Source organism: Pecten maximus, chromosome 4 (assembly GCF_902652985.1).
Source record: "Pecten maximus chromosome 4, xPecMax1.1, whole genome shotgun sequence".
Lineage (NCBI taxonomy): Eukaryota > Metazoa > Mollusca > Bivalvia > Pectinida > Pectinidae > Pecten > Pecten maximus.
In genome coordinates, this window is record NC_047018.1 from 41,499,927 (window position 1) to 41,644,105 (window position 144,179).

At 34.7% G+C, this 144,179-nt stretch overlaps 10 protein-coding genes and 1 long non-coding RNA gene across 15 annotated transcripts; 5 read left to right on the forward strand and 6 right to left on the reverse strand.

Moving 5' to 3' along the window:
* Positions 1-517: 517 nt before the first annotated feature.
* LOC117326111 (elongation of very long chain fatty acids protein 2-like) lies at positions 518-21,594 on the reverse strand. 3 transcript variants are annotated; one of them, XM_033882731.1, is made up of 8 exons: positions 21,343-21,594; positions 9,510-9,583; positions 8,413-8,603; positions 8,125-8,220; positions 6,611-6,782; positions 5,136-5,260; positions 4,215-4,303; positions 518-3,396 (listed from the first exon to the last, which is right to left on the reverse strand). In XM_033882731.1, the coding sequence occupies exons 1-8, from the start codon at positions 21,354-21,356 to the stop codon at positions 3,207-3,209; spliced, it is 951 nt and encodes a 316-aa protein (XP_033738622.1). In that variant the 5' UTR covers positions 21,357-21,594; the 3' UTR covers positions 518-3,206. The 3 variants fall into 3 exon arrangements, with proteins under 3 accessions (XP_033738622.1, XP_033738624.1, XP_033738623.1); XM_033882733.1 differs by lacking the exon at positions 21,343-21,594 and adding an exon at positions 18,283-18,424; XM_033882732.1 differs by lacking the exon at positions 21,343-21,594 and adding an exon at positions 17,763-18,224.
* A 1,668-nt stretch (positions 21,595-23,262) lies between these two features.
* On the reverse strand, positions 23,263-24,971 carry LOC117326548 (complement C1q-like protein 3). Its single transcript, XM_033883303.1, has 2 exons — positions 24,775-24,971; positions 23,263-23,808 (listed from the first exon to the last, which is right to left on the reverse strand). The coding sequence occupies exons 1-2, from the start codon at positions 24,969-24,971 to the stop codon at positions 23,550-23,552; spliced, it is 456 nt and encodes a 151-aa protein (XP_033739194.1). The 3' UTR covers positions 23,263-23,549.
* Positions 24,972-26,079: 1,108 nt separating this feature from the next.
* LOC117326112 (complement C1q-like protein 3) lies at positions 26,080-30,851 on the reverse strand. The gene is made up of 4 exons (XM_033882735.1): positions 30,605-30,851; positions 30,181-30,306; positions 27,378-27,537; positions 26,080-26,431 (listed from the first exon to the last, which is right to left on the reverse strand). Exons 1-4 carry the CDS (start codon positions 30,777-30,779, stop codon positions 26,173-26,175), a joined length of 720 nt encoding a protein of 239 aa, XP_033738626.1. The 5' UTR covers positions 30,780-30,851; the 3' UTR covers positions 26,080-26,172.
* On the forward strand, positions 28,899-37,376 carry LOC117326114 (heavy metal-binding protein HIP-like). Of its 2 annotated transcripts, XM_033882738.1 has the most exons (3): positions 35,650-35,792; positions 36,534-36,656; positions 36,996-37,376. In XM_033882738.1, the coding sequence occupies exons 1-3, from the start codon at positions 35,699-35,701 to the stop codon at positions 37,190-37,192; spliced, it is 414 nt and encodes a 137-aa protein (XP_033738629.1). In that variant the 5' UTR covers positions 35,650-35,698; the 3' UTR covers positions 37,193-37,376. The 2 variants fall into 2 exon arrangements, 1 of the variants encoding a protein (XP_033738629.1); XR_004532427.1 differs by lacking the exon at positions 35,650-35,792 and adding an exon at positions 28,899-29,071 and having other exon boundaries at positions 36,534-37,376.
* On the forward strand, positions 30,723-33,253 carry LOC117326113 (complement C1q-like protein 4). Of its 2 annotated transcripts, none has more exons than XM_033882736.1 (4): positions 30,723-30,916; positions 31,485-31,613; positions 32,314-32,540; positions 33,039-33,253. In XM_033882736.1, exons 1-4 carry the CDS (start codon positions 30,841-30,843, stop codon positions 33,222-33,224), a joined length of 618 nt encoding a protein of 205 aa, XP_033738627.1. In that variant the 5' UTR covers positions 30,723-30,840; the 3' UTR covers positions 33,225-33,253. The 2 variants fall into 2 exon arrangements, with proteins under 2 accessions (XP_033738627.1, XP_033738628.1); XM_033882737.1 differs by having other exon boundaries at positions 30,799-30,912.
* Positions 37,377-38,747: 1,371 nt separating the features above from the next.
* On the forward strand, positions 38,748-41,059 carry LOC117326115 (heavy metal-binding protein HIP-like). Its single transcript, XM_033882739.1, has 3 exons — positions 38,748-38,903; positions 40,105-40,227; positions 40,582-41,059. The coding sequence occupies exons 1-3, from the start codon at positions 38,789-38,791 to the stop codon at positions 41,019-41,021; spliced, it is 678 nt and encodes a 225-aa protein (XP_033738630.1). The 5' UTR covers positions 38,748-38,788; the 3' UTR covers positions 41,022-41,059.
* Positions 41,060-41,959: 900 nt separating this feature from the next.
* On the forward strand, positions 41,960-48,588 carry LOC117326549. Its single transcript, XM_033883305.1, has 5 exons — positions 41,960-42,053; positions 42,959-43,081; positions 44,230-44,394; positions 47,607-47,732; positions 48,155-48,588. Exons 1-5 carry the CDS (start codon positions 41,960-41,962, stop codon positions 48,586-48,588), a joined length of 942 nt encoding a protein of 313 aa, XP_033739196.1.
* Positions 48,589-51,105: 2,517 nt separating this feature from the next.
* Positions 51,106-60,580, reverse strand: LOC117326116 (amyloid protein-binding protein 2-like). The gene is made up of 9 exons (XM_033882740.1): positions 60,448-60,580; positions 59,045-59,693; positions 57,953-58,642; positions 56,997-57,121; positions 56,443-56,548; positions 55,043-55,247; positions 54,517-54,697; positions 53,644-53,816; positions 51,106-53,082 (listed from the first exon to the last, which is right to left on the reverse strand). The coding sequence occupies exons 1-9, from the start codon at positions 60,486-60,488 to the stop codon at positions 52,814-52,816; spliced, it is 2,439 nt and encodes an 812-aa protein (XP_033738631.1). The 5' UTR covers positions 60,489-60,580; the 3' UTR covers positions 51,106-52,813.
* Positions 60,581-60,792: 212 nt separating this feature from the next.
* On the forward strand, positions 60,793-70,578 carry LOC117326117 (ATP-dependent Clp protease proteolytic subunit-like). The gene is made up of 6 exons (XM_033882742.1): positions 60,793-60,866; positions 61,352-61,516; positions 65,473-65,569; positions 67,109-67,296; positions 67,653-67,758; positions 70,104-70,578. The coding sequence occupies exons 1-6, from the start codon at positions 60,852-60,854 to the stop codon at positions 70,205-70,207; spliced, it is 675 nt and encodes a 224-aa protein (XP_033738633.1). The 5' UTR covers positions 60,793-60,851; the 3' UTR covers positions 70,208-70,578.
* A 480-nt stretch (positions 70,579-71,058) lies between these two features.
* Positions 71,059-72,231, reverse strand: LOC117326118. The gene is made up of 2 exons (XR_004532428.1): positions 71,781-72,231; positions 71,059-71,351 (listed from the first exon to the last, which is right to left on the reverse strand). It is a non-coding gene; the product is annotated as an uncharacterized LOC117326118 (long non-coding RNA).
* Positions 72,232-72,753: 522 nt separating this feature from the next.
* On the reverse strand, positions 72,754-102,331 carry LOC117326550 (protein shortage in chiasmata 1 ortholog-like). Its single transcript, XM_033883306.1, has 29 exons — positions 102,241-102,331; positions 101,968-102,066; positions 100,529-100,658; positions 99,469-99,580; positions 98,032-98,210; positions 97,651-97,819; positions 94,777-94,870; positions 93,974-94,103; positions 93,506-93,625; positions 92,585-92,726; positions 91,868-91,959; positions 90,664-90,915; positions 89,174-89,251; positions 87,869-88,054; positions 87,390-87,536; positions 86,706-86,879; positions 85,253-85,393; positions 83,902-84,053; positions 82,999-83,120; positions 82,507-82,703; positions 81,130-81,250; positions 80,466-80,687; positions 79,535-79,622; positions 78,900-79,034; positions 78,043-78,086; positions 76,366-76,468; positions 74,081-75,596; positions 73,029-73,261; positions 72,754-72,834 (listed from the first exon to the last, which is right to left on the reverse strand). The coding sequence occupies exons 2-29, from the start codon at positions 102,001-102,003 to the stop codon at positions 72,754-72,756; spliced, it is 5,196 nt and encodes a 1,731-aa protein (XP_033739197.1). The 5' UTR covers positions 102,004-102,066; positions 102,241-102,331.
* Positions 102,332-144,179: the final 41,848 nt, after the last annotated feature.

Sequence of the window (144,179 nt, forward strand, 5' to 3'; positions counted from 1 at the left end):
TTTTGATATTGTACCACAAGGCTAAAATTTGGGGAGTTGATGAACTATACGTATTGTACACGTACATGCCCGCTTCAATTTTCCCAAGATACCTTTAACTTCTAAATCAAGGAGCTCATTTGTCCCTCTAATGATTTTTAGGGAACCAAAACTCACACACTTCACTTTATATTGCATTTGTTTACAATATACTTATAGGTCTAACAGTTGCTGGCCCCGTCACTACTTTTGCTTTTCATTGCATCTTCTGATCGAATAAAGCATATTATTTTCTAGGCGAATATAGCGTATTGTTTTTGACATATACAGCATTGTTCTATTTGGACAAATAAAGAAGATTTCTCTTTCTTTCTGGACAAATAAAGCATTGTTTCATTTGGACGGATTAATCATTGTCTTTTCTGGACAAATACAGCATTGTCTTTTCTGGACAAAGAAAGCATTGTGATTCTACACGAACAAAGTCTTATATTATCTGAAGTTGAAATGCTGGTGCAAGACAACATAACACCAAACGAAATGTTTCAAACATCATTATTTATTGAATTTTAATAAAAACAAAAACAAAGTGCTTGTGTTCTCAATAATCTAACGCTGATTGTCTATACTATAATTGGTATTGTGTTATAATGCTTTGTTACCAGAAGTTTTGATTCCTATAGACCGATGGACCATTTTTCTAAACCTCATTTGTATCTCAACTTATCATAATGATTGTGAAAAAAAAATTTTTCAAGATAATGATTATGTTTCCTGTGATTTTAAAATTCACCGACAGTATGACAAAATGAACGAATAGTTATTTTTCTATAGTTTGATTATGGTTTTTTATTGATACCCAAACCTGCCTGGAATTCATAATCAACGGTACGGTGAAAATAGGAAGCTGGAAATGTAAAAAAAAAAATCAAATATACGAGACTAATGAATATTCATATAACTAGAGCCCTAATTTAATGTCTAGCATTGTGTATAATATCGACCAGTTAAATGGTCCACTTGACGGGTTGGCTAGACACAAGTATGCCAGTATTTTTCAATTTTATGTGTTTCAAACTTATTTTTTTCTAAACTCGACCACGAAAAAGAACATTTTTTTCTCCATTTAAACATAATTAGAATGCTATCTTCCAATATGGATATCGATTGAGAAGTCTGGCCTTGAGATGAGCCTTTCTGGTCTAGTAAACATGGCTACCTTGAGCAGTTCATTTGAGCGGTTTTGTCAAACTTTTAAAAGGTAATTTTAAAAACCTGCATGCAAAATTACGGTCAGATTTCGTATCGGCTTCCAGAAAAAAGGAATCAATACTGAAGAAGCTTACAAAAAGTTTCGTATTTGATTGAAATAATTATACACAATTTATACAACTTATATTGAAAACCTGACGTATTAAATGTTGTAAAAACCTGCCATATCGCTATGATAGGTGATGAACATATACCCGGGGCCGCTTAAAACATAGTGGAATGACACACCTGTGAGCAATACTTTTATATATGCGAAATAAGTAATATGTATGGAAGTTGGTGAACAAAATGTGGATCATTTAGGTTTTCCGTCCTTATAGGACACCTCATGATCAGTGATAATAAAAGTAAAACATTATGGAAAATCAGGCGGAATGTTATGGAAACCTCAGCGGTCTTAAATAACAGACATGACAATATAGAGGTTGACCCTCTCACCCTGTGTTTGGATACTTATCGACAATACTGCTTCGGCTAAAAACACGTAACTGAATTCCTCAGCGGTTAAAACACTAGTTAGCCTCAAATTAGCGACTTCAAACCACGGGCTTATAGTAGATTTAATATAAGTCAGTACTACAAACAATCAGACCCATAATATTACGTCTCTGCCCTGCCTAATATACATATAAGTCCGTGGTCTATTTCAACATACGGAAACAAATGATACACATGACCCTGGTATTATTTGCATGAAAATAACAAAAACAAAATTTTACATTGTAGTTTCTATATTAGAAATAGGGCATGATGTATCACATAATTCGTGATTAAATACGATCAAATAGAATTAAGAAAATTAAGAAAAATTAATATAAGTTCATGTTTTGCTTCTTCACATGCTATTTATAATTAACATTATTCAAGATTTCAATTAAAAGAGTTTTCAATATAAATTATAAGGATTAAGCATTAGTATTAGTATTATCAACAACTAAGAAATTCAGAGCAAAAATCGAGTCATATTCAAGTTCAGAAGGTAAAACTAAAACTAAACATATGAGATAAGATATCTAATATATAAATAAATGTTAATGATACAATAGATAGGTTAGAATGTTACATATTATCATATTAAATAATTAATCAACATCGTTTTCGCTTAACATTCCCGGGCTGCAAAGGAGATGTGACAGGTACCACATGTGGTGACAGGAGACATCAATATGGTTACCATATGTGGGAATATATATATATATATATATATATTTAATCTGACGGTAACACTTTCGAATTAGGAATAGATCCATAAACCCTTTTTAATTTAGAAAAAAAACAGCTTATGGATATAATACATGTATATATCATGTACGTAAAACATAAAATATTGCATTGGTTATAAATAGATCTAAATTAGAAACAATTAAACATGGATGTGTATATGAGTAAGGCATAGTAGAATGACAGGCAACACACGTGCAAATGAGAAGATGAAAACAAAACAAAATAAATAGTTGTTGAATTGAGCGGGCACGTTTGGTACTACATGATTCTAGCACCAGTTAATTTGTATTGTATTATTAAAGCTTTTCAAATAAAACAAATTTGGTTTGGCGTAAGGTGACCGAATTGGATTGGTAATATTCTATAAATAGAATTTCATGAATAAAGAATTAACTCAAAAACGGCAAACAGTATTCTTCAACATATTGAATTTGACACAGCTTCATTTTTGGCGTAGTATAAAAAATGGATGGATAGGGGAAAATGGAAATATAAATAGAAACACATTATCATTATACGATTAATTGAGTATGGCACTTTGTGCTGTTAATACATCACATATCATAGTACTAAAAGCCATATAGTAAATCTGCCATTTTAGATCTAGAATTAATTATGCAAACTTTCATAACAATTGGAATATCCTATACAGATAATACAATGTCATATATATTGCATAGAGATATATTTTATGCTCATAGCATCAGTTTCTAAGATATAGGATAGCGATGTTAACGAGACACAGCTTTCGTGCTTCCATTTGAAATTCCGTTGGAATGTCCGTTTGTAGTTTTATGTACTCCATTGTTAACAGTGCCATTTGAACTGTCTTCAGCTTTTTTGGCTTCTCCCAGTCGCCTCTTTTTGATGTAAGCATTGAGGTAGAAGTTTCCAAACAAAACAAGCATGCTGATCATGTACCTGGAAATTATGTTAAGATTCAGATCAGTAGCCGAACATGATAATCAACACAAAAAGTAACACATTTTATTCACACCAAATTGCTATTTTTCACTAATTTTGATAAGGCCACAGGACTCCCATGAAAAAACCCCAATATCTCTCGGTTGTGATAAGGCCACAGGGAGTTCCATGAAAAAAACCCAATATCTCTCGGTTGATTTCAAAAACAGATTCTAAATTATTTCATTCTCATTCGGTTGATACTTTTTCTCCGGTTAATGAAACCACGTATTGACCTCACCAAAAGCCTATAATTGTGTAACATAATTAGGTAGAGATCAATACCAGTCCTTGAATATATCAACACTGTTTAAACAACTGATAGATTATTACTGTCCGGCTAAGGCTGTGGTCACTTTGTTTACTCGATCGAACAAAATAGACTCAAATGGAAACTGGAATGACAGACATTTTAAAAGAGTCTCTAAACACAAATGGTGTATTGATAGAAGCAGGTGATGACATCTGTCCTTACTGAGAACGAATTTCGTTTATGCTACTGATCTCTGATTTTAAACTAGGGGTTTCGTTCTCTTTACTTACTTGGGAACATGAAAGAGAACAACATTTATCTGCTATCCATATCGCTATACTTAAGATCTTTATCTTTTGCTTTCCTTCATGCTTTCTCATATTTCTGGTATTTCGCCTGATTAAGTTCCTTTGATACTCGTTCACATGAATTATGACCTTGACTGTGGCGAGGCCGTTAAACCTTAGACAAACGAACAAACAAGAAAACAGTTTAAATTGGACCAAATGAAGCGATTGCTTACCCTGTTAGTAAATACTGGCCCCACATTGGGTAGTCACACCCTGTGTATGTCGTCTGTACTGTATGGTAGAGGATTAGTACAAACTGGACCTGTAAATAGTTAAACAAACGTGGAAGTATTTGTAGTAAAGGTATAAATACATTAACTTAATGTCCCACTCTTCAAACGTAATGGACATATGGTTTACATTTCAGTGATTATTTCCAAACCTGACATTATCTTACTTGTTTAGAATACTGTATAAAAATGTCAATTTCATTCGTGACTTTTGTATTGGGACATCATCAATGCTTAAATGCTTACGGATCTTGACCTCAATGCATGTGTACAAGTTAGTCTACGAAATACATTGATGGGCGAGACAGTGTAAGTCAATATTAGCGACAATACAGAAATCTTTTTTTCATATCTCCTTCCTTACTTACAAAGTTACAATATCTTCATATATTTTTGGTACGGTATCAATGCAATTTTGGATGATATAATTTTCTTTCTCTAATATTCATGTTATTTTGCACTAAACACACTGATGAGTGAAAAAAGAAGGTAATTTAAATGACAATACATGTACATACATCTATTTTATTTCCTAATTTACATTCAAGTTACAAACCCTACATATATTTTAGTACGGTATCAATGTAATTTTGGACGATAACAATTTCTTTCTATGACATACATATTATTTAGCACTACATACCATTGGCGGGTGAAACAGAGGGCAGAGGAGGTAATATTAGCAACAGTACAGATTTTTTTTCATATAAAGTTACAAAAACTGCATATATTTTAGTACGGTATAATGTAATTTTCGACGATATACTTTTCTTTTTATGGCATACATATAGTTTTTGCACTACTATTATTACACTAGCAACAGTTTATGATATAGTTGTAAAATATTCTGATGTGTTTACTTACTAATTGAAATTTGGTGATGTATTTTTTCCACCAAAGTTTGCTCCTCATGGACGGAATGGCGGCAAGTGCGTAATATAGATACATGACGACATGGACGGAACAGTTCAGACTACTGGAGAACCAGGCTACAACGTAAAGTATGGACATATAATATAGACACATAACGACATGGACGGAACAGTTCAGACTACTAGAGAACCAGGCTACAACGTAAAGTATGGACATATAATATAGACACATAACGACATGGACGGAACAGTTCAGACTACTGGAGAACCAGGCTACAACGTAAAGTATGGACATGTAATATAGACACATAACGACATGGACGGAATAATTCAAACTACTGGAGAACCAGGCTACAACGTAAAGTATGGACATGTAATATAGACACATAACGACATGGACGGAACAGTTCAGACTACTAGAGAACCAGGCTACAACGTAAAGTATGGTAATGACAGCAAACACAATTTACGTATTCATTTATTCCAATACAACATCCGTCGTGATTTCTAAATTGTGTTTGATTAACGGAGTTAATCAACACGAAATTAATATGGTTAAATTTTCAAAAAAATTACAGTTTATGGTCAGAACTGAGCAAATAACACAAAACTATATTTAATTCACGCTATTCCCATAGATCGAAAGAGAAATGACGGCAACAGAAGAAAAAAATTGAATGCTACATTAAAAATCGCAACAGATACAATATATGCAAAATAATTCCTTCACTGATACATTCAAATACATCATACAGCTGTGTAGTCCTTATAGGATTACTCAGCGCCCAAAAGTTTAATTTGACCAGTTTGATAATTTGATATTGGATACAGGGGAATTTCATAAAAGCGCATTTTCACTCAGACACAAGTTATCGTGTATACTTAAACATGAAGCTTATCCTATATTTCCCGACAACCTCTTATTGGAAAAAAACATAAGGATACAGGAAATCATTATCCAGCTATAGTAAGTCACATGTTCACAATTTATCTTTATCGAAAACGAACAGAAACACAACGTGTATATTATCCAAAGTACATAATACTTCTAAAAAAGCGAATTCTTTCAATTTGGCTACTGTACCGGTATCATACCAACAGGCCTAATACGAAAGCGCACCACCACACAATAAAATAGCCGTATACTGTAAATATTGTTGTATTCAAGGGGATTCATTTTCGAGTTACTGTAAATATTGTTGTATTCAAGGGGATTCATTTTCGAGATTTTCAAGCATAGAATAAAATAGTAAAATATCATATACGTGTATTGAAAGTGAAATTGATAAAGAAAATTATTTTCATTTCTTCAAAACCTGCATCTGTTTTAAGATTTGAAGTATCGAACAAATATTTACAACTCATCATAAATGCACTGTTTCCGAACGACCTATCTATAAATACAAGTGAATAAGTTCGGAGCCAACCACCAATATGAAATAGGACAGTATTAGATTAAAGCCTTACACTGTCCTCCTGGGAGATACGTTGTAACCCACCACCAAATGTTGAACATGCTAGAGTGATGATAAACATGTAGGAATGTTATTTGATCATTCTTCTTTCTCAGTACCATCAATATGGTGTCCATAAACTCTAATAGCTTGGAGATAAAGTACCACCAGAACACGTTCGCTAGCTGCAACAAAGAAAACAATATTTCATTAATTTATTCCAATGATTTGGTGCATATATACTTAATGCTACTTCATATTTACAAAGTTTCGAATTCAGATTGATAGTCTTGGGAATATTAAAACATCATGTCATCTTAACGACTTAAGCAATGTTCCTAGGTAGATTTGAATTTGCAGTACAATATAAGTAGGTGTTTCATTTCCATTATCTGAGGCACCATTGAAAAAAACACATTTAAAAATGAAACCTTGTAATAACGATAACACCTTGCAATTCGAGTTGTGTGAATTGAGAGAGAATGAATATATATATACATGTATATACAAACGTGTTATGTAATGCGATGTAATTAATGACATGTTGTACACATAAATGTATTTAAATTCTATCTTTCAACAATAAAGCGTCCATTTGTATGTTCGCTAATCATACTTTTAAAAGTATATTATCAAACTAGTGTGCAACATCTACAAATATTAATCATGGATCAGGTTCCAGTATTTGACCTGCTATAACTGAAGTGCAATGTATAAACGATCGTAGAATTAAACGCTCGGATGACTCATACTTGCACCTTTGTTGATCAATAGGACATTTATGCATAATTGACAATACATGTATACCTTGTATGGAGTTATTGTTACGTGTGCATATCAAAGCACCATATCAAAGAAACACATATAGGTGTAATGCGCATGTATCAATGATTTAAATATCTTTTGTAAACGTTTTATATGTAGTATTTATTCAGAATTATATGTTATAGGTTTATATGCGTGTATAAACAATGGTTGCGTCTTTCAAGGTTTAAGGTAGATTGTCCCAACAGTCTATGTTAGATATCTCTAACACCGGAGAGTTTGATAATACTCCGAATTAACGGTCGTTACGTGCGAATTTGCAATAACATTCTTGTTTGTTTGGGTTTAACGTCCTCACAACAGCCAGGGTCATACAAGGACAGGTGTCTAGGGAGACATCAACACAGGAATATGTCGTGTCACCAAAACAGAGAACATAGGAGAGTCCACTCTCGATCCTGTCAGCAGGATTCAATAGCAAAGCATATATTATTAACCCGCCATCGCTTACGCTTTAGGTTGTACATATTATGTTAAACGTTAAAAGCAACATAAGTTGAATTGGTAGTTCTTTCACTGTATAACTCTTTGAAAGTAGCCCGAACCAATAATTATCTTGACAGGAACAGAGATGTAGCATACATTCAACAAGCACGAAGCGTCATTTCCAGACAAATGTACAAGTGGATACAAGTTGTGGAATCCTTATTGTAACTTTTGTACTGAACAACAGTATATTTATATGTAATATATATCACTTACCCGGAGCTCTCTTGGATTCTTATGCGTATCTTGGTTGTATATACAGCACAAAGGATCTTCTTTAAAATAGCCAATATCATACGCACTCGCAACAATCTGGAAAAAAATGTAATCGTTATAGAATTTTAATTCGAAGATAATTTTTCCACGAAAAAAAAGAGTCCTGCATTGTTGAAATTTGAACAACACTTCGAACAACTCATGTCTCAACGGATTTATGAATTATAAAGCCATGAAATTTAAGAACAAACAGAAAAAATATTTCTTTAACTGTAATTGTTGTCTTACCTCTATCATTAAATATAGTGACATGAACACTAAGCCGAAGTTGTAGACAACCATGAATTTCTGCAAATTGAACGGTTTCCGGTTCTTCATTACTTTCGGACCGATGACAACAAAAGCGATGTATGATGCTGTAAGGAGCCATACGTGAAGTGGGTTGTCGTCCAGTAGAAACCAGTACCGCGTGCGGGGGTCTGTAAAGTGAGTTTAAAAACATGTAAATGAAAGTTATTATCAATTAAAAACAGTTAAATGTATTTGTTTGCATGTTCACAATAACAATGTAGTAACGCTTCATGATTGACTTAAATTGTAATTATTAAATGGGTATTTTATGACTGTTTAAGGATATCTTTAGCAATCAATCATTAGTTAGTACATGTAATGTATTTTTGTAAAAAGAAATATGGTTTTATGAAATCTGACAAAATGCAAAATAATAGAGGTAAAGAATATCCTGGTCACAACACCAAACATGTATTACTTTACAGCATTTGTGATTGACACATAAGACAAAACAACACCGTATACTTCTTATAAAATTGGTGGTACCATTTGTATTCGAATGCTTAAAAAACGACACAGTTTAATGCACTGTTCCCTTATCAGAAACACAGGTGTGATATGAAATACTTCCTTTGGGTTGTTAAGTAAGTAAAGATATTCGTATATTAGAACTAGCTATGAAAATATGGCATTTCGGTGACTGAATGATGCAGTTGACAGTGTAGGCTGCACAGCTTTACAAATAAGCTTTGTTACTCATTATACTCAAAACGAAAAGTGTATAGTTTTATCTAATTATGTTGTCTTTTAACACAACTATCATTTATATATAGTTTTCATATACTATCAATCTGAATGAGAAAAAAATTTCGAGGAAGACACTTAAACTTACTACTGGAAACGAAAAGAATAATCAATGATTAAATGTTTTGTCGTAGTTTTAAACATATACTTGCATATCATTATTGCGAAAAATGAGAGAAAAATATTGACACTTTCATTTGATGTTTAAAACAAAAACTATCTAGGATACGAAAATATGGTATAGCTAAGTCATTCTTCCTTCTTTTATAAATAAACGTTCAGAATCTCACCTCTGGTCGACTTCCCTTCCTCAAAGGCCTGCAGTATACTGCTTACAATAGAACCGTTATTCATGGTGTGATTCCTGAAACAGAACAATAAATTAAAGTACAAGAATACTAGAAGCATGGTGCATCATTGTGTAGGAACGACAATATGTCGGTTGGCAGGGCTATTTGATTTTGTTGTATTTAATGCACAATAGACGACAAGGACAAAATAAAAACTGAAACTCGTTACGGAAAAAGTTCAGAAACAAGATGAAACCAAATTAAAAGTATACATCATGAAAGAGATGTCCTAACTATTGAAAATCGGAAATGGGGATAATAATTCACAGAACTAAAGAATATCTGGTGGTGCACATGGGGTCAGGGTAGACATATATCTCTAGTCTGTAGGTGTTAACATTGGCAGCATATGTTGTTGTTTCCGATCAATATTCATCAGAACACCGCCACGACACGCTGTAAGAGGGGAATACATGCCGACTCTATCAACTGATAAATAACACAATGTTGCTGTCCTCTCGCTGTTTGTAGTTATCTCTTGATGTTTGGTTTTGGAGACTTGTAATTCTTTGTCAAAAATTAGTGATTTTTTTTCCTTTTTAAATAGGTTCAGAAACAAGATGACAACACATTAAAGTTACTTGTAGACATCATAAACAGATGTCATAACTTTTGGAAATCAGAAATTGGGATAATTAATCATAGAAATAAAGAATATCTGGGTAGCACAGAGGATCAGTTTAGACATGGATTTATATTACAAGAAAAAGTGCATATAGTCCATATAGTAGCCGACACCAAATGTAAGCTTCTTTATGCTGATTTTTTAAAACGCGTTTAAATACTTGTTAAAACACTACATTAAAAATGTTACATAAAACACACTTCCGGTTGCGTATTACTATTTCAGAGGACACATAACGGATAAAACGACATAGACAAGGACAATGACCATAAGATCTATTAGATCTGGAGAAAATGAAGCAATCTTGGGACAATGAAGCAATCTTGGGACAATGAACCAATCTTGGGACAATGAACCAATCTGGAGACAATGAACCAATCTGGAGACAATGATCCAATCTGGGGACAATGATCCAATCTTGGGACAATGAACCAATCTTGGGACAATGAACCAATCTGGAGACAATGAACCAATCTGGAGACAATGATCCAATCTGGGGACAATGATCCAATCTTGGGACAATGAACCAATCTGGGGACAATGAACCAATCTTGGACAATGAACCAATCTTGGGACAATGAACCAATCTGGAGACAATGAACCAATCTGGGGACAATGAACCAATCTGGGGACAATGCTCCAATCTGGGGATAATGAACCAATCTTGGGACAATGAACCAATCTGGGGACAATGCTCCAATCTGGAGACAATAATCCAATCTGGGGGCAATGAACCAATCTGGAGACAATGATCCAATCTGGGGACAATGAACCAATCTTGGGACAATGAACCAAACTTGGGACAATGAACCAAAACCGCTTGTTCAGATTTTATATTCCTTCAATTCAAGCCTATCACTTCTTTCATTATTCTATCATATAATTTTGTAGCGTGAAGGATATTGATATCTTATCTATTTCCAACTCCATATTCTCCACCGGAGAACTGAATTGCGATATCCTTATACGGACATAAGAAACCATTGTTCTAACTAAAAAAATAAATCGAGGGAGAAATATAAACAAAGAATATGCATTCGTATGGGAACCTTGAACAAATGCCAGGAGAAAGAAACAGGCGTTTCAATAGGGTAAGCGTCTTGTTTGTTTTATATTGCACAGGAAAAAGAATATTTCCATATGACATCTTGATGTCGACCATAAGTCTTCCATATGGTCTTTAATAACCTGAGAAATGTTGATAATATCATTAGAATACAGATATCTACACATGAAAAGTTTTAACCGAAAGTATTCTTTAGCTGAGTTATCTAACCCAACCCTCGCGAAATCGTTAAATTAGTTAAAGATCAATTGTTTAACCTAACGCGTGTAATGGACAAACAAGACTAAGGTGAATATCACATATCAATATATTTTCAGTAATGTAGAGCGTACACGCCGAATAATTGATATAAAACTGAAATATACAGCTGGTTCAGCCGTCTAGGACCCATCAGTGATGGTAAGTGCATTTAAATCAATTATCATATAAAATATAGCAAATATTGAAGGGAATACCTAAGTGGCGTTGACATAAACCACTGCTATTAGAAACGCAATTGTTTCCATCTAACTTGTCAGGATATATCGAATAAATTTTTATAAATTTGTAATTATTTCATTCTCCTGTGTATATTATAATTATATCTAAGGCCAGCTAGCCACAGCATTTCCATCTCTCAACGTTAGTACACGTGAGTGAATTGATTGTTGGACTCCAAGTCGATATTAAATGACCTGGCAACCCCATCAGGTAATGTTTGTAGATCACTGTGGGAAATGTCACAGGTCAGTACGGACACAAACACACACTACTGATACCCGTGTTAGATTTCACTCATTTGTTATTTTACCTTCGAGGTATCTCACTGAATGTCGCAAGAGGCGACTTATTGTGGGTCCATCTGGGCAACTGGACCGTGGGTAGTTTTCCCGATGTCCACTTTTTAAAGATTCTGGAGACCGACCCTAAAACTTACGCCTACTGTATCCTTCTGTGTTAGATTATAAAAGGCGACTTAATGTGAAAATGTCCGAATGAGAAGGAGGAGGAGCGTGGAAGGACCAGATAGGTTCTTGTATTTTCCCTAGTGTCATCCGTTTGCAAGGACATTTGTAGAGGTAAAATACAATGGTGCAAGGTCGAAAGCTTTACAACAAAAATCAGCTGAATTCAAATAAAAATATGCAATTATTCTGTGAATAATATTGTGACATACTTCAGTCCTCATCAAGGAGTAAATAATTTTTCGCGATAAGATAAAGGTTCAGGGACAACTTGACGGTCATATTACGACAGTCTGATTAAATACGCAACCTCATAAACCAGCATATTAATCGAACAGTGTGAAGGCCGAGAAATGACATCATCCAAAATGAAATTAGCACACGTTATATAATTCAAAGAATGACAAAGAGAAAATAACATTGACAGAGAATAAATTCAGGACTGGTTTTGCCAAGTTCCTCAAATCCTCTTTACAACATTTTTATAATCTTTTTATTGGCCCTTCCTAAGGCGAGAATCCTCTTGTGCCCATCAATGTTAAAGAAATTGCCTTACGGCTGAGCCACGCTTTTGTTGTCATGACGTAAAGACCTTCTTAATTGCCTGATTATGGTATGGTCTATGTAACATATTTAACCACGATGGTGGAAAAGCCCATGGATACTTTAGTTGTTTTCAAGTACTGTTCCCCACTCATCAGAATACTAGTATCGGGAGGTCACCATATTAGTCGTCTCTCGCGCACATGTACCAGGTGACAATTAATAGCTGTTGTGTCCCTGACATTACAGAGGTGATGAAAACAGGAAAACATGACAGAAATAAAAAGAAGCAACTCGGATACCAATGTGTCATGCAAGACATAATGAATAGGATCAGGTGTTCCTAAAGGTTAAGTGTCTTAGTATTTACCTACATCCTCCATACAAAGGAAATTTAGGTAATGTCATGTTTTCAACGTGAGAATCGAGACAGCGACAATTTCGTATCTTATTTATTGTTAATATATGGTTCATCTGATGACATAGAAACATAGGAACGGGGATGGAAACAAATCAGTGTTAGCGACTGGACAGTTACGCTGAAATGAAGGTCAATAGACAGCGACACTTGAAACCTTCCTGGATATGATGACCACTGATATTTGATAATCAGAGTTCATATTTGCTATGCAGAAAGTAAAAACATCACTAAATTTAGCTTTTTTCTCACTCTCTCTCATTTTTTCTTTCCCTGATTCTTGATTTTGAGACGAAAACAATGGAAATCCAGTTTATTTTTGTGATCTTATGTATTATTCTATATATATCAGCTGAGGTTAGTGTGATATAGCATCTTCGTTTGAAATAGAAAAAAAAAATCATTTGCATTTAGAAGAGTTGTCAATACAAATACACACAGTAGGTCCAACTCAAAGTCTGTCGTTAAACAATCTGGCGTTTGTAGGTCACTCGACACATGCCTATGTCAAATACACTGTACAGAATTGTACTACATTCTACCTGGTAGGCTAATAAGTCTTTATGCTAATGCACGTTCAGTGTGAATTCTGTGAAACACTGAATACCGGTCAGTCTTAACTGTGACCACTAATCCCTTCATCACCCTGAAAGACTAATCGGATATGCCTTTTGTTTAAACATAATACGTTGTAATGACAGTTAATGTTCTAATGTTTTGTTTGAAGTGTTAAGCCTGTCGTTAAAAGTGCTGATTAAACAGTTACACGACGGATGTACCGTTTGTGTATTTACACATATGATGTTTCGAATTTGCATGTACCTCCATGATGAAAAGTCACTTAAAGTTCTAAAATTGAGAACCACTTTTATCTGACACCATGATAAGGAACCGCATCATCAAAATAAAGACCCATTTAAAGTGCTGCTATACTGTATAGCCACTTTTTAAATTGCCACCTTCCTAAAGAGCCATACCATCAAAACAAGCATGCTGGGTATTGATAAAGCAGTGCATGTCCCTTACTGTCCCCCGCTTAAAATAGTAACAGTGATCTTGACCTTGACCCAAACCCCCTGTAACCTGAACTTGATCTATAGCTACTGATACTGACGTTATATACCAACTAATATACCGTGAAGCATGACTGAGAAAAGTGTGGAAAACTGAGTGGACGGACGGACGGACAGACAGTCGGCCGGGCAGGAAGCCTAAAGTCCCTCGGTTTCAAGAGACAAAAGGACGAAATGCCACCAAATTACATGTAAAGGAACAATGAAAGTCCTACCACTAATGGCTGCTGAAGTGCCATAGCATAGAAACGTCATTGAAACTGCCACAAAAATAAGGAAGAATAATTTTCATGTGCCTTAGAGCTGAGAGCAACATTACCAAATTAAAGACGTCTGGAAGATGTCATTTTCATGTGTCACCACCATAAAGAGTCATGTCATCAAAATAAAGAGATTCATTTTAAATTGCTGTCACGCTGAACACTCACGTACGATGCCGCCACATTGAAGAGCTGCTTTGAAACAACTTAACGTTCCTCCACATTGAAGTGGTACATCCTAGACAAGGTTGGATACCATATCAAGCCTCGTTATTCTGACAAAAAGCTAAAAGAATTTTTCGTTATTCTGACAAAAAGCTAACAGAATTTTTCGTTATTCTGACAAAAAGCTAACAGAAATTTAAAGGGGAGACAACTAAATAAAAATCAAATTTACAATCAAAATTAATGACAACACAAATCTCTGTAACGTGTACTAGTATTTGTATCATCATCATCTTGCTTAACAAGACGAAACAAAAACGCTAGATTCTGTAATCAACCATCGTCTTCTCTGTTTATCACGCGCCCAACATCAATAGCAAGCCATTTATGGATTATTAAGATGTATTGAATTATATTCACATGGATATTTAAAGTATACGATTGGTATGGATGTGCACATGATTTGGAAGACATTGACGGGTTGAACATTAGCGCGTTACCCTGCCAATAACTGTTCAGGAATTCACCCTTTCTGCGTTGACCACGTATAATAGTTGTCCTGCTCAGCCAAGCAGCAACAGGTCTAGTTTCATTCGAAGTGTACTCAGTTATTTGGCCTGTATGTTAGAACTATCATGAATACACTGTCGGCTGTTCAATGGTTTGAAAACGTGTACGATCATTTATAATCTTAGAGCTTTTTCAGTCGGAGATTGTCACTCAAAATAGTTGATCAATAATGATAAAGGCGCCGGTTCGCGGCTAAGTCACCCATACAAATTTACACACAACAACGCAATTCATAGCACTCCGCGGGGACACTAACGTCGACTATATACAATCTAAAGGATGCAATGACAAGTACGGCTATATAAACGATATACTAATATAAAGGGGGACATGTTCTGTTTACACCAAGGTTCACTCGGAACACAAAACTGTAGACCCAATGTTTGGTAAACGGCTGAAACGATCTCCGGCGTTGTTTTTCCTTTTTTCTTTTCATTTATCTAACTGATCGATATGAAATATGATCTTTTTAATCACTCGTGAACTTTTGTGTCATTTATCTATTTTGGCAGATCGATATTGATTTTATTTTTTCGACAAATATGATTTTTGTTGTATTGAATTTCTTAGATGTCTTTGTCGTTCGATATATTTTAATCGTCCCTGTATTCTGTCATGAACATTTTTTTTCTTCAAAATCTCAAATATGTGGTGCAAAGTTGAAAAGGGTAGGAGAGAATCTTTTCGAAAATTCTGTAAAAGATCAAACAGGGGTTGGACGCAATTGTAGATAAATGAATCATGTTTATATTTCGAACGCCATGAAGAGGAGAAATGAAACCTACCTTAGTTGCTAAAATACTTTTGTTTATTTCTGAAAGGCTATGAAAGACTTCGGGAGATTACGAAGGTTTGTCAAAAGCCGTCTGCTGAAGCGGATGGTAATTGAACAGAGCGTTGCATTATTAAGTGTTTTTTATTGTTCTTTTAAAATAAATGTATTGTTTAAATCCACATGATTGTACTCGATTCGTATTACTTACATGAACGACAATAAAGAACTAGAACTTCGGTTGTTTGAATTACGTGGGACTTGGAAGCCGACGACATCAGAAAAACACATGATTTGACATGTAATTTTCTTTTGACAAAGGATTTTAAATACGTACGCTGTTGTGGAAAGGGTTTTGGCGTATAAACCAAACATAATATATGAATTATAGATAGGATTAGTATTAGCGAAATAAATGATTCCTAAAATATGATTAATTCATAGTTTGGAGTTGTACACACCGATATATCACAGCAATATAGCTATCTCAAAACGGTTCGCAATTTATTATTTGATGTTGTTGGACATTTAGCAACCAACAAATCTCCGTCTCAACTCCCTGTGGTATTCAGCCGGAGCTGCCATTTCGCCAATTTCACACATTTCTTGCACTGCCCTACAACGTACGTATTTAGAGCGGAGTCGACTGAAACACATTGGAGCAAAGTATCTTGTTCAACACAGCGCTCGCGCCGGGACTCGAACTAGCGACCCTTTGGTTACGTTGCGTCCTACCGCCAGACCACCATGCCTAAGTACATTTCGAATTACATAATATAATATAATATAAATAATGTATTTCAAAACTCTCAGGGTCTTTAGGCATAAATATGCGTATTTGCTTAACCGGGATGTCCATTTTTGTTTCTACCATTTCGTTATTCAATAACAATTTTAACAATTTAATTTGGGAGGGGTAGTCTTGTTTTTTAACCTTACGAGAACTACTACCTGTACCAGTATAATGTAGTCTAGACATGAGTCATCGCCAGATTTGTACATGTATATCAGTGCGTGACCGTTTCTTGGGTCAGTAGTCTGGTCATGATCATAGGGATTCCCCAATACGTGTAATCAAGAAAATAATTATTTAAGGCGATTACATACCTAATGAAAAGGTATACGGTTTTGTTGCGCTGACAGGCCGGTACACGTGTTATACTAGTACAGCCAGCTAGTATTGAACTACCTGTGGTATTGGGCAAAACAATTGTATAACAATGCTTGGCTGTTGTTTACACACACATACCAGCGATTATCCTAACAACAGAATTCGAAACGAAATTCTCACCCTTTTTAATGTTCAAGCAAAAATAACAAAAGACTATACTTGTGGTAGTCAGTAACTAGAATGGGACCACTTTAAGGTTTAAAAGTAGGGTTTAAAATTTTCAGGAAAGCCTGGTCAACTTGTTTGGTTACATTGGAAATATATTAGGTAGGTCTAACGTTCGGATGGGGGTTGGAAGGGGCAATTGAACATCTTCTCCCACAAAAAGAACGTGTATACTCTGCACACTTTTTATTTTTAATAAATTATTTTCAAATTAGATAATATTTGGAAAGACATTTTCTGTATCATTCACTTTTCAACTCTTTTCTGGAGAAATATCTTAATATGCTGTCAGACAAGAACGAACGCTCGCATGTGTTTACTGCGTGTCCAAGCAATAAATCAATAAAAAAATTATCCATGTAAGAATGTTATCAATGAAAAAAATATACATATAATACAGAATATTTCTTCCATTGCTTACCTTTATCAGACACCACTTTCCTCCTATGTTTACCTGTAATTAATTAGCATAGGTATATCACGTCCCAAGTATATGTTGACCGAATGGACTGTCGTGGTATGTGCCGGGTATATGAACCACACGTGGTACACCGCGGCTCTCAACGCTAGTGTTGCTTCAACATGACTCGGCGTGTGTCGTTAAGGTGAAAGTAGGTCAATGCCAACTCGTAATTATAAATGCAAATATATATATATATATATATATCTGAATGTGTTTCACTCCTCACCCTATAACTCAATTTATATATAGATCACACACACACACATGTGTATTTATGTTCCAACACGTTGAAGAATACATACACATGTACGTTGTACATCGGCGCGGTATAACACACATGAAACTCTCACCCACGTGTTCGTCAGATCCGTACGGACCTTTACATATCGCTGTCTGCTAGACCTGTACTTTAAATGATCAACTCGAGTGAAAATAAGGACAAGATTTGATAGAGGTAAATACAGGTATAGTGACTTACTAGCTGACCCCACGTGATCGGGGTCTTTCTCTCCTCTAGCTGACGTATGTACGTGGTACCAGTGCTGGAGGTTGATACAGTGATGCGCCGCGTGGGTGTTGACATAAATTGGGTGTAACCAACACCTGACAGGCGGCTCGAATAACTAGCGTTGATATGAGGTCAAACAATATCACGCCACTTGATACCATACACATACAATTTCTATAATACAAAACTGCACCTTAAATCACCTGATCACGTGACTGGACTTACCCCAGTGACAGGAAATCTTCAAAAACAGATATCGTTCTTTAAAATAAAAATATCTTACACACTACACCACAATACAATTACATCTACCAGAATGATTGGACAACAAGCTATACGCTTATATTGATTCGATCTATTTCCTTCCTACTCTGGAAAGTGTTATCTCGTATGGCACACATGCTTAATATGATTGCCTATTCCGGAGGATCCATGTGATTAACTTTGCTCTTTTCATTTATTATTAATATGTCCTGTTGTTTTTACATCCCTAACTTCCCTTGTTTGTAAATCACTGTAAATCCGGCATAATTGCTAATTTCAATTTCTTAAATATGTTTGGTATGACCAAGTCACCCAGCAGAGAAATGATGGAACTTGTGCACAGGAACTTGGCACGGATTTCAAACTCACGGTCCATATAATGATATACAGCGTATACAATTTGTATATATGTATTACACGAATTCCCAACTCAAGATCCATATATGCATGTTTTGTAGATATATTTAAGCATTAGCGCGCTTCATGTTGAATTTGCATCTGTCCAGTTGGCATTCATATTGACTAGTTGGCAGTTCATAAGCTGGTGGTTTGGTTTGGTTTGTTTTTGTTTAACGTCCTATTAACAGCCAGGGTCATTTAAGGACGTGCCAGGTTTTGGAGGTGGAGGAAAGCCGGAGTACCCGGAGAAAAACCACCGGCCTACGGTCAGTACCTGGCAACTGTCCCACGTAGGTTTCGAACTCGCAACCCAGAGGTGGAGGGCTAGTGTTAAAGTGTCGGGACACCTTAACCACTCGGCCACCGCGGCCCCATAAGCTGGTGAACTCGCAACTGAATTGGTAGGGTTATATAGTGGCAGTGCCATACAATGGTAAATATAGTATAATACATACATATGTATATGCATGGACCATGGGTTTGGAACTGTATTCATAAAATGGTCATTAGACCTGGAGAGAATGGGCTTGTATCCAGTATACTCTAACACAATACTTATATATCGTTGAACCGTTATGCTTGTATGTGTATTGCCACCAAATTGCTTATGTTATCATGATTGTGCAATACAATTTTTAGTTGGATTAAAAGTGCACGATCAAATCACATGGACAATGGTTTAATGTACGTGGATATACCGAATGTGACATATATATTCGAGATTTGAGATGCTGTGATTGATACTTTGCGGGAGTTTGCATTTTGGTATCTGTGCGTAGTGTACGAGAATACCAGCTGGGCTTCAGGTGTGAAACTTATCAACGAGTGACGTAACATTATATTCGTGCTGCTAACAATATTATCTAAGCTTATTGATGTAAACACATATAAATCCCTTTCTGGATCGAGGGAATCGGAGACGGACCTTTCTGCGGGGATTTTGATAAATTCGAGTTAAGCTTATACATTGTACAAAAGTATGGCCCTAATTAACTGTCCATAGAACATGGCAAATAAAACTGGGGGATTTATATTTTTGATTTCGTAGAGATCTGTCCAGTTCCTTAAGTTTTTAACTCTGGGGAGATAGCCGATAGTAATAACATATAGAATGCAAAACGATGGTTCTTTACAAAAAACTGTGGGACTTGAACAAGTCTAACCCACAGATTTAAAGAACTTATATTTACGCAAACCGCGTCTGTCAATAGAATATTGGTGATTCAGAAAGTAAACAAAAGTTCAATAACGTGGGACACGTATGTGCAATCTTATAGACAGATCGAAGACAGAAAGGTTGGGCGTGGACAGTGTCTATACTTGTATATTTACACACAAGTCTCACATTTTTAGATTCTCGATTGACTAATTTGACGTGTATGAACGCACAGACAGGATTGTACCGAACTACAATGACAATGCTTGTATTGGCGATTAACAGGTTGGCATTTAAATTTGAAATATGTGAATCTATTCACTCGGGAGGGAAAACATGCATTTTGAAAGAAATTATTAAAATATATATATATATATAATTGTAGAGCACCAAGCTGTCAAATTGTACTGTTGTCAGCTTAAACTTGTTCTGAACCAAATTGCTTTTTTTTCTTCTCTTTATTTCTCTCTCGTCTTTCGTGTGTTCTTTTTCAATCTTCATGTATATATATATATACCTAAGGACATAATATACTAGTACATTATGTACACGTTTATCACACGTCAAAATTAATATAAAATGGCAGAATAATCTAGATAATTAGTTTGTGTTGATAAATGGCCTTAGTTAATCATCGTTATCAGACTGTATGGACGTATTGACACTCGGAACATAATAGTAGCTCGGTGGATTTACAAACACAGTGTGTAAACAATATAACGACACATTAACGAACCCTTTTCTGAGCTACACTCACTCCTTAGATATCTCGAACTACAGCAAGTCTACAACTAAAATGTATAAATATACTACCAATACAAGCAGTGGCTTACTTTTTGCGGTGAATGCGTATGTGTGTTTTGGGAGGCTGCGGTATGTTCGTGTAAATTCTCCTTGTGATAGGCCGGACCTTTGCCGATTTATAGTGCTATCTCACTGAAGTATACTTCATGAAGTATTGAAGACAACCAGTAGGACACCCACCCGGTCACATTTTACTGACAACGGGTGAACCAGTCGTCTCACTAACAAAATGCTGAGCGCTAAGCAGGAGTAGCAACTTTCATTTTTAAAGACTCTGGTAAAACCCAAAGCCGTCATCACAGGGGCTAACACACAGCTGAAGGCAAAACATGAGGCATTTTCCGATAGCAGTAGAAATCTACCATAAACATTAAAACAATACTAATGACAATAAATAAAATACGTACTTGTTATACGTCATACTCCTGTTGATGAATGGATTCCTTCCAGTTGTTAGTATCCGATATCGTAAACAGCTGAACCATTTTAATATCAACTCATCAATGCAGTGTATGTGTTTACTTAACTGTCGATATCTGAGTCAAGGATGAATGTTGCCGAACCTCGCTATATCCAGACACGTTTATATCACATGATCGACCTGTTATCACAATGCCCTTGAAACATTTTTCCATATACAAAATGTGTGTCACTTGTACGATATACTGTACTAGTATCTTTTTTAATAGCTGCGCCAGTCAGATATATGTCGATTGTGACGTCATACATGTGATATTGACAGTGACGTTACGTCATGAATTTAAAATGGCGCCACAAAAGGCTGCATCTATTTGATTTTGTCCTGCACATTTTGACTTAAACACCTGTCAAATATGTGTTCTTAGTTGTGTGATATAATGTAACTAAAATTATTTATGAATACTCATTAAATATAAGAATAATAATCCAAAGACTCATTTCATGAAATTTCAAATGAAATAAAAACTCATTTTAGATTCCATATAATATGAACCTCCAAACTTTAGAAGCTGTGATTGGCTGTAATATGATAATACCTAGCGGAGCTGTGCATGGATGTACGTTTAATAATACGTAGGGGAGATGTGATTGGCTGTAAGTTTAATTACACATAGCGGACCTGTGATTGGTTGTAAGTTTAACAATACCTAGCGAAGCTGTGATTGGCTGTAAGTTTAATAATACCTAGGGGAGCTGTGATTAGCTGAACGTTTAATAATACCTAGCGGAACTGTGATTGGCTGTACGTTTGATTATACCTAGTAGAGTTGTGATTGGCCTTTAAAAAATCGTCATTGATTATGCACAGCCCATAAAATGAACCTCTTTGTGACGAATATCATGACGTCAAAGATAAGGAATCAAGATGTCGCAGCTTTCGATTCAATAAAAAACCACACACACACATTCTCCCCAGAGACATGTCATTAACATTTTTTTATGGAATTCGTTTATAACATAACGTGCCCGTTCTGTCATGTCATACGGCCATGTCATAAATATCACAAGACACGTGTAATAACAGTATTGTGACGTCATAATAAACATGTTACGTCGCATGATTGTTTGGGTAGACGGAAACGTCCCATCCGAAATGTATTAAACTTGTTCAATAATTTGAACATATCAAATTGGTGAACTCGTTTAATAAATTCCATTTGAATTACCTCGTATCCTCTATATCCAAAACATGAGCTTGATGAATTTTGGCAATATATATTTAAAGGAGCATTCCTTCGTTTAAATTAAGTTTAGTTTGTCAAAATTAAACTTTTTGGAAAATATGATTTTTTCCAAATAGCAAAAGTTATAATCTTAACATTAATAAGGCAGTTTTACTCTCAAGATAAACCAAAGTTCTTCAAGTATAAAGTCCTGAAAATTCTTAATTCGACCCGAAGTATCACTAATTATCGCAAAGACATAGGGTACTTGGATACGATAAGCCTTTTTCCTGTACATTTCGGCGTTAATTTCATTACCTGTAGGCACAAACACTCATATAATCATCGTTCGGACATAGATTTCATCAATAGAAATTGTGCATGTTTCTGACGTCCGAACGAAGAATGCCCCTTTAACTCCCCCTCGTTAAACTATCATGTGACCTCATTCAATATCCTCTACATCACACGTCTGTATTCGCTATGCACTGTTTACTTCGGACAGTGCGGCTCCATCTTCATCACCAAAGTCTCTTCTATGACTTCTACCAACAAATACCACATACACATATCTATATATGTTAAACTTTCTTTCTCTTAGATCTGCATGTGCATTTCAAAGTACCAGAACGAATGTGCTTTCCAACAGTTAGTGCAACGTTCTAGAACAAAAAAAAAATCCCATAACGTGCTAATTTTATTGAAGGAAGACATTTTGGTAAAATGACAACGTCCCATCATTATTTTTTTCTTCGATTAAAATTACTCTTTGTCGGCGATGTAATATCTATGCTAAGCAGCGTTCGTTAAAATGACCCATGTCGTACACAAGAAATGAATTAAAATGCATGTACATGTACAAAGACGTCATAGAACTGTTTCAATAATTGACACGTTTTATTTAAAGATACAAAGCTACATAAACCCGTTGGCTGGGTAACGACGTATTTATCGAATTCATGACGTCACGTCTACGAATCGACGTGGATTAGATGACCGGCAAATGTACTATACCCAGCAGGCAATACTGCAGTGTCTGCGCTACCAAAATGGCGAACCCAGACATGCTGACCCTCTGCACACCCTACGATGGCTACCTGTGTGCCCTGGTCATAACCGTAAATGGTCGAATGGAGTCTAGCTACCCTTGATCCTTCCTGGACAATCTCCGCGTCCAGGTTCTTGTTGTCACCATCGGAAACAATAGTTGCAGCAAATTCGTACAACCCGCTGTTGGAAAGACATTTAAGTATTAATCGATCAGTCACTCAAAAGGGAAATATACTGGTATTCGGATTTGATGTTAAACGGAAATAAATACATACATATTCCAAGTTATCTTCATGTTAACTTAACTCGATTACATTCACGACTCTAGATCACATGGTTATAGAATGATATAAATCATCTGGATGGTTATAAATCCAGGAAAAGATATTAGAAACAAAAAGAGTTTTTTTTTTTATTGTTAAAATCCTTCGTTATCTCAATTAGATATTAATAAACAAAAAATGACGATGGCGGTCGGTCGGTCATACACCTGAGAACTTGAAATAAAGGTCTCGGAATGTAACTGATAGGGACAGCTAACAACTAAGCCGCATGATAAGCGTTGTGATTTCGGTTTTTCTATTGTTAACTTTCCATTTCTAGGCTGTAACATCCGTGCTTCCCGAAACATGTCTCAGTTGATAAACAAGGAACTGTTCCCAATATCACGATTACCATTGACACTTAGGTTGATGAAGACCATTTTGCTCATTGAAAACTATGATTTCCTTTGCGATATTAAGTTAGATGTGTTCATTTCTAGTGTATATGTCTGCTGGTTGTGCTGTCATCATTTCGGCCTTCGTATTTTCGAAGGTAAACATTATAGGAAAAGTATAGTCTGTTTCATAATCGTCTAAGATTAAAAATTATAGAAAAAATATAGTCTGTTTCTTAATCATTAAAGGCAAAAAAAAGCAAAAAAAAAAGAAAGGCAAAAAAAAAACAAAAAACAAAAAACACAAACAAACAAACATTTGTCCGTTTCTTAATTAACACAATACAATAATCCGTTTTGGTAAGCCCGCGAAATTCTAACCATGAACAAAGAGGGAATGGACAGTATCCATACAGACAAAGTTGTACTCCATTAAATGTATACTTTACAAAATGAAACATGAGTAGTAACTAATCCTGTTTACTTACCTGTAGGGACACATAAACATGCCTGTGGTGGGATCGTACGCTTGTCCAACATTGGTCAGTACCTGGTCAAATACGATGGCCTGGCGGTCGTTGAGGTGACCAACATTTTGGTTAAGCCTCGCGGTGAATCCAATTTTTTGGTCAGAGGCCTTCGATTCAATAAAAAAACCACACACACACAATCTCCCCAGAGACATGTCATTAACATTTTTTTATGGAATTCGTTTATAACATAACGTGCCCGTTCTGTCATGTCATACGGCCATGTCATAAATATCACAAGACACGTGTAATAACAGTATTGTGACGTCATAATAAACATGTTACGTCGCATGATTGTTTGGGTAGACGGAAACGTCCCATCCGAAATGTATTAAACTTGTTCAATAATTTGAACATATCAAATTGGTGAACTCGTTTAATAAATTCCATTTGAATTACCTCGCATCCTCTATATCCAAAACATGAGCTTGATGAATTTTGGCAATATATATTTAAAGGAGCATTCCTTCGTTTAAATTAAGTTTAGTTCGTCAAAATTAAACTTTTTGGAAAATATAATTTTTTCCAAATAGCAAAAGTTATAATCTTAACATTAATAAGGCAGTTTTACTCTCAAGATAAACCAAAGTTCTTCAAGCATTAAGTCCTGAAAATTCTTAATTCGACCCGAAGTATCACTAATTATCGCAAAGACATAGGGTACTTGAATACGATAATCCGTCTTCGTGTACATTTCGGCGTTAATTTCATTACCTGTAGGCACAAACACTCATATAATCATCGTTCGGACATAGATTTCATCAATAGAAATTGTGCATGTTTCTGACGTCCGAACGAAGGAATGCCCCTTTAACTGCCCATCTGTGACCTCATTCAATATCCTCTACATCACACTTCTGTATTCGCTATGCACTGTTTACTTCGAACAGTGCGGTTCCATCTCCATCACCAAAGTCTCTCCTATGACCTCTACCAACAAATACCACATACACATATCTATATATGTTAAACTTTCTTTCTCTTAGATCTGCATGTGCATTTCAAAGTACCAAGACGAATGTGCTTTCCAACAGTTAGTGCAACGTTCTAGAAGAAAAAAAAATCCCATAACGTGCTAATTTTATTGAAGGAAGACATTTTGGTAAAAATGACAACGTCCCATCATTATTTTTTTCTTCGATTAAAATTACTCTTTGTCGGCGATGTAATATCTATGCTAAGCAGCGTTCGTTAAAATGACCCATGTCGTACACAAGAAATGAATTAAAATGCATGTACATGTACAAAGACGTCATAGAACTGTTTCAATAATTGACACGTTTTATTTAAAGATACAAAGCTACATAAACCCGTTGGCTGGGTAACGACGTATTCATCGAATTCATGACGTCACGTCTACGAATCGACGTGGATTAGATGACCGGCAAATGTACTATACCCAGCAGGCAATACTGCAGTGTCTGCGCTACCAAAATGGCGAACCCAGACATGCTGACCCTCTGCACACCCTACGATGGCTACCTGTGTGCCCTGGTCATAACCGTAAATGGTCGAATGGAGTCTAGCTACCCTTGATCCTTCCTGGACAATCTCCGCGTCCAGATTCTTGTTGTCACCATCGGAAACAATAGTTGCAGCAAATTCGTACAGCCCGCTGTTAGAAAGACATTTAAGTATTAATGGAACAGTCACTCAAAAGGGAAATATACTTGTATTCGGATTTGATGTTAAACGGAAATAAATACATACATATTCCAAGTGACCTTCATGTTAACTTAACTCGATTACATTCACGACTCTAGATCACATGGTTATAGAATGATATAAATCATCTGGATGGTTATAAATCCAGGAAAAGATATTAGAAACAATTTTTTTTTAAATTGTTGAAATCCTTCATTATCACCATTCGATATTAATAAACAAAAATGACGATGGCGGTCGGTCATGCACTGGAGAACTTGACATAACGGACTCGGAATGAAACTGATAGGGACAGCTTACAACTAGGCCGCATGATAAGCGTTGTGGTTTCAGTTTTCCTATTGTTAAGTTTCCATTTATAGGCTGTAACATCCTAGCTTCCCCAAACATGTCTCAGTTGATAAACAAGGAACTGTTCCCAATATCACAATTACCCTTGACATTGAGGTTGATGAAGACCATTATACTCATTGAAAACTATGATTTCCTTTGCGATATTAAGTTAGATGTGTTCATTTCTAGTGTATATGTCTGCTGGTTTTGCTGTCACCATTTCGGCCCTCGTATTGCTGAAGGTAAAAAGTATAGGAAAAGTATAGTCTGTTTCATAATCGTCGAAGATTGAAAATAATAGAACAAAATATAGTCTGTTTCATAACCATCGATGGCAAAAAAAAGCAAACAAAAAAGAAAGGCAAAAAAAAAACAAAAAACAAAAAACACAAACAAACAAACATTTGTCCGTTTCTTAATTAACACAATACAATAATCCGTTTTGGTAAGCCCGCGAAATTCTAACCATGAACAAAGAGGGAATGGACAGTATCCATGCAGTTTTACTTCATTAAATGTATACTTTACAAAATGAAAAGTAGTAACTAATCCTGTTTACTTACCTGTAGGGACACATAAACATGCCTGTGGTGGGATCGTACGCTTGTCCAACATTGGTCAGTACCTGGTCAAATACGATGGCCTGGCGGTCGTTGAGGTGACCAACATTTTGGTTAAGCCTCGCGGTGAATCCAATTTTTTGGTCAGAGGCCTGGCGTCTGGCTGAAAATTAAAGGAAATTACGAGAAACTAACTAGCACATCTCGCGAGTGATACTGTACCATTAACTTTATATGTTTTTATGAGTTGGTTTAGATAGGCTGGAAGAGTGCATTTACTTGTCATAGAGAATAAATATCTTTAATCTTAATACAACCAGACTTGTCAAGTATCTGAAGAACTTAACGCGGTACCCGTATAGTGGGAAATTTAAAAACATTTTCAATGAAACAAATTAAAGAATATTCCCTTATTTCAATCTCATTCGCACGAAATAGTTCTAAAACTACGTTTTGATAAAACAAGTAAAAAAGTATTATTTATGTAAAGTGTTCCAAGACATTGTACTGGTTCAACAAAAATTAATACCGAGATGATAATCACGAGTAACAAATTAGCATACTTCGGGATGTTTCCCTGCAAAAATGTACAGGAAAAAGGTTAAATACATATAAAGGGAGACAACTGCGATTTACTTAAGAGTACGCAATCAATGATGATGATTACGCCCAAAAGCATATAGCACTGTCGTATGTATATATTTGTTATTTATGTTTGTGTGGCGTTTTTGTTGTCTCTCACGCGCAAACGTACTTATGTATTTAACCGGTTAAGTGAGAGTTCATGGATGGACGCACAGTTAACGTTCTCGAGCTATTACTGACGGATAGTTTTCTCTATTTACACTGCGTTAACAATATGTGAGCCATTCTTCAGACACAGTAACGGACTGCGGTAAGTCTATCTTTATATAACTGTGTCTGTCTTACTGTTACCTTGGTCCATTTCTTAGTAAACTTGGGTAAATACTCGTAAGAACGTGCGCCTCAAAGATGCGTAGTATAGGTACTATTATCTAGTATGCTAATTAGTGAAGCTATTTTCAAATATTGGCTTATTTGCTAAGAATATCCTGATTGGCGCTATATGAATGTATTTTTACAGTTATTATCACTTATACTTATGTCATAACTATAAAGAGCACTCAGGCGAGATGGTATGCATTTTGAAAAGTATGGAAGCCGTGAGTGGACATATACTGTTTCGTTTATCGTTTGCAAGATAATTATCAGGATGTTCTGAGGCCGCACGAAGTCGTTGGTAATGGTACAATGTGTTTTGGTTATATTCAATAGTAATTTAGCTAATAGATAATTATCCAGTTTTATGTATTAAATGAAAGTGATGTGCAGATTTGTCTGGGAAAGAACAGGGAACACACAATCGAACCCGGGTCTCCGGCGTGATAAGCCTCGGCTCTACCTCTTAAGCCAAAGAGTGACAGACCTATTTAACACTATTTTTTAACACTATGTACAAGCCACACCGATCCGTTCCTTGTACACTTGTATGGAAGTATTTGACAACTTTCGTTATTGTTCTTTAAGTTCCATGTGACGGCCACACCATCCATCAAAAGTCAACCAAGACCCTGGTCAGTGTGTAAGGAGTGCCAGCTCTAGGACAATCAGACAGGAAGGGAAACCAATACACAGCTTACAGAGCGCCAGGACAGGTCAAGAGGTGGACATTGAAGGTAACATGCATGGATTGCGTCTTTAAGACGAAAGTATTGTCGTGATTGTTATGATCTGTAGACAACAACAGCTGTATACTCTATAATGATTTGACATGATTTACTACTGAACTATCCTATGTGGATAACCGACTGCGGTTTGGAAATCACGACACGTAGACCAGCGTAGTCTACAGTTACGCAGCAAGTTTGATTATGTGAGGGGTTTATACAGCGACAACTTACTTTTGGGCAGAGCCTTATTTAACTTTGTGTGAATCTGGGTAGAAGTGAGAGTAAATTATTAATTTGAAACAAAATGTTGTTTCTCATATAACTACATCTGTCCCTTCTTTAGATTAGTAAAGTTAGTGACTGCATTCATACCACCGTAAACGCAGTGAAAAAAGGCTCATCGGATTAATAAGCGCGGGAATCGGTAACATAATCATGACGTCGTCTCTTTGTGACGTTACAAAACGTCAATTAGACGGCGCCATTTTGAAAGGACTGATGAACGCAATTTTAGCGTTTTCTCCTGTTACCCGATGGTCCCTGTACAAAGAGCAAACCTCAAGTAAATATTTTGCCAAAAACCAAACTGGATATTGCGGAAATTGGTGCACATTTAACTTCTCCACGAGGTTGGCTAACAACAAATGGCTGAAGCGTACAGCTCCTATAAAACATTCGACCACGTCACTAACTACTAAATCTGTGTCAATCCGAGACGGAAATTGTGGATTTTGAATATATCAACTATTGAAATCGCAAAAGGCATTAAACAAGCATGTTGAGGTATTTCTTTTAATTTTGTTAACAATACTGGTATCTTTACGTAGATTCATTAAAAACAAATTATCTTAGCAACCACACCTATCGTACTTACCAACATCGCAGCCCATCCCAACAGTTACTTTCTTCCTACGGTATTTCAACGATTTTTCTGTATATTAGTTCATTAACCGGTAATGATATTATAATGATGTATACCAGTATACCGATATACATGTTTAACAAAATTGACATCATAAATATCTATACATATACCGAATGTGAGATTAAAAGTTATATGCATGCTGACGATATCGGAAAATGATGAATATGATAATAGATAAAGCTTGACTCACTAATGGTGTCTTTAAGTTCTCGAACTGACATTTCCTTGGTTCGGAGTTGGGCAGTCAACGATTGAATTTCACGTGCCTGTTGCCCAACAAAAGCTTCAGCTTGTCGCCATTCATTTTCAAGATTGCCTAGAAAAAAATACACGTATTGTAACAAAAGTCAAACTTATGCTTTCATGTATTCGAACTGCATTGTTGCAAAAAAAAAAAAAAAGAAAGAAAGAAAGAAAGAAAAAGCCAAATAAATAATGTTAAAAGTAGTTTAGATATATTAGTAATGGAACTGTCGCATCTCTCCTTTCCGAATTTTGACATTTATTTGAAGTTACATATCGACAAAATATCTTTAAAAATATGAAACAAACTACTGTTATCAACTAAAAAACATTAATTAGAATATACTAGTGCTTTATGAAAAAACACGTACCTAGGCGCTGAGACAAGTCTAATTGACTGCAACTGACTGTGGACAGAATTGTCACAACTCCGAACGCGATTGAAGCCTGCATGATGATACCTGTTCGAGTAGCGTTGTGGGTCAGTCTAGTGATCAGATGATAAGTAAACGGAGCACGTGCTCTGTCCACTGATAAGAGACGCATAACAATCTGGTGTTATTCCTGTCTCGTTGTCTTTACCACACCTGAACTGTCCACCAGAAGAATGAAGTTGTTTCTTTGCGTCATCGTTCTTGCACTGAGTGCTGTGGGCCACTGCCAGTCTTTCGAAAGCAGGGTAGGTAAGTTCTTCGACTTTATACATTTTATTGAAATTAAGTAGCCTTTTAATAGTATGAATTCTAAATTAGAATAAATTATTCATTCTCAAAAGAACATATCATTCGTAGATGAAAAGTTCAGAATAAGCGGAAATGACCAAGGTCAAATTGATAGCCTGCCGGTTAAGCAAGACTATCAAATACATGAATGAAATTCACTCTGGTGCCTAGTACATGTATCGATTGATATAAATACCCATGTCCCTTTCTGAACGCGTTATTCTCTTTGTAGATGGAAGTTTTTCAAATTTAGTGTTTATATAGGTTTTCTCCATAGAACTGTAAGTACATAATGTTAACTTCCCAAAAATCTCACAAATGTGAGGATAAAAAATGAATACGCATTATAAAATGTCTCTTAAACATGAAAACCTTGACCAATTTATATTTCTATTGCACGTTCTCGGATTTGCATCTTCTGTTATTTTCCAGTCACCTGAAAATTTCATCCTCAACCTTCATAAATTGGCCAACTATTCTTTAACATATATATTCTGTTGTTGATTATCAATAAGTCATTTTTCTTTAGATGCACTGGAGCGGATGCTCTTGAAGGTTAAAACAAAAACCGGACACCAGAGCAACGTCATAGCAAATCTTAAAAAACAGCTCGAGACAGTCGCACGCTCGGAGGATACCCTAAAGAATGCCTTAACAGGTAAGATTTTTTTTTCATCACTTTTACTCACAAGAATAACATTGAATATAATTTATAAAACCTGTCAGCCACATCAAAAACAAGTGAATCAGTTTTATAAGATTTCTACTTTTATGTAATTCGGTAATTATGCTTGCAATATCCGGAACTTCAACGACATTTTTGTCATGAAAAAATATTTTGGTGAGAAGAGAGGTAGAAAGTTTTATTTACAATTGTTGTATTAGAATGCATGTATAATGAACTATATAATGATATTCAATGTGATTTGTCGTTTTCTTTTCTCTCAAGGGAACATATTTCAAGTGAAAATCAAAACCTAATGCAACAATGCTGTCATGCTATTTATATTCTCTCAAAATCAAACCAAAGAACAAATGTTGTATAAATTCAGTTCTGAGACATTCCAAACAACTACCGGGCCTCTTATCGTAGCATTTGTCCCTAACACCATCACAGCGTCCTCAATACTCCAGGAGTTACGAAGAAAGTACTCCTAGGGTATCGAGGATGGCATCTCTGAAGAGTCATCGAATAGAGAAACAGTTGTGTAATAAAACTTTATGCTGGATAGATCTAGTCGACATAATTTGTATATTTCATCCATTTATTTGAAGTAAATCCATGTAACTGTTCACTATTGTACAATAACAAAGCCTTTGTGACATATACATACTATAGGCTCCTTCTTGTTTTACAGTTGACAAGCGACAAGCCGCTCAACCTGTTGTTGCTTTCATGGCAACTCGACAAGCAAACCTCACTCATTTATCTCGGCACCAGACCATTGTGTTTGAGGATGCCAGTGTCAATGTACATCATGCTTACAACAACAATACCGGGGTGTTTACATGTCCCTTTACTGGACTCTACGAGTTTGCTACTACGATCGTGTCAGCAGGGGAGCAACGTAATCTCAATTTCGAGGTAAATTTGCTTTAATGTAAATGTATAAACGTATTCAATAATACATCTTTTTGCACAATTTTGATCAAAATACACAAATGCACAAATAATTTGACATTAGATAAAACACATTGTTGGGTGGGTGACAGCAGGCATCAAGAAGGAATATAAATGGTATACTTGAAACATCTTTGATTTTTCCATGAGTCGAGATCAAATTCAAACGAAGAAGATATTCATCCGCTTTACAAATGACGTCACGTTTCAGATCATTCATTGATATGGTATTGTAATTTTGATCCACATTTAATATTTAAAAATGTCCTTCCTGATATAAGGTCCAGGTAATGAACCTTTTATATTTGTTCTTCATGGAAACATTAATACATCAATATTTAAAAATGTCCTTCATGATATTAGGTCCAGATAATGAACCTATGTGATTTGTTTTTCGTGGAAACATTAATACAAAAGGGCGAATTACATGATATCTTTTAACGTAGCACATTGATTTTGTAGATGATGATAGATACTATGCGAATCGCATACGTCCATGCCACTTTATACGAGTACGACATGGGCACACAGGTTGCCGTCGCCCACTGTAACCAAGGCCAGCACGTGTTCCTCAGACAGGACAAGGGTTCTTTCGGACTTCCGGGCGGATTCTGTACATTCTCCGGACATCTTATTTCTATGTTATAGTTTCTGGAAATAAAAAGAAAAGAAATCTATCCTTTGTAACCTGTTTCTTATATTATTTCAGATTGTTTTAATGTGAATAATAAGGTAAAATTTATATATATGCCCTAGCACTATTCAGTAATTTGTGGATGTGAGAATGGTAAAGTTTTACCCTTTGATTTAACTCTGAAAGATGCTCACCAAAATATAATAAGATGTAACGATACTATTGTGTTAACATGACTTAATCAGTTTATAGACTATTTCATATATATCGCCAAAGTCTTGCTTAACAAATATTGGTAGCACTACGAAATTTGCTGTTTTAAAACGGATTGAAGTGTTGCTTTTATTTTACATTACATATAAACATATACTTCCAAAGAAGATCATGCAACATGAAATAAAATCCTCAATAATAATATTGAGAATTGTCAGACATGCGAACTAATGTTTATAGATAAAGCGCCGTTCAAATATAAGAATTTTCGTACGAAGTATACATATGTGTGTAATTATTTTGGTACAGCTTTCCAATATCTGTATAATATTTATTCATAATTTTTTTGAATATTGTATTTCATACTTTTGGAACATTCGATGACATATACTACCTGTAGATATTCCGGCCTTTTTTGGGCAATTCTCTTACTGACAAAATATGCCCAGTCCAATTTAATTTTGCTTTCAACAAATATCTATTTTCGGTGTGGAAGTTCTGACATTAGACTTCAAGTTTAATTACTGTTATTCCAGAGGGTTACTATTGGATTAAGTTCTGTCACCTTAAGTGACAATATCTGTTGAAATGTTTGTTCAAAGTCTGACACACTGCCGAATGGCTTCTCTCTCTATATTTTTGTAAAAGATACAGTATATGGCGGATAACGAATACACATTTGATACGTTTCGTATATTGAAATAATTATGGGACATTCGGGGGGAGGGGAGGGAAGAAAAACAACAACACATTAGTTCTTAACTTCATTGAAGAGCTAAACATTCTCACCAAGTCTTAAACAAAAATAAAATGATTATCAAATTTAACAAATCTAGCTATTCGTATTGAAGTTATTGAAGACGCTATAATAGCTCTCCACCAGATTTTGTCATTTCTTTCGACATTTTTTTTTTTTTTTCTCTATTTCCTCCGTCGCCATCAAGGTATCTGCCATTGGCCCTTAGAATCACTGAAAAGACCAAGAAGGACGAAAAAGCTGCTCGGTGCACTTAAAATTCTTATTTTACTCTGCGATATCCAACTCACAATTTGTATTGATATGTACTCATATATTGTACTTTTTCTATACATTTTTTTTAGAAATGTGCAGGCAACTTGTTATCTAATTGATTTGAGTAGTTGCACGGTTAATAATAAACATATGTACTTGACTTTTCTTTGAAATTTTACATTGAAAATTATGAATTTTATTGAATAAAGGGTTGCTGCACCTTCCCATCCGAATTTCGACATTTCTTTTGACCTATTTAGAGTTTTCTTTTCTTTTTTTTCCCAGCTTGTATGATCACTTTAGGCCCTTAGCGCCATTGAAAAGACCTGATAGAACGAAACAGATGTATGATGCAATTAATCTCATTTTTGACGATTCTGCATCTAACTCTCTTGATACATAAATGCTCTTATATCTTGTGTGTCGTATAAACAATTCCCTGACGTATTTGTACTAGGCACTGTGTGTCATGGGAACTCAAGACGACTACACACCTACGGAAAGGAAACACACATTGACCCTGTCTTGGTATGTTGAGGTACAATTTCTATGAATTGCGGTTATCTCATTGCCTGATATAGATATAAGACAAATCACAGTGAGGTGGGAGGTACTGACATTGACTGATATATATATATAAGACCACAGTAGGATGGTATAAAATGAGTGCAACCTTACAAGACCCAAAGATGAAAAATCTAGATAGCAATGTATTCAACTGAAGACCTTGACTTGGTCAGAATTGCAATGCATTGAAATTAACACATCAAGTGACATATATATCAGGCAAATCACAACACACTGAGGTAATGGCATTAACTGAATTAGATCTAGGACAGAAAGACGATGGGATGGGTTATGGCTCATACAATGAGAACAACCTCTACAAGACCCAAATATAAGATACCTAGATAGTAACGTATATAAATGAAGACATTGACTTGACATGATAAGGTCAGAATTTCAATGTATTGAAATTATCCCATCGACTGACATAGATGTAAGACAATGCTATGATGGTAGACAATCAAAGCAACCTATACAAGACCCAAAGATAAGATAGCTAGATAGTAACGTATACAAATGAAGACCTTGATTTGGCATTATGAGGTCAAAATTCCAATGTATATAGGTTATCTCATCGACTGACATAGATATAAGACAATGCTATAATGGTATACAATAAAAACAACTTCTAAGGGAACCGAAGATAAGATAGCTAGATAGTAACGTAAACAAACGTATAACGTATTATTGACAAATATGGCCTACTCCGTGAAGCGTGCAGTGACCTGGACAATATTTGTTCTTTGCTACAGACAACTTGTTGCAGCTGATACCACTGTGACTCTTATTGGTGAATACATTACATAATTATAAGTTGTGTACATGTTCTCATTTTAATTGCAAATGTCAGTTATCGTTTCATAGACTCATGAATGAAAATTTCTGCCATTACAGAAATTTGTGTCGTCATCATATCGATACTTGTAAGATTACATTCAGTTATAGTGTACCTGTAAGTTCCAGGAGTGTAATTGTGTAATACTAATAAACTTGTCACTTAAAGAGAGTTTATTTTTCTTTCGAGAACTTAAACCTACGAAGGAACAACTTATGTTGGGGATTTCAGTGTTTACAGAGAAACAGTGAAGGTCTGGGTTCTGAAAGTTTAGGAACGGGAGGTTTGGTTGCTGGCATTTCTTTCCTGCTGTTAAATAAAATCCATTTTGAAACAAGAGGGTATGCAATAATCACTTTGTCTGTGCGTCCGTTTTTTGTATTGGTCGCCTAAAGCATAAACAAGATGTCTCGTGCGCCCATAAACTGATTAAGTGATGTTAACACAATAGTATCCTTACATCAAGGTTAGGATCTGATTATAGTTTGGTGGGCATCTTTCAGACTTAAAAGCAAAGGGTAAAACTTGACCACTTTAAAAAAATACTGACATACACAACTTACTGAATAGTGCTAGGGCATATATATGCAAATAGGGAGAAATTGTTGAAGCCTAAATTATATCCAAAGGATGGAGATTGCTTTTGCATGATTATAGAAAGTTGACCTCCGTATTATCTCGCTTTTGTCTTTCTAGCTGATCTTGAGAAACTGGCTGCTAAAGTAGAACTGTCAGTATACACTAATACCAATCAGTTGGATAAACTACACCTTCGAGTTCGTGAGCTTCAAGATGACACGAGAGCGGACCAAGGAAAGGGTTACATAGGCGTTCCAAATCAAGCTTATTCTTTTATATTCTTTAAAAGAAACCTTTTTGAAAGTTATATTGAATGAATTGAAATCGAAAAGATATTATTTTCATGAAAGCGATAAAATAATTAAGTAGTCAGTAACGAAGTACAAACGCTATTGCAAATGTTAAATATTAAAGAGAATTGATGACAAGGAAGATTTTCTATCCGAGTTCAATTGAAATTTCTGTAAGTTCATGACTTTTTGAAGCTACCCATACATACGTGTGTAATTTTGGACATTATTACCATGAGGGAAATAATTTAAACCCATTTCTATTATGTGTTCTGTTTTTTAATGTTAGTAAGACGAGCGGCTGACCCGAACATTGGCTTAGATGCTCTTGTGGTAGATGTCAATACCAATCTTGGTGATCAACAGGCAATTCTCTTCGACAACGTACAAACAAACCAGGGCTCTGGTTACAACCCTGCCAGTGGAAAATTCACCTGTCCAAAGAGTGGTTCTATCAGTTTGCATCAACCATCCCGTCCCAATTGAACGGCACCGTCGACTGTGAAATGGTCATGGACAACGTTCAAGTTGGACGTCTCCGAGCTTATCATCCGGGGTTTGACCAGGCGACACAGGTATTGGTTCTTGAATGTAGGACCGAACAACAGGTGTGGCTCCGACATTTCCATGGAGCTAATGACACCGGTATTCTCTCCTCAACTCACAGACAAATGGCTAGTTTTAGTGGCCATCTTATAGCTTTGATGTAATAAAGATTTTGCCTCTATATATTTAGTTTCTTTTGATGATGAATAAAACGTGGTTGACGAAACTTGTTTTATCATAAATAATGACAGGATATTATTATTATCCCCCGCGAAACGCGTTTGCGGGGGATATTAAATTGGGCTCCGTCCGTCCGTACGTCCGTCCGTACGTCCGTCCGAGATTCTTTTCCGGGCTATAACGCCATCACCGTTCAACGCAGCTCCTTGAAAATTTCTGTATATATCAGACTAGTGCCCTAGTTGTGCATTTTGCTATTGCGGACCTTCCATTTTCGGTATTTTTTCTGTCACCATGGAACCTTAGTCAAAAATACCAAATTACTGTTTCCTTTTGTTTCCGGGCTATAAAACTCAAAAACCGTTCGACGCAGCTCCTTGAAAATTTCTGTATATATCAGACTAGTGCCCTAGTTGTGCATTTTGCTATTGCGGACCTTCCATTTTCGGTATTTTTTCTGTCACCATGGAAACTTAGTCAAAATACCAAATTACTGTTTCCTTTTGCTTCCGGGCTATAACTCAAAAACCGTTCGACGCAGCTCCTTGAAAATTTCTGTATATATCAGACTAGTGCCCTAGTTGTGCATTTTGCTATTGCGGACCTTCCATTTTCGGTATTTTTTCTGTCACCATGGAAACTTAATCAAAAATACCAAATTACGGTTTCCTTTTGTTTCCGGGCTATAAAACCAAAACTGTTCAATGCAGCTCCTTGAAACTTTCTGAATATATCAGACTAGTTGTGCCTTTTGCTATTGCGGACCTTCCATTTTCGGTATTTTTTCTGTCACCATGGAGACTTAATCAAAAATACCAAATTACTGTTTCCTTAATAACTCTTACTTTGAGCTTGATATATACATGTATTTGGGTTTTTATACCAACTGCGGGGCGCGGGGGATAATGCCAAGCTTTGCGGCTCCTTGTTATTATTTTTAACGGTAATTCGAAAACTGTTTTAACTGTGGTTTCTATGTTTACTCTTCATCGCTTTAGCCGACATTCAATACTTTCAATATAATCTGACGAGAAGTATATGTCGCCAGTAGACTTTCCGGTTGCCTGATGAACGCAAATCGAGCGGTTATTTGCGACCTCTTCAGCATCTCGGACTAAACTCAACCAGTATAGTTTACCTAAAACACCTTCTAAAATGATCGCAAACGGATGCGCAAATGTCAAATACAAATTCATTAAAAACATAAAATAATAAGCTGAGACAATGGATATAGGTTAAACACGGCATGGATTCTGGACAAATCCAGGTTAGCCTTGCCCAACTTTGTAGAATGAGAACAACCTCTACGGTACATATATAGAGATAAGATAACTGAATGGATAGTGGAGTGTTCACATGTTACTAAGATTGACAAGTATGGCGAACCCCACGATGCATGCAGCGGTTTGGGCAATATTTGTGCTCAGCTATGGACAACTTGATGCAGCAGCTGACACAGAATCCCGTCTTGGTGAGTAATTGGTTCAATGTAACAAGTGTGAATATTATCTACAGCTAATTACATTTATGTATATTACAACCGAAATTGCTAGTTTCAGTTGTATTTACTTTGACAGGTTGGATGAAAAGAACAAATGATTTACCATGCCATTCCGAGAATATTTTATGTCATTATATTACCTACGATATATGAAAATGAACACATGTAACACTAACAGTACTGTATTTGACGGAAAAACATAAATTATTTGTATTCAAGTGAACTTAAGATGGATAGAGATACATGTATGCTGATTTCTGATAATCACATTTTAATTATTGTATGGTCTTTGAACACCTTTAAACTTGAAAATTTCTTCTCTCCGTTGGAAATTGAGAGCCATTAATCATACTCGACATATTTCTCATCTCTTATCTACAATATGTTCGCAAGAGGCACTTGTTAGATGAACTGCCTTACCCAATAAACCATTTAAACAGGGTTGTCTACCGGAGAAACATTAACCTACGACGATATTAATTCTTCCCTATTTCCATTTACAGTCTACAATCATTTCATAAATGCTGACTAAAATATTGCCAATATTTCGTTTTTAACGTAGTAAATTGCTGACATAACGGAAAAACGTTGACATTTATTTATTGTGGAGCAGACTCTTTAAGTCTCACAGAACAATAATTAGACATGTACTTTAAAAATCATGCATTTACATTTTTTTTTATCAACTCTACAATCATTTCATAAATGCTGACTAAAATATTGCCAATATTTCGTTTTTAACGTAGTAAATTGCTGACATAACGGAAAAACGTTGACATTTATTTATTGTGGAGTTTATCTTGTCATCATATTTTGAAGTTGTTTCTATAAAGTTCTAATTTTGCCCCTCCTATGAGTATTGATGTAGTGGTAAATATATTAAATGTCTGAAAAGAAAAATAAATATACTAACCATCACAACTGTCCCCTTATTTCCCTGCACTTATTTATTCCTTCCGTCATGGAACTTATTTTATACTTTATTTGAAAATATTCCAAAACGCTAATGCATCTTTTGATATATGTAAGATACATGCGCAAACTTAACATTATGTGAATAGTTGTAAACCTACATGTTATTTTATTCATCTTCTTATGAAGTAATATGGATTGAGATGGATTGTTAAAGGCTACATGAAGACTCCGTTTTATCTTGTTGTTGTCTTTTCAGCTGATCTAGAAGAACTGGCAGCTAAAGTTGATTTGTCTGTCTTTACTAATACGGCTCATTTGGAAAAACTCAGCCATCGAGTTCATGAGCTTCAAGGTGGCACGAGAAAGGACGAAAAAAGCGGTACATAGATGTTTTAAATTATAACTTGTTTTTCTGCGATTTAAAACGTTTTAATCATAACACAGTCTATGTTGAATTCCCACTTAATTCCACTGAATTAAAAAACAAATTGATATGTATTAAATTTTAGAGAATTGACAAAATAATCCTGTTCTTCCGCGATTTACATACTAGACTTTAAACATGATGGTTATATATGGGTCGCATTTCTACAAGCGATCGTTTTTCAAAGGAATGTCATTATTAGATTTTTGTGAGTAAAACTGTGTCATTTAAGATGCAATTATGGATGAGTTTAATCGAAAATAAATGTTATAAAACAATTTGCATTACTTGTCAACTTTTCATTTATAGTAAGACAAGTGGTGGATCCCAATATTGGTTTTGACGCCGTGGTCAGCAATGTGACTATCAATCTTGGTGACCAACAGACAATTCTCTTCGACAAAATACGCACCAACCAGGGTTCTGGTTACAACGCTGCGAATGGCCGATTCACTTGCCCCCAGAATGGGCTCTACCAGTTTGCCTCGACCATCCCGTCTAAATTGAATGGCACCGTCGACTGTGAAATGGTCATGGACAACGCTCAAGTTGGGCGTTTCCGAGCCAACCACCCAGGGTTTGATCAGGCGACACAGGTATTGGTTCTCGAATGTAGGAGCGAGCAACAGGTGTGGCTCCGACATTTCCATGGAGCTAACGACACATCTATTCTCTCCTCAACCCACAGATATATGGCCAGTTTCACTGGTCATCTTATAGCTTTCAATGTAATAAAGTTTTTGTCTTGAATGAAACAGAATTTATAAAATAAAACTGAAATTTAGAATGTTGGTTTTCAATACTTTTTCTTCATATTGATGCCGTTTGTTTTGCAACAGAGAATTCCATGATTGTGCTATTCTTTGAAATTTTTTAACACAAACATCCATATTTACTTGTCAACGCTTTAGCTAACAATCAATATATCTAATAGTGTCTGGCGAGAAGCATTTGTCAAGCAAGTCGGTCTTTCCACTACTTGGTGAACGCAGCCTTCATCAAGGATTCTTTATTTGAAATGTCGCTTAAAAAGAGAATATTATTTAAAACTACAAAATGTAAAGATTTTTCACATTTTGTGAACTGCCTCTCGGTATCATTAGAACAACACCATGCCCTTTAATCCGATTTTCTGGTTCCAAAGATGATTCATAGTGATTTTAAGTGCAGAATGAAATCATAAGTCAAAAGTGAAGATAAGAAAAGTATTAAGTGGATGTACTCTAAATTGGTAATTAGAAAATTGTATATTTTTAAAGAAACCCTTTTCAGTATAAGCAAGAATCAAAACATACGTGGTATGCTGGGTTACGACAAACCTCAGGGACTAAAATCCACCAGCAGTGACTTTCATCAAGCTTTCTGAGATGATTGCAAAAAGACGCACAGATGTTTCATAAAATGTGGGAGGTAGTAATAAAGGACATGAAAATCAGCTAGAGACAACTGATTGGTCAATTTGAATCAGCTAGAGACAACTGATTGGTCAATTTGAATCAGCTAGAGACAACTGATTGGTCAATTTGAAGAACAAAACTACACCTTCACCTTACACCTACGGCGTATTACTATCAAGTGATGACTTCCTTTAAGGAAGGTTATAAAAATACAGACATCTGCCGTACACATGTGTACAGATAAGATAGCTGGACAGTGCAGTTTACACACGTTTCTAAGATTGACAAATATGGTAAACTCCCTGAAGCATATAGCGGTCTGGACAATATTCATTCTCAGCTATGGACACCTGGCTGCGGCAGCTGACATAGAATCCCGTCTTGGTGAGTAAATGATATCGTTATAACAGGCGTCTGCAGCTAATTACATATATGTCTATTACAGCCATAATTACTCGCCTTAGATGTCATGGATGTCAAGCACGTGACTGCATGTGTGTTATATGCATTGCATAACAGCCAACACAAGCTTTCACTTCAACACGTATTACTATTACATCGATAGTTTGTCATACCCGTGAACTGATATTTAATGAAACTATGAAATATCTTTATATTTACATGAAATTAAGTTAGATAAGATGCGATGATTCCCGGTAATTAAATTACAATTTAGATTGAATTATGATTATTGTTTTGGTTTGACACTGAACACCTCTGACTTCATTTTTCCTTCTTAGAAATTAATATGCATATCCTTACTTCACCTATTTTTTCGATCCTTATCTATAATATGATAGCAAATCGCCGACTACATGACCAGTTAACTGTGTATACAGGGTATTCTATCGTACAGTGTAGAAGCATCAACAAACGAAGTTGTAAATTTCTCCATATGTCCGTATACGGTGTAAATTTCTTAGTTTGCCCTTAAATATTGATAGTGTGGTATACTTACGGAGAAAGCAGACTCTTTAAGTCTCACAGAACAATAATTAGACATGTACTTTAAAAATCATGCATTTACATTTTTTTTTATCAACTCCTTTCATCATGAAACTATTTAAAGATTTCATCTAGTCATATTCCTGAATACCAATTCATCTTTTATTCGTTTTAAATGAATAAAAAATACCTTCAACGTGAATCTACATGTTTGAAAAAAAAGGAAAATAATTTGAGATTAATTGTTAAAGCTTAGATGGAGAGACTAAGGATGAAGATTACTTTTGATTAACAGAATTACAGAAAACCAATCTCTCCGTTTTATCTTGTTGTTGTCTTTCCAGCTGATCTTGAAGAACTGGCAGCTAAAGTAGAGTTATCTGTTCACACTAATACAGCTCAGTTGGACAAACCTGACTTTCGAGTTCATGAACTTCAAGATGGCACGAGACTGGAAGGAGAGAAGAGTCAGTAGGAGAATCAAATACCTTTTTTTTTTCATTCATAATTCATAAAAATATTATCACAACACTTATTACCTTCATTACATTTCAAAGAAATACATATAATTTAATTGTGCTTGTAACAAGCATTTTCATTGGCTCAAAAAATTATGTTATCATCTCATAACATAAAAAAAATAAAAGGAACTACTTTCAGTTATACCGGAAGTAGCGGAGTAATCGTTGTTCACGGGATTTTGTATTTATCGATGTGTTTTTAAATATCTGGAGCAAAATAAACATGTTAAACTTAATGAAAATGTTTCTTATCGTTGTTAATTAAATTATAAGGGTTAACTGTAATATTTTTTTTACGTTATTGAGCAATAACACAACAAACTGGGGTGTACTCTTTTCATAAACCGCGAAGCGGTTTATTCATAGTACACCCAAGTTTGTTGTGTTATTGCTCAATAACGTAAAAAAAAATATTACAGTTAACCCTTAAATAACTGCGGACAATCTACAAAATTATTTTACAAATGTATTTGACCCCTTTGGATTACTATAGATATATAGTTGATGTCAGTTAAACAATACCGATTTTTAATAGAAATAAAAACTGTTTCGTATGATCAACGTTGGTTGATCAAGTGGTATACCTTTGATTGGAAGCAGAGTGATTTTTCAAATGGTGGCTCCTAAGCTGGGCTCTAAACATCAGGCTTTTTAATGTAAATGCATGCCCAGTGTATATTATGATAATACAGAGCATATGGTGTTCTAAATGTACTGCAAATAACAAGCCGTTGATGAGTTTTTACATTCGTGGGGGAAAACACAAATTAAACTCTGTACCAGCTTGGAAATGTCTGTCAAAGGATTCTCAGATAATCCTCTGAATGGAAAACGAATCATGCAACCTCTTGTTATATACTGGTATTAAGCAGCTTTTTCTTGAGAATATAAAAACAATAGACATACATTTTATGTTTCGAATCCTTTATTTTTAGTTCTTGGTAAGGACAAAGTCGTCTCGTTTTATAATCTGTGCTCCCAATCAACTACAAAGCACGTGACCACACCGTGAAACTGGGAATTTTTTTTTATAACATGTCTAATTTACTTTTACGATAAATACTTTTGTTTATTTGATTTCCTTTCAATGCTAGTAAGAAGAGTGGCTGACCCGAACATTGGCTTTGATGCCAGGGTACATATCCACGCTGCAGCTATCCATCTTCATGATCACCAGACAGTTCGCTTCAACCATGTACTCATCAACCAGGGAAAGGGCTACAACAGAACAACTGGCCGATTCACATGCCCACAGCATGGTATCTATCAGTTTTCATCAACTCTCTCGTCAAACACAGGTGGTAGGACCGTCGACTGTGAAATGGTTATGAACAATATTCAAGTCGGACGTCTCAGAGCGAACGGGCCAGGCTTCGATCAAGCGTCGCGGGTATTGGTTTTAGAATGTATGGCCGGACGACAGGTGTGGATTCAACATCTGAATGGAGCTAATGACACCGGACTCCTTGCCGGATTCCATGAAACTTCTAGTTTTAGTGGCCATCTGATATCTTTACTGTAATAAAACTTTTGCTAAGACTAGATATAGTTACGTTTTATATTGATATACCTGGCAAAGTCGTTCTGATGATTTTGTTATATTTGAATAACAATTGTTATTAATCATGTCCGTGGGATATACCCCTAAAAGCTTGCCATTGCGGACGCTAGATTTGCTCCAACTGCAGCCACTTACCGCCATCTTTACTGAACACCGTAAACAACAGGGACAGCTTATAACTGAGCTGTATGATAGCCGTGATGATTTCAATATCCTAACTGTTAATAATTTTACATTTCTAGATAGCAACATCCCCGTTTCCCCTACCTCGCTGTTTATACGTACCATTTGATTCGATATTCAAAGACTTGTTTCCATTATCATAATTCCCATGATAGATGTTGACTACTGACAGGAAAATCAACAGCAAAAGGTTTTGAGAAATGCAAATTGATGAAAACCATGGGTAAATTTTATGGTCGACTTCACGATCTCATTTGGAAATATTTTTGTGTGCGACATGCAATCATGCATGTACGATGCTAGTTGATATGTATAGGGACCAACCAACCAATTGTTTTTCCATAGACTTTAGTGTTAACGTTTTAGGAGTATTTCATTCAAATTCTTGAATTCAATATGACAATTATGGTTTATAACAAAAGTTTAGGGTCTCATATAACACATAATCAAAAATAAAAGTTGGTCCTTCAGCTCAAATTTTCTCCAGGGTAGCCATTTTGGAAATGGGTGAATTTCGCAGTAAAAATTCTCAAAAATCTGAAATGTTTACCTGTTAATTATTATTACCTGAACTTTTGGGGGAAAATTCAATCGTACTTACGAAATTTATATCAACATTTCTTATGGATAGTTACCTATCAGGCTACATATCTATTTTCTCACTTCATAACATACTGGCCAATCAGTGGCTGCCATACATTTTATCCTTGGCTCAACTCTATACACGGGGATATTTCAAAAATCTATTTTTTCAATTGGTTGGTTGTTCCCTCTCGTGGTTTCTTAGTGACAGACCTAGTTCTCATTTTGAGCACCCAGATTTGACTTAGATTTGTATAGCGCATGTGATGCTCAAGCTGAGGACACATATTCCTCAGAAACGCCTGGTCTTATTCTGATAGGACTTAGACTAACGGTTTTGTTACTATGCCGGTATTCCCTGGTTCTCTGTTTGGTAATAAATTGGTATACATTACCCGGAAAAAGTAATTTGGTTTTCTCATCGCGTATAACCTGTAATGCTTGTCAAGTTCGGTTGCTAATATGGACCAATGTGACCATCTCGTCCGTTTTATTTGTTTGTTTTTAATTTTTCTTGAAGTTTTTAAACACCAGCACGTTCTCTTTAAGACCACATTGATACCCGACGTGATTAAACAGTATGTGTAAATGTATCCACTTTTGGTCAAAACCCATTTATTCGTATGGCAGAAAAATGATACAACCGGTTCATCTCTGCTTTGCTATCTGGTATCGCTCAAATGCTTGCTCTGGACGATTGTGAAATTTTGTCAAATCACAATCAGATCCTATTTTTGCGAAAAAAAAGGTAATCCACTTCACAAATTCGAGCGCCAGACAAGTTCTGGTCAAAACGATTTCATCTCAACAGAAGTAACATCTATCCATGTTTCCAAAATTTCCACTGGACGTCAGACCACAATATATAGATAATGCGGACAACATTAAGATACAAAAAATGACCAAGGGAAAATATGTTTAAAACTAATCGAGAATATGGTAAATACACCTAGGCGTGTGAAGAGCGATCTGGACGATAATTACTTGTAAGCATTCCCTTACTTAGATTAGAAACAACGACCGGAAATGGCACTTGTTCTTATCAAATGACATTTTGTAGCGAGAGAAGATGGAAATAAGACTTGCATCTTGTTTACTTTTCTTTCTCATTGGCTGTTGCTATGGACACATCATTGCATCTAATGAGGTTGGAAATCGCATTGGTATGTACTTGAATCGATGATTTTAATAACGATTATTTCCTCAGCAGGTAAGTGGCGTTAGTGTGTGCAATAGATAGATAAAGTATTCAAAAAAGCATTGTGTCACGAATTCAAGCATTCGTAGACCATGGTAGTGTGTTTGATGCTAGAGACTTGATTTTGTATAGTTTTATCGATTATTGATCCAAATTAGTACAAACTGCTATAAAATAAGGTAACTTACATAGCATATTTAAGTTTGGTTTATGAATAAATTATTACTACATGTATAACAGATTTAAGGAAAAAAATTTGAAATTTACAAAAGAAGATATACAGGCGAATTACGTGAATGAAGTGTCTAGTGACGCTGAATAGTGTTAATCATTCAGGTTTCGCATGCAATGTTTATCGCGTTAAAAGGCGAGGAAAGTCAGTCGCGAATTCAAATCCTTCACGATTCTTTCTACGAAACAAGCCCTTTGTTGGCGGCCGATATAGGAATGCTGGTGAGTCCATGACTTCAATAGTTCATCATTCGCGAACTTGAATTCGCTTCTAGATCTGCATTCGCAGGATAATGTATTCGCGAATATGTCTGATGGGGTTAGTTCGTGAAATAAACTATTCGCGAAATTTAATAATTTACAGTATACAACATCAATTGCATTGAGATATTGGTAACATGCAAATGTAGCATATCAGTATTGTAAAACGAAGGCTAATAAAGTACCCGGTTTCATAAACATTCCCTATTTTAGAACTGTTCAAAGTAAAGTATTATTTGAATAAAACAAAATCTTAGTTCAGGAACTTTCTTTAAATTCTGTAATACTATCCAATGTTATTCTAAGTTAAGGAAGTAAATGGGCTTAGAAAAGTAGTAAAAGAACGTGAGACGGCCGTTCAAACTAACATGAAAGTGTTTGACCTCAAAAGTAGTATGTATATTTTGAAATGTATTGTTATTTCGTTATGTGGAATTATTTGTTTCATGTTTCAGTTGCCTTAGAGTCATTGGCGCCTAATGTCAATGCGTTAGCAAATGCAAATGGAGATGAATTGCAAGCGTTGGAAAAAGACATGGCCAAAGACCTGTTAGAGAACACGAGACAGCATGCCTTGACAAGTAAGTATAAGTATTATCTTACCACAATATTCTGTGATGTTGTAAATCAGAAAATGTATATGCCCCACTTCGGTTTTGATGGAAATGGGGCCAAACTTTAAGTCGGGTAAGCGAAAACATGAGTCACAATTACCTATATTTGACAGTTAGGTATGATATGTTTTAAGATGAATGTATTTCTACACGTGATGGTAAATGACAGTTTAACTTTTAGTATGTGATCATGAGGTATGGAGCAAACGCTGACACATTAATATTGGACGAACTGACGGAAAAGATAAACACATACTAGTACTGTTTCTATGTTATAACTATTCGCAAAAAAAACTCAAACCCCAAACAATTTTAAACAAAGAAGCAACAATGCCACTTCGTGTTGTTGATATAAACTGAACATATCTTCTATCACTTCGTACACACAGACAGACGCTCATCAAACAACACAAGTATCGGGTTTGACGTACACGTGCATTCCGGGTCCAGTTCTGGTCCAATCCACGTCGCCAATAGACACACTGTGAAATTCAACAATGTAGTGTTCAATCATGGCAACGGTTATGATAACGTGACTGGAAAGTTCACTTGTCCTATCCATGGCCTTTACCAGTTCGCCTCTACAATCCCGTCCGGCAGCAAAGCTACCATTGACTGTGAACTCGTCATGAGCAATCACCAATTGGCGCGTCTCCATGCCAACAGAAAAGGGTTTGACCAAGCATCGCAGGTTTTGGTTGTTGAATGCGCCGCCGGACATAAGGTTTGGGTGAGACATCTGAATGGTGCCAACGATTCGGGGGACCTTGCCACAAAGCTTGAATGGGCAACCTTTTCTGGCCATCTTGTTACTGCACTGTAATAAATATTTTGAAGCATTTGTTTAAATTTTGCATTTCTTCTTCGTCTCCTTTTTCTATTTAAAACAATGTGGTTCGACATTGATTGCCTCACTTTGGCCTTTCACTTGAGCATTCGTACTTGCGATGGGGGGTGAATGGCACCCAATTTTTTCCCAAGACCGTGACATACAATATACCGAAACTCCCTGTTTGACGCTTATTATTGAAAACGGTATGCACATGGTACCTCAACTTGCCCATTCCACCATAAGCATATATTGACTGGAAGGAATGACATTGTACCAATTTTACAATGGTTCTAAGTTGTTTCATGTCGGCATTCAGAACCACTGACCAAAATGTGTTTATGGAAGGTTAAACATGCAGTGATCGACGATACATGGGTCATTTTGATATTCTGATCCGACTCAAAACTAAATGTGTACTACCTTTGTACTAGATACAAAGATAATCCTACAAATAGAATGTGGAAAAGGTCACTTTAATGCTTCTGGGGAAATGATTGTTTAAGGACAGACAGACAGACAGACAGACAGACGGGCAGACAGACAGACAGACACAAGACAATGGACAAAAGGTGATTTGGTTTTAGAGATGTTACATCTCAGACAAATTGTACCATGTATGCCAATTCATATACTTCCCCCGAGATGCAGTGTAAATGTGTAAACGCGATATCAACTAATAAAAAATGAAAAAAAAAAAAAAAAAAAAAATGTCGCCCCTCCTCCATTACTGTGGATTTTTTGTACTCCATTTATCTTTTGACCAGACTATTAACCTGTAGGTCAAGATCGCACTGCACTTTTTCAGTGGGGTACGTGATAAAGGTACATAGCTAAAAGAATATCTGAAATGGTTAAAATGTTATTGTCAGATAAGAAATTATTGGGAAAATATGCACATTGGCCTTTGACCCTGAAATTAAGAGCAAAGTGACCGTACGGTAGGTAGTGTATTGCACATCAGCTTCAGGCAATACATGTATACAACATGTTTTGGTAAGATTTCTTCAATGTTATAGCTCGGACATCCTTACCTGACCTTTGACCTTGAAGTCAAGGTCACAATGATCAGATGACAGTATATTGAACATTTTCAGTGGGTAATTAAGGTACATTTAAAGGTTAAAATGTTATCGCCTGGACAAGAATTAAAGGAAAAAATAGCACTTGGTTGACCTTTGACCTTGAGGTCAAAGTCACGGTGATTTTAATAAGTGCAACTATGCTACCAGTTATATCAACATATTTTCAAAAGCATAGAAAGTTTTGCCGGACAAGAAATTGCTGAAAAACTGCACTTGTTTGACCTTGAGGTCAAGGTCACAGTGACATATGTACTAATCTCAGCTTTAAGCAATGCAAGTATTCTCCAAGTTCCACCAACATATCCTCAATGGTTTGGAAATTATGGCCCTGACAAGAAGTTATTGGGAAATTTGCACTTATTCCAATTTGCACTTATTTGACCTTTTACCTTGAGGTCAGGGTAGCAATAACCTCAAGACAGTGCACATTGGCGTTCATGATGCAAGCATTCTCCAAATTTCATCAAATGTCTTCAATGGCTGAAAAGTTATGGCCCTGTCAAGAAGTGTTCGGAAAATTTGCACTTACTTGACCTTTGGCATCGTGGTCAAGGTCATTGTGATCTAACAGCAATGCACTGCATGTTGTCGTTTGGTTCAGATGCCGCAAGTTTATCAACCAATCTTCAATAATTTAGAAGGTATGGCCATGACAAATTATCCTTTATATACAATATGTCTCTCTTTATTTGAAGGTGGCAGTGACATAATAAAACCAACTCTTGTTTTAAATGACGGAATTTTATTCAGATAGTGTGCAAAAAACAGGAAGTCTGATGAAAGTAAAGTAGAAGAATTATGATAAATGCAAACTAAACATTTAAAGAACTTTTACCAAATTTAATGTGTTCATGTGCACAGGCCCAGTAGATATAGTATAATAACACTTCTGTTAATGTAATACATAGATGTAGTTAATAATTTACATGTATATTTCTCATTTTACCATCAAATAATTAGGTTTGTATCAAATATATAGAAAATTGTATATACATGTACATGTACATAGTTTCAATATAATTATATACACTATACGGTACAGCAAAAAACCCAACTTTAATATTTGCTTGTATGTATATTATGCAAAACAACATACAATGACATATAAACTCCATTACATGTAATACTGTCAAATCATTAGCTCTGTGTGTATGTAATACTGTGATTGATACAGATGGCATACAAAGCCATTGACATTTTATGTTAATCTAAAGCTCTTTTTTCTTTTATATTCTTATCTCAAGTTAATAATTCTGAAAAAAAAAAACAGATAAAATGACACTAAATTCAATGCATACTTATTAGTCTTCTTTTGTATTTTCTACCTAGGAAACATTAATTTAAGATAAAAATTTTCACATATAGATACCTCTTATTAAATTTTTTTTGTTCGCCTTTTCCATTTAATTTTGAGTATTGCTGCATGGGTAGACCAGTATTTTTTTTTTTTTTTTTTTTTAGCTTTTCTGTAAAGTTTGAATTTCTGCAGTTCACTATCATACCTTTCAAATAAAAAAAGTTCAGTCACATTTTTATTCACAATAACTGATGCGAAACTTAATTTTAATCCATGTTTAAGGAAATACATACTACTCTAAAAGGGTCAGGTTTTTGAGATTTGATAATGCTGACAACAATAAAAAAAGACAATTTAGTAACATGTTGTATAAATATTTTAGCTGAAAGATTATCTATCATGCAGTTCTTAACCTATCTATTGTGGTGACACTTTTACATGGGGGGAAAATGTGTTGTAAAGAGACAAACTCAACAACATAATATTGTGCTTTCAAACAAGAACAAAGACACATTAAAATTTCACACACAAATATGTAAATTAAGTAAAATGAAAATTTCGATTTTGCATAAAGAAATCTAAAAGTAGGGAGAGAACATGGGCAACAAAAATGTGTGATGGTAAAATATTTTATAAAAATAAAGACGAAATTTCTGGACATTTGATGTATAAGAGGCATATAAATGGACATTGTACGCATATACATGTAAAGGTAAAAAGTTAGCAATATATTCAAGAAAATATACACTTAAACAAAAGAATGTCAAACAAATAACACAGACAATATATAATATACATTCATATAAAAATACCAAGAGTTTTACTTACATGTTATCACATACATTGTTAGTGTAAAGTAAATAGGTACGAGAATTTTGTGATTGTAATCTTATAAATCTTATGTTATAAACTATTAATTCTGCTGAATTTCAAATGAATGCATTTCAAAGGTTATTTTTTTTACAATGGACAATACATATGCTGTTAAACAAGTGAAGAAAAAAAAAACATTTTAAATGCTTAGGCTTTTCTTTAACAACATACAATTATTTTTCAAACAATACAATTTCTTAATAATTACATCAACCACATTTTACACTTTCACATATTTTCATTTAAAAAATATATGGATTTATTTTTTCATTTTTCTATCTGGTAATTGTCACACAGCTTGATAATGATCATGCCATTCCTTACATAATTCAACTATATACCAGAGAAACAGGTAGTGGTGCATTTATAAGGGATAGATGTGCTTACTAGTTCATACATCTATATTGTATATAGCTTTTAATGATTTTATCCCACACAGGCATCACACCTGCGTAACGACCTACAAAACCCATAACTGTCTGTACATGTAGCGTTGATCCACATCGTACATACTCATAAACACTCGTTTGAGACCCAAAGTTCGGTAATGTCCTACAATAAACTTCAACACGAATCACAGATGTAAGTATACAGTACATGTGGTTTCATTTGACACTTTCAGCTCCAAAACGGCAGTGGAAAATTATATTTCACTAAGTTCCAATCTGATCTGATGATCATAATACATTTGAAAGAATATCAGGTTTTGTCAGTTTATATAAAACTACATGCTTGACACTTAGTATGGATTTTTATTTTTTTAAGAATTTTTTTTTTAATTTTGAGAATTTCTTAAAACAAAATAATTACCACAAAACAGAACATTATGTACAGTAAATTCCAGACAGTAAATATCTTTTCTTACTAGAAAAAATATTCTATATATATTTGGCTGATAAAAAAATCTTTTTATATAAGAGATGATTTATCACAGGCAGTTAAAAAGTTTCCTGAGACTTTTTGTTCAATCGTTTTTTTTCAACACTGCATCCAGAAGCTTCTTGGTGCGTTTCTCCCAAATGTTGAAATCTTCCTGGAATCGATGAAAAGGTTGTGCTTTCTCCTGCAGATCTTCCACAGTAATCACACGGTCGTATACAGGGTGGTCGCGTAACCACTGCGACAGCTTTATCTGAACCTCGTCAGCCTCCTTGTTAAGGCTGATGGACTGAAGTGTGCTCACCAGGTGCTCAAAGCATACATGAACCCACTTCAAATATACTCCACAAGGTTCTGCAAAATAAAATATAAATGAATTAAGTTTATCTAAAGGAGCCCCAACAGAAAGTAATTTTGATAGAGTAAAAAACAATATATATTCTCCCAACACTGATTTAAGTTGCTGGTATGGGCACTCAGGGTATGTAATGCAATACTTTTTTATGAAAGTAAAGGCAAGTTTTTAAAACTGTTAAAATCAACTTTCTATATTTCCATATATTCCATTTGAATATCAATCCTGGCCTGAATCGGTGAATAAACTGTGTGTTATAAAAATGTAGATTGGATGTAAAATAAGATAGCTCCCATAGGAATTGTTTTGAGTTGTAATTTAAGAGGTTGATATTTTGAAGAGAAATCTTTTCTAAGATTATTTTGATTTTGGAAATAAAAGCTAAAATGGCTCACACAATATAAGATGGAAAATAACTTCAAGTCGTCCTTCTTTGTAAAAATAATTACTGAAAACTAAAATGTGTATTCTGGAAATATTTTGGGCCCAATATTCTCCTTCTCAAATGATTTCTTTGCTTGTGTTTGTTAATTTAATTAGTCTTTTTTCGTCATAAATACCTAAATTGGTGATGACATCATTGAACATGAGGATAGCTTCCTTTGGCTTGTCAAAGATCTTGTAGAAAGTACCGAGGGTAGCCATTGCCAGAAGTCTGAAGTTGCTGTTAGGACTGAGGCACAACTTGAAGCTCATAGCACTCTTGTACAGCATCTTCTCAGCATCCTGTAGTCTACAAAACATCATTAGATAGCAACGATTGTGAATATTGTGTAATATGTAAAGACACTAAATTGTATTTGCATCCACCCCCAAAAATCACTGCTATGTCTACTCTAATCTCTTCTTCTTAATTTCTCCCATAAGCACATGCTTACAAACTAGCAAGAATGATTTTGTTATTTTGTTTAATGCTCTATTAACAGCCAGGGTCATTTAAGGATGTGCCAGGTTTTGGAGTTTGAGGAAAGCAAGAGTACCTGAAGAATAACTACCGGCCTAAGGTCAGTACCAGTGGGTTTCAAACTCGCAACTCAGAAGTGGAGGAATATAGTGATAAAGTGTCAGGACACCTTAACCACTTGCCCACAGTGGCCCCCTAGCAAGAATAATCAAACTCAAAGCCTGGCGTGCGGAATATAGGATTTAATTTCTAACTTTCTAATTGAATTGAATTTTTTCCCTGCTTAAATCTCTGATTGTGGAATAATTTTGATAAAAGAAACTGCAATTTCATTACGGTATTTATCTTCAAATAAGCCCTCTCCCCTTGTGTAAAATTCAGCATTTAATGCAAATTTGATGATTCTGGAAAAATGAACAGGAGCTTATTTCTGGACAAGGGATTATTTGTAGATAGATACAGTAATTTAAACAAACTACTCTAGAAAGTAAAAGTGTAAACAACCTGGGTACATTTTTATGCAGCATACCTGTCCATCTTGGAGTAGATCTGTCCAAGTAGAGAATACATCTGGGCAGATCTCACACTGATGCTACCATAGTACTCCTCAACTATATCGATGGCAATCTTGGCCTCCGTCTCGGCTAATGTCAAGGTCGCATTCATCATATCCTTTGAGGAATGAAGGGCTTTCCACTGGAGAGATGTGGCTATATTTGGACCAGAGAAATGATTTTAAACAAAAGAATGTATGGAAAATAAATTATTGAGTAATTATTAGTCTATAGGTAATGCAGGTGTCAATAGCATATGTATACGCACATTTCATATTTTTTTTCATCGTCTGACAATTTCCAATTTATTTTCATCACTCCTTAATTTCATAAGCTTTTTTTTAATGATATGAGGATATTTGGGGATATGTGTTAAACACCCAAGAAAATTTCTCAATTATGATATTCACGATATCTGGAAAAAATTAACACAACCCTATTAAGAGGCCCCAAATGATCAATGCAGATTAATATGACTAACAGCTATAGTTCTAACATTACCTGCTGTATGGAGGAAGAGGTACAACATAGGGTGATTATCCCGCAGTAGAATCCTTGCCTTCCTCAGACCCTCATTAGCATGTTCATCATAGTTGAATTCATCAAACTTCTGTAGGACAAGCATGGCCTTACACACGGCACGGTGAGCGAGGGCGGTCATGATCATGTCACAGCCATAGATCTTCTGGGCCACCTCTAGTGCATGCTGGAAGAGGATAACATTTACTTTTACATTTTACATTTACTCGTGCACTAGTGAAAAATATCACTTTTATAGAATAAATATTTTTGATATTTCACTGGTAAAAATGTAATAAATCCCATTCTTCATTTTTACAGAATCATCAATTTAAAAAAAACGTAAGCTACATGTAGATAAAAGTGGTTCACAAGTAAGCTCTTTCCAAAATTTAATGCTAAAACTTTCACTATATGTAACGGGTCAATGACACTCAACATATAATAAAACTAAAATTTCATTCAAGGTTGGTTTTCCCCTACTCCTACAGGCTCTTGGTTGGGCAATTCATTATCAAATGTTATTTCATTGCATGCTGGGACATAAACCTCTTTACATTTTGATAGTTTCATTTCCAGATTTATAATATTTTGGGTTTGCTAATATATCAAAAAAAATCTTTTTACATGCTATTTTTTTTCTCTTTTAAATCCTGCATCTGGTGGGAATTCCTACTTGTTGTTCAAATGGATTTCTTTGGTACATTAATTTCATTGAAAGGTCTTAGTCAACAGTATTATTAAGGTTTATCAGTTTCAACAATGGATTAATTGCCAATTAAAACAACATTTGAATCCCCATCTACACATAATGTAACATATTATCAAGCTTATAATTGAGGGTTATGCTTCAAAGCACCAACTGTCATTCTTGATACAGCAACTACATTAACTTAAGTTTTATGTATCCAAGAGATATGTCTTGGCAAAACTGAATGTACACAACAGCTATATGATTGGTGTCGGGGGAAAAAAAACCTGACAAATCCCAAAATTGACGCATTTCTTTTGGAGATTACAGAGGTTGGAAAACCACATTCAAAGTCAATTAATTAAACGGAATGGCGACCTTAGGTAAGGTCTGTTCGTTACACATCAAAGGATCAAAGTATTCTTTTTTGTTTTTATCCACAAGATGGTTGTGACTGAGCCTCAATTTTGCCATGACAAATTCCAGGGGTGAAGAGAGCAAAAGGGAGTGTAGTCCCTGGAGTATGGAGGATTGCCATTTGTATTGGTCAATAAAAACGTCAATCTGGACATCAATCTCTTTGAGCTATAATTTTAGTCTGCTTTTGTAGATGAGATTCTAGCTGCTAACTCACCAAGCTCCTGGTTGACTCATTTTAAGTTATTAAATGACATAAAAAAGAAATATTTACCATAGCAACATCTAGACCAGCCTGGTCCTGTTTAAACTCATTTGAGAAGTGACAGAAAGCAAGGAGTGCCTTCAGGTACAAAGGATGTCTGGGTCCAAACATGGATCTAAAACAAATAAAAGTGTCATTGAATGATCAGGACATATTTAAAAACAATCTGCAGCTTAAGCTGGTGGCTTTATAATTGGAATCTTGGTGCACAACATCCTAACATCTTTATTGGTTCTACATATCTAATGTAAATTTGGTCTTTTAAATTATGTAACATGTTCCAATTTCAAAATTCATACTGCTGTTAAAATTGTCCTTCCAAAGTGTGGTAATGTCAGTCAACATATTGCATACAATAGCCATGTGTGTGAAAAAGATAACTTTCTGAGTGTCTCATCATCATATCTGATAGGGAATCAAATTTGCCTGGACAACATTTTTCTTTTTGAAATCAGCAACAAATTAAAACATAAGTTTACCTGCAAGGCGAAGGAATACATAGGGTTCAAATTAAAAAGGTTCAACACCCTAACAAGTTACTTTAGAAGCCCTTACTGACTCACCTGGCCTGTTGAACAGCATGTATAGCCAACGTTTCGGCTCTCTTCACCTGCCACTTGGAGCAGTAGGAGATCACTGCTGTACAAAGGATGTTGATCACATTGACAGAGTCAGTCTCCTGAACCTCCTACCAAAATAATACAAATTGCTGTTTAACTTCTAAAAGGTTTAAATAATTTTCCTTCATATTCCAGAGAAATATAATAGACACATTCCAATCTTGGATTTAGTGTTACAATTTCCCAAGAATCAAGAAGGGCGATACAATGGTTCAGTCAGTCAGAGTGCCGGCCACGTAACCTCAGGTGAAGATCAGAGGCGCGAGGTTTGACACTCCCTACATGTGTCAGTTTGTGTTTGTAAGGAAACTGAGAAACGGGCCAATCTGTACTCTCGTGGTTGTATCCTCTGGCAAGACACATTACTCTAACTAATGACTCGGCAGGCCTCCCATATGTTGTTTTGTGAGGTAGTCACTAACTACTACAAGGAGACCCTGTCTCAAAATGACCTTTGATTTATGAAAACAATTGTTTTTCAAATTTCCATGCAACATATCAAAAACCAAATATGTATGCATAAAAAAGAGCATTAAAACAATTTGAAAATATTCTCAAATAATTCTTTGATGAATAAAGACGCTTATTTTCAGAAAATTTGTGGCAAACTTGCTGGAAAGTTGTCACAAAGTAATATGTATTCAAGAACTTAACAATGACATATTGTTGCAGCCAACAATGTACATGTATGTGTTACAAAACCTTTTTTAAATTGCTGTATAAGAAGAATAAATATTCAGTTTTAAAAGTTTTAAATACTGTTAATTTTAGCAAGGAATAGAATAAAATTCATACAATTTTTGCTTGATAAAATTCAATTCATACATGTTTAAACTTAAAGTTATGAACTATAATGATGGTTTTTTTTTTGAAATTATGAGAAGTGTTATGCTTTTTACCTTTAAGGCCTTCTGTGCCCAACCAAAGGCACCATTTATAGATCCACGCTCCAACATCATCTGACAGACTTCGTTATAAAGCTCTGCCTTTGGTACTAGGTCCTTTCCAAATGACATCATGTCGATTTTCCACGTCATCTCAGTCGCCATGGAGTAGGCATTGTACGCTCCACTGAAATCGTAATTCATGTTCCGTAATCGCATGAGCTTCACAAAACCTTTGTACTTGGTCATCCAAGTTTCCATGTTGTCCGTCTGGTTGAGAACAACTAGCAGAACAGCCATGATGAGCTCTGCTTCCTTGAAGTATCCAAACTCAGCAAGAAAGTCTATCAAATGGAAACCTAGTTTGATCGCCTGTTTCGTGTCATCTGTTGATTTCGACGGATCCAGTGCTTGCATTATAGAAGAATAAGAATCCACAATGTCACTGAGCAAATGCACTTCAGATTCTTGTAGGTTCCTAAAATATTTGAAATAAAGGTGGTAGTTTTCCGAGTCAAATAAAATCTCATGTACAACATCACACATGCAGAGTTCAAAGCCTTGTGGAAGCTGCTTTCTCCGTCCCAGTACTGCAACTAGTTCCAACTTTCTGATTTTTTCTAAAGCTTTTGTCTCTAAAGCTAGTTGTGCCTTGTCATCAGGATGATTTGACCCTTGGAGAGCTTGGAAATGCTCTTCAGGAACCTGTTAATAAAGAATTACATGATTAAATACTATCACCCAAACATTAGCAAGGTATAAATGCTATTGCTTATAGTCTTTGCCTTTGTATTAATTAAATCAAGACACAAGAATGGAAATATATACTAGGACTGAAATAAAATGCAGTACAAACTGATGTTTCTACTGTGCAATTGAGTAACTCCAAACATAAAATATTTAATTGTCAATTAAAACAATCATACATATTATACAAAGGTCAATTAATTTCTTTACAAAGGATTGAACCATAGGACTCCTGGCTTACTAGAACAACATTCTAAAAATAAATTATCCTTTGCTGAATCAATAGGAATTATAAGCTGCTAGTATCTTGCAAGGTTACATGAATTGGCAGGTGAACTTATTCCAATTGATGTTTCCTACCTGCAGTAGTGACCTGAAGTTATCTGGAGTAGGAACCCACTGCTGGAAAAAACCCTTGATGAGTGTCATGGAGTCCTGGTTGTCTTGATTCCAGGGAGTTAATTTGTCTCCTCTCTCTGGGACCATATCCTTGGCCTGTTTTTCCATTTCCTGGTCTGGAGGTGCCCCTTGTCTTTCCTCATCAAGGTTGAGGACATTTTGGGGCTTAGACCTGCCCTTGTTGTCCTTTATAATGGGTGGTACTGGATTGTAATGAGGCAATCTCCTTTTGTCCATGGTCTCACTAAATTTTGTAGTTTGAGAGGTTGGACGGTGTATCACGGTGTTGTCAAGAAATTCCACCAGAGAACGATATCTCTTCCTTACTTCTGGACCAGCATCTGGATTCATCATAGCATCACGGAATATATTGTACCAATCAGGGACATTAGTTTTTGAGGGCAGTAAGTCTATGAGTATACGAGCTTTGTCTGCATGTGTAGTTCCATGTGAAATCTTTCTCTGGTCCGTGTTATTTATTACATTGTGTTCTATGAGAGGTCCAATAATGTGATCAATCTTCAGCTCCTGGACCAGAGCTATTCTGTTGATGCGTAATCTCATCACATTTTGCTTGTCTATTCCTGACATGGTATCTGTACTTTTTTGGCTGAAAAGACACATAAATATCATCAAATTAATCATCTTCAATAATTTACTGTCAATGAAATTAATATATTTAATGAAAATAAAATTCTGGAAATCTATACTTTGTACCAAACTTAGCAATGTAATTTACATAATCTTCGTTTATTAATTATATAGTCAAAATCTGTTCAGTTCTCCTGTCATTTGTAATTATATAAGCTTAAATTTATACATTGAAAGACTGACTTTAATCTTTTTATTCCATACTTCTGACATAATGTAGTACTTAAAGCTTTTGTTTGCTTGTTTTCCCCCTCAAATTTTTGTTTTTGTTTATACCAATGTACATTAAATGCAGTTTTTTTGTATGCATACCTATACATGCAAAAGACAAACTGTCCCCAAGCAATATTCAGAACAGCGTTTACTTGTTTTATTTTCTACAAAAAGTGAAATATGATTTTAATATTGTGTTTATTTTTATATAATTATATATAAATATCTATACATAAATCAATATTTAAAGAGAATGGCTTGATCAAAGATGTTTAATACGCTTATTGTAGTCAAAAACCGATTATGACATAATAAATCTAGATCTATATATATTATATCATAACCAATCTTTGACGCATTAGTGTGCTAAACATCTCTAATTAGATAGAAACTGAGAAAGGGCACCTGCTGCTTCCTTAGCAACGGTAATGTCTTCCGATGATCATTGTATGTTTGACACCAACAACAGTGACAAATACTATTGCATAGCAATAACTTACTCAGATAAAACGAAAGTATCTTTCCGAATGTTGGCTGCCATTGTAATCCGTCATATATTTGTTAGAAAATAAAGCAATTGGTCTCCTGACGTTTTGTTGTCCTCAATGATCGGCCATGATTTTTCACAGCGGAAGTAGAATAATGTCCGAGCAGAAATCCTTAAATAATATATATATATAAATATATGTATTTAGAAAATACCGCATTTAAATTAAATTGAATTTAAACCTTGGAAAATTATCATTCAAAAATCGAACATGTTAAGATATTTTACCGTATGAAATAATAAACCGAAGAAAATACATATATTCAACTCCGGAAAAACTGTTCATTCCGTTTCTTAATTTAGCATTTGCCCGGAAGCAGAATTTGACGCGACCCTTCAGAATCTTCAGAAAAGAAAATGACTTTGCTGCAGGTAGGCCAAGTGCAAGGGATTGTTCTTGTTGTTTAGTTTAACGCGTGTAAACTACAAATTTCACAGAAACTCATGTTATTGATAAGCTGTCCATTCCACGGTAACTGGTTAATAAAAGCGACACAGGTTGAGAAATATATCGCACATTATCAGTTCCAGTCAGATCCTTTCGGAATGTACCAGTACTACCAGCTGGCTATATATATATACAGTGTAACATCAGTTTCCACAATTTCCAACATTGTAAAATGTGCAATAACTACGAAATTCTAAGTTTTATGATGCCTGATAAGATAAAACTAAATTGATTAGATAATATATTTTGGAAAATATGATACTGAATGTGTTTCATGACAACTTGATATAAGCCTATTGCATCATGTTTTTTTTTTTATATATATATTTTAAATGTAAATAAGATGATTCAAATTTGGGAAGTTATAATATTTTCAAAAACATTTTAAAAATGTTATTAATTTTTACAGAGATGCATGCGCTTGGTGCCCAGGAAAATTCCAACAAGATGTATCCACCATACACAGAGGAAAAGAATCTACAACAATGGTGGCTATCATGTTGAGGAAAATCAGCCAGTAACCAACATCTATAGCCACCTACTCCAACAAAGAATAATTTGCATCATGTCCCCTGTGAGTACAATTCTGTATGACTTTAAACATATTTTATTGTCTAAACAAGAACAATAGGATTAGGCACAAGTTATTACAACTTATGAAGCCTTCTCCACTCAACATGTTAATATTTACAAGTAATGACATAGGTATAATATATAGTAAATCATGTAACATTTAGGAGGAAAAATTGATAATTTAACATACAATGTACATTTACATAATAAAAAGATACAAGTATATATATTCAAAATCTTCTGCTGGACTTTGTGAAAGACTGCACATATCCAAATACATAACTATTCACTTCCAAAGCCAAGTTTTCATTACCATATAATAACAAATTTAAATTTACATGTATATTTAAATCATTAAAATATTGGAACATTTCAGCACGAGCAGTAGCATATATTGGACATTCAAAAAAGAAATGATACACATTTTCACAAATGTTACCACAGTTTACACAAATAGAGTCCTCTGCCAAATTTACACGAAAAAGATCATCCTTAAGAGAACTACACTTATATCTTAATTTTGTATGTATTATATTAAATTTTCTTTCACCATAATTATAGTAGCAAGGCAGACTAGTAGAAATAGGTTGAGAGAGAGCTAGTTTGAAAGAAGAAAGAGAATTTGAAAGGGATTTAACATTGTCGTCTAAATTGTTCCAGTTTCTTAAAGTAGAGGGAAAGAAGGAGTTTATTGTAGAAGAGAGTCTGTAATTTGGAATTCTGAAATTGTCCTTATTTCTTAAAGGGTAAGGGTTATTATTGCCCACTGAAGGAGGTAATAAGTTAGATAGATAACTTGGAGTCATATTATTTTTTATTTTATAAAGTAATTGAAGATTTCTTTTAGCTCTTCTTTCTGAAAGCGGTTCCAAAGATGTTTCAAAATATAAAAATTCTTTTCTTGTATAAGATGGTAGACCAGTTATTATTCTAGCTGCTTCAAGCTGAGCCCTTTCTGTATTCTGTATACATGCACCATGATCAGTACCCATAGTTTCTCTCTACAGGACCTCAAAATCAGCTCATCCAAAGACCAAGGTCACAATAATAACAGGACCATTTGAGAAATTATTCATATACACTTTAATCTGTAAATTTTACACTTCAATCTATTAATCTCAATATGAATGTTTTATCACCGAGTGGTTTCTTCTCCATAATCTTTTGGAAGGCAATGGACATTAAAGTGTATAATTTACAGATTAAAGTGTAAAATTTACAGATTAAAGTGTAAAATTTACAGATTAAACTGTAAAATTTACACATTAAAGTGTATAATTTACACATTAAAGTGTATAATTTACACATTAAAGTTGATAATTTACAGATTAAAGTGTAAAATTTACACATTAAAGTGTATAATTTACACATTAAAGTGTAAAAAATAAAAATAGAACAAGTTTTGATGTGGCCCTAATACGCTTCCGTAATAATCTATACAATGTCAACTAATCTTATGATTCGTATTTCACGAGTAGCATTGATAATTTTCATTTTATAATCAAAATAAACATCAATAACCGAATTGCAGTTAAACCTGCATTTACATCAAAGTTTTATTTTCAAAATTAACTACATCGCATGCTATTTTCAACATGGATCTTTTACTATAATATATGTCAGTATCAAAGCTTTAATTATCGATGATATTTCATGAATTGAACCGGATTTCCCTTTTACACTAGGGCTTTTTCTCAATGGTTTGGGATTGGTTTTTTTTCTCATTTTGGGGAGAAAATTGGTTAAATGAGAAAGATTTTTTTTTTCATGAATTAACTGCATATTTTGGGAATTTTGCTTGAATATGAAATAATTCCATTGGGAATGGGGCCAATTAACAGCTGGCCCCAAAAAGCCCTCAGAAAAAGTCCTGCACACAGAACAGGATATTTGACCATTGATGTTGGTCAAAGGTGAAAATGTAGGTCAGAGTGACCTGCTTTTGATACTTTTGATACACAGCTACAGTATATACTGAATATCACTTATTTGGCTTATTCCTTTTTTAAAACTCCTTTTGGATTATAGTGCTGTAATCACACCACTGCAGGGAGCTCGATTTTGGGTATCACTTGGGCCGACATTATTTCAGCTTCTGTGAATCAACTACATTTATGCTTTTGCATTATGGCTTATGGGGTTCTGATTGGTTCTCGGTCACATGTCATTATTGCAGATTTTCTCTGGCCATTTTGATATTGAGGATGTGCTGCAGAAATTGGTTGGCAAATTAAGGTCTGAGGTTGTCGCCATGTCTCTGACCCAAATAGTCGGAGAGGTTTGACATTGGTGTCAAAGATACGAATTTTCCTGTGGGTTGTCAAGCTCTTAAGGTCCAGACTGGTCGCAGGGTGTTGTATACGATCCTGGCTTTGATATCATGTATGTGATTATGTCTCTTGACATCCTCATTCGCACTGCTGTCCTTGAATACTACATATACACCTCCGAGGTAGATAAAACTCTTGTTTCCTTTATTCCTTCATGTTAAAGTTAAAGGTCTTGATTGTCTTTCACCCTCCAACACCTCCATCATCTTTTTGTTGTGCTGACCATGCAGTCTCCCCTGCCTCCTCAGAAATTCCTGTTCACTTTATTATTATTAATTAATTGGTCTGTGCAAACTGTTGTCCGTGTGACAGGACAATGTCATCTGAGAAATCAAGGTTCCTTGAATAGCTTGGAGAACCTCCACTAATTATATGCCTGTCTTGTTGTTTTTCCTCATAATTGTCAGTGTCAATAAATTTTCTTCATAATTGTCAATGTCCATCAAAACAGGGCTCAAAGTGGATCTTTTTACCAGCTGGCATATTTGGCTACCAAGTCATAAAATCTAGGCACCAATTGGAAAAGTTGGTCGCCTGACCAAGTTGTCTAAACTTAAAAAAAAATCTGTTAGTTTTTTAATTCAGTATATCATCTCTCTGTAACTTTTTCAATTGTGAACATCATTTCAACATTGACTGAAATTTTGAAAGATTAACCAAAATCGCTTTACACAATTTTTTAGTGGCCATACAGGTGCCTTATAGGTCAATAACTGGTGGTCAATGGTGAATTTTAAGGCACCATGTCCACTAAAATAGGCGGCACTTTGAGTGCTGCAAAACAATTTTTACCAAAATCATGCAGCCTTGCCCAACTCCAATCCACACAGCAAACAGGTTGGTTAGCTTTCCAATGTTGGTGATTTGACAGGTGGAATCCACATAATAACCATTATAGTGTAGGTATATGGAGCCCCGTATAAGTTTTCTTTAAGTAGGTCAAAAGTAAAAAAAAAAAACAGGTCAAAGTGACCAAAAGAAGGTTTTGGTACATGATTCACTACCTCATCGAGATGCATACATGACCCAAGTATAAAGTTCCCTGTACCAGTAGTAGATTTTATTCTGACCCTTTTGGCCAGCTGACACTGTTCCTTATTTCTACCCCTATTAAATACTGTACAATCAATACTGATCGACATGACTATATAATAAATTAAAAGCAACCAACACAGACAATTATGATTTATACATAAGGTAATGCATTTTCATATATTTTACCCTGCACATACCGTGTACTCAAACAGACAAGGGAGATAATTCTGATGACACATTGTACAATGCAAATTGTCCTTTAATTTTCTATAACACTTTAGCATTTGCCTGTAGGGTATGCAATACCATTTCTAAAAAGTTGCAGCTGTTTTGCCTTTGTCATTGTTTCTATATTTTTGCTAATTTTTGGTACATGCATATAGCTGTAGTGTATCCATATTTAGTCTGTGGCCGTGTTTCCAGATTTATGGGATTGAAATTGTAATTTTTTCATTGATATTTATTTTGATATTACAAAAAAATATCTATGACCTTTGCATGATGTACATTGTGTATGTTCATTAAAATCGTCATTTACCAGTGTCTTTTGGATATTATTTGGTAACACAATAATTTGTCTTTTGTTTTACAGATATCAGACGAGATAGCAGGGAGTGTTATAGCCCAGATCTTACACTTACAAGCTGCTAATACCAAACAAACAATCCATATGTACATCAACTGTGGAGGTAAATCTCTATGAAATAGCCCAGACTCAAATCTTTATTGTATGTATATTGCCATTTGCTTGTGATCTTAATTACTACAAAAACATATACAGTGGACCCTCGATAATCCGAACACCTTCGTTCCCAGTCCAAACCGTCCGGATTACGAGTTTTCCGGACTGCCGAATTTCGTGTACCAGGTCAAAAAAATTGTCGTGTAAGAGTTATCTCCCTTGATTATATACAATCCGGGACGTTTCATAAACACGTCTAATTGTCAGACTTTTTAACAATAACTATACTTATGTTTCTGATATGATTCTTTTTGTTTTGTTTTGTAGAAAGTAAAAAATAAACTGTTTTTAAAAGAACATGTAAAGTGAAAGCTGTTTTATTTATAGCGGGCATATGTGACCTACAAACAACACACATGTGTCACGTCCCAGAGGTTCACAAACAAGTAGAAATTACAATCGTTAAATACCTTAAATAAAATACCCAGATTTTACAACTTACCGTCAGTCTATGTTTTTTTTATGATTTTTACGTACCAGAAACCCCAAGCTATCTATTTAAAAGTACGCGACACCAGCGAGAACTACCCAAGATGTCTGATAATTATTCAACCCGTATTCTCTTAACAATGTGACGCTTAGTTAAGTATCAGAAGACTATTGACTAATTTGTGTGTTATCAACCCAGTTCTTGTGATCACTGCTTAATACGTAAATGTGTATGTAATTAATAACATGCAACTTTTAATGAGTCGTCGTTTCACGTAACGTTAACGGTGTGGTGTTACAATGCCGATATCCGTGTTTACCCAATACAAGTGTTAATAATGTTAATTACCGATCATAAATTGAACTGAATGTTTGTGCATAAATTCTATAACAATTAGGTCGTAGAGAAACAGCAATGTACCGTTATAAAAACAAAAGCTACACATTGTAACACAGGTAAACACCCGGGGCTATGACCTGGCAGCGGTCGCTATGACTACGCACAGTGTCAAGCGATATTCTGTACAGCTGTCGACACGGTGACAAAATCGTCCGGATTATTGAGGGAAATTTACTAATGAAAAGTACGTTCCGTTCCCAAAATGGGCTCCCGGAATCGGAATCTGAATTTCCGGACTGGTGAGTACAAATAACGTTACGGAAATCCGTTCCCGTGCATTTCCGTCCGGACTGTGAGTTTTCCGGACTATCGGCGTCCGGATTATCGCGGGTCCACTGTTTGAAGTTTATCAAATTTTTTTTAAACATCCTACTTTATACGCTAACTGAATGCATAACCAAATCCTCTAGAATGTAAAACTTTCTTTGGTACATGTAGCATGAACTAGTATTCCTGAAATATTTATGAATATATCATTGAATTGTGAACTTATTGTAATTTGTTGTTTTCATTCACATCGATATAGACTTAATAATAAGACTTTCTCAACAAATTATGTATATACTCTCCAGGAATTGTTTAATAGACTTTGTATCATCAAATGACATGGTACACTGCATAAAATGATTTATTTTTAATCAATCTTATTTCATGTAGGTGGACGAGTGTCTTCAACACTAGGTATATATGACACAATGCAGTTTGTCGGAAACCCAATAGCCACCTGGTGTGTGGGACAGGCTACCGACATGGGGTCTTTACTTCTGTCAGCAGGAACAGCAGGGATGAGACATGCACTGCCTCATTCCAGAATCACACTCACGCAACCTGTCAGTGGGCTAAGTGTAAGTTTTGTTAAGTTTGGTTTATTAAAGAAGGAATTTTTTTTTTTCCCAAGCCAATTCTTGAAAATGACAAAAATCAATTAAAGTTGTCTTTTTTTTTTTTATTTCCATCTGATAATATTGCAGAGTGAAGGAAAGCGTAATTTAATAAAGATGTTTGCTTACTTTGAAATTTTTTCCTAATTGTTTCTAATGGAAAAAATTTAATCCGTTACTCCAGAAATTATTGTAAAACTGAGGCAAAGTCTAAAGTTCCGGTTGCAATATTGATACATTCCATTTCGGAAAATAAGTGATTGTTGTATTTCTGTTTGATGTTGGAATATTTTAATTGTTGGCTGTTGTATTGTTTGTAGGGACAAGCATCAGATGTTGAAATTCAAGCAGAAGAAATCTCTAGGATCTTAAATCAAGTAAACAATATCTATGCCAAGCAAACAGGGAGAAGTCTAGAAGAAATTGGTTGGTATTTCCCATAAATTGTTAATAAATCATGCTGGGGCTATTCAGTAATTTCAACTACTATACATATGGATATCTAAGGAAAAGGTTATGCTATAAATTGTCTTAAAAAGTACCTCTATAGTACCAATAAAAGAAGAAAAATATATGTCCCTCCAATGCCAATGATATTTTAGAGGCTTACTTATATTTCTTGTAAAGTGAAACCTGACTTTATTGCCACACTGTGTGACTGAGTCAGTGTTTCGGTATAATGTCAGGTGTTGACAATGACAGTGGAGCATGTCTCCATTACGATGGATATGGTCAAATGATACAGGATGTCATTAAAATCAGTGGTCAGTAACCTACCAACGTCAAGTTTCACTGTATATTATAGGATGTTGTTAAAGTCAGTGGTCAGTAAAGTCAGGTTTTACTGTATATTACAGGATGTCATTAAAGTCAGTGGTCAGTAAAGTTAGGTTTTACTGTATATTACAGGATGTCATTAAAGTCAGTGGTCAGTAAAGTCAGGTTTCACTGTATATTACAGGATGTCATTAAAGTCAGTGGTCAGTAAAGTCCGGTTTCGCTGTATATTTCAGGATGTCATTAAAGTCAGTGGTCAGTAACGTCAGGTTTCACTGTATATTACAGGATGTCATTAAAGTCAGTGGTCAGTAAAGTCCGGTTTTACTGTATATTACAGGATGTCATTAAAGTCAGGTGTCAGTAAAGTCAGGTTTCACTGTATATTACAGGATGTCATTAAAGTCAGGTGTCAGTAAAGTCAGGTTTCACTGTATATTACAGGATGTCAGTAAAGTCAGGTGTCAGTAAAGTCAGGTTTTACTGTATATTACAGGATGTCATTAAAGTCAGGTGTCAGTAAAGTCAGGTTTCACTGTATATTACAGGATGTCATTAAAGTCAGGTGTCAGTAAAGTCAGGTTTCACTGTATATTACAGGATGTGATTAAAGTCAGGTGTCAATAAAGTCAGGTTTTACTGTTTATTACAGGATGTCATTAAAGTCAGGTGTCAGTAAAGTCAGGTTTCACTGTATATTAAAGGATGTCATTAAAGTCAGGTGTCAGTAAAGTCAGGTTTCACTGTATATTACAGGATGTCATTAAAGTCAGGTGTCAGTAAAGTCAGGTATCGCTGTATATTACAGGATGTCATTAAAGTCAGTGGTCGGTAAAGTCAGGTATCGCTGTATATTACAGGATGTCATTAAAGTCAGTGGTCAGTAGAGTCAGGTTTCGTTGTATATTACAGGATGTTGTTAAAGTCAGGTGTCAGTAAAGTAAGGTTTCACTGTATATTACAGGATGTCATTAAAGTCAGTGGTCAGTAAAGTCAGGTTTCTCTGTATATTACAGGATGTCATTAAAGTCAGTGGTCAGTAAAGTTAGGTTTTACTGTATATTACAGGATGTCATAAAAATCAGTGGTCAACAAAGTCAGGTTTCACTGTATATTACAGGATGTTGTTAAAGTCAGTGGTCATTAAAGTCAGGTTTCACTGTATATTACAGGATGTCATTAAAGTCAGTGGTCAGTAAAGTCATGTTTCACTGTACATTACAGGATGTCATTAAAGTCAGTGGTCAGTAAAGTCAGGTTTCTCTGTATATTACAGGATGTCATTAAAGTCAGTGGTCAGTAAAGTCAGGTTTCACTGTATATTATAGGATGTTGTTAAAGTCAGTGGTCATTAAAGTCAGGTTTCACTGTATATTACAGGATGTCATTAAAGTCAGTGGTCAGTAAAGTCATGTTTCACTGTACATTACAGGATGTCATTAAAGTCAATGGTCAGTAACGTCAGATATCGCTGTATATTACAGGATGTCATTAAAGTCAGTGGTCAGTAAAGTCAGGTTTCACTGTATATTACAGGATGTCATTAAAGTCAGTGGTCAGTAAAGTCAGGTTTCACTGTATATTACAGGATGTCATTAAAGTCAGTGGTCAGTAACGTCAGATATCGCTGTATATTTCAGGATGTCATTAAAGTCAGTGGTCAGTAAAGTCAGGTTTCACTGTATATTACAGGATGTCATTAAAGTCAGTGGTCAGTAAAGTCAGGTTTCACTGTATATTACAGGATGTCATTAAAGTCAGTGGTCAGTAACGTCAGATATCGCTGTATATTACAGGATGTCATTAAAGTCAGTGGTCAGTAAAGTCAGGTTTCACTGTATATTACAGGATGTCGTTAAAGTCAGCGGTCATTAAAGTCAGGTTTCACTGTATATTACAGGATGTCATTAAAGTCAGTGGTCAGTAAAGTCAGGTTTCAATGTATAACCTGGTCTATTTGTAAATTTGTCTTACTGTTTTATCTTCCTTTTCAGAGGAAGCCATGCAGAGACATAAATTCATGGATGCAGAGACTGCTAAAGACTTTGGCATTATTGATAAAGTATTACAATTTCCTGAAAAGAATACCAATAAATAATCTACAGCTGCAACACAACAAAATATACACTTTTTAATGACAGTGCTATTAAATCCTGCAGAAAGTTTGAAGGAATTCTGGATAGAAAAGATATTGTATGTGTGTGTATAGTTGAAATGGATATGATATCAGAATGATTGGTGTTTTTATTTAAGTGCTTTGAGTGAAGAATGGATTGTATATGTGACCGAATGTGTTCCAAAATAAATCTGTATTTAGATTGTGCCAGAAGAACTTGATTGTTTTTTTTTTTTGTAAATAGTGTGGACTGATGCTATTATTTGGAAGCCATTATTGTATTAAGTGCTATAACATGGGTATTTACATGCATATTTAAGCCGTTATTATTAAAGATTGATTTCAAAATTTTACATATTTTATAATTTCTTATTTTACAATTCATAATTGCTCATCAAACAGGGATCATTGCTGATTCATCCGGTTGAATCTTAATGCTATATGTGGAGTGAGTCAGAATGTTATACTTTCAGTAGACCTTCAGTACAACACAACTTTCTGAATTCAAATAAGATGACTAAACCAATTATAAGATTTTACAAACAAACATTGCACAATGGAGAGATGAAATGAATTGTTTGACCACGACTCTTCAGTCAGAAGGAAAATGTTTTTGAAATAATAAATAATATTGTGGTTGTCTTAAATGGAAATTGCTGTTGTAATTTCAGTGACAGTTTAAAACATTAAAATAATGGATTGAAGTATATGCATGTTACATGTAAACGGAACCAGTTATTTTTATCAGATTGACCAGGTATATATTTACATGCGACATCTTTTTCCTTTCTGAACATAGTGAGTTTATAAAACCAAGTTTCTTAATAAAAGTATACAAGGCTTTCAAAGTATTTTATTCAATATGAATGATTATTGAATACAAAAAAATCCATCATACAACTGGTACATCAACTTGAACATAAATAGATGTATACAAAGCAACTCCTTTGGGATTAGAGTCCAGTATGATATACCAGTAATCAGTGACCCAGAAGTCTTATCACAGAAGCGATGATTCAGGAATGTCCAAAGGATTACTTCCCTTTGAACACAAGTTTTGTCTGACCACCTTTGGATCCTGGTACCCGTGTGTAGGATAATTTCTTTTTTGTTACTGGGAAGGACTCTGAAAGAAGAAGAAAATAAACAACTTTTGACAAAAGTACAGAAAGTTGGTAACTTTCTCAAGTCCCCAAACCAATTTCAGTTTACGTTGTTCGTTTTTATTATTAAAACTGATATTGGCTGCTAAGCCCTGTGTCCTCACTCAACCTAATTGAGACAGTTAAGCAATACTAGAATAACTGCCAAAACTAACTACATAATATATATGTAAACTTTAAACTTTTTCATGATATGTCCTTTTAAGAGATAGCAAATTACACTTGTCATATATAATATATGCACAAACTATAGGTTTGATGTTATTTTTAGGCCTTAGATTCTGGGTTAGTAACTTCTGTACCTGATGTTTGATTCACTGATAAGACATGAAATTTCAGACTTCACCTTTATGATTTTTTTTTAGTTTTTTTCCAGATATACAAAGCCTTACGTTTTAAAATTCCTCTGTTAAGTTGTAGATTAGACTGGTGGTGTACCTTTAAAGAACGAATAGAAAACAGCACATGCATGAGTATATTGATCAATATTACATATGTATGTTTAATGTACGTCTAGGAAGGTCCCTGGAAATTTGATACAATGTGGGACCAGTGAGGGAGTAACTCTATGAATTATTTCATCAGATCACTAACATATATATATAATACACATTCAGCAAATATCAAACCTTCGGGACTAATGTTGACCAGACAACATTGATTTATTATTATACAAAGTGCAAATTATTTTATCAGATCAATTTCTGATGCCCATGCAGCTAATGCATTTGATAGTGGTTATCCTATGTGAGTTCCAAGGAAATTGGATCGAAAGAAAAGCATTGATATGGATATGATGAACACCATATACATGTATGAGTCTGGTCTCAAAGGTTATAAAAAATATTATGTTAATTTGTTTTTGATTCGAAATTGATCATGAAATCAACATAACAAGCTGTCAGAAGACAACATAGCTTTCCATGTAGGGTAAAATTCAAAATTAGATTTTTAGAAGTAGGTCAAAGGTCAGTAAATCCACAAATGTAGTAACAATGGAAAGGTAAATCATGTGACAAGGAATGCAAATGTAAAATATGAAAGCTCTATCTCATACGGCTAACATACTGACAGGCAAGGTTAAAGATTTGATGTAGCTAAAAGTCATGGTCAAGGTCAGCAGGTCTGCAAATGTAGTACCAATGGAAAAGTCATTTAAAAAAAACATACATGTCAAATATGAAAGCCTTATCTCACACGGTTTACCTACAGCAACCAAGGTTAAAAGTACGTCAAAGGTCACGGTCTAGGTCAAAAGGTCTACAAATGCAGTACCAATGGAAAGTTCTTGTCACAAGGAACATGTGTGAAATAGCTAAGCTGTATCCTCATTTATTTTGACACAACACCGTTTTATAAAAAAAATTAACCTAGCTGTCTACAGGCCATACACATGCCGTTGTTACAGGTAGCAATTATAGCTCCACTGCACTTCATCCAACCGAGCTAAAAATTCCAAGGCAATATTTGCAGAAATGATTTTTTATAGATCTACTTCATACACAGTTATGATTTTAAAGAGATGGAAAATGTCTCCAAAGCTGACTATGAGGAGTCCATTATAATATTTGTATTATTCTCCTATAATATGAAAAGTATATTGCCCTGGTCCTTTTATAAACATATTGCCCATTACATACCTTATCAGGAGATTTGTCCAGGTCCATCGGTGGAGAATCATAGGATGACCAGAGTGATGAATGTCCATTCCACTGGGGAGTTCCGTATGATTCCTGACTGTAATTTCCACTTCTCCCTTTCATTTGTCCATCATAACTGGACTGGAGATGGCTTCTCTGTAGAGTGTTCTTAAGAGTTGTGTCAGGATAAGTTTGTACCGGTATATGTGACTGGTCTTTCTCATGGACATGATCTACAAATTGGAGGACATGGAAAAAAACTGAACCTGCATATATGTTACTGCACATTTATGTTGTTGGAAATATGAAAGCTAGTACTTGAGACAATAACTAATGTAAAAACTTTCACATGGGGGAAAAGAATAAAATATATGCCAAGTATTCAAACAAGAGGCCAGATGGGCTTGAATAACTGATTATCTAGCTGTTCTATCTCAACTTCTGTGATCACCAAACTGGGTACTTCCATGGACATAGGATATTCAAGATCTAATTAAGTCAATCCAATGAATCCCGATTTAACAGTCTTTCATCTGAGCATGGTAAATGTAATGGCTGAACAACAGATATTCAGAAGAAGTTGCTTCCAGATATAAAGGTTCAAACTAATTTGACCCTTCTGACCTTTAACCTTGGTCATTATGGTCAAGGTAATTTACTAGTGGTTGACTTCATCCCCGAAAAATAGTAGCCAAAAAAAATCAAAGCCATTTGGTAAATCAGAAGAAGTGGTTTGAGTGTTTTAACAAAATTGATCCCTCAATCCTTGAATATGAGTCAAGGTAATTTCTTTTTGGGCTTCATCCTAGATACCACGTGTCCAATATAATGAATGTAGGAACGTAGGTCTCTTTGTTATTGAGAATTAAGTCATATGAAGGAAAATTATGACATCAGAAAGAAAGATGGACAATGGCATATATGAGCTCACTTGCCCTTCAAAGAAAGTTAAACATTTGACAAAAATACTGAAATTTAATAGATAATCTCTCACAAAACCTTTTTATAATAACATTATTTTATCCATGCATGCTATTTTAATTCATACTGACCTTTTATTGTACTATCTTCTCTTGGTCGAGGTGGTGCCAACCCGATGCTGACTCTACGGTGAGGTGGCCATGACATAGAAGTTTTTATAGGAAGCTCACAACTTGTAGCCTTCTGAAGAATATTCTGTGTTACAAGAGTTAAGTCACCTGCAAATGACCTTTGACCTTGTGAAGGTCTTCTCACTTGTTTCTTATAACCAGCTCCATTTTCCTGGAGACCAAGTCTGCTGCCCAAATTACTTTCTCTCCATATCTGCCCATACATGTTGTTGGTCATTGTTTGGTCCCCACAAGGAGTATCCTGTATCTCACGAGGATGTAGGTATTGCTTTTCTTCTTCTCTCGATTCATCCATGTACTGTTTTCTTTGTGTCGATATCATTGGGCAATTCAATTGAAAGTCTAACTCTGATACTGGAGTATCCAACTCTGATACTGGACAGTAAGTTCCCTGAAGTAAATTCTCTTTTTCATTCACTCTTGAATCTTCCAGTTGAGAATGGTAATTCATTGTTGAAAAGTTTGCAGAAGGTATTTGTTTTCTTGCACCATGTTGGCTTTGCAACTTAATAGGGTTTCTATCTTGGCCATCATATGTCTTGTGATCATCATATAATGAATTGTTCCTAACATCACCATCCGAAGCATTTTCGCCAAGACAAACTGAAGGCTTTCTGAATGTGTTAAAGTGTTGTCCTTGTTGTACTTTCAAACGTCTAGCAACCTCTAAATTGACGGCTTGTTCGAAAGCATCTTCTGCAACTGCAGGAGCCACCCCTGTTGTGGTCAGTTTCATATTTTTCTGATCATCTCTCTTCTGGAATCCTTGTAAAGAAAATTCTGAATATAACCGCCTTACGTTCTGAGGAATTTCTTGGTGACTGCTCTCTGTGTTTTCTTCAGGATTTCTGTGACCATCCATGCTCTCTTCTCTGATTTCATCCTGTTGAATTTCTCTGTTAGTGTTCCATGTACCTTGCAGATTTGTGTAACCAGCCATACTCTCTTCCTTGATTCCTGGACGGTTTGTATAGGCAATTGCATTTCGTCCTTCTATTTCAGCCCTTTGGAATTCATTCAACTTCACAGATGGCTGAGATCCATTGAGAGACAAAATATCCTCACTGTCCTGGGTATCCATTCCAAACTGAGCTTCGTCCAGTCTATCCGATACTTCACCAGGACTGTTCGCACTATGCAGATCTATAGATTTATTTACAGCTAAGTCTAGTACTTCTTGATGCTTTGAATCAATAAAATGTTTATATTGACAATGAGGATTTCTTAAATTTTTCTTCAGAATCTTATGCTTGTCCATCGCAAATGGTTCAGATTTGAAAGTGTTCTCAGAAGTCTGACTTAGCCAGGATTGGTTCTGTTGGAAGGTAGATGTTTCATAATCTTCCAATGTTGATGACGGGTCTTCAACCGGATCTGTCTTCTGACAGGAATCATGAGATTCTTCTTTGCTTAAGAGATTCACCCTCCTTTCACTATGAACCATCTCTAGAAATGACTGGAAAATTAATACATCAAATCTATCAATATACATTGTACATGTACATGTAATTTGAATATTTGGACACCAACCATGCAGCACTGAAATTTGAAAACTCTAATGTCTGTCTTTTTCACGTACACCTTAATATGTTTAGAACAAACATCAGGATGTAACAGTATCTGGATGTAAATGATCAATTCATGATATAATTCCTTCCCTACAAAGATGCTACTACTTGGAAATTGTGTGATGTCATCTTATTTTAGGGTTGAAATGTTTGACCTCTTGAACTTTTAAAATGGATAAAAATTAATTATCTTGATTTAAAAACAAATCTCATAACTTGTGTTCTAAGTACCAAATACCAAACCGAATGGCAAGTACCATGATGATATAAAAGCTTTACATTTTCAAGAACATATTTTTTCAATATATTTGACCTCCTCCACAAAGTCATGACTATACAAAAAGGCATTTGTTGATGTAAACACATTTTATAGCTATCTGTCTAATTAGCAAGCTCACATGAGCCAGATATCACAACTATAGGCTTTGTTAAGAATTATTCATTCCACATTTCATTATAAGGTCAGAAAATGAATTTCAGTACATTTTGTATTTAACTATTGATTAATATACACATGCTTACACAACTTTCAATTTCAATAGAAAACTTTCTGTGAATTTTGATTAATTCTCAAATATTTTGGTTTAACAAAGAATTGAATTATATTTTTTGCTGATCTTCTTTTTATATAATCTTTTTTTTTTTATAATGACTGACCTTGAGGAATTTTTGTGGCATCCATGGAAACAGCACAACTAGCTCACTGAAAGAACTAGCAAGGAGTTCGGATACAGACATTTTCTGCAGGACAAATTGAGCACTACAAAATAATTCAACAAAATACATCAGAATAGATACCGTATTCAGTACAGTAGCATGATTTTCTTTAATTTAAAAAAAAATAATAATTTAAAAGATTTTTAACATTTACATGTTTTTTTTGGGTTGTTTTGGAATCTTTAAAATAAATACCATGAACTTTATCATATTATAAACTTCACTCATGTTAAAATTGTTTTGTTTCATGGCATATATCCTCAAAGCAATCTGAATAACCACAAATATTTCATGTTATAATACATGTATACAGCACCTCAAAGATATTTAAAGATGGCATTTAAATACCACACTGTTCCAAGTTATTAAAGAAATTAAAGTTTAATACCTTAAAATTGCTAGCACAGTTAAAGGTCTACAAACCAGTGAACACATTATAAATAGGCTCTCAAGAATTAGTCATATTTTCATTTAAGATGTTGCAGTACATGCATGGTATCGGGGAAATTCAGACTTCACTTATTGCCTCTTGATCCTCCCATAGACCGAATGGAATAACTAATTGCAGTTTCATATAGATGTAAAGACCGTCAAATCATACACAAATGTGTTAGTTTTAGAAAGTACACAAATGTCTTTTACTCTTTTATCATCAATAATCTTGATACATGTCAAACATTAAATAAGAACCTTTTACTGATGACACATACAGCATACATCAAGGCTATCTTTAATGCTTTCCTTCACAACTCATTCATAAGTGTTTGTTGTAACAAACAGTAATTTTATGTCTTTATTATGACTTAAAATGTCAAAATTTGCTAGACAAATGACATTTAAATTGTCCCACAGGGACAAATAAAAGCATAAAAGGTTTTACTTTATTTTGTGAATTTGTCACAGTTTGTTAAATTCTATCACATTTTCACAGTAGAATCAACAAATCAGAAAATAATTAGGTTACTAACAGCAAAACATGTAACATCAGTACATTAACTACATGTACCAGGTAATAGAAAAGTATGATAGCTCAAACAAAAGGTCATTGTGCATCTAGGGGTTGTATTTGCCATTACCTCTTTAAAAAGCTTCAACATAAGAATCTGCTTTCTGTATCTCAATTGTTTTAATAGAAATATTAGTCCTCAATTAATATAATATTTTACATGTTAAAAAACTTGCTTCAACAAAACTTTAAACTCTTTTAAGAAGTATTCTATTTTTTCCACCCATCCCATTTAGCCAAACTAGCATTTTAGATTATAATTTTATTATAGTTCTTTGATCATCACAAAAACTAAAGATCAAATATTAAATATGTTCTCATTAAATATTAACAGAATATGTTGTCTTAGCACCAACAAGAAATTCTTTCAAAAAATGACTAGATAAGGTTTGGGACGATCAAAAATTTATATATCAATTGACGGTAAGTGTAAATTTATATAGAAATTGAAATTGTCAATAATTGTAAAAAAAATTATTGATTGTTTTTATTGTTATTGTATTTTGGTCCGGTATAGAATATCAAATGATCTAGCTGTACTGTCAATAAATCTAACTTAACTTATTAGAGACATGATAAACAATGCCAAAAAAACTCATAATGAGGCTTACCTAAAGGAGTTAAAACATGGAAAAGACAGCAATGTTTTCTCCTCCTGTAAACAGTAGATGTAAATTCAAAATGTAGATTAGGAAACACTGAGCCGTTGTAGATTTATTCTTCATGAAAATACATTTTCTGTTGATTTGATTAAATTCTGGTAAGAGTTTCAACTGAAATGACTATACAATGACAATTTATGTGAGTGCATGCTTTTTCTGTTTGCTGATCTTAAATTGATGACAAATGTAAATAATAAATTGAAAACCTCTATTATCTCTGGTGACTGCATGTTTAAACTATGTGATACCTTTACCCTATATTATCATATAAATCTCACAGAAAAATCTGTTTAGGCTTAAATCAAGACTTTCAACAAGCTGTATATCATTAAATCCAAAGTATCGGATGATATTCCTAAAGAAAACCATGAAATAACACATGAATGTTCAATATTCTGTATAATCCGACTGCAGTCTTTCATTTAATAAAGCAGAAGATTTGGAACATAGCTATATTTATATATTTATTACAATTACATGTAACTGACTTCTTTCCATTGTTGAATTTGAAATTGTTTATGTCATCACCTGCATATTGAAATATTCTGTTGATAAAGAGATAGCTTCATAATATAAGTTGCTATAACTTGTGGCAATTAAATCCCTTGTATCAATTTTGAAAATTAAAATGTTTTAAAAGTCAAGTAGACTTAGCTATATGTCGAGTCCCTCTGGTGTGTCAGATAAGATGGGTTAAATTAATACTATAACAGAAATACAAGCCTGTTGTTTCTCAATAAATACATTGTGAAGTTTTGATCTTATGAATGATTATCTATAGAATGTCCTACCATAGGGCAACTTACCTCGCTGCATTCCTCTGCTAACCACATTCTCTGTCCCCAACTCCCATCTTTCCAGACAGCAGACATTTTTTCACTGGTATCACAGACTTGTCTCACAAACATTGCAGTCTCATTGGCATTATCACTGATGAATGTCTTAAGAAAATGAGTGAATTAAAATAAATGTTAAAATGTTTTCAATTTACCTTTTACCCTAAAATACAGTTATTTGTACCTTACTCTGAATTGATTACACAATTTTAATTATATTTTGGAAACTATAAGTGTATACATAAAATAATGTAATCTTATATTATTATATCAATTTGCGATTCCGATTTAATTGTTACTAAACCATAATTAAGGGACCACATACAAACAAAAATATTCATCAATTAACATGTACATATGCAATATACATGTATAGACAAGTGTCTTCTGTTTCTCTCTCTCTTTGTTTTGAATTAATTATAGAATGCAAGCTATTTAACAGCAGCAATTTTTCTACATTAAAATTACTCATCACTTCTGTGTCTGTAAGTTTTCATTTTACTTGATCTAGGTTTGAAGTAAAATTCGACACTGAACTACCTGGTACAAATTAACTGCAATATGATAATGTATTTATTTGATCAATGATTAGAAAACCTATTTACTTTTACAACAAAGTCCTGTTTTCTAGTAAGATTCCCAACAGCTGCTTGAAATCGGGAGATGTTCTCTATACAGGGACTGTGTTTTTTGCTGAAGAAAAAATCAAACTATTGCAATGTATACAAATATTTTGAATAAGTTATTTATTCAAAATGTCTTTTGAGAAGTTTAGATCACAATAATTTTCCTTTTGTTGTGAAGTTCCACAGAAACTGAAACACAAAATATGATTGATTTTCTTTTACAGGGACATAAATACATTGTAGTTTCTGATTGATGTCTTTTTTTCATGTCTGTTATGATAAATGTTGCTATAAGGCTGATGGATAAAATACACTTTTTTGACAGCTAGAATTGAAAATGAATGAGCAAACATTTCAGAAAGGACTTCCTTTAGATCACGCAGATAATGCATGGTGATTGATACCAAAAGCCATCAAGATCACAAGTGTAGATTTCATATTACTTGGTACAAATGTACTATATTACGCTTGTTATTTTCAAAACAGTTCTGATTTTTGCTATTGCAAAGAACTTTTATACTATAATTGATAAAGTACAGTTATGACTACTATATTTCCTTTACACACTCCCTAAACTGTATATCTTATTTCAAATAGCATTTAGATTTCCTGTCAAGTATAATTTTTTTTGACTCTCCAAAATCAGATTTGACTCTGGAGTTTGAAGGAGCATGTCTATTTGACATAATGTTTTGACCCTTCATATTTCTGAGAAAAGGTGATTTGACTTCTGAAATTGCTAAAAGTCAAGGGATATGCCCTGTAGTATGTCTGGTGGTGTTACAGTACATACAATGAGTCATAATTAAAACTATGAAATAACTGCTTTTCATTTTGTATTTGATATAAAATTCATCTTATTATAAGCTGCTGACCAAAAATCCATTGTTCTTATTTCATTGTTTATTACCTTATTTTCTGACTGCTATAGAAAATTATCCAGCAGGTGGTGAACTTGAGACTCAGTGTGATTATCTTGGAATGGAGGAGTTCATACTGCCAGACTTCAGCCATGTCCTGTACGGACTGGACAACCACACAAGTTTTCTCATCTATCACCAAATCTGCGAAGTACATCTCATCAATACTCCTGATCTGGTCATAGTCACGCTCCAGAATCATTAAATTGTGTCTGCAATGTGTTAAAATAAGAAAACTTTTCATGAGATTCTGTCTTGTAACATATAGCCTGGTGTGATTAACACAATTCTAAATGATATAATTAAGTCTTTATTGACATATTACAATCGCATTACAAGCTGCAATATGTTAAATGTAGAAAGACAGTTCAATGCTTAAATAATTCCACTAAGTTCTTACCTGGTATATAATTGCAACTGAACTAGTAAGTACAATGAGGTTTGGTTTGGTTTATTTTGCTAAACGTCCTATAAACAATGAGGTATTCAATGATGACTTTTAGATATCTCAATATCCCAAATATTGTCATCAAATATATGCTTCATTAATTACTATCCAAAACATGAACTTTTACTTAAAATAAGCGGGGTATGTGCTTATTTCCAGGCATGAGCTCATAATTGCCAGGTCAATATGGTAATTTATCACCTGACCTTGTTTCCAGCAGCTGCAGCAATTCTGGTCTGGATGTGAGATACCTTGACCCAATGATAGTCAGTGTTGCAACAGTTTCCTTGTTTTTGGGTACCAAACTTATATCCTCAGTGGTTGAACCTACAACAGCCAATGAAAGACCTATATGACTGGATTCTCTCTCCTTTTCCCTCCTTTCCTCTCTTACACTTAAACATTTGATAGCATAGGAATCCGAAGATTAACAAAGATCAAAGAAGAATTAACTTTCTGAAATATATATATTTGTAATAAGTGTACAATTCGCATCCATGTATGTAGATACATTGAGATCCAAGTATTCATATCATCTAATAGATGACTTCCACAATGATCATGTCAGAATATCAGGCCGACTATCACTGCGCCATTGAAACATTCTTTTTTAAGAATGCGACGTAGCGCATCGGTATAAGCTGCGGGTATTTCTGGGCGATTGGGTGCCTTATTAGATCGTGAGTTGGAGGCCTGGTCATAAAGTTGTCTTCCTTCGTCCATTGTGTTACTATGTTATATATATATCAGAAATGATTTTTAACTGTCAAAATCCAAGATGGCTGCCTCATGGCCATTTTGTTCTCCCAATCAGTCTCAAAATTCAATTGGCACAACTAGGGACCAAGGTGAACCTATATGTGAAGTCTGAGAAATGACCCTCCAGTATTTTTCAAGAAATACAGAAATATTTTTTTATGGATGGATAGTGAACCACGTTATTGAAGGGAGATTTGAATAGTCCAAAATCTGATGATGGTGGACTAAAAAAATTATAGTTTACATGACATTTAATGAAGACGGATTTTTTCATCTTCCGACAACAAGCTTAAATTTCACTTCATATTTTGGTACACAATGCATGCAATAAGCAGGAGTAGACTCCCTTTCTCTTCTAATCAATAGGAAATGTTTGTGTTGTGGAGTTTTTTGCTATAATACAATATCCATGAAATAAAATGTTGAAAAGTTGTAATTTCTTCTTAATACATGAAAAAAATTAAAATGTTAATCCCTATATAAACATTTCAATGTAATGCCACCATCTTCAGAATAATCATTTCTTATATTTTTTTCACCTTTCATGATTAATATTCATGTATTAATTTAACTCTCAATATATTTCTGAATCCCCTTAAATATATTGCAAAAATTCTGCTGATTAAATTATGGCAATCAATTTTGAAGACAAGCCTGGAACAAACCCCCTCCCCCTCCTTCATTCAAAAAATAAAAATGGATTTGGAAATTCTAAAAATGCAAACTTGGAAGTTATACTAATTTTTTTTGAGAAGTGGAAATTTGTTTGAAACAGAATTAAAAGAGGTCTGCAATAATATAACAAAATTTGGTTGAAAATTTACCTGTCTTTATGCCCGCTGAGACATGTTTGCTTTTAACATTAAAGGAAATGAGAGGTAGGCCATGTGCTTTACACAAGTCCTGCAATTTAGTGTCCTCTCCAGAATCATTGTAGTCCATCACAGCAGTGAACTGGGACCAAGGAAACTCATCAAAAAGTTCACTTCTGTGTGATATCAGGCATGTCACCAACTCAAGTCTGTGGGGGGAAATATCTTAATTACTAAATTAAATTATCATACTGTATATTACTATTACTACTATCAAAAGATGAATAGCCTTACATTACTTTTAGCAAAATATATCATTTATAATTTTATTTTACACAGATAAAACCATGCATGGTCCCTAATAAGAATATTCAAAATTCCATTTACAATTCAAACTTTTTCATTCAAAAAGATAATCTTACTTTCATAGCAGTTAATCAATACAGTATTTATATGAAATTTTCAATAGTTTGACTTTTGAATATGAGATGATATATTTTATACCTTTTGGACAATTCCCCTGACAAATCTGTGAGAAGATCTGCCTTCATAGCTGATCCACCTCGGACAAAGTCTCTAAGGCAACACTTCAAAGTTGTACGGTCTTGGCCAGTCACAATCAAAATCTAACAAAACCAAATGACCAAAATACTGTACTGAAACAGCGAGGAACCAGCTTATATATCATATATAAAATAATGTCACTATATCTTAAATAACATATATTAATGACTAATATTATCTACACGTATACAAATGTTTGGTATCAATAAGTGTTAATTTTTTATAGAAATATCAAATGAACTTCCACAAATGATCTAAAATAAGGTAACTAACGAAATTTAAAAAATAGAAACATCATAAAAGGACAAAGAAATAGTAGATAATTAAAAGTAGTAGTACTTTAGGTGCATGTCTTAAGCAATGGAAATGTACCTTAATAAATGCAGACCACAATTAAAATTAATCTACTAATTAAGATCCATAATTAATTTTTCAATAAAATAATTACAATGTGTAATTAATTCTACACAAATGACTCTAAGGAATTGACCTTAACCCAGTCTGTGGCATTATTGATCATACACATGCAAATATAATTTAGTTTAACATGGGGTTTCCATGTCTAAGTCCTAATAAGTGGCCTTGTAATTCAAATATATGACATATTAGTCTGCTAGATATGGAAAGTTGATTTACAAAAATACAGAAATAACCATATCTACAAGCTGCAGCTATATAATCAGAATCCTGTATCAAATTTTACTTCAAAAATTATTATCAGTTTTAAAATTTCTTTGCTAAAGTAAATTGCTCTCAAATAAGATTATTACAATTTTACTCTCGATATGTTGTAGTTCTTTATTTAATATAGGGTTCTGCATGGAGACCATTATCACACATTACCTTTTCTTTTGTTCCATCTCTCTCTTGGGTTGACTTCTGCAGCCTTAGATCAATATGTCTATATAATGAAACCAGCTTTGGATGAAAAATTCTTCTCTGGTTGAAATTGCATTTAAGTTGAAAAAGTTGTTTCCTCATGTCGTCAAAGCAATCTGAATTATGAATTAAACATTAGGTTTTCTAATGGCCTTGACAAGACTGTAACCCGAGATTAAACTGAATGTTAATATTTGTGATAATTGAACCTGACTTTACATTTATAATGTACATAGAATATTGAAGAACTGACAGATAGAAAAAGCTCAATAGCACCACTCTTATGAATAATGCATGCATATTGTAATTTCAAAAGGAATTCAAAACCCTGAAATTGGGTAAGTTCATTACATAATGTACAATAAAATTTTGTAATACAAACTTGTTTTAGTATCTGCTATAATTAAAGACATGACTACCAAGATTGCTTGCTTCTATGGCAGCTTAAAGCAGTGAATTTCAATTTGATATTCACACAAAAGAACCCCATGCATATTTATCCAGTGCTTTTTAATTTTTTTTAAAATACATTTGAATTTGGATTTAGAAGTCTTCACAAACTGCAGAATTTGGTTAAATATTATTTGAATTCAATCATTTTTGCTGCTGAACATCTTATACGTCCTTGCATACTACAATCAACTCAGTTTTAATGGAAAACAATTACATTTAATAAGTAAGGTATAAGTAAAAATATAGATTATAGGGTTATTAAATAAAAATGTCGAGTTTGGGACCAAACTTTTGCCCTGAATTAACAGAGATTTCAAGAATTACTGGAATAGTTTGGTGACTCCAGTCTTAAGTTGGAGGCTTTGGATAAATGACAGGGTTGCCAACCTGTAAGTAGCCCAATGTGGGAGATATCCCACATTGGGCTCTTCCAACGTGAGAAGGGACATTTTAAGGACGTATTTACGTGAGTTTTTTGTCTCACGTGAGTGAATTGGCAACCCTGTAAATGATGACTCAAAAATATGAAAGATGAAGTATTATTTTTAGACAGCATCTTCATGAATCTTTTGATCAGTACCCACTTTAGATTTAAGAACTCTTTAAAAATGTGTTTGTGTGTGTTTTTTTATTTATTTATTATTTGTTTTTTGTTTTTTGTTTTAAATTCAGGGTTAACACAATTCTAGATCTATTAATTGTATCTAATTACTGTACATAATTTTGGAAGGGGAATTTTTTGTGCTTTTGTTTTGTACACTTTTACTTATAAAGGTATGCATGGATATTAACACATTGGTAACTAATTTTATGCAACATATTGTGTTACCATATGTGATCCAACAGTAATTTTTCACCTTACTTTTTAATACTGATTGGTATTTTTCCTGCATGGACTTGAAGTGAGCCAGGACAGATTCAAAGCAACAGTTGATAAGGATGTCTCTTGCGCCACAGAGAATATGTAAAGCTACAGTAGCCTTATATAGATCACATGCAGTACCTGGTATGTAAAAAGAAATACAGCATTAACAAAATTATGACCAAGAATTACAGAGCTCACATCTACCCCCCAAAAGCCTAGAGAATCAAAGCATTGTGATGATGACACTTGATCAATCAAGCATAAAATGTTTACCAGTTAGAGATACGTTTGTTTGTTTGCTGGATTTATCACCCTGTGATCTGCGAAGGTCATTTTGAGGCGGGTCTCCTTGTAGAAAAGTTTGTGACTACCTCATGGAACAACATTCGGGAGGCCCATTGCATGCCATTCAGAGCAATTAATTAGTTTAAAGTGTCATGCCCAAGGATACAACCATGACTACAGCAGAGACAAGCCCGTTTTTTTTATTTTCCCAAGAAACACAACCGATACAGGTAGGGAGTGTTGAACCACGCAGCTTGGATCTTCACCTAAGGTTACATGGCCAGCATCCTAACCGACCGTGACTTCTAGTTAGAGATCTACATTGATGCAAAAAGTATAACAAGTAAAAGTTAAAATATGGCTCTGATCCAGTCTCGCCAAATTGTCATGTGCTAAGTAGCAGCCTTAGAAAGTCTGGTTGATGTAACACTTGACCTCAATCTGACTCGTAAGGGGGCAAGTATGTCTTGATTAATCATCTTTCATTTTTCACTTTTTTATTAATCAAGCTGATAACAATTTCTATGTTCCAATATGGCCTAGATCTGTGTCACCCAACTTTGAAAGTCTCCATGCTTCTAGTATCCTTCCATATCAATGGGGTACAATTATGTCAAGGCTGAAGGTCCTTGATGGTTTTCTCGAAAATGTCCCGACATTCATTAATTTCTGTTACTAGTGAATCCTACTGACAACCAATTTTACAGGTATGAAGTGATAAGTGATAAGTGATAAATGACCTCTGACCCTGAAAATCAGCAGGATTTATCATTTGGGAACAAGTACGTGTATGCCATCCTCAATGGCACAGTTGTCTCTCAATACTCTTGATATGCTCTTCCCTGGTGAAAAAAAATGATGCAAAAATGGACTAAGACATCAATTCATCGGCAAAGCTATATCCTCACAGAAATACATTATGGAGGATTGACAATCACAGATATCATAAATATAGGCTAATCCATTTAAAACATTTAATTCCAAGAGAACTCCAGGTTAATCAATGATCTACCAGTGATCATGGGAGATGTGATTATAATTTTGTTAGCCCCCAATGGGATAGATATATATATACTCTATAGAATTCATATAGAGTAACACCTGTGAAAATTCAAAAAAAAAATGTGTGAAACTTACAGAAATGCATCATTTCAAAAAATATTACCATCTTCTTTGTTATCTTGAAGACTCTTCTCTTTCTGTTTCACCAGAAACCTTGTATTGTCTGGTGTTATGTCTGAGAAGTTGTTTGGGAGGTGTATGCCATCACTTCCTTGTAAAGCGGCCATGTAATAGTATGCTTGGTCCTCAATGATCTCCAAAACAGCAGCAAATTCCCCTGTAAATACATCCAGCATAATGGACATTTTCAGATCAGACAAAATCTGGTTACATAAAGGGCAATAACTCTGTATATAATGATACACATGAGTTAATATCAGTAGTAAACACCAAAATGACATTACATGACTCATACAAAATACTAGAGAGAGGATAGAATTAAGTCAAATTGTATCAGATATATGATACTGTAAAGAAAACACTATATCGTGTGACACTCCTAATGTACGTACAATATTCAACATATGAAGATAGATTCATACCTTAAGTACTTCAGATTATTACATAAAATATTTTATTACAAGGCTGGTATTAGGCATGCAGTCAAGAGCTATTCAACCATATTATATACACATACACAGTACAGTATTAAAAGTAGCATTTGTCAGTAGAATTTAACTTTTTTATAGTGATACAGTTCCGTAAACTTTGAAAACAAAATGAAATCAATCTGTCCTCAAAATGGTACAGTATATTTATAAATAATATTACAAATAAACATGCATACCTTGTAAGGTCACATAAACCACTCGGTGATCCCAAGTTTTCTGTCTCTTATTGGGTTTTATGACACCAATATTCTGAATGTCAAGATCTGAAGGTGACATTTGGGGACTGTCGTTTGTCTTTATCATAACAGGAAAATTTTGATCTGCTGTAAAAAACTTAACAGTTCAATAACACACAGCAAACTTTTTCATACAACATATTCCTTTAATTTATCCTCAAAATAAGCCCTAGTGTAAAAGGTTAGTACTTAAGTTTTGGGAGGGCTTATTCATGAACCACTAGCTTTTAGCTTACAATCTAAATTGATGATTCTGCAAGAACGAAGAAGGGGGCTTTTTTGTTGGTTGGGGCTTTTTTCAGAAAAATACTGTATCCGAAACACCTTGATATATATAGTTTTTACAGTAATCTTAATTATCTTAATCTCAACATAGTTAAATGATATAAAGAATGTTAATTGTAATGTATTCAGCTTACCTTTGGGCACCTGTGACCTGGTATTGGTCCTGGCCAATGCCTTACTGGTGCCATGGCTCTCCATAGAAACACTTTGGACACTCCGCAGTAACAGAAAGTCATTCAGTGGATCAAAACCAGCCTTTTTAAGTCCTTCAAGTCGGAGGGGTGCACAAGATCGGACTGGTGGCTTCCATACCTTAATAGCTTGAAAAAACAAGAGGCTCAATGGACCTGTATCAATCACTATCCTAATATGATTCTTAGGCCTTTCCATTAATCAGGAGATTAAGCCCTTAGAATCATTTAACAAAGATGGTCTTTGACTTTGAATATTGGGTTATAAGTCATTCCATTTCAAGCCTGAGTTATCAGAAGACAAAATAACTCCCCAAGAGGGTTGAAATTCAGAATAAGCTTTTCAACAGTAGGTCAAAGGTGAAGGTCAAGGTCAGCAGGTTTGGAAAAGTCATGTCTCAAGGATCACATGTGAAACAAAGTATGTTGTATGTATCCTCATAAGCATTGACCAAACACTGTTTTATAAAAACTTTAACCTAGATTCTTACATTTTGATAACACAAACGACACCACGGGTATAGCAATATCTCCCCTGTTCTGACAAGCTATATATTGTCTTTAGACTTGATCTCAGGTAGCAGCTACTGGGAGCTTTAACCAAATATAATCTGGACCTTTTGGTTTTATCTGAAAATGTCTTCTGAGTATCTTAACATAGCTGATCATATTGGCCCGTCTTGTGACCTTAAATATTGGTCAAGGTCATTTCTTTTCCAAAGCTTTATTGGGTTTCATTCCAGGAAGCTTCTGGTCTAATAAATATAATAACTCATTAGGACCTCTCTGTTACTGTGAAAAGGTCACTAATGAAGGAAAAAAATTGACAGTACTGGAATGATGGATGATCGATGCTGGTTGTCAGACAAGACCAGGTGAACTTAAAGTTGATAGATTAGATATTTAGTAGGGGACACATGGAGGGCCCCTGTTTTAATTTTTTTTCTTCTTTTTTTTCCCCCTCAATAGAAATTCCATTCGTCACTTTAAAATCCACATATTGCGAGTAAAGCGACTCCCATCCACCCATTTTTATCCATCTAGCTACTTCAATATTGTGCTTGGAATTGTAATATTTCACTTGAAAGCAATATATCATACAGCTTCAATTTGGCACATGTACTCATTATAATATATATTATTGAAAGAATATAAAAAAGAAAATAGCAGCTAGTTGCATTTAATTTGAAGTTGATGAACTGAAACTTAATTGCAGTGCATTGAATACCGTAAGTAATATAAAATTACCTTTTTCATCTTTCGTTTTGCTTTCTTTCATATCTTCACTTGACTCAGGTGATGTTGAAATTTCCAGAACTGGATCCTCTGATATAAATAAATCAATTCAGTATTATATGCACATTAAGAGGATTTTTTCTTTGGCCTCAGTACAAACAGAGAAAAAGACAGATGTACTACTTGAAATTATTTTTTCTCTTCAACATCAAAAACATATTTGTATCTGAAATGTCTGAAGAATTTTAATTTTTAGGTCATGGCTAATTAATAAAATGCTAAATCCGCCTTAGAAATACTGGTATTGGTTATATTCATTGCATGCGCAGTAGTTTGAATCATTAATGTGAAATTCTTTAGGACCTAATGGCCAATTGTGTTGACTTTTATATGTGTGCCCAATGTCTAAATTGTATTTAGATGCCATAGTAAAGGCAAATATCACCTTTGTAATAAACGAACAGTAGACTGAGTTTTGAATCTGCTGTATCTGTCCCTTAAAGGAATATAACCCAGCTTCATTTGATATTGACTGGATGTGAAAATGTCATTCAAGATTCAAATACCACTGAATTTGTTATTCTATACAAAGAACAACTTAGTGTTATAGATTGATTGGTTTTAAATTGAAGGAATCAGGCACATGTATAAACCATGAATCTTTCCTAAAGGGATCTAACCTTTTTTCAATTGGCCCTGGAATTTCTAAATGCATCAATAACCTAAGATTAAGCAGATTGATTTTCTTCCAAAGCATTAAAGATCTGACTCATATGACCTTCAGAATGTTCGGCTCATTAAAGGGTAAGTCTAATAGATTTATAGTTAAGGTACTTTTTCCTGTAGCATTTTAATTATCAGATTCCCATATTTAAATCAGTTTAATTCTTCCTTATGTCAAGTTTACTTAAGCTTTTAAAAGGCTTTCATAAAAAATAACAAGAGGGCCAGAAGGTCTATCGCTCACATGGGTGTTGTTAAATGTTACTTCTGCAACCTTGAAAAAATGTCAGGGTCAACCATAGGAGGAATCTTTAGCACTCCTGTCCTTGAAATTGGAACTCCAGGGGTTACATTCACTTCCGATCTCTGCACCCCTGGAATATGTCATGTAGGCTCAGTCCCATGGACCATTCTGCAGAAAAAAAACTAAAAGACTATATAGATTGATGCTTTGAATGTTCATCAAAGATTGCAATACCGTTAATTTAACTGGTTTTGTACTTGGTTGTTATGCCTCTATAATCTTCAAAAGAAATGTTTCAGCTTAGTTGATTGGTCAGGTTGGTTTCCTGACACCAATCAAATAGCTTCGCCATGACATATTCCAAGGGTGTAGACAGGGAAAGTGAACATAACTCATGGAGTATAAGTCCTACTGGCCAATTATACCATCCTGGATTCTTCTAAGTATTGTAGTCAGTGCTCTTTTGACATATTACAGGCACCATCTACAGCCAAACATGTCAGCATTAAAATACCCAATCTGTAGTTTCACTTGCCTAATGAAGTAGTAGAGGTGTCTTTTTTGAACTGTTCAACTGAAAACATCACTGTTAATGGGCACTTGTAACTGTCTGCTTCTTTCAGTTTTTCCACCTGACATCCCTTATTCTTCGCAGCTGTCAATGACACTGCATCCCAACAAAGAGACAGCTCAATTTTGCCTAGATCCTCATCAGCTTTTAAATTCAGCATTTCCTTTGCCTTATGTGGACCAATGTCAATGTTAAATGTTGGCTTCCTTTCAAATTCTGCATAAAACAATAATATTACAAAGAAAACAGAAAATTAAGCAATTTTAATATGCTTATTAGAATACATGTGCTTAGTTGAGTTTATGCAGTACTCAGCAATATATTTATGAATTTATTCTTATTTTGTTGATAACCCATTTGGATAGTTACAATTTAATTTTTGTTTATATAAACAGTAATTTTGTTGACAGCTGGAGTAAAGTTAAACATAATTCTTTGCTTGGTATAGATCAACACGTACTGCATCATCAATACAATTTTTCTTCAAGAAATAAAAGCAAAAACAAAAAAAAACGAAATGCTTTGTAGGTGCATCAATATTTCAACTGTTGTTATAAATTCAGTATCAAACACATATACATGTCACTAGAACTCCATTTGATTTTTCATATAGCAAGGTACTTTTTATAATACATATTAAGAAAGTTTGTTTTAGGACAGCTGGAGGGGAAAGATGTACTCACACATACATATATGTATACAATTATATGTACATGATAAGTTAAATACATGTACATGCAAGTTACAAAAAGGTTACATTGTTAAAATACATTTACATTTAGTATAAGCATATAATGCCACTTTGAAAAACACCATACGTTGTTGTTATATTTTGGACTGTACAAATTCTTTGCCTTGAGGAATAATTCAAATTGTTGTATATTAAATTACTTAATTGTGAATCATAGAGTGGATTCTATGCAACAGCTTGGTCAGATAGAGTGTTGGCCTACATAACCTCAGGTGAAAATCTATAAGGTGCATCATGTTCAATGCTCTCTACCTGGTGGTGTCAGTTTGTGTTTCTCAGGAAGCTGAATAATGGACCAGTCTGTGCTGTCACAGTTGTGTCCTTGGGCAAGACATGGATGAGGGAATTACTAGTCAGTCCAAATTATTTATCAAGATAAATTTTACAAAATAAGTGCGAATGTCCTCGCATGCTTACCTGGAAGTCTCAAAGACAAAACATCATCCAAATATTTTTCATGCTGCCAAATTTTCCAAATAATATTTTCTTTTTGTGCCAGTGCAAGTAATCTGCAATAGAAATAATATTACTTTGAATCCAATGATTAACATTATATACACAGGTGGTGATACATATACCCTGGTACTAAATTATAATTGATCCTATACAGTGGTACACAGAAGACGATGTTGGCATATCATCTGTTTGAAAGCAATGGTCCAGGAAAAAATATCATTGAGTCCCCAACATCTGAAAGTAATGCTAGGATCTAATCAAGGGCCATAACTCTGCATAGTAGAGCACAAGACCTTATTTTGGAAAGTGATATTTTGACATTTGAATTGAAGATTGCACAAATTTTATCCAAAGTTTTGGTAATTACATACAACTGATAGCACATGAGAGATGTCTCAGCAAAATGCTGGCAAATAGTGAACAAAGGGCCATAACTCCATATAAATATAATGGGGATAGAGATTAGATTTGGTTATGTGATACACTTCCATCCCAAGCGTAATTTCCACACAAGATTTGGAAACTGAGAGATTATGATATAGAACATATTTTCTAAGATGAAGTGCTGCACATGCAAATAAATTATTGAGAGTACAAACAAGCAATGAAGATTAGTAGCATATCATATTTGTTGCCTTTGTTGCACATGTATAAGATTTAACTATTATGTAAGTATACCTATTATTTCCCTCTGTAAGGGGGTGTGAACACAGCTGGGCTAAGGAATGTTTTAGGTCATAGTTTGGCTGTCTTTCCACACATGGTCTAACCATGGGAGAATCCAGAAGAGCTTTTTTAATGTTTAAATCGTCATCATAACCTGAAAAACCCAAAAACCTGGATTAGTTTTAGAGTCTGATCACAACATTTTTCAGTTTATATATAAATTTCATATATAGTTTTGTATATGCTAAAGTATAGCAACAGTTCATTCATTGGTTGAATGTCCGACCATGCAGCAACGGAAGGCACCAAAAGTTTTCTGTAGATATACTCTCAGGGATGGAGGGTAATGAATATATAACTTAACAGAGATGAAAAAATACAGTCAAGCACTATTGTCTGTTTAATTAAGTGACAATACAGTATCTAGAAAACTGACTGGAGAACAATAAATCTACCATCTCCTATTCTTACACAGTACTTAAGAAAAAATTATCTTTATTTTAAACTTTATACACTCATATTCAGTATTGCACATCTACAAATAACTATCACCATATAAAAAGACAGGTACTTAGAAAAATTCAGGACCTCGTGGAACTAAAGTGTAGACCAAAAAAATGTGTTTAGAAGAACAGACTGACAAACAATTAAAGAAAATGGAAATAAGAGCAACAACAAAACCTCGAGTTAACCCAAGGAACAATAATAGACAAATTTATATTTTTATAGAATCTATACATCTGGTTTTTAATAAATCTAATCAACATCTGACATCCATTAAATAATTTAAGGTATCTAATGCAATTAATTTCATGAACAAACAATGCTAAGTGAGGGAAGTTGGGATGCTACTGTAAAGAAAGTGAATGATTTGAAATATTCATCACACTGCAAGTATTATCATATATACAACTGTATCATGATTCAACTTACCAATTTCATTAATTTCTAAAAATGATTGTGAAAATTTGAATGACTGTTCAGTGTTTACTTCTTCCACTCCAGTTCTGTACTTATTACGAACATCTCTCTTTGTCAATCTGTCAAACATATCTGATGAAGAAAACGAACAATGATTTGCTTACCTCAGCTTATTTTCATAATAACTGTTATTCATTAAGTATTTCCATTTTTGCTGTTTATTTTTTTGGTTTTTGTTTCATTTTTTTTTTTTTTTTGAGGGGATGGAGTTTGGAGATTACCTACTATTTTCATTTAGAGTACTGGCATTTGGGAGTTTTGTGACAAAACAAAAATGTTTGTTGATTTGACTTCTAATTCAATGAACTGAAAAAAGCTATCCATGTTAAAAAAAACATAACATCAATTTACTATTTTTAAAAGAAACCACAGGCTAGGCAATCATGTGCAAGTAATTGATCACAGGGGAGGCCATCTAACCTGAAGCAGGACTTTTCACCTCCAATGGGCGAGAGGTGCCTAATTCTATGGCAATCTTCGTACTGTTGATAATTGCTTCCTTTTTGCCCTTTTCTTTTTCAAAAGGAAACACACATTCTTCCAGCTCACCCTGCAATTATCAACATCATTACTTTAAGGGCATTTGTAAAAGATATTTTGAAACATTTTATGGCTATCAAACATTAACAGTGCACCAGTACTTTAAAAGATCTTTTATGGAATCCAAAAACCTAAAATACATGTCTGTCTCGATCCATTTAAAACTAGCAAACTGAAAGATATTTAGACTTCTGGAACAGGTAACACTTAAAGTTCTTTTTCAATAAACATTCTGAAATGAATATTAACCCATACAATTTATAAACTATAAGTACAAAATATTCTTGCTAAGATATCTTATACATGTAGTTTGCATCTCCTTCAGAGTGCTTTAATTTACATTGCAAGTACTGTACAAATTCTAATTTGAGGACATGAAACCGAAATCTTATTTCTGAATCAGTAAATTTAATTCTACATTTTGTCTCAGATATAGAGGATATTGAATGGTTTTCCTGATACTTTTCACGAGTGCGAAAAACTGCAACATACATAGCAGAAGTGCAGCAATATTAAAAGCCACCCAAAAGGCATAAACAAAATGTTGAAAACAAGAAGTGTATAACATGTGATGGATGGAAGAAAAATTACATCAAAACAGAAAAGTACAGAGTATGGGGGTGTGTGAACAATAACAATTAGTTATATGCCAATGATGAATGTTAATTGATGTTGATACATACATCTGCTCCATTGAGTTCAAACTTCTGCCACTCTTCTGAGGAAGCTTCACATCTTACTAAGTCACAATGGTCTTCCTGAACGAAAATTTCATTTCTTGGGGAAAAAAAAGAAGAAAAACATTCAGGTTCCGCTTTAAATCTCATATTCGGATTCCAATTATCTTATATATACAATCGAGAACATGTATTGTGTACACTACTGCTACTTTTTCTTCTCAACTGTTTCTTAAACATTTTATTTAATCCACCATACAGACAATTCTTTGTTTACATATGGAGATCAATGATTGAAGACAGCATGCAGCATGATGTTTGTTTGTTTGCTGGGTTTATCATCATCTTGTGAACAGCCATGGAGGGTTCTTTGTAGGCGGGTTCTCTTTGTAGAAGGTGCATAGTGTCAACCTTCCGCGACAACCTTCCTGAATAACATACAGGAAGTGAGGTTGGGGAGGTGGGGAGGTCTGTCGCATGCCATCCAGAGCAATTAGGGCACAACCACCACAGCACAGACCAGCCCGTTTCTCACCTTCCCGAAAAACAAAAACCAACATGGTTAGGGAGCTTGCATCATACACCGCAGACCCTCACCTATGATAACATGTCCGGTGCTCTAACCAAATGAGTTATTGCAGTCCTCTGCAGCATGAAATGCTATAACGAGAATACCTTTAGATGGAACATTGTATAATTACATGTCATTGTTTTAGGTGTGGTTTACTTTGTTTAACATCCTATTAACAGCCAGGGTCATTTAAGGATTTGCCAGGTTTTGGAGGTGGAGGAAAGCTGGAGTATCCGGAGAAAAACCACCAGCCTACAGTCAGTACCAGGTAACTGCCCCACATGGGTTTCGAACTTGCGACCCAGAGGTAGAGGGCTAGTGATAAAAGTTTTCAGACACCTCAACCACTCGGCCACCATGGCCTCAAGATTTTAGTACATTTGACCCCTGTGACCTTGAATGAAGGTCATGGTCATTTATTTGAACACTCTTGATAGTCCCTCACCCTAGCATGCTATAAACCCAATATCAGGTCTCTTTAGACCTCTTGGTTAGTGAGAAGAATTTGTTTAAATGATTTTAGCATATTTGACTCCAATCCTGTGACACTGAATAAAGGTCAAGGTGATCCATTTCAACAATCTTGATAGCTCTTAATTCACCCCAGCATGATAAAGGCTGGATATCAGGTCTTTAATGGGCCTCTTGCTTAGAATCATTTAAAGATTTTAGTATATTTGACCTCTGTGACCTTGAATGAATACTCTTGATAGCTCCTCATCTATATCCTATATGTAAACATTTCAGTAAATTTGACTCCTGTGACCTTGAATGAAGGTCAAAGTCATCCTTTTGAACAATCTTGATAGCTCAATATCAGGTCTATAGGCCTCTTGGTAATTGAGAAGAATTTGAAAATATAAACTGTTCACGAACTGATAAAGCATGACGATGAACAAAGGCAATTAGAATAGGTCTCTTGAGACTATGTCTCAGGTGACCTGAAAATGCTGAAAAAAAACATTTTTTTTAGAAAAGTACAACTACATGACATAATATAATATTATTTCACTGATTACAAAACATCTAAATGAAAACAACTGGTTGAAAATTGAGAGGAAATTTCTGGACAAATGAAATTTTAAAATGGATGGACATATGGGCAACACCATATCATAATATAATTAAATTTTTGATGCAGATTAAAAAATGGTTTCTTGTTCCTGTTATGTAATGTCTAAAACCTGAATCCATGTTTGACTCATAATTGTGATTCAAACTGATGCATTTGCAATAATTTGACAAGGGCAAAAAGATGACATCAAATTAAAATACCAGAAACAGCTAGCACAATCAATTTCCTGACACTTCAACATGAACATACTGGTTCATTACTCATTAATTCCCAGCACTGAATCAAGAATCAGTGGGAAGATTTGAAAATTATTTTGTTTAAAATCAACGGCAGTCTTGTACACTTTATAAAATAATCCATAGTGATCAACAAAATCTATATTCCTTCATCAAGACAAATTTGATCAAATCCCCTAATTAAAGAATTGCATGAGCCTGAAGAGCTCACAAACATGTTTGTGTCTCTTTTTGACCATCCTCATCTAGAAAACGTACACAAAATTTGGTGGAATTTCATTAAAAAAGACATTTAAATTGAATTTCTTTTCCAATGCTCCCAATTTTATACAGCATTTTAGTTTATACAAATTTTGTTTCAGGTTCTAGAATCACAGAAAATGCACCTTGATCAGACTTCAGTCTGACAAATGTTATCAAGTTGCAGATTAAATTGAATAACCTAACCTACTTCTGTATTTCTTGGTGTTCATACTATTAAAAAAACAAACCCTTCAGAAAGCAGACTGCATTTTAACAAAATTTCAGACCTTTAGTGCAGAAAAATTGAATTGTTGATCTTATAAAAAATTCCTCAAAGATTGAAGCCTAAGATTTTGCTGCAGAATTCAATCAATTAAAACAGCTTGCTTCATACCAGAACTCAATTACTGCAGCTAATGGGCACCTTCTAAAAATCATCACATTTTGGAAGAACATGCAAACAATTTTAAACAGTTTCATATCGATTTTATGTCTAATATGCTAGAATTGATAACTGGGGTGTAGCAGTGTCTTCTGTGAAATTTTCTCCTGGCAAAATTTGATGAATGTTCCTACATAGCTCTACGTAATTCCACTCTGAGTAAATTGTTCTTTTGAATGTTATTCACGCAATTTTGTATCAGCATTTTGAAATGACAAATGAAATTACCAACAAGAAATAAAAAAAAAATTCTGTAATACTGTAGTGTTTAATACCACATGAGGCTCAAAGGAATTAAACAATAAATTCTTACTGTGCAATCCTGTCTTTCAGAGCCAGTAATCCCGAGCCTCTGCTATTCAGCGGATCAGAGACTTGATTAGGATGCAGACGGCCACACATTGCATTCAGACTTGGCAAATTTCTACTTAAGTCTGGGAGAGGATCTGACATAAACACTTCTTCTAGTTTGAATGAATCACCTGAAAATAGTTTGTATCACATTGTCAAGGAGACTTCATGACAAAAATACTGATTTCATATTCACAACAAATCAAGGGGCCCATAGGACCTGTAGTGGTTACTCAATCTTCATAAAATTTTGGTAAATTAGTCATACATTGGAAAACATGTACATGTATATTACAGGCCCCAAGTAAGTGTCAAATGTTCATTACAAGGAACTGCTACTTACTAGAACAGGCAGACAGCCAATATTGAATATTCTCTTTTGAAAATATTTCCTTTAGATTGAGTGAATTTTTTTCCTCCAGTTGAAAAACTTCTTGTAAATCTTCTTGTGATGAAGGATTGGAACTAGGAATACACTCCCCAAGGTCAAATACTCCATGTTCAACACAGTCGAACGAATCTCTGTAATATAACAGCACTAATGTATGATTAGTGAAGAGACTAATGGAAAGCAAAAGATGTAAATTTGTCATTCAGTGTCTAGTTCTGATCCCCAACAAACTATTAGATTATTTAAAAACATCAAAAATGCATAAATATATATACATTGTGCTATGCACCCAGAAACCTACCAATTTCAACTAAATCTTTCTATAAAATTGCCTTTAAGACATATGTTTGACATGGGTGATCAGGTGGTACAGTGGTATCACATTTGCCTTTTACCAAGCGGCCAGAATTTGATTCCCCGATCAAATGTGAAAAAGTAACAGATCACCTGCCCAAACACATGGGTTGTCTGTGGGTGCTCTCGTTTCCTCCCATAATAAGACCCCTCGATGCTTCCATCCGGGCCAACAAGCATGATTAATTAATATAAGTTAAATTTATATTTGTCTTGCGATGGGTGTAGTTTACATCTCAATTTTTGACTATTCATCTATGAATTGTAAAGACAATGCCTAACAGTGACCTTGATCACATTGCTATAAAAAATAATCAATTATCAAACTAGGAAGTATACAAGGGGAATCACAAAGGAAAATGTTACTTTTCAGAGAAGCAGAATCTCAAGAGATAATTGGAAAAAAGTCTGAAATGTTCTTATCAATTGCATGACATTCAACATTATAGTTATAACATGTAACATACTAATTGGATAAGAAAGATGAAACACCTCAATTTATCATAGAGAGCATTTGATTATAACACTGTTAATATTCAAACTATGCACATGACCAGTAGAACATGCTACAAAACATTATGGCATTGCCTATAAGGCTCCAAAATTAACCAGGGGATCTCTGAACTCTGTTCGCCAAAATCATTCATAATGTATAGCTATATGGGCCCATTTCAAATTAAGTGTGAACAATAACAGCCACCACACAGAGATACATAGATTTTAATAAATCTAAATGATAACTGTTATCAAATTACATGTCATTCTTTGCTGTTGTATATATGTGTTCTGTATAGAATATATGTTTACTGGCCAGATTTTTCATCAAGTCTATATCAAGATTTACACCAGTAAAGGGAACTGCACTGTCTCATTGATTTTACATTTAAATGACTAGAGTGCATTTCACCTAGTTGAAGATTCAGCTCTCAAGACGCCTCTTCACAATGATCGATAGTAATTAAAATTACCATACTAACTCTGGGGTCTACCAAAACAGGCAGTTTACATAAATTTGCATGAAATAGAGGTTCTTACCTTCCAAGAGACTCAATTTCCTTAATCTGTTCGGATACTAATTCAGATAAACAATTCAATTCTGTCTCAAGTCTGGTTCCTTCATTCTTTAGCAGCTCTCGGTCTGCTGTTGCTAACAATTTGTGAAAAAATCAAATATCTTTAAAATACACCTTAAAGCAAGAATTCAGGCAATTAAATGCAGCATAGGGCTAAAATTATGCTGACAAAACAGAGCAGAGTAAATTTTAACCAGTAATGAACTTTGAATTAAGTTTTGATCTTTTAACAAAAGATTTTTATGTGAAATTTAAAAAAAAATGGTAACAGTGCCCTTCATAAACTTGTATAAGCATGGATAAAGAAATTGATGCAGCAGCAAGTGATAATTGTGTGAAGTTACATCAAAATTCTTGAGATACTTAAACTTAATTACCAAAGCATATTCAGATAACATTTTCATAGCATCTTAAATCTATAACTTATAGATATATATATATATGAACTCATAATAATAAACACTAAAAGAGACCACAAAGTGAATATTGTTAAACTGTTTCCCTAGTTCTGAATGATATTATACTATCCCTGTGTCTTGTCAAGCTTTGCGTTGAAGACAATAGTAAATCAAAATTTTGCCCCAGACGCAAAGAATTGAAAGAAACATTAGATATTAAACCATAAATCAGTAAGCAGGCCTGAACGAAATGTAAAAAACAACATAATAAAGTTGTATATTTGCCTCTATAATCACAATTTTTTACCCACAGACTTCTTGTTTGACAAACCATTAGAAGGTTTGTGCTGGTGATCTTTCATTTTTATTCATTTCTAAATTATGATTTGTTTTATTGTTTTTTCTGGACATACCAGGTACTAATGACCATAAATGGTGCACTGATCCCTTCCTGCTAAGATACCATGCAGTGATGAATCTTAATTTACACCTCTATCTAGGCTCTATAACATTTTTTGTGCATCTCTAGTCCCTGGCTGTGGTTCTTTAGCCTAAGAAATCAAGGCAATTTGCTTCATTACTGGTATTCCTCTAATAAATAACATGCTCAATTTATTGTCGTACCTCTTTTCCATGGCTCTCTGAAGCTGGTGTCGGGTAGCTTGCCTGAATGTCTGTACATGTCCACATGTTCTAGATGGTGTGGTACTGACACAACACATTTCTGAAGAAACTTCTGTCTTTGATTAAGAGCCTGCATGCAAAATTTTACAAATTTCCCTCAGATACAGTGAATTGTATCATTTACTGTATTTACAAGGCAATAAGTCCATGCCGGTTAATTAGCACATCTATGTAAATTACTGAGTTTAATTTAAAGAGCTAATAACTTATGCTATTTCATTGACCTGTAATAATTAGCAATACTATCAATATTTACTTTACTATCCAGTATATCACTTAAAAAAAAAAGCCTGGTTGCATTTACATGTAATACTTATGTCAAATTGAAAATAAGGCAAAATAGTGCTTTTACAGTGTATATTGTACTTTTATCAAATACTGCATTAGGTTACTGGAACAAATCTTATGAATAACGCATGAATAAAAAAAAAAATTGTGACCACTTAAAGTAAAATCTAAATTAAGGGGATATGGCACAGTCAGGAAATAATGAATCGATTGTCATGAAAACTGACATGAGTGATCTTTGTGCCAGTCAATTTGCTTTGCTGCAGAAAATCATTATGCCTTTCCTCACTAATTTGCTCAACATCTAGACTTTTTGGAGAAACCATGCAAGTTTTCAAAAAAGCGATTTTTCCAAAATAAGGATAAAAAAATGCCAAAATTCTCTGTAAACATTTAGTGGTTACAGGGAGAATCCTATTTAAATAGCATGTGACATATTAAAAGGCACACTGCACAAACTTTGTTCTAACAGAGGGACCCTACTTCAGATAGCTTAAGGTCTCTGGATAATTATTTGTTACAATGCCAAGTATTGCCAACCATATTGACATATATACATTTTTATCTTTAGTCTGGCATCAACTGGACTACAGCTTGGTCCCTGGAATTTGTTACAGTCCTGGTGAATTTGGACATTGTGACAATTTTTTTACACTCTACTGTAGACAACAAAGGGACAAAAAACCCATCTATTTAAAATGAAACCCTTCCTTGATGAGTCAATGTTCCTGGCATTATCAAAGATTCAGTTCCAGATAAACTAACAGGTTCCAAGGTTCTTAAGATATAATAATTTAACAATAGTACAAGATTGCAGGGTTCATCCTGGATCCAAAAATCATGGGCCATTTTGACAAGATTTCAGAAATTGTATGAGCCAAAACATAGAAAAATGAAGAAATTTGTGAGTTTTGGTGGGCCATTTTGGAAAATATCATGGGGTAGGCCTAAATGGCTCCATGGCCCCCTCCAGAGTTATCCCTGAGATTGTTATCTTTATTGTTTCGACGTTTATTTTCAGAACATGTTGTGCCATTGTCAATGTCGTCAAATGACGCATTCAGACTAAATCTTACATGTAATTCACTTACATTCTCCAAGTAATTAATTCCTTTATACATCAGCATGGTTGAAGGAATTGTTGAGTCAGATACTGCTTACATCTGTCTTACACAACTATACTCAGAATCCTGCAATTAGAATTTATGATGTATTATGATGTACTGAAATTTATAAGGCGTTGATGAAAATCTTGGCTTTAGACCACAGCGTCTTTTGTCAGCGATAGCCTTTAAAGGAATCAGACAACTCATCGTCACAAAAATAACCCCCTTTCCTATTAAAACAGGGAATTTATGGCTTACCTTGCTTATATTCTAACATAAGTCCGTGCCATGCCTGCCTTTCAGATGAAATTAAAAAGTTGCCAACTTCTACATTCAGTCGTCTGCCTCCAATCAGGATCTTTTGGACGCTTTGAAAAAATCTTTACTCGATCGAGTTAAAAATGCGGGAAATACGATTCTAGACTTGTAGCTTATGGTCCGATAAGTGCAAGTGACGATTTTTAAAAACTGCAAAAATATTTAATGGATCGATATTATTCTCGATTTATATAAGGTTTTAGAATCTGTACTGTATAAATACTGAAATACTAGCTTCATGACTATAAATATGCATAGAATCTACTTAAAATATTCTGAAACGAGTCCTCTGTGAACTGAATATAAGCTCGCGGCCCATACTCTCGAAAAAGATTTAAATCAATATGATATAGATCATCTAGAGGGTCTAGTGATCATACTATGGAAGATCTTACACAGGCTTATACATGTAGTTAGCACAAATTTAAAACACGGAAGATTCATTGGTTACGCAGAAGAGGGATTTTATATTCATTTTACTGTCATTCTACTACATACTCAATTTTAAGTGAAAAAAAAACATGTACACACACATACACACCATGGTGTTCCTCACGAGACGCTAAAAGCTTGGTAAGTCTAGTAGGTCTACAACATGCAAGTAGGTGTAGTTACTAAGAGTTGTCTTTCTTTGGGATGTGAAAGTGATCTGGCCTACAGATATCTTATCAACAGTGACGTACTACCAAATTGTGAACGAAAATATTTGTTGCCATTATCGGTTTTGGTCATTTTTTTTTGTGTTTGTGGTTTTTGTTTTTGTTTTTGGCTTAACTATCATATACTCACTGTACCTCCATATAAACCTTCATATAACATATATAGAAGGTCTATATACATTAATTTTACAAGTTCAGTATCTAATTCGAGTTCTTCCTCATCTTCGCTAGCCAAGGCTTCTGATTACGTTACAGTTCGTGAAGTGTACAGAAGCCTTAATGGCTAGCGAAGATGGTTCTTCCTATACACACGCATATTATGAAGCGCACATGGTGTTCGTGTACATAAAGGGAACGTGTATGGCCAACATCTTGGCTTTGGCTTTCATTTTTATCAACTGAAAATACATTAAATCAAAATCCAAATTTGTTTATTTAAGTGACACACATACAAATGATGTCGCACAAAAAAAATATACCTGAGCTACACCTGTCTATGATGTAAGCTGTGCCATTGCAAAATGAACGTGCTGAATAAACTAAATATGCCGTTATCTATCTTGATTCCTACAATTAATACCATATGATATGGCCATCGAAACTACCAGACAATATCTTTCTCTGCCCTACTCTGTTACCAGACGCATATTAAGTTTATAGATGAATAGGACGGAGAGTGCAACATACCAAAACGATATACATGTACAGATACAATGTATGTATATGTATATACGTACATTTTGATGAATATTGGGATATTATAGAGATACACTGATAATGTATAAAGGGATGTAGATACACGTGATATATATGGAGGGATGTAGATACACGTGATGTATAGAGGGATGTAGATACACGTGATGTATAGATGGATGTAGATACACACGTGATGTATAGATGGATGTAGATACACGTGATGTATAGATGGATGTAGATACACGTGATGTATAGAGGGATGTAGATACACGTGATGTATAGAGGGATGTAGATACACGTGATGTATAGAGCGATGTAGAAACACGTGATGTATAGATGGATGTAGATACACGTGATGTATAGATGGATGTAGATACACGTGACGTATAGATGGATGTAGATACACGTGATGTATGGAGAAATGTAGATACACGTGATGTATAGAAGAATGTAGATACACGTGATGTATAGAGGGATGTAGATACACGTGATGTATAGAGGGATGTAGATACACGTGACGTATAGAGGGATGTAGATACACGTGATGTATGGAGAAATGTAGATACACGTGATGTATAGAAGAATGTAGATACACGTGATGTATAGAGGGATGTAGATACACGTGATGTATAGAGGGATGTAGATACACGTGATGTATAGAGGGATGTAGATACACGTGATGTATAGAGGGATGTAGATACACGTGATGTATAGATGGATGTAGATACACGTGGTGTATAGATGGATGTAGATACACGTGATGTATAGATGAATGTAGATACACGTGATGTATAGAGGGATGTAGATACACGTGATGTATAGAGGGATGTAGATACACATGTGATGTATAGATGGATGTAGATACACGTGATGTATGGAGGGATGTAGATACACACGTGATGCATGGAGGGATGTAGATACACGTGATGTATAGAGGGATGTAGATACACGTGATGTATGGAGAAATGTAGATACACGTGATGTATAGATGGATGTAGATACACGTGATGTATGGAAGGATGTAGATACACGTGATGTATAGATGGATGTAGATACACGTGATGTATAGATGGATGTAGATACACGTGACGTAAAGAGGGATGTAAATACACGTGATTTATAGATGGATGTAGATACACGTGATGTATAGATGGATGTAGATACACACGTGATGTATAGAAGAATGTAGATACACGTGATGTATAGAGGAATGTAGATACACACATGATGTATAGGTTGATGTAGAGACACACGTGATGTATAGAGGGATGTAGATACACGTGATGTATGGAGAAGTGTAGATACACGTGGTGTATAGATGGATGTAGATACACGTGATGTATAGATGGATGTAGATACATGTGATGTATGAATGGATGTAGATAAACGTGATGTATAGGGATATATATATACACACGTGGGGAATAGATAGACGTACACGTGTGATGTATTGTATATGAGGCAAATAGACACGCACCTTTTTCACAGGGGACACTACCAAGTACATTTTTATATTTAGGGTCTGCAATTAGTAAATGATGGACGTGATTTAACAGGAGGCATGGGAACGCACGTGATCGACAGTAGACTTCGATATACGCACGAGAGAAATTAAATACCATATCCTTCGTGATGCATAAAAATAAAAAAGACGACAGAAAGCAATAACATAGTGTTCATATAACCTTTTCGAAGAATCACGCATCAGCCTATGGTGACTGAGACTAGCCTGGAATGCTGTGAAATTAGGCTTTGCTGAGCTAATGATATGGTTTGTAGTTATAATTATTAATTCTAGCGAACAATTTTCCTTCGAAGAAGCAATTTCTCCAACTATTACAATTTTCTGCTTGGTTTTATTGTTAAGCTCCTGTCAATATTACTCCTGTCATGACCAAGCAGCGAGGCGTTCTCTCTGTTTTGTGCTTGCTTCCTCTTTGGGGAACGAAGACATACAAAATGTACAGAATAACACTTTGGACAAAAATAAGAAAAAGGACTGTTACCATGGCAACAAAATTTAATCTGGAATCTTTCGAATCGGTCATTATTCAAAATAAACGTCTTGAGATAATTGAATTTTCCCACTAATTCAAAAAGTTGCCTGTTTGACCTTTTCCGGCACACAGAGCCAGACGAAAATCAATGGCGTTAGGCTGGAGCGAGTTACAGCTACCGGTCCTCCAACACGACAGGGTGAGCTGTGTTCCAACTCTCCTAGAATGAGGTGTCTGCCAAAGGATGCTCCGTGTGTTGTTCTGACCTACAAAAACGGTACTCTAAACAGAAATTGTTTTCATTTATAAACAAGGAATGAATTCTGTGTAAGTCACTACTGAAATATATTTACGAGTGTGCCCGAACGAATGATCGATGTACAGATTCTACTCGCATACAATGTAGCTAACTAATAATAAAGTTGTGTTTTTTTCAATCAAATTGAATTTCAGAGTCAATACATGAAGAGAAGGTGGGCCCAGAAACCTTTCCAGATTGTTAATCTATGTTAACTTCAAGACCAGGCTGCATTTTGGAAATTTCAAGGTTGCCAGCTGCTTTCCTTTACGCCAGAGGTTCTTTAAATCCAGTTATACCAAATACAAAAAATCAAGCTCATAGTAAATGAATTGGTGCTCTCTGTTTGGAGTTCAGCTTTTGATAGTCGGGAAGTCCGTTGTCAGTATAATATGGTATTTCATTATGACAGCACTATAGAATAGATATAAAATGATGAGATAAAAAAAATTGTGTACAGAATGTATATTTTTATTTGTTTTACAACTATTAAAAATAAATCTATTAAATTATAAATATTAATCACTCTTGTTGGCCTGGATTGAAGAGCACGATTGATCTTGCTATGAGAGCAAAACGGAGTACCAAGAGAAAGCCCACGTTTTCGGGCAGTTTATCTCATTCAATTGCTTTTATGTCCGATCGGGAAATCGAACCTCCACCGCCAAGGTGAAAGGCAAGTGTATCCAATATTGTACCACTGTGCCAACTTATCACTCATTAACAAATGGTATTCAATATAAGAGTTAATAAACAATTTATTAACTATTTTTGATTTGATGTCAATGTATACATCATATTGAATGTCTATTTTAACAGGTAAATTATATCTAGATTGGCTTAAATTGTCGATAGTGAGTTCTAAACAATACAAAACTGTAGTAGTAAAAATTATTATTTTTTTGTTTTTTGAAATTATAGCGACCATAGTTAAATTCTAATGAGAAAATCGTGTTGTTTTACTAATTTTAGTCAGCTATATTTATCTTGAAATCTTGCGACAGCGTATTGCAGTTTGACTTAATTACCGAAAAAGATATCGTGTGAGTAATTAAGAGGAACATTCAGCCGACAGTAGAGAGCATTTGAAAAGGCTTTCCGACAATATAACAGGCTTGGGTTTTTTTCTGTGACATTTCCTGAAACGTTTTACCAAATGGGAGACGATCCCAAGCAAATGACTGAACAGATAAAAATGCGAAGGCCATGAGCTTTGAGGCTGGCGTTCTTCGTCGTACAAATACTAAACCTGATCTGATTGCGCGCAGATAAGACAGTTTGATTTATGCTGACATTTAAGTGTTATATTTACAGGACGTAGTACCATTGTACACTTAAGAGTTAGTTTGCCCTGCAAAATGAAAAACAAAAGGAATTGGCTTGAGTGAGTAAATGAGATATTTGTCAGACGACTTAGTTTTAAGCAACGAAGATTTGACTGTTATGGGCCAACGGAAGGAAAGTAAAATGAAGGAATTAACTCTGATTGAGAGAGAGAGAGAGAGAGAGAGAGAGAGAGAGAGAGAGAGAGAGAGAGAGAGAGAGAGAGAGGGAGAGAACGAGAGACAGAGACAGATAGAGAACGAGAGACAGAGACACAGAGCCAGAGACACAGAGACAGACAGACAGACAGACAGACAGACAGACAGACAGACAGACAGACAGACAGACAGACAGACAGACAGACAGACAGACAGACAGACAGACAGACAGACAGACAGACAGACAGACAGACAGACAGACAGACAGACAGACAGACAGACAGACAGACAGACAGACAGACAGACAGACAGACAGACAGACAGACAGAGCTTGGTCCTTATCGCTCAATGTCTGTTTGACTATTTCTTCTATTGATACATGATTTTCTGATTCCATTTGATTCCATCTTGTTGACTATGTGTGTGTTCGTATTGATCCGACTCCCCTAGTGCTCATCACTCTCCTATTCTGATCCCGGTTCAATTTATTTGTCATTCTCAAGAATCCAATCGCCCCATTCGGATTACCCTCTACGCTTCCGTTTTCTTTCCCTTTTTTTCTTTTTATCATGCACCAGTTTAAAGGAAGATGAGCTGTACTCCTGTACACGTAAAGGAATCAAAAAAAGAAGAGAAAAAGAAAAAGAATCCCGTGAATCGATCCCACACTGAGCCAGGAATCCCAAATCAAATAAAATATTAATTTGCCTTTATTTTTAAAGTGTTTCAAATCCTATTGTGCATACTTCATTCACAATTAGTACATAACTTTAGCTGTTGGATGCTGAACACGTAAAGGGCTCAGTCCGGGTCAACACTGTGCGAGGTACTAGTCCATGGAACGCGAGCATAAAGCAAAGCTTCCAAAACAAATTATTTATCAGAGAGATTGAGCATAGCTTCAGCAGTACAATTATTCTCTTGTGTAGCAATTTTCTCGCCATTGGATTGAGAATAAATCGGTGTTGTCATTCCCAGCTCTTGTAGTCGGATACCGATTCGTCAGGTCGATGAACCAGTCTTGATCAGGTCAACGTTGGCTGAGAGCTCGTGTATCAAATGAAACCGTCTGCTGCGGAGCAAAGCACGAGATGTTATGATATAAATGAGTTCATTTATAACCCTTTATATTTCAGAAAGGGAAAACATACTGAAGCAGATCTCCTTTCGGTATGGGTTAAATCAACCATTTCAATCAATGAAAACAAAAACAGATCGAAATTTAAATGGAAACAAACTAATGCAGATACAAATGTATGCAAATTGATGACGATTATCTGCTTGAATGTCCATTACTCTATATAGTTTGTTTGTTTATTTGTTGGGAGAAAAAACCAGCAAACAAGCAAATCAAACAAATAAACAAACGAACAAACAAACATACTTAATAACAAGATAGTTCAATTCATAAATACACATTTCACTTTTTTATCTTTTAGGACCTGTATTAACAGCTAAAGGAGGGGAGAAGATGCCTGTTGCACCGTTAATGTATCAATATATGTACTACGTAAACCATACCCATGTCAATACCCATGTCAATATCCATGTCAATATCCATGTCAATACCCATGTCAATATCCATGTCAATATCCATGTCAATACCCATGTCAATATCCATGTCATTACCCATGTCAATATCCATGTCAATACCCATGTCAATACCAATGTCAATATCCATGTCAATATCCATGTCAATATCCATGTCAATACCCATGTCAATATACATGTCAATATCCATGTCAATATCCATGTCAATACCCATGTCAATACCCATGTCAATATCCATGTCAATACCAATGTCAATATCCATGTCAATACCCATGTCAATACCCATGTCAATATCCATGTCATTATCCATGTCAATATCCATGTCAATACCCATGTCAATACCCATGTCAATATCCATATCAATATCCATGTCAATATCCATGTCAATATCCATGTCAATACCAAGGTCAATACCCATGTCAATATCCATGTCAATATCCATGTCAATATCCATGTCAATACCAATGTCAATATCCATGTCAATATCCATGTCAATACCAATGTCAATATCCATGTCAATATCCATGTCAATACCCATGTCAATATCCATGTCAATATCCATGTCAATATCCATGTCAATATCCATGTCAATACCCATGTCAATATCAATGTCAATATCCATGTCAATATCCATGTCAATACCCATGTCAATACCCATGTCAATATCCATGTCAATATCCATGTCAATATCCATGTCAATATCCATGTCAATACCAAGGTCAATACCCATGTCAATATCCATGTTAATATCCATGTCAATATCCATGTCAATACCAATGTCAATATCCATGTCAATACCAATGTCAATATCCATGTCAATATCCATGTCAATACCCATGTCAATATCCATGTCAATATCCATGTCAATATCCATGTCAATATCCATGTCAATACCCATGTCAATATCAATGTCAATATCAATGTCAATATCCATGTCAATATCCATGTCAATACCCATGTCAATATCCATGTCAATATCCATGTCAATATCCATGTCAGAATGATCGTAGGAGTAGATTGAAAGCCCTTATCAATCACTCCTTTCACAATGTAAAAGTGCAGTTTTAAAATTTATTTTACAACAATTGCATAACGAATTAAACCAACTTATATAAATCGCTCTTGTTGGCCCGGATGGAAGCGTATACGTACAAGGGGTCTTACTGAAGAAGATCTGCTTAAAATTCTGCTGTCGTATATACTAAGTTGAAGGAAAGCTTCTTTAAAATAGTATTTTCCAAGAAAGAGGGTGGGGGCAACGATACACGATATATACTATGGATGTAAAGTATTTCTGTATCACGTATAAAGAAAGTATGTCATATATCAAGATGAAATATACATGTAGCGAATAAAAATTGTGAACATATCTGGATATCTGCATTACCTATTTTATAAGAGCATTGCTGAGTAATACGCGGACAGATTTTACAGCTGAGGTTTGGATTTCACTGGGTGGGGACTCACTTTATGGAAAATCTTGTCCCAGGCTTCAAAGTCAATTTTCGAGTTATACGATTTAAGACATTTATTGGCAATTTTGATTACATACCTGAAATTTTGACTGATATTTCAGACTCTGCATACCTAACAGGGACCACTAATCTGTATGATAACAAAACAATGAAGATCTTGGTTTTCCTATTTTTTGTTTTGTTTTTACTTTCCATTTATTGATAGTAACATTCTTTCTTACATACTTACATAATCGGAGTTGACTTGATATTAACATGTCTTAATAATTGTGCCGAATATCGTGATAGATGGAATTTTCTGATGAAGATAACGGGAAATTCGTCTTGTACAATGTACAAGTTTTTCTTTCTTATGCGATAACAAGACGGATGGTTTTTGTCTTATAAGATGTGGCATTTTATATTTACGTAACATTACAGATGTCCATTGTATTTTCACTCGATGCTTTCCTGTTAACTCGATTGACTCATTTGTAAATGTCAGTTCTTCTGTGATTCGCGATTCCGATGTAGCATAATATCTCCGGTGTAAATTCAAGAATTTGCTAATGATAAAAAAATAAATAAATAAATAAATAAGTGTTTTCTCTCAAGTATCAGTGATTCAAAACTCTTTTATAATATTTTCAATAAAACAGACACTGTTGCTACTGGCAAATCAAAATGGAATGAACAGCTCTTATTTGATGAAGGAGAATGGAGTAAAATATACAATATTCCACGTAAAGTAACAAAAAATACTGAACCTGCAATATCGCATATCTCATTATATTCTTACCACCAATTCTAATTTGTTTAAATATGGTATAGTAAATAGCCCTATGTGCACTTTCTGTAACTCTGAAAGAGAAACAATAATTCACTTGATGTGGGAATGTCAGGAAGTGCAAAATCTATTACAAAATTTTGAATCACTGGTAGATGCACTCTATATTCCTTTTGCAATAAATAAACAGTCTTTTCTTTTTGGACTGACAAACAATAGTATTAATGCAACAGTTGATAATATAGTAATTCTTATCATCAAACAACACATTTACAGAACGAGGTGTCTTAATAAATCCTTAAATGTCAACGCATTGGCAAACAACATAAAAGATTACTACAATACGCAGAAATTCATATCAAAAGGTCAGAACGATTTTTTCAAAGCAAAACTCACGAATACTTGGTGTAAATGGAAAAAACTTTATTCGTCTTGATATTTAATAGCCAAAACTAATTCCTGACAGTTTACAAACACTATTATATTCTTTTTGTAACTAAAGCTATGCCATTATCAATATCACTCCCCTTATCTCTACCCTAATGGAAACTCTTTTGATTTCTATCTCTCTATAGAAATAAATAATTTACTCTATGTACATGTATTCAAATTAACCGCAACTATTCTCCTTGTTTCTATCACTATTTTTTTCTTTCTTTCCTCCTCCTTCCCTTCTTCCCTTCTCTTAAATATGTTATGTTTCAGTGTGAGAGTGGATATACTAGTATGTATGCATGGGTGCATGGGTGTAAATGAAACAATAAATGAATATGAATATTGATACAATGAATAAGTTTTAAAATGTTGTATGTGAGGATATATGTGTGTATGAAGGAATATATATATATGTACTCTATGAGTGAATGAGAATGCAATTGTAAAAATATGAACATTAATGTAATACTGTCTCTGTGTGTTATATGTATGTGATTATACATGTATATGTATTACACACCATGATTTCAAAATAAAAAATGAATTATAAAAAAAAATGATTATAAATTAAAAAAAAAAAAAAAAGATATAAATAAAATTAAATAATAAAAAAAAAGAAATACAAAAATAAAAATTAATATAAATAAATCAATCAATCAATCAATACATATATAAATTAATAACTTTTTCATTATCTTGAAATAACACACATTGTGGTCGGATGGTACAGTGGTAACACACTTGACTGTCATCAAGACGACCGAAGTTCGATTACCCTATCTGCCGTGGAAAGGTTTTGAAAGAAAGAAACGTTCACATAGTACACGTGGTCTTAATTAACATGTCAACTTGATTATCGCGTGATAATTGGTGTTCGATATCTACAACCATATAAGCTGAAAGCTTCCGGCTGTATTGTCGCCGATCTTTCCAGAAAACTTAAATTATATCCAATGACAGCGCCAGGATCTGACAGTCCCTGGGGATTAGAAGTGTACTCGAGTCGTCAGGTACACATGTAGTTCGCTCGTACTAGATAGCTGTTACCGTAACAAACGTCTATATAGAGGCAGTTTCTTTACTCGAATTACGTCAGAAGACAGCAATAAAAATAAGGAATTAATGAAGTTCCAATATTAGGTCGGTTTAAGTGTTATATGACACTTTAAATTCCTCCTTTGACAGCTTGTTTCCAGTAAAAATACGTGATCGTAACTATAAACTATTGAAATAAGAGTCATTTGTTGGTTTCTATGGCTACAGACACACATCCCTTGTTAATATGATCCCCAGTTCAATTACAGTGTATGTAGGTTAATAGTACGTTGGAAATACAGATGAATTGAAAGAACAAAAGACGCTTACCTATCGGAACGCCTGATCTTATTATCCGTGTACCTTTCAGGGCCTCCATACAAGTCAGTATTTTTCCCCTTTTTTTTTGTATTTTGCACTCGTTTCATCTATCGTCGGATACCATCAGTTAATTGCACTACGCTTGTGTTTTATGGTTTATTTTGTGTAGTGTCCTATTCACAGCCACAGGGGCTTGGCACGGTTTTCCAAATGATAGTCTATATATATATGTATATAGTATATACATATATATATAGACTATCATTTGGAAAATCGTGCCAAGCCCCTGTGTTCACAGCCTGGCCGGGGTCATTTAAGGACGTGTCTGGTTTTGGAAACAGAGGAAAGCCGGAGTACCCGGAGAAAAACCAAAGACCTACGGTCAGTACCAGGCAAATGGTCAGCGTAAGTTTCGAACTCGCAACCTAGAGGTGGAGGGCTAGTAATGAAGTGTCGGGACATCTTAACCTCTCGGCCACCGCGGCCCCCTATATAAGGGTAGCGTAGCGTATACGTAGTGCAATTCACCGTTGGAATCCGGCGATGGTTAGAATAATGTTTTCGTTATTATGCTGGCATTTTCTGTTGTTTCATTATTTGTTTCATTAAGGATTTGTAGTTCATTAAATTTGGTTTTTAATACAAAAAGAAGTGAAATCGCCGTGCTTTGATTTAGCAAATTGAGGTAACGTAACGACTTTCTTAATTGATCAGACCATACTAGAACTTTACTTCCATGTACAGTAGTTATACCTAGTAGTATAGAATCATTCTATTTACAGTAAAAATTTATTTCCTGATCTATATACATAATGTAAGTATTACAAACAAAGAAAAAGTGGTTTCGGATCATCAATAGGATGTCCGCATTTGCAGTGGCGGTAATCTATCAAAGGTGGGGTTTCAAAAATGGCCGAAGAAGCTATCGGTAGCCTCTGTAGTCCTACGTTTACAAATAGACATTTTAGTCCAAACATGCACATACGCAAAACTATAGCGCCATTTGTGTGCCAAAAATGAAAAAAAAGGTGGTTTGGGGGGGGATGAGAAATTGATTGACAATATTGCTACATTTGTATATACTGTTTGTAGAAAACGAGCACAGAGGAAAATATGTTTTGCAATGAAATATTGTAAAGAAAACTGAAATAGAATGATTGTAGATTGTTTTCATTAGTACACGGGGACCGACACCTACAAATGTACACTAAAAACCAACTAAAGTCAAATTTAAACTTTCAAAATGGCCGCCATGTTCCCCGATAACCATAAATATTATTTTTTTTACAATTTGCTGAATCAATTTTTCGACAAGAACGCAACATGATAGATTTATGTTGGTTTACACATTAAACCAACTAATCTTGAATCCAATATGGCTTACTCGTCCTAGAATCTGATTGGCCATGCCAGTGTTGGTCTACATCCTAAATTCTAATTATCCAAGTCGACCATACCTAAAACCTGGAAGTTGACGGTTGGTAGCGAAATCTACATTACTTGAGGTTTGTCTTAAACTTTTTGACTTTTGGATGCAAAGGGTTACTGATTTCCAAATGCCTGTAGTATCCTGAAGAGTAAAGGATACTCGCTACGTGAGCACATACACCATAGTTCTCTGTCCAGTAGGACACTGGCAATAATAATCCTTTATAGGATTGATGGTGTCAGACTGGCATGCTGGATCCAAACATTGTACTTTACATTGCTCTTATGCCTCGAGTGGATCTGACATTGTACAATGTCTCGTGAGTACCGATAGATCCATATCTCGTAGTCACCATCATCACTGATGTAGCCAGCGAAGGTATTCGAGACTAAATTCTGAAAGTTAGAATTATCCGCAGTCGCATCTAGCTTGACAATTAGGGACTTGGCCCTTCTGGTAAGATCTGGCTCGTCTTTCACACGGTAAGCTGGCTAAGGTGCTGTGAACACTAAGGCGCTTTCATTTGTGTCAGCCAACACCCTTTCCTTTGCGTCTCGCTCTGGTTTTTCTAACATATATGGGTCATCGGATTCTATCGAGACAGGTTGTTGCTATTCTAACGAGTACCTCGATGGCATCAATGAAATAGTTTGAGGCAAGCTACGTTTTGAAAAAAACAGCCATTGCTTGAATCGTGTGTGATTTGACTCCACAACCCATCTGGATTTAGTTATGGATATATGAATGTTTGCTTGTAGGTCGCCATGTTGAGTCTGCCCAGGTTTAAAATAAGACATCTTTCTTGTCCAACTACGTGATTCCAAACCAGTAAAACATCCCTTAACCTTCACATCATTATCGCTATCAGTAAAATGTCCTACTGTGTCCAGAATGTAACCATTAGGTAGGGTTATGCTCATGAACTTCAAATAGTTCCGCTTCTTCTGGTCACAGTAGGAGATTCTCTGAAGCTTGTTATCAGAACTCAGGAAGAAGGGCTCACACAACTAAATCGGCCAATCAGCTGGTGTTTCCCCTGAAGCAAGTCCCTGAGGAAAGTGTGTTTTTACGCTTGTAGCTGTTTTCCCGAGTAATCAACGTATGAAATAAGTACTTTCTATATACAAGAATAAAGGATAGGGTCTTAAGATTTTGAAAATAGAATGACGTAGGATTCCTTGTGTAAAAGGCGGGAATTCCCCAGGTGGTGGTTCTCCAGTGTACTGTAAATGTCAGGGTTACTGTCTTTCAAGTACTGGCGTGCTCTCATATGCCGTAAAACCTATAAAATAAAACATTTATCCTGTAGAAAAAGCTTCAAACTTTAATTTGACAGAATTTTCACATCATTTGGACTTAAAACGAGTGAATGAAGGGATGGAGTCACTAGTAATAACATTTAGTAAATTATTGAGTTGTTTGAGCCCTAAAAGATACATATAACGTCAAGTATGACAGTCAACCGCTTGCCAAAATGCTTCAGACAACACGTGTTGTGCTCCAGAATGCTGTTTGGTGTAAGATGGTTTGCTTTTATTTGTTTAACGTCCTATCAACAACAAAGGTCATTTAAGGACGGCCTCCCGTGCGTGCAATATGCATGGGTGTGATGAGTGCGTATGTGTGTTTTGGGAGGCTGCGGTATGTTTGTGCTATGTCTCCTTGTGATAGGCCGGAACTTTTGCCGATTTATAGTGTTACCTCACTGAAGCATACTGCCGAAGACACCCAGCAGGACACCCCACCCGGTCACATTATATTGACAACGGGCGAAGCAGTCGTTCCACTATTTCGTTAAAATATTTATTTATTTATTTATTTTTACAATCTGCGTTCTTAGTTTAGGAATTAAGTTACATTATTAGTTAATTAGGCAAGTGCATCATCGATTAATTTGGATTAAATGACAAACGCTGAATGGTCTCTAAGTGTAAAGTGTTAAAGATTGTTAGGTCGACCCCTGTGGGAAATTAACATTGCTGGAAACCCCTTTGATAGGAACAAGACATAATTTCAAATACTTCATTTATTTTTTAATCTTGCAATATATTATATTATCGTTTTCCAATTAAATGATAATTTATAATTTTTTCATGGCTATAAAGGAATTTTAGATACTGGGTACGAGACACTATGCAAAATCTCTAAGTCGAGTTGGTTCCAAAGTCGAAGAGTAAATAAAAAAAAACTTAGTTGGTAAACTAAAGTCGGGATTTGGTAAAGAGAAATTATTTGCATCACGGATGTTCATGATAATGACAACTTTCTGAGGCTATATAAAGGTATGTAACGAAGAATTAAGATATATAGAAGAGTTGCAGTTTTCTCCGAGAATGACGATTTACGAGCGATTCTATCCCGCTTTCAGAGTATAAGGAATTTCAACTATCATACTAGATGGTAAACCATTAATTGTTTCTAATTAGTATATTGTATCGGCGGCACCTAGAGAACACTCATCCCAAACTTCAAAACAATATTCAAATAATGAAAGCCTGTATGACTTAAAGATTTTGATTAAAATTCGTCTATTTAACATGATATTGAGCTTAAGAAGGATACTTAACTGTTCTGATATGTTGTCTATATGACTACTCAAATTACAATTGGTGTTTAAAGTAACTTCTAGGTGTTTATGGTTATCTATGAATTCTGAATTTTGAATTTTACCAATCACTTTTCTGCCAAATTATTAATGCTAATTAGAGCGTTGTTAATTTGTCATTTTACCGAATTTTAATCTAGCCCCTCTAAACGTCTGAAAACATGTTAACACACTACATGTACAGGCTAGCCCGAGTTTCCTCTAGCCCCGGCACCTTGTCTTGTGTAGACATGGTGCCAGTGCCAGAGAAAACTCGGTCTTACTAAAGGGTAGGACCATACACGTAGACTGTAACACATTATCAGGCCCCTGTGTATAGGGTAGGCCCAAATACACGTAGAATGTAACAAATTATCAGTCCCCTGTGTATAGGGTAGGCCCAAATACACGTAGACTGTAACAGATTATCAGTCCCCTGTGTATAGGGTAGGCCCAAATACACGTAGAATGTAACAAATTATCAGTCCCCTGTGTATAGGGTAGGCCCAAATACACGTAGACTGTAACAAATTTCCATGTCCCTGTGTATAGGGTAGGCCCAATTACACGTAAACTGTAACAACTTCTCAGGCCCCTGTGTATAGGGTAGGCCCAAATACACGCAAACTAATGTTCATGTCCCTTTGTATAGGGTAGGCCCACAGCCCCTGTGGGTAGGCCCAAATACGCATTAACTGCAATTTTCAGGTCCTTGTATCGTCCAGAACAGTTATTAACAAGATCGTCATAATACCATCTTATTGTATCGTTCATACGTCTCTACATCCACCACTTTGTGGTCAGATATATATCGTCGAGTCAATGTCAGAAAATCTAGAAGTACACGTGTCAGAGAGTACAATCGGGTCAAGTAAGGTAGAGCTCGTGCGTGCAGTAATGCGCGTCGGTTTGTCGAATACAATAGTCAGGTGAAACAAGTGAATACGTGTTGTTTCTATAATTAGGAGAAGAACATTAATGTCAACACAAACTATTACAATATGTGGAGTTTCTTGGATATCAGTTTCTTTAGAAAACCGCAATTAGTGATTCCAAAAGGACTGTATAGACGATATTTCCTATTTGGAAACTGGATCTCCGGTCAAATAACCTCACCCACTTGAAATTCAGTTGCATAACTTAGACTTGATGTGTAAACAGCTATTCCCCCTCCCGGAGTCCTTGCGATATAACTCGTAACCACCAAGAATCAAGCTAGGTGAGTCTCTGTACCGCAAACGATGTCATACGTGATAAAATATATGTACATTGTATTCTTATATATTGTATTATCGATATTATGATCTAGGGTACCTGGGTTAGGATGGGCGTCATTGCAGGAAAGGAGGAGAAACAACAACAACGACGACAACGACGACGACTTTTTCTTAAATGACTCATTATTATACAGATGAATTGTATTAAATAACAGCCAGTAAATAAGGCGTGTGATTACACCATAAACATCTACATTTGGTGGCATAGTCTCCCATAACATGTATAGTAAAATAATTAGTTGTTTGAGACCTATAAGACTTGGGTGGTCTTAGCGGGTATGTTATTATCGGGGACTCCATCCCCTACTGTAAATCGCTCATTTGAAGTTTCAATGATGTAAAATCCTATCAAATGAAAGTTTGAAGTTTCTGTTTCTACCTTAAAATGATATTTGATAGGTTTAATGGCATATAAGAGCACACCAGCACTTGAAAGACAGTAGTCCTCATATTAACAGTGGAATGGGGAACCCCCACCTTGGGAATTCCCGCCTTTTTATACATGTAATCTTTTTTTCAATATATTGATTTTCCAAATCTCAATGCCCTACTCTTTATTCTTGTATATAGAAAGTAACTATTTAATGCTATTTACTCAGGAAAATAACTACAAACCTCAGAAACACATTTTCTTCAAGGGCTTGGTTCAAGTCAGAAGATGATTGGCTGAATTACTTGTGTGGGACCTAATAATTGTTATGCCGTTTTGAACAACGTCACGGAAATGCTTCGCTATGCGCTACGGGTAATTCAAATGGAGCGAAGACTATGATGGAGAATAATTGCGTTATTATGACGTCATTTTAGCACTTAGTTGATCACCGTCACGGCAAGGCTTTGCACTGTGTGTCAGATTGGTTTCGAATCAATCAAAGAAATGAATTTGATTTAAAGATACAATTCTTTCAAATGTGAACTTACAGGGAAAGGTGTGAAAATAAAGGACGTATTTATCAAAGAAGGACAGAGTTGAACACATGTTAATGCAAATATAACAATAAAATGCTTATTAGATTGCATTCATTGCCTCTATAAATGCAATCTGTGTGACAGATAAATATAATTGAGCCCGTCATACAATTTAACAATCGTTGAACTTTTCAATAAAAATACTCATAAACCTTTCGCAGGAAAGAAAGTTCCTAAATAGAAGTTCACTACCTCACGCCGACAGAACACTGCTATAGCTAGTCGATGAGGTGAAACCTAGCAATGGACGGAAACTAACTAATTAAACGAATAAATTATTCTCAAGATTAACTCCGAAACAACCGCAATGCTCCCGATTATCGGACCACACAGTTTCGGCCATTGTAGCACGGATTTGACTGACTTTAAAGTATGTTTTTGAATATGATTTCATGTTACAATGTTTATTATTAGCTTGGATATATTATTTTACTTTCATTTTCCGAAACAGCGGTTCTGTCTGTACTTCTCAGGATCAGACATGTTGTTATTTCGTTTCGCCCTGAATCCGTATTATATACTAACACTACTTCTGACCAATCATAAAAAAAACACTGCATTTACCTCGATGTTAGACGACGTATTTTCAACCAATCACGATATATCACACTTTATTATGACTTCTGTATGACGCAGGTTTTGAAAAATGATCTTAAACGTCTTTGTGACAAAATAAACATTGAGGCTGAATAGCGTTTTGGAAAGGATACGGTGTGAGTTGAGTTGCTATTCTCAGAGGTGTTATATAGAAATGGCGCATGTGTTAAGGAACAGGACAGAAAGCATTATCTACAAACAAATTACACTTTATTGTTTTAAAGTTATTGTCATGATGTAATTTCACCAATAAAAATGATCAAACGGTTTAACAATGGCGGTACTGATAACAAAGGACAGCATTTAGATTACAAAATACGAAAAAGATATTTCTTAAATTGTATTCTTTCATGTCACTGGAATTGTTTCAATAGCAGATCAGTACAATAAAATGGCGTGGGTATAAAACGACAGTAGAGTGACATTATGTATACAGGATGTAATCGTCAGTTTGAGATTTACCGAGAGGTTTAGATATCAGTAACTATATTTACTGTTTGAGGATTTTACGAAAGACATTCCAGTAAATAAAAACTTTTTATACTGAATTTAATAGTATATACGACTATTATGATGGTTGATGTATCAAATAAAAATGGCTCATAGCCCGTAAACGTCGTTGTAGGACTCGTCAGTGATGTTTGGGGTAAAAGGCGAGGGAATCCAGAAGGAAAGTTAGAAAGACAAATTGGCTCAAATAACTGTTATAATATTGAAGAATTTAGATTTTACTTGCACTGTGTTAAAAAAATATGTAAAGAGTGCATATTTTTAACATATGTTTAAATGTCAGAACAGCTGTATTACTCTTATGGAATTAAGTGTTTCAATTTTTTCAGCCTTTGACCATATTACAGTCCCCTGTGGTTGCGACGTACTTCCAGTAGTCATTGCCCATATTACAGTCCCCTGCCCTAGCAACATACTTTCAAGAGGCATTAGCTTTATTACAGTCCCCTGTGGCAGCGACATACTGCCAGTAGTCATTGACAATATTACAGTCCCCTGTGGTAGCGATATACTTTCAGTACGTATTGACCATATTACAGTCCCCCGTGATAGCGATATACATGTACTGTCATTAGGCATTGACCACATTACTGAACTGAATGACGCAGGTCTTATAAAATGATCTTAAACGTCTTTTCGAAAAAAAAAACAAAAACCCATTGGGGTTGGATAGCATTCGGGAAAGGATACGGTGTGAGTTGAGTTGCTATTCTCAGAGGTGTTATATAGAAATGGCGCATGTGTTTAGGAACACGACAGAAAGCATTATCTACAAACAAATTGCACTTTATTGTTTTAAAGTTATTGTCATGATGTAATTTCACCAATAAAAATGATCAAACGGTTTAACAATGGCGGTACTGATAACAAAGGACAGCATTTAGATTACAAAATACGAAAAAGAGTTTTAAATCTTTTATTCTTTCATGTCACTGGAATTGTTTCAATAGCAGATCAGCACAATAAAATGGCGTGGGTATAAAACGACAGTAGAGTGACATTATGTATACAGGATGTAATCGTCAGTTTGAGATTTACCGAGAGGTTTAGATATCAGTAACTATATATACACTGATGGAGGATTTTACGAAAGACATTCCAGTAAATAAAACCTGTTTATGCTGAATTTGATAGTACATTTGTATATACGATTATTATGATGGTTGATGTATCAAATAAATATATGGCTCCTAGCCCGTAAACGCCGTTGTAGGACTCGTCAGTGATGTTTGGGGTAAAAGGCGAGGGAATCCAGAAGGAAAGTTAGAAAGTCAAATTGGCCTAAATAACTGTTATAATATTGGAGGATTTAGATTTTACTTGCACTGTGTTTAGGAAATAAGGAAAAAAACACGCTTTGCAGATAATTACTACACGTATTTATATAAAGTAAAAACAAAATATCTAAAGATTGCATATTTTTTATATATGTTTAAATGTGAGTACAGCAGTATCACTCTTATAAAATTAAATGTTTCAATTTTTCAGCCGATGACCATAGCATAGTTCCCTGTATGTCCGTAAATTGGCTTAAATAACTGTTATAATATTGAAGAATTAATGTTTACGTGTAAAAATGACCAATCGTGGAAAATAATGCACATGTTTTAGATATGTAAACATAGCCATGCAGTAAACTCTACATATTACCTACACATATATTTGTAATTTATACAACATTTGCAATTTTAATACGACTGTGAAGGATAAGCAAACATATTTTTTCTATATTTATTTTTGAACTTTGAAAATCATGGTAACCACTTCTAAAAACCTTAAAATTTGCAAAATTTTTGACCCATAATGACACAATTCCTTACACATTTTTTTCTGAAAACATATTTGAAATCAAATATCTCTATCCTAAAAACAGAATTAATCTGCTTTTGACATAAAGCACTGATTATATTACAGTCCCCTGTGGTAGAGACATACTTTCAGGGGGCATTGACTATGTTACAGTCCCCTGTGATAGCAACATACTACCAGGAGATATGAAACATCTTACAATTCCACATGACAACACCCTATTATAGGGAAACGCACCTTCTTAGGGCATGTTACAGTCCCCTCTGATAACAATATACCATTGGAAAACATGGAGCATAGTACAGTCCTTACTTATAGTGAAATATGTTACAGCTCCCTGTGGTAGTTACATATGTACGTATAAGGGATGCATGGAGTGCGTTTTAGTTCCCCGAAAATGTTACAACTTTCTCCGTTCGCAGGGTGAATCCAATACGAGGCTGTCTAGAGTAAGAACAGCCAATGGTATACAACTAAGAACAGCTTAATATCAATGGCGGTTACTTAATCTGTTGGATATATACAGGTATAGTGTTTCTCCACAATATCATCTACCTTTGCATCGAGACAACCACAAGGGAAGACCAATTGGGACTCTTATGACCTTTGATTACACGGCGGTACATACTCACACATGTGTTTAAAAAATGAAGAAAAAACTACGTTCATGCACACTGCTTATACATATATTTATATAAAATGAAATGAAATTTTTCAAATGTGCGTATTTTGAACATATATTTATATGTCATTGCAACAGTGTTTCTTTAAATGAATTGAATGGGGAACATTTGGAGATATTTTGGACATTTGTATTTTGAATTCTTTAAATGATCAGGTAAATTAAAATCAAATTTCGTTTTATTCTCAGGTCAGTTTGTAGGAGGTAACTCTTGATTTCCTAGTTCAATCACTCTTACTCCCCCCCCCCCCCCCTCCTCCCCCCTCCCATACTACTAATCCCTGCAATTATCACCGCCAGGACTGGCAGCACTCGACTAAGCCGTGACCAAATATATATCAAAACGTGATATTGGTCATGCTCATCCATTCAATGAGAAAATACTACGTAAAGAGGAATATTAGAAAACAATGTATGATTGACAGAAAACTCTGTTGGCTATACTGAACCGGTAACATTTACTGACAGACGTGATGATATCTGGCAATAAAAAATACGTCAATAGTTTTTTTGTCTGAATGCAAGGATATCCTTTACACCAAAACAACGTATTTGTTATTCGATAACGTTTTCAAAACGACTCAGCTGACACACTTTAATGAATTATACAACAAATACCACTGTAATAAACTCATAATGTATATGCTCAAACGATTTTAAAAAAAATGACTTCTGAGTTTGAATGATAAATACCACACGATCGCACAACGGCTATTTAGATTCTCTCTGCTATGTCTCTTAAGGTTTATAAGACGGAACGACTGGACATTACCGCGGGCATTTACTGTTTGGGTTTCGTCGTTTGAAACTAATTTCGGAACCTATTACAAAACGGATAGAGCGATGGTGTCACGCATGATGGGCTGAATAGCAATGTCTTCGCAACCGAAAGTGGCGATGATGTTATGTTGGCGCGTCTTCGTGGAAGCCTTGTCACATAATGAAATAATCATGTCTGGACGATGGTTCGACAATAGTAGTTCTCACACCGACTGTGTCTCTGGCCATCGATCTCGTGTCCACTTCCACCTTGGCCTCCGCCCCAACGACACATTTTAATTACGCACGGTTGTTATTGTTTTCGACAAAACACACTGCCCACATTCTTTAAAACAACCAAGATCGGAGGCCAGAAAGAGACGCCGTTGTATGCATGCGCATTTGTCAGGAATATCGCTCCAATAAAAACCCATTAGTGCAAAGTAGCTGTATCCTGCTTCAGAATTTAATTAAAATGAAAAAAATTTGTGTATAATAAATTTATTCAGCTTCATCCTCAAACAACATCAGTTGACAGTTGGGCGATGTCTTTGTTCTTCCAGACTTTAAATGTAACAGAACGGGATTTACTTTAGTTTCAAAAATAATAGAGAATAATGACTTTAACACGAAAACGCAATTCTAACTCATAATCGACAAAACGAGAGCAAATAACGAACGTCACATAAACACTTACATAGAAATCCTCGCATAAGTAAAAGGAAAAAAAGGACAAGCTGTTTCAGGGGGGAAAGCGTCTTCATTTTCATCAACGACACCTGCCATTTAGTTTTTGGTCAGGTCACATTCTGAACCGTACAAGGACTAAATTCAATACTAATACAGTATTTGAGTCGTGCGACATATAAAGAAAATGCAGGTATAAAAATCAACAAAATAATTTGTTTAAAAATGTTGTGATTTCCTTTCTAAGCGGAAAATTCAAATACAAAAAAAAATATAAAAAAAAATTGTTGAATATGTTGTGATATGCTTTCTTAAGCAGAAAATGTAGATACGAAAATTAACAAAGGAATTTATTGAATTAGCCCGAGTTTCCCCTGGCCCTGACACAATTCCTACACCAGAAATGGTGTCCGAGCCAGAGGAAACTCGGGCTATTGTTGAATAAATTCAATTAAAAATAATTGTTTTTGCATATGTAGTGATTTGCTTTCTTGGCTGAAAATACAGGTATAGAAACAACAAAAAATGGCTTATTATTAAAGATTCAGTGATTTGCGTTCTAGACATATATCATAAAAGACAGACATAATTATAGTCCGTATCTCAACTATATTCTTATGTTAGTCTTTTCTGATTGTATTTCAGACATACCGTACTAAACCTTAATCCACATGGCCGCTCTCAGGTCCTCTAAAAGTCCACGCCATGTTGAATTATATTCTTATATTAGACGGCTTGGTTACGTCATGTCGCCATCGTCTCCAGACAAATTGTAAATATTTAAACTGGTCGGTATCCTTGTGGATCTCGTCAACACCAGAGGCACCGAGTCCAGACGACAAGTTGATATATGACATAATAGTTGGAGATACGTTTATATGTACTTTAAAGCTATTGGTAATTGCTTATCAAACGTGTTAATTGCAGTCAATTAATTATTTTCATATCATAAGCTTTAAAACATTCAGATAGAACGATAGAACGATATAGAAAGAAACATTTTTACAAAATACAAAAAAAAGAGCACTCTTACCCCTGAACTGGTGTATCAACACGTTTACCGGTTTAAAATGTCCCATTCTCTTACTTGAGACAAAGTATAACCCCACTTTTACCGGCATTGGGTTATTCAGCCCCCCCCCCTTTCCCCCCCATCCCCCCCCCTTACCATGGGCATTTAAAGCTGTATGCTTTTTACCTGTTTTAGATGTCATTTTCTCTTAGCCCTGGGGACAGGTTTAACACACTTGAACCAATGAAATTTTTTATTTCTCCTTCCCTGGACAGGTGTATACACATTTGTACCGGCGTAATTAATTTTTCGGCATTTGACGCCACTGATGAGCCCTTAAGTTGATCTAATGTATTGCCCTCCTCTCTTGATCTATAGAGGACCATTGTTAATAACAAGATAGACCTCGTCTATTTTTTTGCCGATTTTTGTTTAGAAAACTATTTTCCAATCGCGTTATTACTACTACAGTATAGTAATACATTGTAACTAGGTAAATACGTCGTGAACAGCTGAGGATAAACTGCAGCTCTTTCGAAAGGCAATATAAAACAAAAATGTTAGTTGAATATACCATAGTAAGGAGTTAGCTTAAACTATCGAACGATATATTGTCGTCTGTGGATTGTTTATTTGGTATCATAAACAGATTAAACTACTGAATGTTAATTAAACTGAAACTGGCTGCTGCAGTTGTGTCCTCCTAGGACTCGTTATTCAACACGGAAGTTAGGAAAACTGAAGTGTGTTTAGCAAAGGTTTAGACATGAAAGAAAAGTAGAAATGAAATGCATATTTGTTCATTTGTTTGATTTCCAGTCTTCATGTTCTTGACTGTTGCTTTGCTATGTGATACTTTTATCAGTAGCAATGTAATGGTTCGGCCAGATTCACGTTGGCCCTGCAAGTCCAGCAACCCCTGTTTTGTTTTAAGCATTGCAATACGTTGGCTTAGCCTCAGGCGTCAGTCCCCTCTGTCATACCCAAAGTCACGTGACAGGATTTCTTGAATGACATCCAAATATTATAGATAGACTTCTCTAAGGAAACGAATTATACTTTCTATTAACAATGAAGCACGTGTATTATTTGGATATACTTTAAGGGTTTATTTCAATTGTTGAGCCCACACAGGCGTGGGACAGTGAAAGGCTGTCATATTCAACCATCTAAGGCCCTGTCAGCTATGTCAAGTAGGCATAGAGGTGGCGCCCCTCCGGACTGGTAAGTACTGCCTGTCAGCGAATGAGATACTCCAGTGCTCGCTGTAATAGTACCCTGTCTCCTCGGCACGGTTTTCATGGAAACTAGAAAATGGAAAGGCTTAAAGTTCTCTTCAATCTGCAACACTGGATAATTTGGGTTTGTTCAGGTCCCCAAGTAATTATATGCTTCAGTATACCGTACCATAACGAGAGCTGTTTGATACGGAGCTTCCCCACCATTTCCAGGTTTGCATTGTTAGCTACACCTGAGAAAGGAAGGCTACCACTTTTAGCAATATGCAATGTATAAGAAACGTATACAGTCATAATCCAAGTTCAGTATAATATAATTACGTCGCATTTTCATAACATGTGTGCTCATCTTTTTTCATGCAAATTTTTATTTTGAATTTAAACAAAAAATTAAACATTCAGGAACATTGTAGGTTTATCAAGATAAAATTTAATGCATAAATATTTGGAGTCAAATATTCTCCGACGACTAAATTATTTTGTGAAATTAATTTGGATTTAGATTTGAATGTTATCGGTTTACTTTAGTATTTACCTTTTTACCTTAAATGTATGTTGCTTAGCAAATGCTAGCTTATGAATGTTGAGAAATTAAGCAATGGAGTTAGGTTTCAGCAGGCGCTTGGAACAGGTCCAACGTTGTCATGGTTCGCATTAAACAAAATGGACTAATTAGCTTAATCCAATCCATTTTATCTGTCAGCATAAGCAACGGACAGTTTAAGAGTAAAAAGGGCTTTCCGGGCGCATTAATTAACGTCGATCAATGTGTCGTCATTTTATCGAAAAATGGCAATATCCCACTTGAAAGTCTTTTCGAAAAAACTTGCAAAATTTGGATTTTAAGGTTAGCCAATCTACATAGTCCTTTATTAAAGGTTAAACAACGTTACTTAAAGGCCAATGTTTTTCGAGGAAAACAAAATATGACTGTACAGTTATGTTTTGAAGGTGTAGGATGTAGACATTGCAGGTGGACGTTAGCCCCCGAGGTGTGCCGTAACTCGTATCTCGTGTTTATTTCATTTGACTAGATAAACAATGTACTTTTGAAATCCAATAATGAAACCTTTAGTTTAATGAGTCTATTGTGGCTTCCCGATTTCGATTTTACTTTTGACTTTTTTTTTTATTAAAACCTTAGGCACTCTGTATCACTAAGAAGTCATAGAATGACGCAACAGCTGTATGGTGAAATTTGTTCGTTTTTTGGGGGGCTCCACTAAACAGTGTAGCCTACTCTTTATCTGTATTGAACAATGGTAATATCTTGTGCGTTTTTGTAAAATCCTTCTAAAATATCAGGAAGTTGAAAGTTACACTATAGAGACGTAAAAGTCGAAGTATGGCTAAATGTTGTGTGTTGGTTCAAGTTCAAGTTTCAATGTTACCATGTATTGCCACAAGAAATATTTGTAAACAATATTTGATGCCGTATAACAGTAGCATCGCTTATCTCCCTTTGATAGAACAGCAGACACTCCGTTATCTGAGTCAGCTTGGATGGATGGAATCCCATACATAAACTGTTATGATATTTCTTCAATTTTTTTTATGGAATGTTTATTTTTGTTTCCATTGTGACATATTTCATAGCAAATGGAAGTTTTATTTTCAAATTACATTTGAGAACATTATAAGGTTTTCCCTTATGGATAACACATGTGTTTATTTAGATATTATATTTTGATTTTATCGAAGTAAACAATATCTCTTTAAAACAGTACGTGCAATACAAAATGTTTTTGTGCTATTTTGGTTAATATGAAGACAGTTTTACTGCCTCAAGGGGACACTTGGTAATTGATAAACATGGGCAATGTATTGTATTTCCGACTGTCGTACAAAAGAGTTAGTCTCAATCAAAACAACTCGTCTCCCATCTGTAACGAAATGCTATTTATGATATTGTTGTCTTTGCCTCGTGCGAGTTTGGTTGATTTCCTCTTGTAGAATTTTATCAACGGTTTATTGGTTTGTCTGTTAAGTTTACCATCCCGTGAACAGTCAGGGTCATTTTGAGGCGGGGCCTCCTGGTAGTAGTTGGTGACTAATTCACTTAACAACATATGGGAGGCCCGTCGCATGCTGTCCAAAACAATTAGGGAAAGTGTCTTGCCCAAGGACACAACAACGACAGCACAGACCGGTCCGTTTCTCAGCTTCCCGAGAAGCACAGATCGACACGGGTAGGGAGCGACGGAGCGGCGGAATAGTTCTTAGATACTTCAGTATAAGACTGAAACAACAGATGTGTGGGTGGTTGTTTTAAATGATGGTCATCCTTTCTCAGGAAGCAAATGTCACTGACAGCCTGTTTCTTCCGTGGGGTTCCATTTGTATGCTGTGATCATGATGTAGCCACCAGCTACTACTAGAAGAACACATTCAAAATGACCCAGTGGTTATTCATTGAACGACTTAGTATATGATGCTCAGTGAGAGGCAGCCATCGGCTACTACAAGGAGATCCGAAACCCTTCAAAATTACCCAGTTGGTATTCTCTGAACGATAAACACAGCAAACGAACAATATACAGACTTGTAAGATGGTGACCAGTGTGAGGTGGCCATCACCTACTACAATAAAACTCTGTCCTATAATGATGGAATATTCTCAGTACAGTTTTATTAACACCGCGGTGGCCGAGTGGTTAAGGTGTCTGAAAACTTTATCACTATAGCCCTCTACCTCTGGGTCGCGAGTTTGAAACCCATTTGGGACAGTTGCCTGGTACTGACCGTTGGTTGGTGGTTTTTCTCTGGGTACTCTGGCTTTCCTCCACCGCCAAAACCTGGCACGTCCTTAAATGACCCTGGCTGTTAATAGGACTTTAAACAAAATAAACCACACTAAACCAAATCCTTAACACCAACATCATAAGTGTTTTAAGCAATTGCGCAGTGGTTTTGATTAATGACGATTTCTCTCAATATTTTGTTAAGACTAATTAGTGAATCGTACACTTTATCGGATTTTCCTCCAAACCTATCATATTATATATAGATTTGATTTAATATTTTCGAAAGCTGTAGGGAAACTGAATTTTCTGAAAATATACCTGAAAATTCTGAACGCCATTTCGTTTCTGGTTAAGGACGTACACTCCTAGCTCGATGCTATTACGTTCTTTAAGAGTCACTGAGGGGAGACACTCCTTGAATCGTTACGTAAAAGAATATAAAACTCATAGTTTTATTAACCCTTCAGGTGTCATCACATAACTGTCTAAAGATAAAATAGCCCTTGTAAGCCATTACATGAACGCCTTAACATTCAAAGCATTAACTCTTGACTCTTAAAAAAAATCTATGAAAAATAAATAAAAAGATATTACTGATAGCACACCCACTGATTCTAATAATATATACCTATGTAGGTCACAAATGATTGTATCTTTTCATTTCTGATTTTTTTTAAACACAAGAAAAATGTTATTGGCCTCTTAAAGCGCGAAAGATGTGTGATTCGGTCAAAAAAACCTCTTATGGACCTAGATAAAGCAGGTACTGTAAATCATTTAGATTTCGTGAATACTTTATTTCGCGTACTGACCTTTATAGAAATATTCACAAATACACGATCTCGCCAACGCTGAATCCAGAAATGACTTTAAAATTTGCGTTTTAGTCCGTCTTGATCTTGCCGGTGATGCTGAGAACCGGAATGAAGAAATTCACAGGACAATCTAAAATAGCATAAACACGTGTTAAGATATTAGAAGGGGAGGTAACTTACCCCATGTCTTATTCAATGTCGCAATTTTCAGATAATGAATAAATCTAAGAGACAATGATATTCATGTGTGAACTCTGAACTGGTGCCACTATCTGTAAGAATAAGGCATCTACAGTATGGCTGCACGTGAAAATCATCTTATATTTCAGATAGTACGTCGGTATCAGAATTCATGATTGCAAGATTGTTTAAAGCTAATTTGGTGCTAAATTGGTTAAACCTTGTCAGTTTTAGTTTTAGATAACACTAATTACTCACAAATACCAAACTATCTTCTGTATCTTCGAAAATGTGCTTTCTAGCAGCAGTACCACTGTATGTAAATATTTGACAAATCCTACCAACCCGCTGGGAAATTAAATGTTACAGTAGTCTTGCCTACCGTATTAACCACTAAACTATGGATTCCATCTTGACGACACAGGAAGTGTGATAATTTCTTTTCGCAAGGCATTTTAGTGTCTCATAAAGCTAGCGACAATAGTACTTTGTATGACGCCTAGATAACACGGGGACCAAGTTAGGTATCTGGCCATTGTCAACACCTGCCAATCTGATTAAATTGTTAGCATGGTGATAATATAAGAACAAAATTTAATTGTTTTAACTTTCATTTATTTTACTCCTTTGAATCCCTTCATATGTAAATTCGCTTTGTTAATGTTCTATCAATACCATCTTTGAACGTAATACATTCGCTCTTGATATGTCGACCTTTCCCTCTTCTTTGGATTTGTGACAATTTGTGACAATTTGTGACATTTGGTGACTAGTTTTGAAAAGTTCACATCTATATAACCATATTTTCCGGAAATTAATGTTGTTTAAAGATGGTCGCAATGGTTTGAAATCATAAAATTATGAAAAACATCTAATAGGATTAACCACCTGTGTATCATTCACAATTTTCAAATGGAAAAAAGGTTCTGACGATTTGTGAGTTCATCTTGTCTCTAAAAATCAAATGGCAACCGCGAACCTTTGAATCTGAATTGATATAATCTATTGTTGCAGAGACGATTGTTTTATCAATAAGAAAACCCTTGAATTTCGAAGATATGTGAAGGTAAACTCAGATACAATGAGGACTGAGAACACAATACACATGTCCTGGTTTTCAAACTGATTATCCAAAGGTTTAAGCACCTAAACATCTTACTTTGATAAGAATTTGATTAAGGACTTTTATTTGTCCATTATTAAGACAAAACCTTTCAGTGTATTTCGTGTAAAAAAAATCACAATATTGCAATAATTTGCTCTTAAAAAATTAGAATTTTCTTAATATTCCTTATTTGCTGTACATTTGTTTTGAAAATTGAACTGAACAACAAAAATGTTCTTAAGAAAATATAACCGATACTACTAAGTCTTCAAATCAAATAATAATGGAGTTTTTTTAGATATTTAAACAGGTGGTCAAGAAGCAAATATGCTTGCTTGAAGACTGATTACGGCTATTGATATTTCTGAAATAGACACACCTAGTGTCTGGAATAAACCGGAAGTGACGTCATTTATTTTAGATGTGTAAATACTTTTTGAGAAATATGTAGAAAGCAATGCAAGTATCTTTTCGAATTAGAATGATAATGTTCGATTGTCGAAAGCACAGGAAACAATTCTTTAATGAAAGTAAATAGCCACAAATAAGAGTTTATTTTGATGTCAGTGTGTGTTTGAAAACATCAAATGACAACGCCCCCTGTTCTCAATACATCCTGCACTTTATGTAAGCAAATACAGTTTAGATAAAAAGATACATCGACGATAAGTAAAATTATCTTAAAATTACAAAAAAAAAAAGATTGACCTTGTCAATGAGATATACACTGAGGAAGTTTAAATGAAGGGCACTTCACACTCTTTGACGTCAGCCGCTTACATCGATCGTTACTTATAACGTGCCCAGATTATTTAATTCCCAAATTATTAATTTTCTGTTTCTAGAAAGTAGCATCACTGCTTCCACTACCTTCGGTGTTTACTTGTCCAAATCTATTCGATATTCACGGACATGTACCATTATTACGATTTCCGTGACATATATCGACCATAGGTAGAACATTAAAACACAAGGTTTCGCGGGATCTAGGCTGATAAGGACCTCAAGGGAAAGTTGATGGTCGACATAATGATTTCAATTGGAAATTATCTATTGCCTTATGCGATATGAAGTCAGACGTGTTCGATGATTGTTGACATGCCGACTGGTTCTGTTGTCACTACACTAGTTCACATTTTGAGAATGTGGCTTTACCCGGATATGACCTAGATTCGATTGACGGGCGTTGTCGATGAAGAAGAAGACGGTTACTCTTCCGAAACACCTGGTCATATTATCATTGTACAAGTACCTCTTCAATAGTATCCTTGTAAATATATATTTTGGTTGTATTTTGCCATTGTTTCGTCAAATTTTAGCTAGGATTACGATTTCGTTATTATATTCGTGATTTCTGTTTTTTCCCTCACAACAACCTTCAGGTCAATAGTCTGACGATCCTCTTGATCGGTGTGGGCTATTAGCGTGGGTACAGTGCACTCCAAGCTTCTGATGACGTCACAGACGAACTAATTTCACGCCTTGGAAGAGAAAGTGCCACATTTAGACTCGCTGTTTTGCATATATATAGCCGCCAAGAGACAAGGCCTTCATTGTAACTCATGATCATCATCACCCACAGACACTAGTATAAAAATCAACCATTTTATTTCTCATCCTTGTACACAGATAATAACGCCATGATTTGTCTTTGTTCAGATATTATAAAAAATAGGGGTAAATCATACGAATTGTTTTACTGTTGTGTAATAAATCCATTTGTCGTTTGTAGAAATATAATGTTACAACAACAAAAAGAAGAAAAGGTTTCCGTAGAAAATAAACAACCTTTTGTTATATTTTGTAAAATTTTAAAGGATTAACATTCTCTTGTTTATGCGATCATAAATCAAATGGAGAACGCGGTAATTGCGTTAATATCTTTACCGACTGCTGCATTGAGTTTACGATCTCCTAAACAAAACAAAAGGTTAATATTTATATTTATTCCTTTGTATTTTGACAATAACACCACCAAAAACTCCTACCTATTTGTCCCGTGTGATAAACGATGAAGATTATTTCGACATTAAGTTTATGCATGTTCGCAAAAGCCGTTTAACCCCGCCCACTTTCTCCGTGACAAAAATAAGCAGACGTAATATCCTATCGTAAACATGAGAGCTATAATGTCGCTAAAACTTCTATTTATAATGTTCCGTGATATATTTCACCACCTGGGATGTAAACAAGATGTAAACAAGATCGCATCATTATGTATTCGTCTATACGCAAAATGTAGATTTCCTGTTAAGAATTCAGAACGAAGATATGTACCTTGAATTTCAATATTTTTTTCCAAATAAACATTTAATTATAACAACAGCTTCATAGTTGTTGTAGTATTTTGTGGAATACAATTTTTGATATTGATATTAAAAAGAGGTATGGCATTTGTTTGTAAACATTGACACGTGGTTTAAGAAAAGAAAAGAAAATCCGTCAATTTTTATTCATGTACATATATGTATTCATACGTGGCACACTGGCTCACGTTCTACAATTACATTTGTATGTAAATTAGAAATACACAGCCTCGCTCACACTTAGGTTATCGATTCAGAAACTGGCTATTGTAAATATATATTCATGCAGTTGCATTGTAGGTAGGTAAGTTTGCTTGTAAAATTATTTTCTTTTATTTACTATAATGATTATACATTATACAAGAGACACCTTAGTGGCTAATAATTTTATTTTAAAATTAGTTACATACATAGTGTATGCCACATACTGATTAAAAACTGCATTATATAGCTGATGTGATTTAGAACTTAACAATTATTATTGCCTTTATTTCCTCCAAAATGAAGAGCATGACATAATAACAATGTTCAAAACACATATATGTTAAAGAAAATGCATGGCATATGATGAAGATCAATGTACATAGAATATATATATATATATTTGGTAAACATAAAGGGTATGATTATTAGTTTAAGTTTGGAAATGAGCAAACTTATACATTATTTTGAAGAAACTAGTTTTGAATATGATGATCATCGTACAGGTCAAGCATACACTTTATATGATATATTGTACCCAGCCTGAACTGTTCTAGTATATCTGTTTCCAATGGATAAGCCATAGGGCCTCCCAGTAAAATGTGAACTAATATATATTCTGACAAAAAAAGCAAATATGAAATTAATTCAATATCTGAAATAGATACGATTGCACACCACAATTTGTCACGAATAGATTCTGTTAGTGAACATTTTAAAATTACATGGTTCACAATATCAGTATAAAAATATCCACAATAATTACATAAGTATATAACTTATATTGTCGAGCCAGTTTGGGTAATACAGTGCTTGTTTCCATAAATATTGTGGATTTAATGAGTCGTGCAGTAATGAAAATCTTAAAAAATCTACATCCTCAGACATTCTCTGAGACCAAGCCACTGTTTCATAATTAGTAACAGATTTATAAACAATTTTCTTCCAATATACTTTGTTAGGAAATGTACCATCATCTATTAACAGTTTTAAGAACTCAAATAATTCATACTTTTTAAGCATTCTAACTATATCTGGGATATAACCATTTTGAACACATTCATTTGTTTCATACAAAAAACATCTTAAGATAAAAATTTTACTGGTTGAATTACTTCTTTTCAATCTACACAACCTACCTAGAAACAAAACTTTTTTGAAATGTATGTATGCTTCAATAGATGGCCATCCAGGTAAGGAGGTACACATATCTGTTCTGGTTCTTTTATCAAGACCTTGGATTGACTTTGCAATAAGATGTTGGGTTCTGAAACTTGCTATTGTAAATATATATTCATAGTATAGTTGCATTGTAGGTGAGTAAGTTTGCTTGTAAAGTTATTTTCTTTTATTTACTACAATGATTATACATTATACAAAGGTCACCTTAAGTGGCTAATACTTTTAAAATTAGTTACATATATAGTGTTTGCCACTTAATGATTAACAACTGCATCATATAGCTGATGTGATCTTGAACTTAACAATGAGGTGTATCTAGAAGAAAACTTTGGTAAACACAAATAAATGCTTTATGAATTCACTAACCCCGTGATTAAATCAATGCTGTGCAGTTTTGATGTACATTTGTATATATACAACTGTGCATATTCAAATGTGAATTAAGAACTGTTTTTCAAGTACAAATAGAAAAACAAAGTGAAAAAAATACTGGTCCTTATGTCCATTTCTTGTTAAACCACTTGGAAGTAAATCTAAAGATCAAAATAGCTTTGTTGATCTTAAGAATTATTATACAAATGACACGCGTTATATTTTGATGATAAATAATTTTTCGATAAAATGCAATAATATTTCTAAGTGACCAAATCATTTTTCGAAAAAAGGAAAAAGGAAATAAATAGGTGTAAATAATGTCTGTAAACATGCTCCGTAGAGTTATATATTTATGACACGTAATATATAAGTAACATCTGTAAGTTTATTATAAGTAATACATGTATTTTCAGAGTTCTACTCAATATGCATTATACCATATCATTAATACTTATCTAAATTACCTAAAACAAAAAGCGAAAATCAGAACATACCGAAAATAGACCATCTATAGTAATGAACCAAATAAGTAATATGTCTTTCCAATTCCTGACATACTCCTATCATTAAAACGGTATATTCTTCCGTTTCGGAAACAGACTTAGAAAATGTTTACGAACATGATCCAGACTGTTCTCCTTGTGTGTGTTGACCTTATGAAGTATATATTATCCGTCTATCGTCTGCTATGATACATCTATGGTTCAGTAGGTCGGGACATTTGAGGCAGGCTATCATGATATTCCGCTGACAGGTCTGTATATCATTCAGACGATGAGAAATGTTCTCAACAATGAATGGTATTGTTTACGTCAAACTTTGATTCTCTATTGTTCTTTCAGTATCGTTAATGGTGGTCAGTACATCCGGACAATATGGTTCCGTTACTTCACACATATCGTCAGAAACCCACGAAATAACTCCGCTCATGTTGTTTTAGACTCGAGCTGCAAGTGCAGAGCCTCGTGAACTTCCGATGATGGTTCTCACTTAAACTTACAAAATGTAAAAATCAAAATCGACTTAATATTTCAGACAGAACACAAAATACTTGTTTTATGTGTTTTTAAAAGGCTATCCTACAGCTGGATATGTTTGTGGTAGGAAACTTTTACATTCACGTAGACAAGGCCATAACATATATAAAGGAAATAAAACAATTGTATTCATATTAATAACTTTTTCGTCATAGCCGTGTAATAATCTTTTGGCCACGGATATGACGCGATAGGTGTCGTTACTGGTCAGGATGAAGTATGTGATTGGTCAATGAAGCGGTAAATGCAAAATGCGTTATGCAGTTAAAAACGGAACAAAGTTATGATTGAATGCAAGCTGAATAAGTGGATGTATCTATTCAAATGACACATTGATAATATTATATTCCTGATTCAAATGCAATCTTATTCATCATCAAAAATGATTCAAACTGATATAATTTTGTTATCCGTGCTGAAACGTATTAGTTTGTTGATTTATTTCATCAGCAGTTTTACATTATAACCACCAGCATTAAAACTATGCCGTTTATCTTTTTAAAGATATTTCTTGTTTATTTCTTGTTTCCAAATAAGAAATGACAAAAAAAAAAAAGACAAAAAAAGAAAGAAAGAAAAATGGCAGTTCTTTGCTGTGTCCATGTAATATTATATTATTATATATTTTTTTTTAAATATTCCTAATGTTTGACAGATATATCATTAAAAAATCCTATCAATTTTAACGATAACATCTATTTTTTCTGTTTAAGGGGAGATAACCGTTAGCGACATAACGGTAGACTTCTGTGTGATGATATGCTAGATTGTATTTATTCGAATAAAATGCATGTCATCACACTGGGAATTAAAAGTCATATTAGTCATATTAGAGACAGCAGTACATTATATATTAATAGTCTCATATATATTCAGAGTTCGAGTACCACAACTTTATTATTTCTTACTGATTAGGAAATCGGGGAATCAAAAGATTGAACGTTTCTCAATATAAACTTTCTATATGCTCTGTATAGAGGCTTCTTAATATTGTTTGTGAAGTATGTATTCTTTTTTGAAGACAATTTAACCCATATTTTGAGAGAAGCAAACGCGAATCTCGGATCGTAAGACATACACTCTAATGTTAGATAAGCGTGTTCAGGTTCTGGAGAGCGGGATTGGATAAGAAAGATTAACGGCCATTTAAAGCTAACAAAAGCGTAATTGATCAATTTAAAATCGCAAGGTTCATTATGCTGCCTGCCAGTAAATATACATTATAACACCATAAACCCAGCATACCACAGGACCGATACATTCACAGGCAGTGATGGTGGGCGTTGAACCAAACGTTTATATTCCTTAACCCAGTAATAAAGGCAACGATGATTCTACTGAAGGACACAGTACATTAGCTTCTTTCAATACAAGTTGAGAGTAAGATACAGTGAAACCAAAACCCGCACCACACAACTATTTTGTCCCCCTATGACTCGTCAGTGATGTCAGGGACATACATATTATTGATGTCTATGTCCCCAGACAGACCCATGTAAGGTAATTCTAATCGTTTTACAATCCTTCAAATTATTGATACCTGATTACATCAACATTAAAATTCCTGCTGAAAATTATCCCGTCACAGATGACTGAATCTGCGAAAATATAACATTATACACGTTTTCATGTAATGCCTGCAAGACACATGTATTGAATGAATGGAAATTAACTAAAAATATCATACATTATAAATTATGCAATATTAACCAATATATTATTGTAAATGATAAGAATTCTTTATGATATTCTCGCTATTTCCTTGCACTCTCAACCTCTTTCTTTCATCACTTCCCTGATATCCAAATGCATTGTATAAACTGTACGTATATATCTATTGTTGCTGTCAAATTACTCAATTTAATTGTGGAGAAGAGGGCTTTTATAAGTTGACATAACTTGTGCCCAACCTCTTGCTTGATTAAGAAGCATAATAATATGTTTAAATCAAATATGCCCAGAGTACTGGAATCATACTTCCTCTTAATCATTCGTATGTTATGGACGACTTATGTGTTTCGTCGTTAAGATGGATCATCGATATATATGGGGGGCAATTGGTACTGACTTTTGTGGATATTGTGTATATATAGGCGACCCGGTTGTGTGTCCACATTTGTATACTGTAAACGTGGAAATTTACGCGGGGTCGTTTTACTTTAATTACGATCGCGAAAATTTCCCCCATTATTTTGATATCAATTTGCGTAAACTCGACTACATAACGAAGGTGAGTCGATCGCGAAAATTACTCCACGCGTATAGTTTACATATCGGAATCGCGAAATTAACCATTCGCAAAAATAACCACGTTTACAGGAGTATTTTCGACATCTCATTAAAGGAAAACCATATTTACGCTGCTCGATCCCCGGAATTCGATATCATGATATTAAGTAAAATAACGTTTAAAAGAAATCTAACATGATGAATCATACATGTATATATAGGAAACATTATCTACATTGTATATTTACAAGTATCATCGGAGTTATTTAGCTTTGAAAGAAATGTTATGCTATATTTTTGATTGTCAAATTACTTCGTTTCTTCTTGATTTTCATATTACGTCAGTTTCACCAGTAGAGTAAAAGTCAAATTTATAAGTTATGTTTGACGTCCCAAAATACTGCTATGGTAATCATCTTAGAGTAATAATGAATGAATTTTGATTGGTCATTACTCTTCAAGGTAAAAAAGAAAAGAAAAAACTACAACTTCCGAGTCGCATATTATAATCCCTCCAATTTTGCATCATCTACAGTAGAAATATTTGGTTGGCGGAGTAACACGTCTCATTTTTGTCAAATCCCTTGACTCTGGTCAGAAGACTTAGAATGGTTTACCAAAATATAGATGAGGCGACTATCAGAGGATATACATGAGTACCTGAACGACCATTTTTTTTTTTGGTTTAAGATCCCGATGGACAGTTCATGTTGTGAGAGATCACCAAGGTCAAAAAATTCCACGAAAATGTCATCTCTCAATAAAAATGATTTCGTCAGAAATAGCTAATATGATATACTTGAATATATTGAATGAATTACGAATTATTTGTCCTCTGTCACCTGTCATTTCTAGTCGATGAAATATTCGGTTTTTTTATACATATGCATTTAGGACTTATTCAATATATCATGTACCATATATACTATCTGCTAACCTTACAAATTTTGATCCTATCGATGATTTTTCCTGCTTTTAACTTTCCACTGAGATTCAAGTGTAACACCAAGCTGACCATCTGTATCGAAATATAGGTTCGTTATAATATATAGTAATTGTACAAAATATATGGAGGAAGGCGGCCCAAGAGGCACTATATTACAAGGATTTTCGACTGAATGAATTTATGTAAAATATATTCTCACTGAAGTAGCCCTGTGGCCTAGAACATTTGAAGCATTTTTCAAAATCAATCGATGATAACATTTTGAAATTTGAGCGAATGTGTCAAGTTAAATTGTAAATAAATATGTTTAGTAAAAAGCAGATGTTCAGCTTGATTCAATTTAGTTTGAGCCAACCTGGTGTTCTTCAAGGTCGTTCCCTTTAATCATATCTTTATTTATATTCTGGTTAAATGTGTATCGTTTTGATAGATTTTAAGTGTAGGATGATACAATGCAGATTCGTTTAGAACTAGAATATATTTAAGATGAAATATCAATTATTAACATTATACAATGAAAACAACCTCCAAATTAAAATAACATTGTATCTTTCATTTACAACACTTTGATTCAGATATCATTTTCAAAAGAAAAAAAACCCATATTATTTACATATATACAATCGAACCTCATCATCTCGATATAAGTTGGATCGTGAAAATACAGAGTATAATTAATATAGAGTATTAACAGTCTAGCCTGAATATTTACCTCGAGTTAAGCAGATCCTTCGAGTTATAATAACTCGAGATAACTAGTTTAACAGTACCTTTAATGTATTGACTATTATTTTAATATTTCTTATATAACTTTTTCTATATCGTATGTTATCTTGTAAAAATAGCATCCTGTATTTCCTTAGTCATACATACTATTCTAGAATCACATGACTACGATTGCTTACAGCCATTGGCGGAAAGAAACCTTGCTGGTACGGTGCCAAATTATATAATTCATTTATTGATGAATTCCGTATCTCCAGCATCAGCAGCAATGCCTTGTTTTTTGTGGTATTGGTACTGGCTCCACTCGATCATACACTAGTGATATCGTTGTAATACGATGCTTTACTTCCCAAGATATTTTAGGTTAAAACGTCTCCGTAGCTTGGTCTTTCTTAATCTTTTATCAGCCAAAAGAAGCCAAAACGTCTGGTATGCAGCTTTTTCTGTGATGAAGTATCTAGTGGGCTACTTAGTTTGTAGATTATCTAGTAAAATCAACAACGATGTTAGAAACCTGTCCTTGACCCCGTATATCTTATCGTTTACACGGGGTAATGTATATATGTCCTCATTCATGTCGCTGTCTCCATAGTATTCAACAATTTAGATCTATCTGGCTTTTTGACTGCGTTGTATCTTGTATAATACTATATGTAATATATTCATGATTTCGATTTGGAAATACTCTATTTCCTATGCGATATGAAGCCAGACGTGCTCGATGCTGTAACCAGGAATTCCGTTTTCACTATCGTACTTCTCTTTTTGAGAACGTGACATTACCTAGATCTGTATGTAGGATGTTGTTGATGAAGCAAACGACGGCTTCCCTACCGAAACACATTTTAACATTTTCCTTGTATTTTTTCAAATGACTTCATTCATATCTATTATTTTTTGCTCTCGTTCTATCGATGTTGAGTGAGAATTACGCTTTCGTGAATTTGTCGATAATCTCTGTTAATATTAATTTGTTTGCACGCAGTTTTAGTTTGCATGCACTTAAATTACAACTACAACTACGAACAGACAGCCAATTGTTGTTTAACAGTAGTCAATTTAAAAGAAACGTTTCTTATTATGCAATATTGCAGTTCAAAAAAAGTATATAGCATAAGTACAACTAATACACAAATGAATCCATTACCACCGTTAATAACAATTGTGACATCATTATATAATATTTTCTTGACCCCACGATATAGTCTCTGTAGTGAAAATGTGTCATCAGAGTCTATAAGCTACGTAGAAAACAAAATCGAAAATGCATTAAAATCTCTTTGCATGTTTCTTAAGTTATGAAGTAAACAGACTGCAATGATTGTGTTCCTCAAATATCGAATTTATTGCAGATACTCACTTATCGATTCTATATGAAATAAGACCTAGTTATACTTCAATAAATTCAATATTTCATGAGTACTCGTATACGATCCTCCATGTGTATCGCCATATCTTTAAATATTAAAAGCACAAAAAGATCCCCTGCTTCGTTCTTTCGAGTGAAATGTATACTTTTGGAAAATAATCTAAAGTATTGTATTGGGGCATCAATTTTGAGATATTTTATTCAATAGATGTCAACATTTTTTTATATTGGGATTTAAAAGAACATTAAGCTTATGAGTATTTTTCGAAATCGTGTCACTATTGAAATTAATCAAAACATGTCACACAAGTTTCGGCAAACCTTGGACACCAACACTTTCTACCACATGCAATCTCAAAGGATTGTACAACATACTAAAGATATATACATCCTTTTAACCTAAGCGTAACTATTCATTCTTGTGAGATAAACAAAACTATTCAAGAAATCGGATTCCAAAACAACAACTATAGATATACTGTTGAATACCTCTGTGTTATATCAAATATGCTTTTTCTGTGGAAAAGTGTCACCTGATTCCTTCCTCCACATAGGTATTTTTTATCCAGTTATTTACATCCTTTTGTTTAATTTGCTAGGCTTATCTCCTTATCAAAATCCAAGATCATTTGTAGTAGTTAGTGACTACCTCACGGAAGACAGTAAGAAGACTATTAGTATGCTACCCAGGACGATTCGGTAAAATATTTGGACAAAAGACACAATCAGGATAGCATAGGGCGGTCAGTGATGTAAGGTCCCGGAGTAACACTATGGCTAGAAATGGGTCGACCTACACACATACGATCCCCACATTAGGTGCCTCCATATTCTAGGACACTTTACCGTTTTCCATTCAAAATATGAAAATAGATTATTAAGATAAATTGATATATATTGATGTTGATATTGTTTTTATCTTATAGGCTGCATTCAGTTATAACCAGAATAATGAACTAAATATACAATACGAATGCTTTTAACAATGACCAATTTTATCTGATTTTAAAGTCATAAAACAAAATGATTGCATACTGTTTGGCCCTAAATGACCCTAGTTGTCGATGGGCCGTAAAACGCAAACAAACAAACAGTTATAACCTTGAAACAAAACTTTGTCAAGTTAATGTCACAGAACCTAATATTCATATCAGAAAAGAAACATTTAAGTGGAAAAAGTACTTTTATTTACACAGCGATATAAACATTCATTTGTATACATAAGTAAAGATCAGTGTATCAAATATAAACAAGGATTTAATTAAATGAAATGCGAACATATATAGGTCTCTGGGCGCAGAAAGTGGATCTGCTTCTGCAAAATTCGTCTATGAATATCTAAGAATGAATAATTACATGAATAATCTCAAGCGTATTGTTCACTAATTAGTGTAGTCGATGATAATTAGACTAAGTGAACTCGAGCGTAATATTCCAGACACTCATAATCTAATGAACAAGCACTTGTCTTTTTGTGAAAATAAACAAATGAATAAATAAATAAAAGAAAAATAAATAAAAAAAAACCGCAACAAAACAATAATAAAATAGATAAGAAAAATCTTGAGGCAGAGGATGTTTGTTCCTAAGAGAATATTATTGCCGTTTAATTTACATACATGTATTACTTCTCTAAATATATTGTAAAAGAAGACAATATAAACGTGAATTCCACACATACAATTTCGTTTAATAAAATATACAAAAACAGCTAAAAAAAGGATAAAAACAAATCATACAACAGTTTCGTCTTTCTAGGAATGCATTGTTCAGTAATTTAGGGGCAAAAAATTGAAAGTCCATACTGTTATAGTACTGCTGAGCCGAACATGTTTTGAACACAACAAAAGAGAGACACACACACACCCTCACAAACACCATTACAATGTGTTCATGCTGTCAAAAAGAATTTCCAGATGTGAAGCTATCAATTAAAGCCTGATGATGACGTGACATTGTCAGTTTGGAATTCATGCATGAATACACATGTGCATTTTTTCTGTAGTTACGTTGTCGCGTTGTATATAAACGTTGTGTTTCACATCAAAGGCGCACACGCCATGTCCTTCCGTGTCTTCTTTTGTCCTTTCAATATGGCGCTGTCCATGTCACGTTATTAATTTCAGAAGAAACACGACTCCCCCTTGGCATTCACCGCGTGCCTTAATCATTTCAATACACCAAGGCTACCACAGTGAACACAAAAAGGCAAGCCTACTTATAAAGAAGTGCTGGGCTCAATCCGGTAACAATGCTCGTGGATTTGATGTCAAATTAAGGTAAATAAAATACACAAACGTTTAATATTCTGACTATATTTATAATAAAAGGAACACAAAAAGAAGCATGCATATTCTGTATAAGTTAAAATGATCAATTCAAACACTTGGTCTTTGC

What these genes read in the sequence shown, in the direction of transcription:
- LOC117326111 (XM_033882731.1), bottom strand. An exon ending in GTATCTCCCAGGAGGACAGT is followed by an intron (nt 5,261 to 6,610) that starts GTAAGGCTTTAA and finishes TTTACGTTGTAG; the next exon opens with CCTGGTTCTCCAGTAGTCTG. An exon ending in ACATCACCAAATTTCAATTA is followed by an intron (nt 4,304 to 5,135) that starts GTAAGTAAACAC and finishes AACTATTTACAG; the next exon opens with GTCCAGTTTGTACTAATCCT.
- LOC117326548 (XM_033883303.1), bottom strand. Translation starts at nt 24,971, where the DNA reads ATGTCTCTGGGGAGATTGTGTGTGTGTGGTTTTTTTATTGAATCGAAG. An exon ending in ATGTTTATGTGTCCCTACAG is followed by an intron (nt 23,809 to 24,774) that starts GTAAGTAAACAG and finishes TCTTTCCAACAG; the next exon opens with CGGGTTGTACGAATTTGCTG.
- LOC117326112 (XM_033882735.1), bottom strand. Translation starts at nt 30,779, where the DNA reads ATGCGTCTCTTATCAGTGGACAGAGCACGTGCTCCGTTTACTTATCAT. An exon ending in AGAACTTAAAGACACCATTA is followed by an intron (nt 27,538 to 30,180) that starts GTGAGTCAAGCT and finishes TTTAATTTTCAG; the next exon opens with CCAGACGCCAGGCCTCTGAC. An exon ending in ATGTTTATGTGTCCCTACAG is followed by an intron (nt 26,432 to 27,377) that starts GTAAGTAAACAG and finishes TCTTTCTAACAG; the next exon opens with CGGGCTGTACGAATTTGCTG.
- LOC117326113 (XM_033882736.1), top strand. Translation starts at nt 30,841, where the DNA reads ATGAAGTTGTTTCTTTGCGTCATCGTTCTTGCACTGAGTGCTGTGGGC. An exon ending in GTCTTTCGAAAGCAGGGTAG is followed by an intron (nt 30,917 to 31,484) that starts GTAAGTTCTTCG and finishes ATTTTTCTTTAG; the next exon opens with ATGCACTGGAGCGGATGCTC. An exon ending in AACGTAATCTCAATTTCGAG is followed by an intron (nt 32,541 to 33,038) that starts GTAAATTTGCTT and finishes TTGATTTTGTAG; the next exon opens with ATGATGATAGATACTATGCG.
- LOC117326114 (XM_033882738.1), top strand. Translation starts at nt 35,699, where the DNA reads ATGGCCTACTCCGTGAAGCGTGCAGTGACCTGGACAATATTTGTTCTT. An exon ending in TACCACTGTGACTCTTATTG is followed by an intron (nt 35,793 to 36,533) that starts GTGAATACATTA and finishes TTGTCTTTCTAG; the next exon opens with CTGATCTTGAGAAACTGGCT. An exon ending in GAGAGCGGACCAAGGAAAGG is followed by an intron (nt 36,657 to 36,995) that starts GTTACATAGGCG and finishes TTTTAATGTTAG; the next exon opens with TAAGACGAGCGGCTGACCCG.
- LOC117326115 (XM_033882739.1), top strand. Translation starts at nt 38,789, where the DNA reads ATGTTACTAAGATTGACAAGTATGGCGAACCCCACGATGCATGCAGCG. An exon ending in TGACACAGAATCCCGTCTTG is followed by an intron (nt 38,904 to 40,104) that starts GTGAGTAATTGG and finishes TTGTCTTTTCAG; the next exon opens with CTGATCTAGAAGAACTGGCA. An exon ending in GAGAAAGGACGAAAAAAGCG is followed by an intron (nt 40,228 to 40,581) that starts GTACATAGATGT and finishes TTTCATTTATAG; the next exon opens with TAAGACAAGTGGTGGATCCC.
- LOC117326549 (XM_033883305.1), top strand. Translation starts at nt 41,960, where the DNA reads ATGGTAAACTCCCTGAAGCATATAGCGGTCTGGACAATATTCATTCTC. An exon ending in TGACATAGAATCCCGTCTTG is followed by an intron (nt 42,054 to 42,958) that starts GTGAGTAAATGA and finishes TTGTCTTTCCAG; the next exon opens with CTGATCTTGAAGAACTGGCA. An exon ending in GAGACTGGAAGGAGAGAAGA is followed by an intron (nt 43,082 to 44,229) that starts GTCAGTAGGAGA and finishes TTTCAATGCTAG; the next exon opens with TAAGAAGAGTGGCTGACCCG.
- LOC117326116 (XM_033882740.1), bottom strand. Translation starts at nt 60,488, where the DNA reads ATGGCAGCCAACATTCGGAAAGATACTTTCGTTTTATCTGA. An exon ending in GGGCACAGAAGGCCTTAAAG is followed by an intron (nt 57,122 to 57,952) that starts GTAAAAAGCATA and finishes TTATTTTGGTAG; the next exon opens with GAGGTTCAGGAGACTGACTC. An exon ending in CCTCTTCCTCCATACAGCAG is followed by an intron (nt 54,698 to 55,042) that starts GTAATGTTAGAA and finishes GTCCAAATATAG; the next exon opens with CCACATCTCTCCAGTGGAAA.
- LOC117326117 (XM_033882742.1), top strand. An exon ending in TATGTACATCAACTGTGGAG is followed by an intron (nt 65,570 to 67,108) that starts GTAAATCTCTAT and finishes TATTTCATGTAG; the next exon opens with GTGGACGAGTGTCTTCAACA. An exon ending in AACCTGTCAGTGGGCTAAGT is followed by an intron (nt 67,297 to 67,652) that starts GTAAGTTTTGTT and finishes TATTGTTTGTAG; the next exon opens with GGACAAGCATCAGATGTTGA.
- LOC117326550 (XM_033883306.1), bottom strand. Translation starts at nt 102,003, where the DNA reads ATGCTGATGTATAAAGGAATTAATTACTTGGAGAAT. An exon ending in CAGAGAGCCATGGAAAAGAG is followed by an intron (nt 99,581 to 100,528) that starts GTACGACAATAA and finishes ACAAATTGTTAG; the next exon opens with CAACAGCAGACCGAGAGCTG. An exon ending in CCATGTTTTAACTCCTTTAG is followed by an intron (nt 76,469 to 78,042) that starts GTAAGCCTCATT and finishes ATTATTTTGTAG; the next exon opens with TGCTCAATTTGTCCTGCAGA.